This window comes from Uloborus diversus, chromosome 2, assembly GCF_026930045.1.
Source record: "Uloborus diversus isolate 005 chromosome 2, Udiv.v.3.1, whole genome shotgun sequence".
NCBI classification, from domain to species: Eukaryota; Metazoa; Arthropoda; class Arachnida; order Araneae; family Uloboridae; genus Uloborus; species Uloborus diversus.
In genome coordinates, this window is record NC_072732.1 from 187307871 (window position 1) to 187452049 (window position 144179).

Consider the following 144179-nt stretch of genomic DNA (forward strand, 5'->3'; position numbering starts at 1 on the left):
ATGAAATTAAAATATGACGATGGTTCTGAAATAAACTTCTGCTTAACGAAATTCGGCTGTCGAAAATGAATAACAAATTCTCCAATCAGTTGAACGGGAATAAATATTCACTTCGGCTCATCGAAGTTCGACTTACAGAAGTTTCATTGTACAATGTTCTATGATGGTCATTTAAAAATAAGGAATATTTTTAAAAACGTTCAAAAAAGAAAAAAAAAGTTTAAAAACTGAATCCCGACTACGGCAAAAACACTAAAGGTAAGAAAATAATCTTTATGGGTATTACTCCATTTTGGGAGGTGAGCCCACCGTTCTTGTGGGGATACTTTCATTTGGGGGGAGGGGGTGAGCTACCGTTCTTGTCGGAATGGACAGCCCTGATTTAATGTACTTCAATTTTGGATGAAATAGTATTTGTACTTGAAATGGGGAGGGGGACGTAAGTATTTTATTTGGGGCTGAGGGGCCTGTAGCTTTGGGAGAAGATGCAACATCGCTCTTTGAGGATGGACCCACTTGATTTATGACTCTTTACCTTTGCATGAAATAATATTTCCACTTGAAATGTATGGGGGGAGAGGGGGGCTATGTAGCATTGGAGGATAGTGTCATTCTTCTTGGAGGGAAGGGGACACCTTTAATTTAATGCTTTAGAACGTATGAAGTAATATTCCCACATGAAATGTCCTCTAAAATTTCCGAAAAAATATTCAGTAACAATTTTTAGATGCCCTCCATTCCGAAACTCGACGCACAAGAGGGTGGGACTTTTTACCTGTTCTTGTGGGAAGGCTAATTAACAATTTGCAACAGGCTTAAACTCATTTCTGTATTTGGTGTTTGGGTCCGACCCATATTTTCCCTGTATTACAAGTGACATAACTACACAGCCAGGTTCACGGATTTTCTCGCTAAAATCCTCTGGGGGGAATTCTCCCCCCCCCCCATAGGGAGCGAAAATACCCTATGTGAGTTACTGAGCATCAACGGACCTTTGTGCCGAATCCGACGAAACTGGATTTGTATGAGGAACATACACTCACACACACTCAAATAAACCTCCATGTAGTGCAAAAGAGGACCTTTTTTAAAAAATTCTGATTTTTGCTGGTATTACCCTCCTATTTAATTCCTTTTTCTGTGAAAAATAATTATTGTGAAGTTTGAACTCATAATTTTAACTTTTAGAAGTAGTTCAACAGCCTCAAAGTTTCGTAATATTAATTTTGCGCAACGAACGCAAAAGGGGGAAAAAAAAATAATTTTTGGCATGTGCTTGTGTATGTGGGTATGTGTGTGTGTGTGTATATATATATGTGTATGTGTAGGATATGGACACAACCTGAAGACAGTTTTCACTAGAGGAGCAGCATCGTGAGAAGCCGGTCGACGGCGGTGCTGGCAGAGGGAGGCGGTGGGAAAATAAAATCAGCATAACGCCAAAAATAATCAGGTGAGAACAATAAGCAATCGTGATTGCTCAAAAAAAAAAAAAAAAAAAGGCTTGGAAAGCAATACAATTTTATTTCATTTAAATCTTGAGCATTTTCTAAATTGAAAATTATAATACCACAATTATATTTAACTCACTATGGATGTGATTGTGTTAGTAGGGTAGACCGACCAGTGAATGAACAGTTAAGCAAAATTTCATTTTTAAAAAATCCTAATAATTTCAAATTCTATACTATACAGATCATGATAGCTAAAACGTTTTAATTGATCTATGTAAATATCTCTAAAAAATCACGGGAACTTAAATGGTACCGCTTCCGACTTTTTTAGGTGTTTGAAGAAAAAATGGCACAACGACCCAGTGAATGAATACCTCGAACCAGTAAATGAACACAAATTAGTCCAGTGAATGAACATGATAAATTTTGATTCAAAAAGAAACGAAGTTTCTTTGAGATCTATCTGTCTATCTATCTATCCATATAACTATCTATATTTATCTATCTATCTATTTACATAACTATCTATATCTATCTATCTATCTATATAACTATTTATATCTATTTATCTATCTATTTATATAACTATCTATATCTATCTATTTACATCCATCATTTTATATCACTATCCATCTATCAATATACCTTTCTATCTATTTTTCTATCTACACATCTATTGGTCTATCTCTATGTCTATTTAACCTATTTATCAATGTACTTATCTATTTTTCTATCCATCTACTTATCTATCTATCTATATATCCATCTATCTATATATTTGTCTATGTATGTATCTATCTATCTACTTATCTATATATCTATTTACTTATCTATCTCTCTACTTATCTGTCCACTTATCTACTTATCTATCTATGTATGTATTTATCTATTTTTCTATCTATCTATCTATGTATGTATCTATATATCCATTTATCAATCTACTTATCTTTTTATCTATATATCTATCTACTTATCTATCTATTTATCTATCTATCTACTTATCTATCTATATATATGCTTATCTACTTATCTATATACTTATCTACATATATATCTACTTATCTATCTGTCTATCTACCTAACTATCTACCTATTTATCTGTCTGTACATCTAAATATCTACCAATCTATTATCCTAATCAATCTATTTATCTATCTACCTGCTTTGTTACCTGTCTATCTATCGATCTCCTTATCAGTATATCTACCTACCTATATCTATCCGCCAATCTATATCTATCGGTCTATCTACCTGTCTATATATCTACCCATATATAATATCTATCTTTATATCAGTCTCTCTACCTAGCAATCTATCTCTATATTAGTCTCTCTATCTACCTATTTATCTATTAACCACTACCTATCTATTTATCTATCAATAAATCTATCGATCTATCTATCTACCTACCTATTCTATCTCTATATTTATCCACTTATATATCTATTTACTCTTATTTTTTATATATCTATTTCTAAATCTTCCTTTACCTATTTATCTATCTATATACAAACATACGTACATATCTATCTACCTATCTATTCTCTCTCTTTGTATATGTATTTCTATTTTTCTACCTGTCTATCTATCAAGAAAGATAAAGATATAGAAAGATAGATGTAGGTAGGTAGGTAGGTTAATATACAGATAGAGATATAGATAGATAAAAGATAAAACTCAGTAAAAAGTGCAGTGTTTGCAAAAACAAAAATTAAGAAATTATAAACTATATAATGAAATATATAAATAAATAAGCATATAAAACTATCTGCATTACAAAAAAGTACGAAAATGAAAATATCTCAAAGAAACTTCAAATTTCTTTTTAAATCAAAAGAACTTTTGCCATTGTTCATTCACTGGGTTTTCGCAATTTTTCGTACCCAGTGACTGAACACCCCTCTAACTGAAAATCTACGCATTCTGCATTGACTGAAACAATTTAAATCCATAGCCTAAATATGTATATATAATTTTTCTTTCGTAGAGTTAAAAAATAAAATTTATCGATACAAATAATATGTATCAAAATAATTGCTAGCACGAAACCAGCCTTATTATTTTGAAAGAGGGAAAGAACGATTCACGGCAGTAAAAATTTCAAATTTTTTCCAGAAAAAAAAATACGTATCCAAAGTAACCAATCAGGTGTCAGATAGCTTAGAATATCAATAAAGACCGCTTTTGTAGTGAATTTATTCCGAGAAATTTTTTTGGAAGCTTATTTAAAAAAAAAAAAAATGACGCGCTGTTCATTTACTGGGTGGTGTTCACTCACTGGTCGATCTACCCTACCTACCAAACTATTTTTTGCTATCGGTATAAGCGCAGAAATGTTCTCGACAACCTGCCACAAGAACTGAAATTGATCTTCAATGGTTATTATTTTTTCATTAAACTGTTTTATAATATATATTAATTACTTTCAGGAAGATAATTAATAACCGATTTCTTTCAATAAATTTTAGTGCTTTGTGATAATTCTCCTAAGACTCGCAGATTTGTTTGATCTCCCAAGTTTTGCCAGGTTAAATGTGTCTGGTAAATTAATTTTTTCAGTTAATCAAGCTGATCATAAGTTAGAAAATCCTCAAAGTTCATAATATTTTTGGCCATAATCTCAGGTACTTACTTTGCAGCATTATTTTTTCATTCACTTCTTGAACAGCTTTACCAATTGTCTTCTCTTCAAGTGTGTCACTTGATTGCCAAAAAAGCCATGCAATTTTACTTACTTCTTCATCAATATTTTTATATTGCAATTATGAAATTTAGATTTCATTAAACTGAAATGATACAAAGTGCATTCTAAAGTATAGAAGCTGTCCACCCAAGGTTTTAAATAAACACGTTCTGCAAATATACCTTTTCTTTTGCAATCCAATCTCTTCTTCTGAAGTGATGGTGAACTAGTGGTTAAACATTTGTATTTTAAAACAGTACAAGATTTTTAACGTTCATTGAGTATGGTGCTTAGCTCTAGGTACAATAAATATGATTCCAGGAGAAGGGGTTTTATGCTTAACTATTAAAATCGGTTCAAGAAATTCTCGATAATCATCTCTTGAGTAGGAGTTAGACAGCAATTTTTTAACATATTGTATTCTATGGTTCTTTACATCAGCCACCTTTCCTTATTATTGAGATTTGTAATGCATTTATTCTTATCAATGAACTTTCAGCAAGTCTAGAATCGGTTACAGAAAAGTACTTTTGGTGTAGAAGAGAACCCTGTCCATTCATTAAAATAGGCCCCAATAAACAATTCCATTACATGGTGTTAACATTCCAGAATTAAATATTGCTTAATTTTTTTGTACCAGTAAAACAGGTGCTTTGCTTTTGCCAGTATTGATGCTTCTTCGGTATAAGCACAACACTTGTCAACTTAAAAAAATTGTTCAGAATTGCATTAAAAGCAACATTTTACAAAAAACATTTGCATATTTGCAGAATATATTTCATAGCTAATGTTGAAACAGTGCACATAAAATAGCAATTTTACGATGTAATTAATTTCTGTTAGTGGAAATTGCAATCATTTGTATTTAGTTTGGCCCTTTGTCAATGTACTTATATTCGACAATGATGCATACTTCATCCGCTTTGAGCTACCTTTAAATATTATTCAAATGTTATAAAATTTTGTCCTACTTATTTTCTTATTTATTGGAGTCACATGGGAGGGTAAGACTCAAATAATTTTCACTTTCGAAATTTTGCACCACCCTAGTATAAATATACACACACACACACATATATATATATATATATATATATATATATATATATATATATATTGTATGTGTGTGTCGATTTTCTTTCATTAAAAACCGTCCCATTCCGTTTCTTTGATTTCTTTACTTAAAAAACGTGTAGAATTTGTTTTACTCCCTTTATATATAAAAAGCGTATTACTTCTAAAAATCAAGAGCAGCAGATATCTCCAAAAAGAAAAGGGGTAAAAAAATCTTTTTTTTCTGAAGAATTCACATATCTTTCGCTACAAAGCATCATGAGTTAACATGGAACATTCTCCAGACTTGAAAACCTCAAAATCAGTTTATGCAAATAACAAACTAGCACAGAGCTCTCTTAGAACTTTACCCCTTTCGTTAGATATCGCTTGTCAAGACCCAACATCACTTTAAAAATACAAGGGCGCTCCGATCTCTGCTCGTCAAAACGTTCACTACCTGCGGTGGCTAAGGGTCAGACAAGGCGGAATGGCTTTCCCTGGATATCATGCATCCAGCAGTGCCAGTATTAACGTGACAGACATTGCCAGTCCGGAGGAAATCGAGTTACAGATGCGACAGATATTAATAGCGTAGATACACGACTCATGACGGTAAACATTATATATGTAGGTTTTAGTGTTAGTTGTTTCACAAATAATAACAAAAATGTTAAAGCACCATAACATTTATTTATCTTTACAAAATGATTATAGTTGTACATCCTTTATGAAATAACAGCATGAATCTAAATGTTACAACTATATATTACACGATGAAAACAAAATCTTTCAGTTCGTAACCCGAAAATGTTTTGACGAAAAGTGTTCCAACACACAAACATGATGTCACAAATGAAATTTGTGAGATAATTCAGAATAACATTTTTTATCTCAAAGCATCACAGTGAATTAAACATGCGCGATTTAGGACGTTGTTGGGTAGGAAGCTGTGAATGTTTAGCAACTTTTTGTGGAAAAGCATTAAATTTTTGAAACAGTTATGAGTTTTATAAAGAAAATCGAGATGGAATCACAAAATTGCACAGAAGTCTCCACCTCTCTCTCTTTACAAGAAATTTGTATGCAAATCCAGAAAAAGAAAAATTTTGACTGAATAACAACCTCTTTCTGATGTTCCGTCAATGTCATTTCAACAAATCCCACCCCGGCAAGAAAATGACACAACTCAAAGAAAAAAAAAAAGCAATATTTAAGACTCTTAAATATTGCAACATGTACAAACAATTTACTATGTGAGGTTTTGAGGTTTAGTGGTTAATTTTTGTTGTCTAGACTAATAATGTATTCTGGAAGCTCGAAAATGTTAATTATAAATTGTGAAAATTTAATGATATGTCACTATTAATGGCATCGTATTTACACCACCACGTACCAGTTATGTAAACTAATTTTGTACTGTTTTTGTGGCAAGAAAGAGCACTAAATGTAGATTTTAAATTAATAGTTCCGCCCCCCCCCCTTTTTTTTCTTTTCAAAATTTGAGTTTTTGCCGGGGAGTGATATGTGCTACGAGAGCTTTTTAAGCCAGTAAAAAGCTAAGCAAGGTACATATCACGAAAAATAAAAACTTTCGACACATTTACATTACTTGCATGTTATGCAGATGCCAACACAACATTTATGCCACTGGAGACTAGTCCAGTATTTCAATAAGTAGTATAAAATAGTAAAATAATGAAAAGTTAAATACGAGTATATCAGATTATTTTTTTAAATATGACTCATTTGTTGATAGTTTTGTAAAGATTACGTTTTTGTCACAGCAAGGATCTGTTTTTGTATTCGATATTTCTGTAAAAGGTTCGGTTATGCGGCCATGAGTTTTTATTTTTCATATAATATGTCAGTTTTTGTGCAATCTTGAGTTTCCTGAAATTAAGTTGTTAGGGCCAGAACAGCACCCAAAGAGTTTACGGTTGAAACCCACACTAAAATAAACACGACTGAAATTATAAAATAAAATGTCTACTGAGTGCAAGTTTTGGGGTCTTAGGACCGTTCCTTTAGTTCTGTTACACACTTATACAAAATGAATATTGATATTATAACAATGAGGGCCGGTTACACTGACCACATAAACATTGCTTATACCGTCTTATGAGTTCGAATAGGCTTAAAGACAAGCCAGTCATTTCGAGTTTTTTCGGGGGGGAGGGGGGTATATACACAACGCAAGTCTTATCATGAAAAAACAAATAAAAAAAGAAAAAAAAAACACGCGGTGTCCCGGTGAACATTTCAGAAATATAGCAAGCTTTCTTTTACATATCATAACTTACGGTTAAAAAAAGAGGTTTCTTGCTATTCCGACTTAAAATTAAATATTATGTTTAAAAATTATGCATTATCGATGCTCAAATCGAATGAAATAATTTGAATCAAAAACAATTTAATTTAAGGAGTTTGTATTTAAACAAAGACTATTTTGAGGAGAAAAAACTGTTATTAGCAGGTTCTTTTCGTTTACTTTATCATGTATTTGAAAAAAAAAAATCATAATCCTTACAAAGCAGCGTAAAAAATGTTCCAAATATGAAATAGTAACAACAAACTGTCCACATTTACAGCTTTGAAGAACGAATTTATGAACAAAGAAAGAACTAACTTTTTTTGTTTCTTAATCAATAATATGAGTTAAAACGAGCTATTATCAAGTAAATAATAATAATAACAACAAAATTACGTTTAAGACCTACCTGTGAAAACAAGTGGAGCCTTTTACATTGAGTTCACGCCAGCATGAACTATAAACTGTACCTTTAACAGAAGCAGTTCTTTTATAAATAAAAGAACTATGAAGCTTCAAAAGCAGGTTTCAAATCAACTAGCATCATCAAGTTCCAAGATGCGAGTTTATCTGTCACGTACATTTTCGAGCTGTCAAACTCTTGTTTAATATTACAATAGAACAAATAGCGCGTGGTGAAATCAGTTGACAACACACAAAACGAAATCACACACAGGGCGACCGATAGATATCTGCTTGTATTGCAACAAACTTGCAATCCAGGGAACACACGGAGTCGACGATGCACCATCAACACGTTGAACATGAAGCAAATTCTAAATAACTGCTGAACAGATGTTACTATAGCGCCATCTAGTACTTTTAAAGAAAGAATTAATTTGCTTTATAAAGTAAAACCTGTAAAGTTGACTACCCTTGTAAGTTGACTACCTGTCTAAGCTGACCGCTTTTTTTCAGGCACGGAATTAGCCCGTTTCATATAAGTCAACCTGTGTAAGTTGACCACTAAAGTAGTGCACCGCAAGTGGTCAACTAACACAGGTTTCACTGTACCAGTGATTCTCATCCGGTCCAAAGAAATTTGACCGGTCCTTAGCGATATTTGCTAGTTCACGATTAAAAAAAAAAAAATCTTACTTCAAAAATAGAATAATATCCTATACGACATTTTTTGCTCAAATGTTTTGAAAAGATTCTCTATAATTTTTCTCAAGGCTTGTTTACTTATGTGGAATTTTTCAAAAATTCCCTATCTTTTCATTTAAATATTGTGGGAAAGTTCCTTCTATATCAAAGTATTTATTTATTTGTATATCCATTTATCGTTAATTAATTAATTAATTTTTAAAAAAAAGAAAAAACGAAAAACCTCACCGGCCCGCTAACTTTTCCCACAGTGGTCCGCGAGTCGAAAGTTTATTTATTAATTAATTTATTACTAATTTTTTGGCAAAAAAATAATGAGTTATAATAATAATTAAATAAAAGGAAGAAAAATAGTTTGGGGAGGGGGAGGGGAGAGATTGTTGCACCGGTCCGAATGTTTTTTAATATAAATTTTTGAAGTTCTGCGATGTCATTGTTTTTACAAAAAAGTAAAAAGATAAACCTGGACGGTCCGAGAAGTTTTTTTCGAAAGGTTCGTGGGTCAAAAAAGTTGAGAACGGCCGCTTTATACTTTCGTGGCTAAATATGGGGGGGGGGGGGGGGGGAGATACCTTTTTACTTTCGTCGTAATGGTTCACGTTTTAATAAATTAACATAAAGATATTCTGCACATTTTATTCTAGTTATAGTATCAATTTCGGAATTTTATTTCTACACGTTTATTCAAACAAAAAATTTTAATTAATAAATTATTTTTTAAAAGAAAACGAACTTTAATAAAATACGACTACTTCTTCAAACTTGATTGAAATTGAATTTTAATGGAATTGAGAAAAAAACCGCAATTATTGAGCGTTGAAATTAAGCATAACTTAATAAAATTTATTTTCTTAATTTTTTTAAACTCTTGATACTGGTGATCATGACAATTTATCCCCATATTCCACCAATAATGCTAGTATTTAGACAATGCATTTAAGTATTTCAAGCATCAAAAGCTGTCAGTGTATTGCATGTAGTTCTGGCTTAGCCCTTGCTTAAGGGCAGCAACTTACTGCTTAATACAGCAAAAATGAGTTTTAGAAAAGAATTAATACCAATCTTTATTCAAATCATTTCTTTATTCAAATTGCACGGAAAACAAATATATCGTCGCAAAAAGACAATGGGCGTTTCGCAAAAATATCGAAAATTGAGTTGTAACCACCACAGAAATGTCCAAAGTAGATTTTATAATTTGACAAATGGGCGTATTTCTACAATAAATCGTAAAAAAAGTTACAGTCCCTCACACTGGTGGCGGTTCTCAAGCGATACAATAAACTGGAAATCTTTAAATCGGTTTTCTGCAAAATTCTTAAATGTGAGATACGTCCATAAATTGTTTTAGCGAAGATATGTTGTCCCTTCACTTAGAAAAGTACTTTTTAAAACTATTTAAAAAATTTTATTGTGCTATATTTTGTGGAAGAGCAAAACTGAAGACATGTATTATTGAAAAAAAAAGTGGAGAAATACTTTTAGGAAAATGGATTATGACCTGAGTTTCAAAGAAATAAGAAGAAAAAATCTAAACGATTTCACTAGCTTGTAATATTTTTGAAGATAATTAGACAGATAGTAAACTACGCCTAACAAAGTTACGCAATGAGTTCGAAAGGTGAAATTATACTCACAGACAAAAAATGATTCAAGTATTCAATCTTGCTACTTTGTTATGAGATGTCTTTTTATTGGCAGTTTTTTTAGTCATGTGAAAAATAAACAAATTTAAAAACATTTATCAACTGGGAATATGGTCGTATATAATCAAAAACTGAGCATATGTAACTATGTATGTATGTCTGAGTTACTTCTCCCGAATGCCAGTAAACTGATCATAGAACCAGGTATCGATGGATTCGTAATTTTCCCATTTTTATGTTTGACTGTTTAACATAATCCTCCGATAATAATTAGCAGAGATATCAATTAAAAACTATTCGGAACTCCAGCGGTCGAATACGCTACCTTGCGGTGATTTATAAAACTGCGAATGCAACTAAAACATTGCCACGTTGCGCTCCACGTGTGTCTGTTGACGTAAACACAGGCAGTTTGTTCTGAGTATTTATTTACTCAATCGATGTGTCTTAGTTTGCTTTCAGCTACAGAAATTAATTCGTCCCTTAGTAGTATTCTCGAGCTTCTCAAAATAATGTTAGTTTTCCTTATTTCTTTCAAAAAAGTATTAAATGGTGGAAGCATAAACAAGAAAACTCTGGATTAACAAAATTGGATAACGTTATACCAGGTAAAATTTTTTATTGTTTTGTATGAATTTGTAAGAATATGAGTTTTTTTTAATCCTAAATTAATTTAACTAATCATATTTTACAGCAGCATTTAGTTGTAATGGACAGTATGCAAAATATTTTCTTGAATTTATTATCGTAGAACAAAATGAAAAATGTTTAACCGAGAAAAAATTTACTTTATTCCTTTTATTCTCAGCTGAAAGGTTTCGCCAAATTTGTTTAGGGTTATAGTGTTAGTATTGTGCGAGCAAAGTAGCCTTGGCGAGATTTCGCATTTTTAGCTAAACCATTTTTAATTTTTATCATGAGTGGAATAAAATGATAGTAAGATTACAGAATTCGATAAGTAAAAGGAAATAATGGTCAATCAACTGAAAAGAAAACTACAACCATATATAAACTGTGAGTACACATTTTATTTATTTTGTTCTGAGTGAATTTGAATAAATATCAGTTTTTCAATTCGATGAAGAAAAAAAAACGAACTTAACAACATTGACTGGACACTTTTCCTTAACCTAATTCCACATAAATGATTTATATAACCTTTGTTACTACAGTATCCTACTGAAATAGAAAGTATGCAAATAAATTTTCTTGAAAATATTTATCGCAGAACAGATTGAAAAATCCAGAAAGAACGTTAAGAATTTGAACAATAAAAAATAAAATTTCGCCAAAAATCTGTTTATAAGGTTATGGTTTTAAAATTGTGTGAAAGAATAATGTATCTTGACAAGATTTCGCATATCAGGTAAATAATTTCCATGACGAATGAATTAAATGCATGATTTCTTTGGATATCCAATCATATAGTCATAGAAATAAATTATCTAGTGTTAAACGTTACTCTTGACAGTCTGCCACGTATGTGCACTATGTGACAAAAATGTCAACAAATGCCGGAAATGTCACGAAACTGAACTTAATATGTACTAATGTATAGAAAAAACGGTACAAAATGAAAATGCCGTTCGAAGCGAACCAAAAATTTATGAATTCCGAATTCAACATCGTGAAAATGGCTGCTTCAGAACAACTTACTGTGTGTTCTGCATTAATTGTTTACTTTCGTAATACTTTTTGGTTTCTAATCTCTTTCTATATGGGTCAGAATAACCAAAAGACTTTGAAAAATCTTTTCAAATGAATAAAGTGAAAAAATCATACGTACGAACAAAAATCACAACACTTTTAGCATTTTCTTCGTTACCATGTGCGTTTGTTTTGGTTTTTAAGTCCGCCATTAGACAGTGACTTCAGTGCCCCCTATAGTTCGTTGGAGTTGCGAATTAATTATGACACTTAGATTTCGACATAAAATTCCTATTTTTCGAAGGCTTTCCTCCATTCAGATTGTTATTCACTGCTTCATCTCAACTTTCCGCAACAATGGTTTGATTAAAATTTATAAACGTGAAGAAAACCATGAAGACGAAAGATCGGTTGCCATTTTTTTTTCTCGAATATGAAAAAATAAAATTATGGCTTTTGTTTTAAAGGCTTTTCCTGTAATCGGGGGATTTAAAATGTTTACTTTTTGGTTATTTTTCCGCAATCTGCCACAAAATTTTACTGATTTTTTTCTTTTGTTTTTGTTAAAACCTGAGTGTTGAACACTAGTAAATTAATAAAATTTATCAACGTTCATTATTATTATTGTTATTATTATTATTATTATCAGTATTATTATTGCTGCTAGCTGACTCGTGCGAATTATTCGCGCTCGACAACAGGAGTAAAAGAAAATCCGATTTTTTGTAAAAGTTCTGGAATAATAGCCAAAATGTGACTTGTTTGCTTATTTTTCGCTGATAGTGATGAAAAAAATATCTTCAAGACTTACTTGTGGTCTTAGTTTATTTGGTGGAATATTAAAAAAGTTATGCGGTACTCCGAAAAACACCCATGAAATATTATACACGTGATACTGCGATTTGTAATGGTTAAATAAACATTTCCTTTTCTGATTTAAATGTAATAACACAACTGTGGTTCAGAATCCTGCCCCGATATTCAGATTATATATTCATGGTATTTTGGATGAAGGAAATTGGTCCTTCAAAAACTACATTCTCGGCCCTTGGGAAGATCGACCAGTTTCACGTCACTAGTACGAAGAACTTGTCTACTGAGCTAATGTGTCTCCAGCTTGGAATGCTATACATTAAAGCAATGCTTCATAAAGTAAAAAAAAAAGTAAATTTAAATCGATACCTCTATTTGTTAAATTATATTTAAAGTTTTACTGTTATTTAAAAGGTTAAAACTAATGTTTTGTTCCCTGGTTTTAAAGACAATAACAGAACTATAGTTCAGAATCGTGCCATGCGTTTAAACTATATCTTCATGGAAATTCAGATTAGAATTCTGCTGAAGAAACAAAGGCATTAAAATAATTTTTTTTTTTGACCCGTGGGGATTCGAACTTACAACCACTGCAGTACTAGCACGACGCTATAATTCCTCCTCCATTTCAGGGTGCTATACATTAGAGTCAAGCGTAATGAAAAAAAAAGTCCCCCCCCCTCCTCCAACAAAACGGCAAAGATGTGAATTGACTGTTTATTTTTCGCCGAAAGCGGTGGAACCCCCCCCCCCCCCCCCTAAAATGACGCGTCTTATACTTATAAAGCTTGATAAAGCGTTAAGAAAATTATGGCGTTCCAAGAAAAAAAAAAAAAACTCTGAGAATTAATATTCAAGATTATTATTAATTTGACAATTCAATTAACTAGCGTAGTAAAAAAAGCAAAGTAAGTAACAGATTGTGTAGTGTACAAAAAAAAAAAAAAGTCAAGTGTTTGAAGTACATTGGTTTAGGGTAGCTTCAAGCTATGTCGGTTATCTTATCACTACATGTTTTTTTTTTTTTTTTAAATATATTTCACTTAAAGAAAATAACTAGAAGACTCAGTGCAGCATTTTGATGGCAAGATTATGAAGTAAGTTTTTTACTTATAGACTTTCGCAATAAAATAATGCTGACAATATTGTATACAGCTCACTGCGACAATTCCAAAGTGACAGTATGGACGTTATTTCTGAAAATTGTTGAAACTGTTCTTGCAGTATTCATATTCTCTGCAGTCTTATAAATGATAGAAATCTTATGTAATTTCAAATGGGAAGTTTCTTAAATAATAAGAAGTTTTATTTTTCTGCTTTAAAATTTCGCAATTTTTATCAAAATAACTTATTTTGCATCCCATCTCTAACGCGGCTCAAAGCGTCCCTAATTAGCTAGATAACTTCAAACCAGCCTAATATTTCATTTTAAAAGGATTTATTAATTAGGTATGCTTTCTTTATTTCTGATAGCTATACCATACTTTAGGAATTTTTCTTCCGTAGCATATATCAGCAAATGCAATAAACAGAAGTGCCCCGAACTTAAATTTTTGGGGTTCGGAATTTCTCAATTGCCGAATGGAACTCCAAATTTCGCCGAATCGTCAGACAAAATTTACCGATTAAATTTTTGGAAGGTCGCAGTGACCACCCATGATCTTCCATCAGGGTGCCCCTGACAAAAAAATTATCAAAATATGAGAGGGGTAGTTTATAATAAAGAAAATTTGATCACCGAATAACTTCTCGTCCCATTAATGCTTTATCAGGGGAGGCGTGCAAAAGGTATATTTTTATACTCGTTGCATTTTATACAAAAAACTACAAAATACATGCAAATCTAAACGATTTCATTAGGTTTCTAAAATCCGCCCCCCTTTTCTATTGCCCGTATGACAGGCCTACGACTTATAGTTCAGCCGTACTTTATGCTACATAATCAATCACAATATTGTGAACTTTAATATATTGAGGCAATGAAGGTAGCGATATATTTTATCCATACTTTTTTTATACATATTTTTTTCAAAATACGGGAATTTTACGTTTTTTATTACTCCTTGAGAATAATACCTTGATAAGAATCAGTAGCACATCAAAGTTAATGTGTTCATTGAAGATGACAGCATACGAGGTACAAAAAAGAATGTAGTTAAGATAGGACACAAAAATTGAAAAGTTGTGAAAATCACTCAAACATATTCCTCGTTATCACGTATGCGTAATAAAGAACCTCTCGCCTTCCGCATGTAGATGCAGTATTTTTTAATTGATTCTTACGTTGATCAGAGCAATAACAGATATATTTACAATTTCTTGTGATACATAATTTACGGACAGTCGTAGCGATAAATAATATTTCATGTACACATATAATAATAGCACAAATATCAAATTAATGAAACATATCACAATTCCTGTTTTTTCCATAAACAATTTTTTTGATTAGTTGACATTTGAAGGATCCACTGGAAAAATGACCATCTTCGGATGAAATCTTTGTTTGGGATTTATTTATTAATTTTATTACGGTAAATGATTAAATTACATAGTTTTTTTTTTTTTTTTTTTTCAAGCTACGTTTTCATAGTAGGAAAGCCAGGTGGATGGCAGATGGCTGGTTTGCGTACTAGGATACTGCATATACTTCTGTCCAAACACTCAGTTACTGTCGAGTCCTATCTGCTATTTTCTGTTGAGCTACAGACACGACAACATTTCTGTCGCTATCGAGTCTCCCACCAAATGTGAATTGAGAAGTGTTATTCGTTTCTTGCAAGCAGAAGGTAACAGGGCAGCGGAAATTCATTGAAGAATAATTCGTGTATATGGAGACAACTTAATGAGTGCTGGTGTTGTTCGTAAGTGGTGCCGAAAACTTAAAGAGTGCAGAACTAATGTGCATGATGAAGGGGGTCTTGGACGAAAGTCTGTGGCTACAGACGACCTTGCTCAACGAGTCGACAAAGCGGTTAAGGAAAATCGAAGATTCGCGATAAGTGAATTATCGATGCCATTTCCAGAAGTTCCAAGATCGTCCCGACATTCTATAGTTATAGAACGGTTGCGCTACAGAAAACTTTGTGCTCGCTGCGTCCCTAAAACACTGTCAAAAATCATTTTCAATCATTGGCGGCAACGTTCTATGAGGAGGGTATAGAAAAGCTTGTGCACAGGTACGACGAATGCCTAAATCGTCAAGGTGATTATGTGGAGAAATACTATGCATTGTACCTTACTTTTGATGGTAAAATCTTTTTTGTATATTCATCCGTTTCTTTTTTATAGTCAAACGGAGCTTGAAAAAAAAACTACCCTCTTATTTTACACAATCTAAGTAATTAAACACTTTTTATGCAAAGTTATTTTTTAAAATCTGTTTCCATTTAAATTAATTTGTTCCCTTTAAAATTGTCATATTATTAGTAAGTTAACTAACATTTCGAAGATGATATTTATTGCGTGAACTGTGGTCGTTTCCTAATGACCTTTTCATTTGAAATCGTGTAAGTATTTCAAAAATTATAGAATAGTAATTTAATATTCCAGTTTGTTGAAATAAGATGATTTTTGTATTCAAAAAAAGCAAAAAACATCTTGTCGAAAAATACTACATTCAAGAATAACCTCATAAAAAGCAGAGGAGAAGTGACTACAGTGGGACAGGGAAAACAGTGAGACAATTTTTTCTGTTTGGATATTTACAGCCTGGTAAAACTTTTGAAAAGTCAAGTCGACATACTGTGAACAATATTATAGAAGGTTGATTTCAAGTATCATGTAAGAAAAATAACTATGTCATCATAGTTTGACCCATCGAAGTAAACTATCTCTACTGTTCGTTGCACTGTTTCTAAATTGTTAGATAAACTTTACAGACCGGTATTATTAATTTTACATTAGCCTATTAACTAACGTTCATTTTAGCAATAAAATGATGCTGTTAATTTTCTTTGTCTGAGAATGGCAGCTATTTAGTTTATATTTTGTTATGAAGGAGCAGTGAGACACCTTTAATCCGTTTCTCACTGCTTGCCCGGCACTTCTATATTAAAAGTGGAAAAAATATACGTTTTAAATTTAACTAGCCTGTTGATGAAAATAGCAATAGAATAAGTTATAAACTTTTATAAGCAGGGCTAGATATAAGAATAGAAGCCCAACACCAACAAGATAAGGATGCTTGAATGGAATTATGACTTTTACAATTTACAGCTATATAATACCCCATAAATATTTCCATTTCGTACTTATTCTATTGAATTTTATAAATTGTTTCATTGCAACAGGCGAAATGTAATTATATTTATCCACATTTCAAAATTTCAACGTGCCTAGAGAAAAGGATGTCAGTTAAGCTATTTTGGAGATTTTCTGAAACAGATAAAGAAGCTGTTGCACTAGAGATAGACAAATGCTACAGTGAAAGCCTTCAATCCTTGTTAAATGATATATCAAAAGCAATTAAAGCGAAATCACTAATCCTGAACCGTCTAAATCTCAGTCACAAAAATACACAGGAGATGTCACTACTGTGTGTCAAGACGACATGAAATTGCTTTTACCAAAACCAAACGCCAGCAGTAGTTCATATTTTCCAGGCAAATTTGGATTCTTTCAAAGTTTGATAATTCCAAAAATATGTGCCTCTGTGTTCCCACTATCTGGGGGAACAATGAGACAAAATTGCATCTGTTTTTCCCCCTCGGTAGAATTACGGTAATCAGATCCTATTGACGTATTTCAAAAACAGCTAAACTTGGCACCAAAGACTCCGAAATCAAGCTTTGTTTCTTACTCTCAATGGAAACAAAGAAAATCGTCCAATGAATGTAGACCTGAAAAAAAGGAGCAGAGCCTCAGAAGGTTCAAAGTAATCTTCTTGATAACAAAAAAGCACTGTTTATTTATCCCCCCCCCCTCTTACCTCACAACAATAATGAAGCAAAAAAAAAAAAAAAAAAAAAGTGAGCTACATTTTTTTTTCTTTCCAAATGTTTCATAAATTGGCAAATTAGGCAAAAGAAAAACATATTATTACGTTTGATTTTTAGAACCTAGTTATTGTTTTTCTTATTTCCATATTAAGTGTCCAGAAATAGTAAGTAAGAGTTTGTTTTCAAACTCCCAAGATACTATCATAGTATTAAATTGTGGAAATCCACTAATGAAGTAATATAGGACATAGCAATTATCAAACGTTTTATTGAAAACTAGTGGTAGCAGCACGACTTTGCCCGTAATAGAAAAATTAAAAGGTCTTTTGGTTTGCCTGTATATTTACAAATAATGTGTGATGAATTTTCTTGCCAATTGGCTTGTACCCATGTCACTGTTCCACGTTATGATAATTTCGTATCTCGCCAATCGGCTTGTGCCCATGTTACGGTTTCACGTTATGATAATTTCGTAATTTACTCGTCCATCTTATGAAAATTTTGTTCTTAAAATTGGAATAGAAAAATAACCACATCGAATTTTCGAAAAATCGCTTTGAGGTACACACCCCCATGCTACAAACTAACTTTGTACCAAATTTCATAAAAATCGGCCGAACGGTCTAGGCGCTATGCGCGTCACAGAGATCCTGACAGATATCCGACAGACAGAGGGACATTCAGCTTTATTATTAGTAAAGATAAAGATAAAGATAAAAGCAATCCCTCAAGAAATTGAAACAATGTAGCAGTTGAAAAAAATTCATTTATATTTCCATTAAAGTTAAAAACGATCAGCCAATTGCAGAAAGCAGATCATTTAGTAACATTAGTTTACAGTGAAATGTAACCTATCACCTTTCAAAATATCACTAAACATGCAATGACGTCGTTCAAATGTAGAAGCAATTTTCACCCGTCATACCTTGAAGGGCGATTTTGTAGTACGTAAAATAATGTTCTAAGTAAATGCGTCAGCATTAAAAGCTTCATTAAAACTTAAATAACTTAACCAAATACATAAAGCAGACGAGAAGGAACATTAAACGTTACATTAACATGCAACATAAAAGTACAACTAAATTAATATTAAAAGACAGATTTAAAATTACATTAAAGTTTGAGCTAATCTGCCAAGTGAATAGAAAACGTCATTAAATACAGCAAAAGTTCAATTAAAACCTAAAATAATCTAATAAATTCAACATATTAAAAGCTCCATTCAGAAAACTTTATCGCAGCTGCAAATTTTACATTACTTTTGGAATCATTTTTTTAGGATAATCATGAAATCTTAAATGAATAATGGAATACTAAAACATGAAGGAAAAGGTACTTACTGCGAAAAGAATTCAAAGCAATAATCCAAAATATTTGAATTAGTTTATAAATGTGTATTACTTTAAACACGTGAAACTTCAAATATTTTCAAAACGAAACAATAGAACTAAAACTACAATCACACAATTATGAGAACTCTGATTAAATTTACAAAGAAAAAATTTAAAACATTTCGCAGTGCAAAATTTTACGAAATGTATCGAAATTCTAAGAATTGAAAAGACGAAGCACATGTTGACAATTTCCAAAAAAAAAAAAAAAACATTTGAGAAAATTAAAAATATAATTGCATGGAATAAAAAAAAAATTCTTTCTTGATCCTTACGTAGTTAGCTCTAAAGACAATGATTCGCCAAGCTAATAGCAAATCAGCATTGTTCTACCGTTGCCGAAATCGAGAGAGGATTCTCCGTTTCCGTCACCAAGATAAGGTAGCGGGTTGCCATCCACTATAATATTAAAATCTGTTCGCGTCCGTCTGTCTATCTGTCTGAAGATCGATCTTCTCGAGAACCGCTGCGAATCGAGAGTCAAACAAGATACCGATCAATTCGAAATTTTCCAAAGAAAACAATAGGACAAATCTCGTAATTGTACGACTTTAATTAGCGGAGATATTAATTAAAACGTTAATTTACATAACGTTATTCGGGAATTTTTATTTCTTTCCTGTTGCCATTTTTCATATGGGTGAGCAAATAAAATTCCAAAAATTGTTTTAAAAGAGATTTTTTTTGGCTGCTGTCCAAATCTTAAAATAATGTTTCCATCTAGAATTTCATTTTAAATTAGTTTAAAATTGATTGCTCTATTCGGATATAGCCTTTATTTTATCGTCTGTCCTTTTTTATTTTTTACATTCAACGTTCTTAATTCTTCTCAGAATATGAAAAATGTTTCTTTAGTAATGTTTATTGATTGTAGTGTAAGTTTATCATTCACCGTCTTCATATTTTGGTACATTTAGGATGTGCGACTAATTATGTTTATTTTGTTGGACATTTTACCGTCACATGGGTGAAATTTCGAATTGTAATAACTCCCTTTCTCCTTCCTGTTTCTATTTTTGAAATAGAGTTTGTATCGTTAAAAGAACATGTTAAATTAAGATTGTTTGGATTTCTTTAAGTGAAACAGAGTTGAACAAAAAAGATTGTTTTTATGGATTTTAACTAAAGCTTAATTCGAATCTGATGACTTGGTATTAAATTAATGCTTTTTGGTATTTATTAAGTCTTGGTGCTTTAGTTTCACGTAATACACCAAAAGTATGTGTCATTTTATGTAAAAAGCTGATTGTAATTGTACATACAGTGGCTCCCAAAAGTCTTCGTACACCTACGTTTTTCAACGAAATAAGCCCCAATCCATTGGTTAGAATTAATATTTCGGAATAGGTATTTAATTATAAGATCTATGATTAATGTTTAACAAAACTACATGAAAAGTTTTTAAAAAATATTGAAGCTTAATTTTTAAAAAATCAAAAACCAAAAAGTGCCGGAAATTCTATGTCACAAAAGTCTTCGTACACTTTATAAAATGTCTATATATTATTGAATAATCTAACTTTTTACTAAGTTATTAATTAGTAGAATATCATACAGTATTCATAACACCTTTTAAACGTCTGGAAATAGATTTCATTCTTTTTATTTTTTTTTATTTTTTTTTTTTTTTTTATTTTTTTTTTTTTGCGTAATTTCTGAGTAAGTATTCAACCACACTTCGAGTCTTACTGTTTCTAGCTCTATTTTCGTTTTAAAGCCGTATTTTCGTAATCTAGCCTATAGATATCTCTAAATACAGTGGCTCCAAAAAGTGTTCGTACACCTACGACTTTCAATGAAATAGGCCATTATCCATTGGTTAGAATTAATATTTCGGAATAGGTATTTTATTATAAGATCTATGATCTATTTTTAACAAACTACATAAAAATTTTTAATAAAACATTAAAACATATTTTTTTAAAAATCGAAAACCAAAAATTTGCCGGAAATTTTATCTCACAAAAGTCTTCGCACATTTTGAAAAAATGTCAAAAAGTTAGTAAATAATCTAACTTTTTACAAAGTTATTATTTAGTAGAATACCATGCAGTATCAACAACAGCTTTTAATCGTCTGGGAATAGATTTTATTGTTTTTCTTTCTTTTTTTGTGCAATTTCTGAATAAGTGTTCAGCCGCACTTCGAGTCTTACTGTTTCTAGTTCGCTTTTCGTTTCAGTGGTGTATTTTCGTAATCTAGCTACCAGATATCTCCAAATATGTTCCATTAAGTTTAAATCTAGCGATTGAAGAGATATTTCTAAGCTTAAGGACAATTTTTGAGGCATCAAACGCAAACGTGTGCTTCTTATCGTTATCTTGATAAAAAACAAAGCTGTTTCCGATTACCAAATTTTGGGCTAATAGTTTGAAATTGTTTTTTAAAATATTTAAATGAACAGCATGATTCATTATTTCATCAAAAAATTCCGAATTTCCAAGTCCTGATGCTGTAATGCACCCTCACACTAGAACATCTTCACCGTCCTGATTAATTGATTCAACTAAGTTCTTGAGATTAATTCCTCATTTTTTCTTCTATTTACAATTATAAAACAATTTAAGCCAAAATAATGAATTTATTTTCATTTATAAGTAAGACATTGTTCCAAAACGTTGTAAGTTTATTTATCATTGATATTACGACGGAAAGCATAAGCTTACTGTTTTACGCACGAACAAGAAAATTTCTGTGGGAAGAGGTCCTATTTAATTCAGCGAATCAGAGAACTTGGCGAACAATTTTAGGTGAAAATTAAACGTAAAATGTTTCATTCAGTTCTGCAGAAACTTTTTCAGCACTCAAATGTGTATTTTTCATAATTTCTTTTAACTGTAAACCTCCGATCACGCATTGTTAACTTTGCCAGTTGACCTTTTCTTACCTTGTTTCCGATCCGATTATTGTCTTTAAAGTATTTTATCAAGCACTTCACTATAGAATGGTATAAATTACCTAATTTAGAGACATTTCAAACCAATTTGCGGCTACTGTGAGGGGAAAAAATCAAATTTCGAATTGTGTTTGTTGTTTTTTACGCATACCTGCCATTTAAAAATAATAAGCAGAATACTAGGGAATAAATAAACAAAAAACTAAAGTCAAATGACTTTACAGTGTCATTACAATGCAAAAATAATAAAAAACCCACATATGATAATTTTAAATTATGAATTTATTCGAAAATATTTCAGTGTACGATGACTTTTGTGGCGTATTTTTTCTCTTTCTCTTCGTTTTTTGACAAATTTCAAAAATAAAATCTGGCAATATTTTGAAAAAACTACTGGGTTTTATTCAGAATGGCATAGGAGTGGTGAGAAAAAAAAATTTGACTTAATATTCGAATTCTGTTTTGCGTTATTTTGGTTTTACTACAAAATTTCAAGGTGTACGAACACTTTTGGGAGCCACTGTACGTTACATTAAGTTAAAATCTGGAGATTGAGGGGGTATTTTCTGAATTTTAGGACGATTTTTGAGGCACTAGACGCACACGTTGAAAACCGAGTGCTTCATATCGTTATCTTGATAAAAAACAAAGTTGTTTCCAATAACCAAATCTTTTGTTAAGAGTTCAAAATTGGTTTTTAAAATATTTAAAGGAACAGTATGATTCATTATTTCATCAAAAAATTGCGAACTAATAAGTCCTGATGCTGATATGCACCCTCACACTAGAACACCTCCACCGTCGTGATTAACTAATCCAACTAAGTTCTTAAGATTAAGTTCCTAATTTTTTCTTCTACTTACAATTATGGAACAATTTAACCAAAAATGTTAAATTAATTTTTATCTGTAAAAAAGACGTAATTCTAAAATGTTTTTAGCTTATTTATCCTTGATTTTGCGACGAAAAGCGTAAGCTTTGTGTTTTTCGTGCGAACAAGAAAATTTCTGCAGGAAGAGGCCCCATTTAATCCAGCTAATCAGAGAACTTAGCGAAAAATTTTAGGTGAAAATTAAACATAAAAATTTTTTTTTGACTCTGTAGAAACTTTTACAGCACTCAAATGTGTATTTTTTATAATTTTTTCAACTTTAAATCTCCGATCACGTTTTGTCAACTTTGCCGGTTGACCTTTTCTTACCTTGTTTTCGGTCCGATTCCTTTGTTTAAAGCATTTTATCAAGCACTCTACTATACAAACAAATAAATTAACTAATTTAGAGTCATTTCAAACCAATTTACCGCAACTGTGGGAAACAAATTCGAATTTTGAATGGTGTTTGTGGTTTTTTACGAATATCAGCGATTTTATAGCAAAAAGCACAATATTAAGAAATAAATAAAAAAAAATTAAAGCCAAATGACTTATAAGGGTCAACACAATGCAAAAACATTAATAAAACGGCATATGATAATTTTAATCATGAATTTATTCGAAAATATTTGAGTGTACGATGACTTTTGTGGCGTGTTATTTCTCTGTCTCTTCGTTTTCTGACCCGTTTCAAAAAGTAGATCCGTTAATATTTTGAAAAAACCAATGGGTTGTATTTAGAATAACATAGGAATGATGTGAAAAAATATTGGACTCCATATTCGAATTCAGTTTCGAGTTATTTTGGTTTTACTAAAAAATTTCGAAGTGTACGACACTTTTGGGGGCCACTGTAAATATTTCAGATATAGTCGATCAGATGTAATTCATTCGAACGTGAGCCCAGATTATAGTTGATAATGAATATATTTTCATCTTTTGTGCTAATTGAAAATATTCATAACTTGTATCATTGATAACTATGATTAACGTTAAAGAGATTTTTGCCAAAAATATGCTCTACTGGTGCTTTGCAAACCTTGCATTACGCGTATTTATTTACTCCTCAGCGCTTTAGAAACTGATGTCAGAGTAATACAAAAACATCAATTGGACATCTCTTTCATTTTTTAAGTAGCCCGTGCAACGCCGGGCACGCAGCTAGTAAAAAGTATTAATCGCCGCTACCTGGTTACCGTAACTCTACCCTTTTCTCGTTTGTACGAATTCGTAGTTTTTTCAAGATCCACTTGTATAATAACTACTACTGACAAATATTGTACCATTTGAAAGAAGTTGATTTCTTTGTTTTTTAATTATAAAAAATGCAATTGAATTTTTCCCGTCTCTCTGTACCCACTCTTCCCTTACTTAGCTTGTGTTCGACGAACCTCACCGGTCGACCGGTGAGTAACCGGTGCTAACCGAGGCGTTCTTGAGAACTACCGGTTAACTGGTTGCTTCCTATGTCGCTTTATGAAAAACACCGGTTGATCTACCGGTCGACCGCAACTGGTTGATGGAACCACGTGACATTTTTGACTAATTATATGTATTTTTCATCTGCGTGTTATGCGCAAGTAACCAATGATCAACCGAAAGCATTCGATGATTGGTTCGTGAAGAACCGGTTAGTAAAAGCTGACGTCATTGCTGTCACGTGATTAACTAACCGGTCGATACCGGTCGTGCTTGTCGAACGTAAGCTTAATGGACAAATGAAGCAACTTTACACTATGAGGTGTTCTAATGGGCAAAGTATAATGCCAAACGAGAAGCATGCTAAATTGGGAAAACAAATTCCCACTGCTGAAATTCGCAACTCCAAGAAACTATAGCAGGCGCTGCAGCCACTATCTAATGGAGAATGAAAAAGGTAAAACAAACGCATGCCGTAACTTATAACTTGCTTTGACGCTTAGTGAATGACAGTAATTTTTCATTGTATTTGTGGGAAACTTTCTTTTCTGTTCTTCTGATATTACATTACACCACAAACTGTCTGAAGTCTGTAAGTTACCTCAAAGAAAACGTGAAATGGAATATTTTACCTTGTTCTTTAGTATTATTAATCACCGCAAGGTAGCGTATTCGAGCTCTGGAGTTGCGAATAGCTGTTTCTAATTTTGCTCGTCGTATTTCAATTTCACATTTTAGCGCATTTTTTCATTTTAGTTCATAACTTGTTTTTACTTTCTTCTATATCAATACTAATATTATAAAGAGAGAGAGCGGATTTTTGTGTGTTTATATGTTCGAGGTAATCTCCGGAACCACGACACCTATTTAAAAAATTCGTTCACTATGTGAAAGGTGATTTCTTACTGAGTGACATAGGCTGTAATTCGAAAAAATCCGATAAATAGTTCTTTCTTTTTCCAATTTAGACTCAAATTTCACATAAATTCCCGAATATGGGAGTGAAAAAATACTTGCACATATTTATATTATACATCGTTGAAAAGGATAGAATTTTCCGCGTTCTAAACAATTTGTTTCAATACTCTAACTTAACTACGGCGGGAGTAATTTGCGTTTTTAGCTCGAACTTTTTTAGGCTCAGCTGAAATTTAGGCACTACTTTCTTCATTAAATCAATCAATAAAAAGTGAAGGAATTGTCCCAGTTTTCTTTTTGACAGCATTGGTAAAAGCGACATTTTTTACTCCAGATCTCTCTCGACCTGTGGTCGAAAAACTTAGCTTCTATCTTCAAGGGGAAAAAATTTACAAGCGTTTTTAAATTTAATTCGAAAAATGTCATTTTGATTCAGGTTGTAAATCATTTTATTTTCGCGTTTCCACGGTTACGCTTTTTGAATCCATTGTTTCTCTTTCCTTATTTTGCATTTAATTTCTTAAACTTATTTTACTTCGTGTTTCCATGGTTATGCTTTTAAAATCCATCTTTCGCATTTTAATTTCTTAAAAATATTTTAATATCTGTCGTCATTGTTTGGAAGGGTAATTTTCCATGATGTTTTTTTTTTCTTTTATTTAAGCCTGATTATTGAATATGTGCCACTTGACACAATTTTTACTGTCAAGGTAGACCGGGCAAAGCCGGGCAACGCAGCTCTTAATGCATAAAGATTTGAAAGCTACTGTTAATGTGCTTTTATACTTTTTTGTTTGTTTGGCGAAACATTTATTATTGACACTCGTTAGGCGCTGAGCAGTTCAGTCTAAGATTATTGTTTTAAAGCAACCGTAAATGTAACTCATTGTTTTGGCGATTTGTTTTGAAAGAAAAGAAACTTTTGATTCATTTTTATCCGAGTGAAATGTACGACATTTTTTTCTGACGATGGTTTATTAAATGTTCCGCTGGATGTTTTTTCTTTCTTTTTTTTTTCGTTAGAGAGATGGATTACGATAGCGTGGTTGCTGGGCGAGTATGGCGATAAACAATAGAGTTGAGGAACTATTTTTACACTTGAAAGATATTATTTGATGTATTTTTTTGTTTATTTGGCGAAACATTTTAAATTGCAGTAAAAACCGCTTCACTCGCTAAATAGAGTTTTAAAGCAACTGTAAATCTAATTTGATGATTTGACGAAGAGTTTTAAATTTCAAAGAAATTTAGATAGTGTTTTCTTTTTTTTTCCCCAGAAAAGATGTGTACGCATTTTGTACAAAGAAAAATGATCATTTCACATCAGAGGGGGAGGGGGCGTCAATTTTTTTTTATTCAACGGACTTCCATTAAATTTTTAGCACGGGCATCGCTCTGCAGGTACTGCTAGTCTAATGTATAGAAGAAAGTATTAGATTCGTCCAAATTTTTGAATATCGAATTTTGACGGATTTGAACGTTTTGAGGTGTGCTGAGTCCATTACGACAATTTTTGGAAAATGTCTGACTGTCAGTGTGTGTGTGTACTGTTCTGAATATATTTCCGAAATGTCTCTTCTTTTTACAATGTAATGGAGAAGAACAGTTTTGATAAAGATATTTTTCTCAAACTGAAACTTTAATAAAGTGGTCTTCCGTCTATTGCTTAGAGTACAAAAGCGACCAGAACTTAATGAAATTGAATTCTGCGAGAACTATGTTTGCTCAAACAATGATGACGATGGATGTGCATTCGACGAGATTTAAGAAACATTCTTGCCACGGATATATGATTAAATATTTGCCAAGATTTCGTCATGGGATAAATTGAAAGAGCCGTTTTTCTTACTTGATTTTTACTTTCTTCTATATCTAATATATAGAAGAAAGTATTGGATTCGTGCAAATTTTCGAATTTCGAATTTTGACGGATTCGAACGTTTTCGTACTGAGTCCATTTCGACTAATTTTGGAAAATGTCTGTCTGTCTGTGTGTGTGTATGTATGTGTGTGTGTATGTGTGTGTGTGTGTCACGTCTGTGTGTGACCAGTTTTTTGTGGCCGCTCTACAACAAAAACTACCGCAGGAAATCGAACGAAATTTGGTACACATGTGTGCCCTTATGTGAACTTGTGCCCATTGGTTTTTGGCGCGAATTCCTCCAAGGAGGGTGGAGCATTGGGACGTTTTTTGAGTTACGCGGGCTTGCTATTCCTCAGGAAGTAACTGGCGGAATCAAACAAAATTTGGTCCATATGTTGCCATTAATAGGAACAGGTGCTGATTCAATTTTGGTGTCAATAACTCAAACGGGGGTTGAGCTATAGAACGTTTTTTGTCGTCAGTTGTGACTGCTGTATCTCAAGAAATAATGAACGGAATGAAAGAAAAATTTATCGGCAAGTAGCCCTTAGTGGGTATAAGAGCTGATTTCATTTTCGTGTCAACAGCTAAAAAGGGGGTAGCGCAATAGCCCGTTCTTTTTTTCCATTGTGAGTGCCCTATCTCAAGAAGTAATGCTACGTTCTGGTTGAAATTTGGAATATATGTGAATCCATATGTAAACAGACTTTGGTTCAATTTTGACGCCAATCGCTCCAAGAGGTGTTGATTTTTTTTTTTTTTTTTTTTTTTTTTTGCGAATAAAAATAGCTTTATTAATGCAACAATAAGAAAGATAAATCATAATAGATTGTCGTCTGCGTATTTCTCGTGATTTTAATTGTATGGAAATGACCAGAAATATTATCCATAGACTAATAATAAGAGTAGACCGAGCTTTCTCATTCTTGCTGATGAAGAAAATTGGTTCATAGATGTATCATGTGACTGGTGAAAGGGCTAGGCGAAGACTTTGGCAGCATGGTTGCTAGATGGCAGCATTATCTATAGTTTGGCACTCGACATTTATTTTAAGACAATGTGTTTTCATTTAAAAAAATTCCAGGTGAAGAGATTGTACTGTTTTTCTTTTAGTTATGCGTTATTTTGACATTAGTAATAGTTTTTGATCAGTTTTCAGTAACTTTTATTTCATTTGGAGCTGTCAGCGTTGCCGTGAACGAAATGGCGTAAACGTTTTGCGTTAACGCAAAATGTACTAATCGGTATCTTAAATTGAAATTGTAGGTAAAAATCTTACCGTTTGCCGATTCTTTTTGGTCGCGCGCATCTTTTATTGCTTAGAGAGTTATTGAAATTGACTAAAGAAAATGCACAATACTATCTAAACGAAAAACTAACTATATTAACAAAATATTTACAACTTAGAATAACAAATTTACAAATCGGACTCCGTAAGAGATCATTCTTCCGTGTTCCATCAATTCTATTTATTTTATTTCTCGCTGGCGTTGATCGTCTGCTACGATCAACGCCCGCTGTTGCTAGGATATCCACCAGTCACATGGTTTGGTTTATGAGCAGCAAAAGGGTTGCCATAGCTCGGTCTATTCTTATTATTAGTCTATGATATTATCTCAATGATTTAAAATTTTTAACTGTTGCCATCTTATGTTTGTTAACAAATAAAATATTTGTAATTAATTCAAGCAAGGCTTTTAAAATAACTTTCAATTTTCGCTCTTTGCTTTGCTTTTGTAATAATTCAGACATTGGGTTGGTCGTCAAGTTTTTGCATGTGTAATTTTGTTTTTGTTGGGAATATTGCTTCCTCGTTAAGCATGGGGAGGGATCAAAATTATAAAAAAGATATAGAAGAAAGTTTCGTGATGGTCACAACATACTAGTTTATTATTACAATAATGTTATTATTTCTTGTTTCTCATTTTATTTCACTTAAGACTTGTTAAACGGCTTATTTTCCTAAATGTAGCGTTAAATTTTTTAATTCAGCAGTGTTGATTTTTGGAAAGTTCGAAGACAAGCTGAACAATAATGAAAATTGTTTCTCGGTCATTTCTTTCGGTCTTGTCGTTCAAAATTTAAAACTTCGTTTTTATGTGTTTATTTTGGCATATTTTTCAAAATTCTAGAAGTTTTATGTCCTTGGCTCCATTAATAATAAGATTCCCTTTTTTTGACTCTTTTTCCCCCTATTTAACAACCGTTTGGCGCAGTTATAACCTATTAAGGCTTTTGCGCCAAAAAAAAAAAAAAACCAGCCAACCAAGCAGATTAAGTGGTTTGTTTTTTGGCAAAGAATTTTGAAAATGCGCCAAGTGCTCCCCGTTATAATAATTTCCCCGAAAAGTTAGCAGACTTTTCATCATTGAGGAGTTCTTATAATGAAACTTTTCTTAAGAATGAAGACGGGCTTGAAAATAAGCTTCAAGAATTGAATATTGTTTCAATACCTTAAATGAAAATTTAGAGATTGTCATCTGTTTCTTTTGATTAATGAAAGCTCTTGATTAGTAAAATGTTTTTCAAGAACTTTCTTGACAAGTATGAAAGTCTAAGATCTGAATGCTTAAGCTCATAAATTTGACATCTTCTCGAATGGTTTCATGTTATATATTAGCAAAAGAAAGGTGGTTAATTAATTTTATGCCACATATCCACGTAATTGATGTAATACGAAAATATCTTCAATCTATATCATCATGACTGTTATCAGATTTTTAAATGCTTGGAAGAATTGAAAATTAACAATAAGGGTAAAAGTAATACCACATAAAAAGGTGCGTTAAAAACCTAGATAAAGAGCGTCATGCAACAATGAAATCCCAGACCACAATTTCCTGTTCGCAACAAATCAGTACATAGAAACAAATGGAGAGGTTATTGATAAGGATAAAGCAATTTCATCCAAATAGCAATATCGAAGCGTATCCGGTCGCAAAAAATAAAATTGATTTGCCAGGTTTGGCTTTTTTTCGTGATAAATAAAATCCCTTTGGGCCAACTGTTAACAAATCTTCAACAATTGACTTTGCTTCCATCAAACTTTAGCAACCACATGATTACTTCAGCTCTTTTTCAAGTGACAATTACTACTGAGCTATATAATTAACCAGAGTGCTGTGGCATTTATCCACCATCACTAAGCACAAGATCTATGTAGGAGGTAGTGATTTACCTCGTTTTCCTTGGTCCGGCATCAGGATACGTTTCGCCCTCTAGAATTTTTCGTATGAATTTAACTGTGCATATAACATCGCTCTTTGTCCACTGAATGAAAAGCTGAAGTGTAGTTTTATTTCAATTTCTCTTTTATCGAAACGAATTGTGGTAATATATTATTCAGAATAAGGTTGCTTAAGCAGTTCAATACACGTCAAATTTCCATAACTTACGAGTAACATTCAGGTAACTTAATAATCAGGGGCAAAACCTTATGATCAAATTGAATTTTTGGGAAGGCAGAAACTCTCACTTTGCCAAATGGAAATCTAAATCTTGCCGAATTGTCAGACAAGAATTTCCGAACGATGATAATTTTTCCGAATGGAACACCGAATTTTGCCGAATGATGATAATTTTTCCGAATGGAGTTGTTTCCTTCAGTCCAAAGTACTACTTTTAGTCACTGAAATTGATTGAATAAGCAAAAAAAAAAAACATCGACCCAGAAAATACTTTAATTTTTTCAACAGTTATTTTTTCTATTAATTTTTTTAAATGTCGATATTTCAAACAAGACGTGGTCTTTATGACGTCACAAATGATGCAATTTGGCGCATAAGTCTACCGCATTTCCACGTTTTGATAATCAAGAATCGAATGAAATATAGCGCTCTACGCTTGCTGTCAACATATCGTTGCCGGTACACGTGAGTAAAGAAGCAAATTAAATATTGCGAATGGTAACAGTGAATGGCATTTCATCATTTGCGGTGTTAGAAAAAAATACTTTTAAAATTTTGGAAATGACCCCATTGTCAGACAAAATTTTGCGAACCATGATAATTTTTTCTAATGTAACTCCAAATTTTGCCGAATGATGATAACCTTCCATACGGGCGCCCTTTTTAATGACAATGAAAAAAGGAGGGACGGAGGTACTAGTATAATGTTCCGCTGATCGATTCATGGTTAGAAGATGTTCTTTGACTATTTTTACATTGCATTGACAGGAATAGCACATGGTCACTGATCTTCATTTTTTCTTTTTTTAATTCTGTAAATTTTAACTAACGTTTCGGAAAATGTGTCGACAGGATTGCAATTTTTTTTAATCATTTTAATCATACCAAATGTCTCTTCTCATTAGATATAAGTATGTATGCATGCATGCTCGTATTTTTGTTTTCTTATTTCATAAAATTTTAAGTTTCATTTGACAAAATGCGAATCATTTTCCCCTTACCACAAATTAAAGTTCGTTGTGTCCCAGTGCAAGTATCCTTGTATGATTTAAAGCCACGCAAAAATTGGTACAATCATATATAAAACATTGCTAATGGAAATACAGTGAAAATGTCTAAATTTAGGTGGAACTTGTGTAAGTGAAGATAAAAATATGAGATTCAATTCCGAAACTCCAGTTACTTATATAGCTCAGTGTAATGACGCCGATTTTTTTTTAACTTTCAACCTCAAATGCAACTCATTCCCCGAGCGTGAAACACTCAGGCGAGATTTCTCTGGGTGTGTAGGGCAGAGATGAACCCTTTTCAGACGGCCGTATCCCTGGCCGAGGCGTCTTCGTCGAACGAGGCCGGCCCGTCCGTAGTGGTGTCTGTGGTGGTGTTGTCCCCCGTGGTCACGAGAGAGGTCGACTGGGACACGTTCGTGGACGTGGGAAACTCAAGCACTCTGCGCAGGATCAGCTGCTGATCTGGGTGTTGGATTTTGGTGAAGCTGTTCTTGATCGGATGTGGAGAGCCTCTGTGGACTGCCGGACTTCCTGCGACCAAAGAGACAAAAATGATTCAGTATAAGAGTTAAAAGCACCAAAAAGGTACAGTTCGGATGCGGTAAGAGGAAACTTAACCTTGGAAGAGCTTCTTCTTTATTGAGTTCAATAAAAGGTAACTGTTCTTTTCGCAAACTGAGCTTGTTTCAAAGTTCATTCTGTGTCATTAATTGCTCTCATCTCAGAAAGCTTGAATTAAAAACGAGCTATCTCAATGTCAAGCTCCATTTAACAGCAACCATTCAGAATCTTTAACTTTGTAATTTACTTTCTCAACATGTTCAATGCATTTCCTCATTTTCAGTAGCGGACTATTAGTCTTTGTATCGAGCAAATGAATAAATAATTATGTTTCTACTAGACAGTCAGAAATGGTAAACAACAAGCAAGAATACTTTTCTTCATTCAAAACATAAGATTTATTTTTTGTATATGTTGTAACCATGCTTTGCTATTGGTAGTTATTATTAAATATTGTTAAAACGCATTGACATTTTAATGATGCAATCTTGTCTTCGGTTAACAAATTCTTGTCTTTTCCAAAAAATACAATAAAATATAATAAAATAAAATGCAGTATAAAAAAAGTTTTGAGTTTTGCAATGTGGTATGTTTTTGTGTTACTGCAATCAAGTGTTGAAATGATTCCTGCTCACAATCACAATGCCAAAATGAAGTTTTTCTCAGCATCTAGTAGAACTTCAACAAAATAACCTATCCACACGTATGTTTTGTGAGAGTTTTTCGCTGAGCTACAGATTTGATAATCGGACATACTTTTGCAAAGTTATGTAAAAATCGGGTAGAATAAAATAATATGACGTTAATTTGGGTTTTCATTTGCTTAACTGAGTGCAGTCATTTTTTTATTTTAATAATTTTTTTAAATATTTTCATTTTGCAATTTTACATAAATTTACCCTAAAAAGATCCAATTTTTAAGATTAGAACTATTCCTAGAGTTTTTCCAAGTTTAAAAAAAAAATTTTTTTTAATAACACCTTTTAATTTAAATGAAATTTTGTTGAAACAAAGTTTTAAGGTCTATTTGAAAAGGAAAAAGAAAAAAAAGAAGCATCGCTACTTTAAAATTATTCTCTCTTAGTTTACTCAACCCAAAGAGATATTTTCGACGGTTACGTGAAGTAAGATTTAACAAACTAAATTGCTTAGCTCTATTTACCGTAACTATTCCTGAATCTGAGCATGTGACCTTAAAATACCATGAAAATCGATTAAACTATCGAACTTTCAGTCTGGCTGGAGGCGAAACAAATATTTAATATGTATGTCTTTACAGCACAGATTCAAAAACTTTTCCATGATGATATAAGAGGTGACAACGAGTTGAAAATTTCTATTTTTAGATTTTTGCGACATCTGTGCGATGCGTTCGGCAAATGTTTAGTAATTTTGACAGTGTGAGCGGAGATTTAAGGGAGGATATTTGCGTGAACAAATGATGGAAAATCTTCTGTAACAGCCATAATCAAAGAATTTTTTTTTCTAAAAGTTAAGACATTAAAAAAACTTAAAATATTCGTAATTTCAGAAAGGGATCCGTTGAGTAATTCCTTCAAGAGAAAAAAATCACCTTGTTCTATTGTGAAAATTGTGCAAATACGTAGGTCAGTCAGAAAGTTTGTTGCACTACTTCGTAAATATGTTTCGTCTAAGACTATTATGATGAAACTGTGTGGAAACACTTCAGAACATGTATCTTTATCGTGTGACGTAATGACTTCTCCGAGGTCAAGTTTTTCTGATAGTCAGCAGCAGCAAGTAGCGTCCAAATTGGAAATGCTTGCGTTAGTGATTTGTTTTATTGTGGGCAAAAAGGTGCAACTGCCCTAAAATTCATGGGCTGTTAGGTGCATGAAGTGTATGGTGAAAACACAATGTCACGTTAAGCTACCGCAAAAAGGTGCAACATGTTTGAGAATGAACCTCCGGATATTGCCGACGCTGAGCGAGAGGGAAAGTTCGATGACCTCCCAAAACAAAAACTCTTTATCTTTCGCAACGTTTGTTTAACCACAGTTGCAATTCATTTTTTACTCACCTAAACTACACAACAGAGTTAAAGCAGGAATGATAATAATGACTTGCATACATAATGCATGGCTGTACATTTTTTAATATTCTTTCGTTAGGTAAGTGTGATGTTTAGCTCTGCTTCGGCCAAAGATGAATAAAAATTAAGAAACAAACCAGAACTGAGGGACTCATTCACAACGATTTTGTTCAATTCCATCGAATTATTCTACCGATGGTGTAGCGAGAAATTTCTTTCTTGGTGGGGCAAAGGAAGTTCCTTGTTGCGTGATTGGTAGATACAATTGATCGTATAAGATTCTAAGAATTCTGTTAGAGTGGAATGAGCCCCTTATGCTACGTTTCAAGCAAAAATCGAAGAGTTCACTGCAGTATCCTGATCTAAATGATATAAAGGGCTGTTTATCAGACACTTGCCTTCTTTGGATATGTTCCCAGAGAGCATTGAGGATGACCTGGCGTCCAAAGCGCACATATCACCGGTGACATTTCCGCTTTGAGCCATTCCGGGTAATCTGCGTCCCGCGGATAAGATAACCTGCAAAAAAAAAAAAAAAAGTTCTTCTCGTTATACTTTTATGAATAATGTTGCAATATACACTTCTTCTTTTTGTCCACAACAAAGGCTTCTATGATTGTGGCAATCATAAACTAGCGGCATTGGGAAGGCTTTGCTGATCCTAATCACAGCATTCGACGCTGCCAGGTCAGGTTTTCTCCAACTACATAATTTCTCCGAAGTACATTTGGTACATCAAACTATAAAGCATTACATCAGGGATCTCCAACCTAAGGCCCGCGGGCCGGGTCCGGCTCGCTGGAAGCTAGCAAACTTTTTTTTCGGAATAGAGACAGTCTCGTTGAAAATATAATTGAGATATTATTTTTAATTAAATAATTATTTAAAATCTTTTTATTGTTAATTTAAATCGTTTTTTTAATCATTTTTTACTGTTAACTACGATTGCCGCACTCAACTCTCTTTTTGCTCTTTCCGAGAACAAATCTCTTTTCTCCGTGCCCCATTGTTCCGTTAGTCTCCTGGCACTGAACATTTCCTGGCCCCAGTGAAAACATGCGTTCCATTTTACAGTTCTCTACCAGAAAAAAATTTACAGAACTTAAAAATTCATGTTAAAGCTGTTTCCTCTTTTTGCATCCACTTACAAGTGTGAACAGACGTTTTGAAAATTGAAGTATATTGAATCGAAGTGTATATCTTCTTTATTAGACGAACATTTAAAATCACTCTAACTGATCGGAACTACGAAGTTTGTCCCTGAATGGACTGAAATTTTATCAAACAAATGCAATTTTCTCATTAATTTTTTACCGTTTTAATTTTTTTTAAAGCTTTACAAGTGTTGTATTCTTTTCCAACTTTTTCAACGTCATTAATTGAATAAAATAAATTTGTAGTACATTGCAATAATTTTGTCTTGTATCACACACTCATTAGCCTTTAAAAAGAAAGAAAAAAAAAGAAACTTCACTTGATTTTGTGACACAAAAAACTTTTTATTTCAGTTTTCTGAACTATTCTAAATTTTACAAGACTCCCTATCGTTATATTATTAGCGGTTTATGGGCACTTAAAATATAATTTAATTTAGCTAACAGCAAATATGTATAAGGAAACATAGCAACATAGAAGCAAGCCCAGAAATTTTCAAAACCCACCGCTTGATTAATATATATATATATATATATATATATATATATATATATATATATATATATATATATATATATATATATATATATATATATATATATATATATATTCGCGATGTACGGGAGGAGGGGGGGGGTAGTGCTAAATAGACCATCTGAACTAAAATACTGTTGAACTGGCCCGCTTCACCTCCAAAAATTTGCAATGTGGCCCGCGAGTGAAAAAGGTTGGAGAACCCTGCATTACATTATAGCTAGACGTGTTGAATGGTGCAAGAAAATGCAACATTATGTTTCAGATATTGTTTTCTCTTTTTAATTCAATCTCCGTCGTTGAAAATCCTCTTAACAGCAAAGTTACGGAGTCATCCCTTCAAAAAAAAAAAAAAAACATTCAAGAAACGAAGCTCAAAGCAATCAAAAATTAAAGTCACAAAGATCAAATACTACCAAATGCGAAAACCATCAACAACTTAGCTGGTCCTAGTGCAGGGATGGACAACCCATGGAGCGGTGTCACGGTACACGGGGGTATTAACAGTGCAATCGAAAATAAATTAAAGAATTTTTAAATTGAAGAAACAACTAATAACCTTTTTTAACACAAATTTTGAGACCATATCGCTAACACTAGCTATAACTCTTCACATTGATTGACTGCCATTTATTTTTGGCCGACAGTCGAAAACCGTATCATTTTGCGGTTCTATATCATTTGGCTTTCATCTGTATCAATTTTGCCTATTTATTTAAAAAAAAAATAAATCTTGTAAATATTCTGATTACATATCCGGAGGCTGTTCCAGCAACATAGATTTTCCAATTTTCCACTTTGGTTCTTTTTTTGTGCACTAACTGCTTTTCTTCTGCCGCAGACAGATTATCGACAAAAGCACAATTTTACCTTGAACTTTACGTGAAATCTCAACATTCGAGCTAAAGATAAAGTTCCGTTATAGCCGCAACATAGCAGTTTATTATGATGGAACATTTGATAGTGGCACGCAGATATATTTTGCTCCAGATAGTGGCAAAATATATCTGCGTGCCACTATAAGATGCTGGATACCCCTGTCTTAGTGTGTCTATCAACCTTGGATGAAATAAGACATTTAAAACGCTTAAAGACCCACTGAATTCCACGTACGTACCTGCTGTCTTTGGGCTCCTCTTCCAACCAGAGAATTCCTGTACAAAGTCTTCACTGATGACACCCTCCTCTGCTGGTTGGTGTTTGAAGACAGAGTGCGTCCATGGGCACAAGAATTCTTCCTGTGGCAGAATCCCAATCGCAGGAGGAGAGCGTACACGTCCTTCCGGTACTGTTTGGTGAGGATGACGTAGAGGAAGGGGTTGGCGCACGAGTTCAAGGGGTAGAAGAAGACGAGGAGGATCTTCGATTTGGTCACGTCGATCAGTGGCATCCCAGCGACTGCGGTCAGTCCGAAGAAAGCGATGGGTGCCCAGCAGGCGAAGTCTGTGAAGACCAGCATCGCCATGCGCTTGGCTACTGATAAGTCGGAACGGACGGCCCTGGAGACGAAGCAGATGGATTAACTGAAGTAAGTAAGTGAGGGACAATGTTAAAGAGGGGTTGGAAAAGGAGAAAGAAGTGAGAAAATTAAGGAAAAAGATGATTCCTAGCTATGGGGTTGTCCATAAATGATACCATTTTTTGCAACAAATATGGCAGCCTCCTTCTGTTACAAAAAGTCACGCTTTACCTTACCCCCTCCTCTCTCCGTGTCACATGTCACGCTCAGGCCCGTCATTTCAGAATTTCCCAGGGAAGCGTGATAAAGAGTATGAATTCAATCCATTTATAGGAAAAAAAAACATCAAAATACAAGCAAAAATGCATAATTACATTATGTTTTAGAACATAGAAGGGGGGGGGGGAGTCAAGTGACCCCTTCCCTGATTGCTCAAATGACGTTTCGCGCTGTTTTTCACAAGCATATTGTTAAGAAGCATGTGTGATGTCACAATTTTTGTTACCTCCTCCCTCTCTCGTCATAAACTGTTCCAATTTTATGACCCCCACCCTCAAAGCGTGAAATCATTTATGGACGACCCCTAACAAGCAAGTATTATAGTATTAACTAAGGGTCGTCATAAATGATGTCATGTTTGAGGTGGCGGGGAATTCATACACTTCGGACAGTTTGAGGCAAGGAGAAGGGGGGGGGGGGTAACAAGAAGTGTGACATCACTAACTTCGGATGAAATAAAAACGCTTTTTAGTCATAGTTTATCTAATATAGCGTTACATGTGACTTGGAGAAGTGGTGGGAGAGGGGTGTAAGCAGGGACGCTCCGAACTTTATTTTTTGAGAATGGAAAACTCTTATTTTGCCAAACGAAACTCCAAATTCTGCTGAATAATAAAATACGAGTATGTACTGTTTACATACGTACATCCAATGAATAAAAACATTTTGACATTAAAAAATTGGAATTGTGTCTCTAAACTTGCTGAACCGTACGCCAAAATTTGCCAACTAGGGTCAGTTTCTAACGCGATCCGTAACGGTCTTACCTACCAGCCGATTCGATACCTGTTTCAGTTCTTTGCCCAAACCACTGGTCTATGTCCTTTTCTACCAATATTAGAAGTCTGCAATCGGCAGTACGGGTATCTGACGGAGGTTTGAATCGGCTGGTGGTGTACGACTGTTAACGTTCTTCCTATACGCAACGTCTGAGCAACAGTTAAGGGTACGAGTGTAAAATAGAAGTGCATGACCACTGATCAAGTCGGAACTAATAGTACTGGGAATAAAGCATACGTTTAAACTGATAGAAGTGAATATGAGACGATGTCTAAGACAAATAGTAGGGAAATTAGAAATTTGTTAAAAACTTTAGAGAAAAATGACTTCTCATTAAAAAAACTGAATTCGAAGTGCAACAGCATATAACATCAGAAGGAATATTGAAATTTTATAGTGTTGACTTAAAAAAGACATAGTCAACAAACGGAGTGCAAAAATTCATGACACCTGAAGAAGAATGCATTAATTTGATAATAAAATATTTAACTCGAAATGAAATTCATTTCTGTAATGGTATTTATTATAATACCTAACGTTTTGATCAACCTTGAATAATCTTTTAAGATAGTTCTCTAGGTATGAAGGGCTTCCACGAGGACCGGATCTACTTTCTCGCAGTGCAGGGGGGCCCACGTCCTTAAGGGCCCAACAGCCCAAGAAATTTAAAAAAAAAGAAACTAGCACTAATACTTATTAAGGTTGCAAATATACACTGCTGGCCTCTAGATGCCTTACATATTTTGTTGCAGGGGGTCCAAAATTTGTAGATCTGGGCCTGGCTTCCACGAAAAATCTATACAGTTCCGAAGATTTTGGTGAAGACCAGGATTATTGAAGTAAACCAATTCGCAGTTCCAGAGCTTGAATACGCCACCTTGCAGTGGTTTAAAGAATTAGTCAAACAGGTGAAAATTTTCGGTTTTACGCAGACAGGGCAGTTGTCCCATATTGGACATGTAAGTGGATCAGTCTAAAGCCCTGAATCGTAGAATAAAGTGGCGATATGTCCACAATCTTGGTGATAAACATACTTTTATCTTATGTCCGCTATGGAGAAGTAGCGTGTTAAGATACTTGATTGCAGTTTCTTATTGACTCTATGTTCATTCACAATCAAGAAGCAAAACAGGTTGCTACATTACGGTAGACATAGGAAGAAAGCGGCATTAATCCCCAAGATGGCGGACGTGCCGTTACTTAAGTTACAATCTAGGGCTTTAGATTGGTCTTGGTTTTGCCTTTTTCAGCCGCCACTGGTCAGAGACAGCAGCGCCTCTAGTAGTTTATTTAAATTGCGAACTCATCAATGAATTCAACTGTCAAAAAACGTTTAATTTACATGTTAAAATTTAACTTTGCAACAACTTAAACTGAAATATCTGACTGGTTTTACACATGTAAAATAGCAACAATAGAGGAATAACAAGTGAATATATATCTCGAGCCCTGAGATATTTCCACAGTGGTATGACGCGAGCATTATTAACCGTGGCTTTATTCATTGGTCCTTTGTAAAATATTCCATTCTATTCATCATCGTGAATTAATTTGCTCGTGGATTAACATGATAAAGGAGAATCGATTTTAACTGGTCCATGCACGTGTTCTTGATAGGACTTTGTACTGGATATAAAGCGCCATAACCTTGATTCATTCCACACGCATGTTTGCCTTGGAAATATTTGACGAAATTAGTTGAACTTCTGGTATGAAAAACGTGTTTTGCAGCCCACATAACAAATGTTTTGATCAACCATCTATCTTTCTCAAAGTATGTGACGAGATTTTTTTATAATGGGGTTGTTTCCTTCAGTCAAAACTAGTACTTTTAGTCACTGAAATTGATAGAATAAGCAAAAAAAAAAAGGACCAAGAAAATTTTTTAATTTTTCCCAACAATTATTTTTTGAGCAATCACGATTGCTTATTGTTCTCATTTGACCATTTTTGGTGTCGGTGCCTTTTTCAACTTGGACCAGAAGCCTTTGCAGCACCACCGCCCACCGTCCTCTGCTGGCGGCTCGGCGCGGCTGCTCCGGTTTTGAGCTATCCGATCTCCTGGTCGGAGGCGTCCATGTCCTACACACACGCACTTCACACACATACACACACATGACTTCACACACATACACTCACAAACGCTTACGTGCATACACACAGGTCTACGCACACACACAACTATGCACACGTAACCGCCCAGGAAGAGTGGCAGGTTTCGGGGGGGGGGGGGGACAGGAGCCGTTTCTAGAAACAATAACTCCAATGATTAGGGTCCTGTCTCAGTTCGTGATTGCGAAAAACATAATTTGAATTTAAAATTTCAGAATTCAAATTAATTTTCTTTTTTTTAAATTATTTTTTTTAACTTCGTTTTTTCAAACTAGGCGTGGTCTTAATGACGTCATAAATGATGCTCTTTGGCACATTTTGTGCCGCGTTTCCACGTTATGATAATCAAGAAGCGACTTACAATTGCGCCCTATGCTTCCTATCAACCATATCGTTGACAATATACGTGAGTAAAGATGCGAATTAAATATTTTGCTCTGTGAATTGCATTTCATCATTTGTGATGTCATCGGCAAAAAAAGGAAACAATGAAATCGCAACGATTTAAGTAATTTTTTAAAAATATTAAACTTAAACAAATTATTTAAAAAATAGTTAGATCGTATGTTTTTAAGCATGTTCTTTCAGAAAAAAATACTTTCAAAATTTTGAAAACGACCCCATTGTGTGGATTGTATGTTTTATAATTGTATCCGTACTGGTATTTCTTTGGAGAGAAATTTGGACTTTTTGGAGACAATTTCAAAAATTTCAAGTAGCGTTTGCGCCCCTGCATCGCTTGTCCTGTTTTTTTTGCCGTAACCTGTAATTTACGTGGGCATTCAAGAAAATGATTTGAGATAAAAAATTGCAAGTGCTCTATCCATTATGAAATTTTAAAAAAGCGTATTTTCACGAGAGAAAATAAAAAGGGGTTAAATGATTTGCAATAAAAGTTACGAGTTATACATCATTTAAGAAGAGCGTTAAATTTAGTTCTCTGTGACAGAAAATAAATTTTGTTAAAAAAATTATTTGTTTTTATGGCCTACAGTTTTTCCATTCATTAAAGAACAATAAAAAACAATGCAATCCATAATAATTAGATACTTGGAATTTTTAAAAAAGTAACAAATTAAAGCAAAAAAAAAAAAAAAAAGACGCACAAAACTAAAAAATAATTGTCGAAAAAAAAAAAAAAACAGGAACCAAAGATGCTTTAATGTATTTTTTAAATACCAACTTGAGAAAGTTTTTAATTAAATTTAATTGTGAATGAATGACTCATTGAGAATATAATAAACAAAACAAATGTAAATAATTAGCAAAACATAATTTGAAAGAAAAATTAACCTTACTCACATTTCCACTTGGAGCGTCATGTCTGGCATCACAATTAGCCATCACTGGTTATGTACACTATATTTGACAGAAATAATTTTGAACATAAACATAAACAAAATTTTTCGGATAATGGTAAGAATTCTAAAGGGAAAAATCAATGAAAAGTGCATTAGCTTTGCTACAGAAAAGCATAAACAAAAAATAAACTGAAGGAAAGAAAATCTATCATCATTATTATATATATACACATTCTTTTTCGGTAATGACGTTTTGTAAAATTACATATTTTGAAACATTTTCACGCAGAAAATCAGTCAAAAGGATATTTGCCACGGCAATGAATTTATGTAAGGAAATGATGCACATAAAATTACCTCCGTCGTAATGACTTTTGGAGCCGCATTTGAGCGGAAAAACGATGTAAGTTGTAAGCGCGTTTTAAACATCACTTTTTACTCTAAAAATTATTTCTAGTTTCAGCAGGAAATAAAGATCAGAGTTTTTTCAAATAACTTATCAATAGTTTTTATTTACACTTCGAGTTCAATTTTTCGTTAGAAATGTGCTTTGGCTATGGATTATGATGTAAAATAAAATATTGACGATGCATTTTTTTCATACGTTTTTCAATTGAAGAATTAGTAAATCTGTAATAAAATAAACATTTTATAAAATCTTCAAGAAAGAGGAATAACACTTGATACATTCTTTTATCTAAAAGCGTTGCTGGAGCTTACTTTAAAACAATAAACACTTAGCTAAATACTTTCACTGTTGCTATTCAATGTATGCAGAAATGGGATATGTGCGGCGAGATTTATTTAAAAAGAAAAAAAAACAGCTGAGCAAGGTAGCTTTAAAACTGAGATAGCATGCACAAACCACTGTAATAATGACGAAAATAATCTGTTATCTAAAAAAGGAGGAGTCGTAGGGATTATATGAAATTGTTCTCAACGATTTTATACTTGACTTCAAACATTCATACGATCAACCATAAGCGTACCCAAAGAGGGGCAGGGAGGTGCGACTACCCCTCCCTAGCACAAAACCTTTGACCCCACGCTCCTCCCTAGTGTTCGAAATAATAATTCAAAATTACATTTGTGTCACTTTAGTTTCGAAAATTTTCTGGAGAAGAGCCACCAAACCGTTTTTCTGCCCTCATCTGACCAAAAATTGGACTAATTTTTCTTAGAGGGAGGAGAGGACTTCAATTTTAAGTAATTTCCGTGGTTCGGCAATGGGGGTGGGGTAAGTGACACGGAAACGCATAGAAAAGACAGGATCGTGATCAAGCGATAATTCATTTCCCCGCATACCAACCACAGGCATACAGGGAGCCGTGCCATGTGGGAAGAGAACGTCCAAGAAGACGCGCAAGAAATCTTCGGATATGCCTATCTCAATCAGCCTGTTTGTCAAAGGGGTGGAATCTTCTTTTATTATAAATTGAATTCCACAAGCCGATGAAATGTGCTGCTCCCATTGTCAAATAGGAGCATTTTGAGGATGTCCTGCTGCTAGTACTGCAGGGTCCTTTACTCTCAGTGGTAAGTTGTTGGCGCACGGAGCCTTCTTCTTTAAAACATTCATCTGTGAAGCGTAACTCAACAGGGTAACCCGAAATGCTGCGAGTCACAACTCTGCTAGACTGTACACACTTTTCTCCGCACACACCCCACCTCTTAGCCGTAGGCCTTTGGAATTGCTCAAGTTAGCGCATAACAGAATCGCGGACGATGCTGGTCCCACCTACGTTACACCCATCAATAGGTTGTATGTCCCCCCCCCCCCAGTGTTCATACGAGAAATGCGCCGGCTCCCACTCTATAAGGACAAGTTTTTGCAAAGATAGTCTGAGAACGCGATTACAAAGGAAATGTAATAACTTGACTTATTAAAAGGTATAGCTTTTCGACAGCAGTTATACACTTTGCAACCTGCATTGAACCTATATCTCCTCCGGGATATCTCACTTTTTACGTGGTAACAAATAAGCCCAAAATTATTCCTGCAATGATCTCTTGTCCCTTCTCTCTCCTTTTTTTACAGGAATTTTCTCCTCGCGGTTATAAAGCAGCATTTTGGTCAATGTGAACTAACCCTTGAGAAGATATACCTTCAAAGAAAATCTGCTGTAATCGAAAGGACACATAAACATGCACTTGATTTCAATACTTCTGAAAGAGAAAAGAAAGAAGACGGCACAAGAATTTCCGGACAGGCTACCTGTTGGCATGCAAATCCGGTGTCTGCCTGTCGATCCCTCCCAAGCTGGACGCCCTGATGGACAGGTACATCTTGGCGTAGCACGTGCATATGAGCAGAAAAGCGAATCCCTTGACGCTGAGAAGGATGATGAGGTACGTCAGGTCTGCGAAGTCATCATTCTCCATGGGCAGACAAATGGACGTGCGGGCGTACCCGCTGACGTCGGCCAATGGAAGGGCTCCCATGATGGCAGCGTACAGCCAGCCCATGGCCATGACCTTGGCTGCCGTGCCCAGATGCAGGCGCCTATTCAGGTGTATGGCGTAGGTGATGGCGTACCAGCGTTCCAGGGTGATGACGGTGAGGGTGAAGATGGACAGCTCGCTCGCGAAGACGGTCAGGAAACCCGCCACCTGACAGCCAGCACCTGCAAAGAAAGAAGTAATGGGAGACGGTTCTATTATTAACGAAATGTCAACTCTGATAGTATCACGGCTTACCTTGAGAGGGTTCACTTCTGCTAAGGATACAGAGGAGAAATGCTTAAACTAGTACCAAGTCAGTAACCATCGCTATACGGGATTTTTGAAGGAAATCGACTTTCCTTCAATTGAGATTTTATTAATTTGTTAATGAAGTAAATATTTACTTCAGTTAGTGCTCTTAACTGTTCAATTTTCTTTATCCAGCACGCACTCTCAGAAATTAAAAGATTCTTCAATCGTAAGACAAAATTAGGCCTTTTCGACCATTTTTTTCTTGCTGGCTTGGAAACTCATGCTTAAATGTGGAGAAAAATTAAAAAAAAAAAAAAAACCGTCAATTTGACTCAAAATTTACTGCCTGACCACGTTTATCATGGTTTATCATGGACTTGGCAGGTGGCTAGCTAAGACAGTTCTTCCTGAATGAGGGGGAAAAGGAAAAAAATGAAGCTCGTGTTTCGTTTGTTTCACTGTGCTAAATGAAGAGGCTAGTACGTTTCTGTAACAACAAATTGGCATCCCAGCAAAGTAGTAGGTGCTTCCTTTTCCGCCTATAAACCAGATGCTCGCCTTTCCGTATCGAAGTCGAAACAGCACTAGGAGGTTTTTTTACGAAATCATTTTATCAAAAACGACTAAATTTTGTGAGATTTAAGCTTGTGTTTCTGAGAGCGCTTTGAAATTATTCAAACACAGTCTTTTACTATGCATCCATGCAGTTTTCGTTTAATGGCGGTGCACAAATGATGTTAAACGTTGAGGGGGGAGAGGATGTCATGAAACTTTGAATTTAGGTTAAGGGGGGAGTGAGGGGATAACAAAAAGTGTGACTTCGATTTCTTTTTTAATAATTGCTTATACAACAGAGTGTGACATGTGATAAGAGGAGGAGAGGAGAAAGGCGAGGTATGACACCTTGTGACAAAGGAGGAGGGCAAAAACATTGAAAAACAGGGTACAGCATTTGAGGCAGTGAGAAGCAAAGAGATTTAAGTGGACATTTTCAAGTTTTGAGTAAAATGCGTTAAAAGTTCCACGACTGAAAAACTTTTCAAAATCATGCTGTATCGCAGAACCTACCTGGGCTGCAAGTACCATATCTTGCCCAAAACAGAGGAGAAGTTCACCTACTATTTGTGCTGGTTGTCTAAAAAGTTTCAACTTTGGCACTTACACCCCTTTGTTACCTCACTGCCTCATTAATGGATAGCCTGTTACTACAATGCCACTTTTTAGATACACATTACCTTGCTGCCAGTCGATGGCATGGTTGAAGTAAGTGCCCATGGTTCGGATGTCGACAATGGCTATTATTAACAGGTAGAGGCCCATGCAGAAGTCCGCGAAAGCCAGATGGCACATCAGGAACATGGAAACACTGAGCTTGGAACGGGCCGTCAGGATGACCACCAGGACTGCCAGGTTGCCCAGCATGGCGGCCAGTGCCACGAACCACACGACCACCCTCAGAACCCAATGGCCCATGACGTCCTCGCAAGGGTTGAAGGCATCCGGCTCCGGATAGCACGTGACCTGCCGGAAATCTCGAGCGAAATGGCCGCAGACGGCCTTGACTGGGTCATCCGGTCTGATGGTTATGGGTCTGGCATGGAAAATACCTGTGGATATTCAGAAGTAAGTATTGAGCTCATGGAACGATCCAAATTAACCTACAATGTTTTACATGTAGGCACACATCTATACAGGACATACCAAAGTAAGTCTTGAAAATTATCAAAGAAGTATTTAACCATAAATTCATATTTTGCAAACCATGAAGCACGTCTCTGATAATCTTAAAACTAGTGATTCCGAAAAATAATGAAGCGTGAGAAAAAAAAAGTCTCTGAAGTCTAAGACGGATTACATTGTTTAAAATTAAAACTCTAAATTTGTGCAAAATAACTCCACTTTGCTCTGTACGTTAATTCTGTATTTTAGAAAAAGTGAAATAGTTATGTACCTTTACGAAGGTATGCCTCAGAGACTAAATGTAAATTGAAAAATCTGACATTTCTGTAGAAGCAAAATTGTCCCCCTAAAATGATATCTTTAAAACAGTGGTCAACAACTTCTTTTTTTTTTCTAAATCCGAGGACCACACTTCATATTACAATGAATCTCGCGTGATTGAATCCAGATAAAATTATATTTTTTCTAGATAATGAGGAAAAATTAAAAAAAAAAAAAATTAATTTGACTTTTGACATTTTGAATTCAAATTATATTTTTCGCAATCACGAGTGTGTGTATATAAGCGTGTGTGTTTGTGTGTGGGGGTATGTGTGTTTGTGTGAAGGGGGTATGTGTATGTGTGTGTAGGCATGTGTGTTTGGGTCTGTGTGCAGGCATGAATGTGTGGGTAGTTGTGTGTATGTTTTTGTGTGTGGGTATGTGGAGGTGTCTGTATGTATGCGTGTGTGTGTATGTTTTTGTGTGTGGGTATGTGGAGGTGTCTGTATGTATGCGTGTGTGTTTGTGTATGTGTGTAGGTGTGTATGTGTGTAGGTTTGTGTGTGCGTAGTTGTGTATGTGTGTGTAGATGTATGTTTGTGTTTGTGTGTGTGTTTGTGTATGTGTGTAGGTGTGTGTTTGTGTGTGTGTGTAGTTGTGTATGTGTGTGTAGGTGTATGTGTGTGTTTGTGTGTGTGTGTAGAGTTGTATGTATGCGCATGTGTGTAGGACATGGATGCAACCTAGAGACGGCTTTCGCTAGAGGAGCAGCATCGTGAGGAGCCGTTCGACGGTGATGGTGCGGAGGGTGACGGTGGGAAAATAAAATAATAGGACGCCAAAAGTAGTCAAATGAAAGCAATAAGCAATCGTGATTGCTCAAAAAATAAATTCGAAAACATTTGAGGTAGTGAGAAGCAAAGGTATTTATATACATATATATAAAGTTACAAGGAAAACGCGTTTAAAGATAAGTTCCTAGATAGACTTTCATTGAATTTTTTTTCTAAATCATGCTGCATAGCAGCACCTACCAGAACTACTAGTACCATCTCTTGATTCAAGACAGAGGAGAGGTTCACCTACCATTTGTACTGGTTATCTCCAAATTTTTAATTTTGCCACATACATCCCTTTGCTTCTCACTGCCTCATTTATCGATACGAAGTTTCGATCTGATTTTTAGACGTATATGAACTGCTGTGTTATGTGAAATATAGTTTGATGATGAATGTACAGAAACTTCATGAAATTTAATACATTTTAGTAAAATTTCCATGAAATTTATTTTTAGAGAAAGTGCAGTCTGATTTCCGGTGCCTCGGTTTTCTTCTGAAAAGAAAGGAAACCAGAGAATATCATTTGTAATGCTTTAGGTTGGCAAGAACTGTTACTTCTGTTGCTTTCTAATGGAGCTGTGTCAGAGGCTTTAACCCTTTGCACACTTCGTGGGATCCCCGAAATAGCATCAATTCTTTCATGCGGCAACACTATCTCCATTTCCACGAGAACTTAGACGCTAAGTTTTCCCATCATATGGAGACGCCTGGGATCTCTTCGATGTGAAACTGCACTAGGAATTTTATTTTACCAAGAGTACTCAAAGTCAAACGAGGTGGAGGCTATCGATTTTCTGCATCTTGAAAATCAACCGACTAGAGCCAGGTTCAAAACTGCACTTTTGGGCGAAAGATGCCAACGCCTAACCACTACACCACTCTGTCGGCTTAGAAAAAACGCTATTCCAGGCAGCCCTTATGGCCTAATTAACCAGAGTATGGAATTAGTCTATTTTTGAGGTAAAAAGAATGCAGTCATAAATAACCAAATTTGCAATGGAAAACTGAAGGACAGCCTAAGTCAAGAAATGTTTGGATTAAAAATGATATTTTTAGTAGAATAGAGCTCCATAAAGGTAATTTTTCAAAACCCAGAGATTTTTTAATTTTAATCTTTTAAAAAATAATTATATATTAAAAAAGCTCTCTTCTATATCGTCCTCAATTTTTTTAAACTATCAAAAAGGCCAAAACTATTCACTATTTTGTACTCATAATTTAAAAAAAAAAAAAAGAAAGGAAAAAAAAATCAGCTCAAAGCAGTTGAATACGAAGCACTCGTGAAAGCTAAGGAATGTTATTGCCAAAATTAAAAATTTGAAGATAACTTTCTTATGGGAAAAGAAACCTTCCTCAGTTTCTGCGGAAAAGATGGTAATAGCAGCTCCGGTAATAAATGATAAACAGCATAATTCATAAAAAAATTTCATATGAAAGCCTACCTATGGTTTGAACTTCGGAAAAGTTTGCTCAAAATTTTAAACAATATACTTTCATGTCTTAACCTTTCACTGTCTCGATTTAATTTGTAAAACCATAAGAGTATACTATTACTACGTCGGTTATCTTGGTTACATCACTTTAAAAAAGATAAAAATCCAACGTATAGAATATTTTATTTTTAGACTGCAATTTCGGGATTTTGTAATTTTTATGTCAAAAGTCTTTTGAATGCATTTAAAATTCAACCCATTGAATTCACATGTTTTCGATGGTATCCCTACTTCAATAAAACTCATATAGCGAATTTCATATCTATATGAATACATTTTAAAGTACCTACCCATTTCTCTCGAGGCATTTTATTTATTCATTTGCTACGAAAATGGAGGTTTTTTTTTAATAGTTTATTTTGTTCAATACTTCAAAGGAAAGTGCATTGAAATAAATGTTACATACATATTATGCTTATGGTTGAAGTGATTTTATTTTCAATTTAAGACTTCACTACACATGTTGACATAATTTTTCTTTTGCTGAAAAATGGATTTCATCTTTGAGCTTCAAAATGTCAACGCATACATTTACGAAAGAAATCTTTTCATGTGTTTAAACTGTAAAAAATTCAGTTGTTACTTCTTTTTCAAAAAAATTTTAAATCAAAAATGACGTTTGCAAAACTCAATCTTGTTGAAAAAGGATTATTTATTTATTTCATGAAAGTCATTTTATTTTATGACTTGTAGTTGAAAAGAGTGATATTACGACATAAAGTTTTATAATTCTTTGAAATGTATAAGAACTCAAAGATGAAGATAAACGTACTATTCTGACGGATTAGAGAATATAAAATTAAATCTTTTTAGTTGTGCAAAAATAGTCTCATTTTACTTTGTATGTTCCATCAAAATTCTGTATTATACAACAAGTGCAATATTTGTCTAGCTTTTCGAAGGCATACTTTAAGAACTAAATGCAACCTGAAAAATCTGACAATTCTTTTGATCTAAAAATATCCATCGAAAATTGAATCGCTAAAATAGCTGGTGCCAAACCGCATGTTAAGACAGGCATGTAAGTCGCAAACTACAACGTAACGTAACTAGAGTGTAATTTTTTGAAGTGAAACTTCTTATGCGAGAGTTTGAAGTTCTGATCCGCTATCTTTTTATCAGCAAAAGTCGGGCATGCTCTCTTTTCGCTTTCTTGCTTTCTCGTAGTGCGTATTGTGCGTTCATGAGGAGAAGAGACTTCGGAACGCCTTCCCGAAAGCAAAGCTAAGTTTAGCGCGGGGGTGATCGCTACCGCTTTCAATTGAGACAACCCTAAATTTGGCGGGCATTTAAATTTGTAAAAATGTCTTTGTGTTCTTTCCTTTCGTTTCTAGCTTCGCGTAATTGTCGTCTACGGGGAATCTATACTTTTTAAACTGAAAATTTCAGAACAAAAATATTTTATTTACAAAAAAAAGTAAGGTATTTTGTTTTCCGAATGAAACATTTCTATTAAGGATAGGCTTTCTGAATTTTGAACGATATCCTTTTAAACACTAACGTTCTATATTCGAAATTGCAAGTGCGCTGATGAAAAAAAAAAGGGGGGGGGGACAGGAAAACTTCATTGCTACACAGACTGTGGCATTGAAATGCTTAAGGGTTGCGTTCGTTTTGAAGACTGAATATCTCTCTCCATTTCCCTCTCCCTTTTCTTGAGGGGGGGGGGTGACTCAGTAGCTCTTACGGGTTGGGTCTTTTTGATGCATCTGTATGGATTGTACAAAATTTCAGATCATATAGAGCGGATATACAGTCAGTAGATCTACAGTATCAGTTATTTTTGAAAAATGATGAAAACATTATTCAAACAAAAGTTGCCCCCCCCCCCAAAAAAAAACTTGGTTGAACCAAAGGCGGGGACTGGGCAATTGTTCCAGAAAGGATTTACATGTGAGAAATAAAAGTAAATGAGAAAACAATAAAAAATCAATCTGAAATATTTAAAGCAATTGACTATTAAAATCAAGGCTATTTCTCTAAGTATTGCCTGAATATTAATGTTTAGAAATATGTAATATTTTGCGATGCGTTATAAAAAGTGTCTTTGGTTTGAATACTGTTTTAAAATTATAGGTTCATCGGTTGGGCCGGCTTAAGAGATGACGACTACCCCCAGGGCGAGTATTTTCAAGGCGGGGGGGGGGGGGAGATAACCAACTTCGTTTCTGGGAGGGGGGGCAGAAACGAAGTTAGTTATAACACTTCAGTACACAGTAGCCTAACGTAAACACGGATTGTCCATAAAGGACGTTACACTTCACCTTAGCCTCTCCCCTCGTCACATCTCACGCAATGTTCGATGAACATATTGCTATAACGAACGCTTTTATTTGGACCAAAATATGTGAAGTCATATTTCTTATAATCCCCTCCTTCCCCCTTGAGACTAACTGTCCGAAGTTCATGAACCCCGAACCCTCTCTCCCTACCCCTTTCAAGCGTGACATCATTTGTGAACGACGCCTTAGGTTTGCTCTAAGTCACCAAAATCGCAGTAACAATTGTTTTAAGGGAAAAGACCGGCCCCTCCCCCCTCCTTCCTGGATAGCTCTAGTTACAATTTGTTTATGATCATGTATGTTTTTAATAAAGAATCATATCGCACTCCGGCAAGGAAAGTGACACAATTCAAAATCTGAGAAAACCGTATCGGCTATTGATTTAAAATCTAAATTTAGTGCTTTTTCTCGACACAAAAACCGCAAAGTTAGCTCACCTAAATGGTGCGGAGGGGGGGGGGGCGTAGAAACGATTTCATCAATAATGACACATCATTAAAATTTCATAATTTGGAAGAATATTTTTCGAGCTTAAAGTATGCATTATATGTATCTATACTTCAAAAACTAATTAATAAACATCACATAATAAGTTGACTGTGCATATTGTAATGTTTGAGACTAAATCACTTAAAATTACTATTGCGTCAAACCTTAATTTTCTCCATTGCTGCTTTTTTTTCTTGTGGTTGAGTCAGTTTCCTTGCCAGTGTGGGATATGTTGAACAACTGAATAGGTTGACTATAGCAACGTTTCTTGATAAAAATAACGCACTTTACATTCAGAGCCAAGGACGGATCCAGAAACTATTCAAGGAGGGGGCGATTGATTTCACACCCTTACCCTTTTATAAATTCGCAAACCTCCGCCCCCCCCTTCCAAACACCATGAAAGATCGTCTCATTTCAGTTATTTTGGGAAGGGGAGGGACTTCCTTTTCTACAAAATTGCGGAGGAGTGTACCAAACCCCATCCCTTACCTTAACGCCATCAAAGGTGTCCCATTAAAGTTCCTCTTTTTTTTTGGGGGGGGGGACATCAATTTTCCAAACTTTCCTGAGAAGAGCCCTTGAACCCTATAACCCTATTTAATATCATCTAAAATCTTCTAAAATTGAGTTTTTGGAACTTTGAAATACTTCCTATACAAAGTTCAGATCTCTATCAGTAATGTGTTAAGAATAAGATATGTGCTACACTTTCATTTTCCAGACAGCAAGAGCTTCGTCAAACTATTGAAGATAGGCTAAAACAATTTTTAACTTCAGTATCAAAGACATGCCGTGGAAGAGTTCTGCATCTCGACTCAAGGAAGGGGCGGTCGCCCCATCGCCCCTCCCTTGTTCGGATCTGTATTAGAATACGGGCAACAAACTTTTGCCTATTTTATGATCCCCACACGTAACGCTGTTCTGTAAAAGTACTGGAAGAACTGAATTACTTTTAGAGTAATCGAAAAAACTTGAATAAAAAAAGCATGTATATTTTTTCGTATTTACAAAAATAAATAGGTTAAAACAGTAACATAAAACGTTGTTTCAGGCACTTATTCAATTATTCTGTAGATAACCATATTGGCATGTGAAAAGCTTTAATTTTTGTTTTGTTCCTTTTTTCATTTCTGAAGAATAAAAGCCATATTGGAAAAAAAAAAAATAGTACTAAAGTATTGAAATGTGTCACACAGAGTGCAACTTACCTACTGAGGCTTCCAAAATTGTTCGTTGGCTTTAAATGTGTATGGTTAAAAATGAAGTGCCTAGGAATCGAAATAGTAGTTCAATACTTTTTCATACTGCCTCTACATGATTACATCAATTCAACATTTTTTTTAAACAAATATTGACTGTTTGAAATGGGCCAAAAATGAGGTGACAGAGAAATATTTTCAAAAAAATTCGAAATTAAAGTTATCGTCTGTCGTTTTCTTTCTTTCTTTCTTTCTTTTTTTTTTTTTTTTTTTTGTTATTTTTTCAATGCGGTGATAGTTAAAAAATCTTTTGGCATTAATTTTTGCTTGTTCACTTTACAAATCTACGTATTATTTTACAAATGACTTGTATTCGCAAAGTAACAACAAACAAAATTCGAAAACGCATTAATTCTTCATTATATTCGAAGTAAAACAGTTCGAAATATTGCAAAAATAGTTCATTTATCTTTAAGCACTGTGTAATATTTAATAAACGCTTTAAAGAAGAAAATCGGATCAAAAATAAGGTGAGAAATGGTTGACCAGCAAAGTTGACAATATGCGATTAGAGATTTATAATTAGAATACCTATGAAAAACCCACGTTCGAGAGCTGTGAAAGTTTCAGCAGAATAGAAGGAAAAATTTTCCTTCCAATTTCTCCTGCAACTGTTCATCGTGTTTTCAGAAAATGTTTTCTTAGCGTAGCGTGAAAGACAAAGTTTAGGATTTCCTTCGCAAAATCAATGATAAATTAATCCAAAACGTATAGAAATACATTGCAAATCTTAAAATACTTTTAAGTCGAACAAATGTCTTAGTAGCACACCTTTTTTTCGGGAAAGAAGGTGGGAGGTAATTTCTTAGAAAATTATAGAACACTTGTCTTCTTACAGCGCGATAACGATGGCCAATTGCAACCTTTCTCAGTGTTGGTCTGAAGCCTCATCCCCAAAAGACGCATATGGAATCTTCCGATACCACGTGTTGGGGGCGTGGCCAAGTCTCAACTAGTGAAAAACGGACAATAGTTGCGTGTGCTGCGTTCAGGTTGCGCGGCGATCACTTACTAGAGCTGTTGAATATCAACAGAACATCCGTTGAAACGCGTCACAGTGTGCCATAGTGGGCAAAAATCCACCGAACTCGCGGGTTATGAGCTAGGATCTTCTATTATCGCTCAAAATGCGGCAAAATTCTTCGACTATTTCGTAGTGGTGCTACAATTTTGAATTCCTAAACCCCCTAAGCCCCGCAGAGCTCAGAATGGACGCAAGTCGCGTTTTTGAAAACTAAAAAGTATGACCATATTTTTTCCCTGATATGTGGCTCAATGCTTAGTATAAATCGAGGAATTGGATGATAAAACACAACCTTTTTGATCGCTGCCGGGTGTTTAGAAATGCTTTTTTCCACCGTATAAGTCATTAAAAACATGATTTTTCAGGTTTTTCCGTTGAAAAAATGGATTTTAACGGTCTTCACACATCTCCCGCGCAAGAACAAATATGTATTTTAATTCTAAACTACAACTTTTTAATCACTTTCCAAAGTTCAAAAGGTAAAAACCTCCTTAAAACACCGAAAAATTGCTCCATGTACAAATTTCAGCTCGAGATCCTACCATTGTCCACGAGAGTACATCTGTACAACAGCGGCAAACAGCTCATTTAATATGTATACAGTTATGTGTATATATTTCGAGAATAAATCGCCTGCGTTCGAATGAAGACCTTCACATTTAGAATTTCCGCTGTCGATTTATTCTCAAAATGTGTACATATAAATGTATACATATAAAATAAGCTGTTTGACGCTATTGCACAAATGTATTCTCGTGGACAATGGCAGGATCTCGAGCTGAAATTCGGACTTGGAGCAATTTTTCGGTGTTTTAGGGAAATTTTTACCTTTTGAACTTTGGAAAAAGATTGAAAACTTGTAGATTAGAATTAAAATATATATTTGTTCTTGCGCGGGAGATGTGAGAAGACCGTTAAAACCCATTTTTCCAACGGAAAAACCTGAAAAATCATGTTTTCAATGACTTATACGGTGGAAAAAAGCATTTCTAAACACCCGGCAGCGATCAAAAAAGTTGTGTTTTATCATCCAATTCCTCGATTTATACTAAGCGTTGAGCCATATATCAGGGAAAAAATATGGTCATACTTTTTGGTTTTCAAAAACGCGACTTGGGTCCATTCTGAGCTCTGCGGAGCTTAGGGGGTTAAGGAATTCAAAATTGTAGCACCACTACAAAATAGTCGAAGAATTTTGCCGCATTTTGAGCCATAATAGAAGATCCTAGCTTAAAACCCACGAGTTCGATGGGTTTTCGCCCACTATGCCACACTGCGCGTGTGCAAAAGCAACGCAATTTGAGTACCGTTTTGTACTATCGTTGTTTATAATCTATTTGTTTTCGTTAAAATATTTTGTTGCAAATATGCCTAAGCCATTCGCAGAAAGAACAAGAGCGTGGCGTTAGAGAAAAGGAGCAGGTGAAGTGACAGTTCAGAATGTAAAATAAAACTACACGTCGTGAACCAACAATTCATGAAGTTTTCTTACGGTCCCTAGATAATTTTAACAGAGAGTTTTTATTACTTATTTTAGTTAACATAAGTCGATTATTTCTCTTTTTAAGAATGAAGAAGATGACGTACATTGCTTCATATGAACATAACTTAATGTAAATAAATGAATGATAAACACAGTCTATGCTATTCAAAAGTGATTGATGAAGAATTAAAATATTTCCCTGCAATACAAAAGTTTACCTTCGATATGTCTGTACGACACACCCTGTTTTTTTTTTTTTTTCTAGCTAACTTGGGAGTACGAGGACTAGGAAATATGAAGAAATTTATTGCCAAGAAGTGTTATCTAGTTTTAAGAAAGCCATATCTGACTATTACATAAAACTTAGCAACAACCAAGCTTAATAGCGAATGAAGATAATAGGTCGTTGTGGAAGGTTCCAGAACGGAGTTTTCGATTGGTAACATTGACTATAACAACGGGTCACATAAATCAGCTGCATGGGAATCATATCGTACGCGGACCGTAGGTTTTGGGCAACACTGGGTAAAATAATACAATTTCGGTCCGATTCACTTAACTCCAAGTGAATCAGGGCCTCAGTTCACTTTCTTTGGGAAACAAAAACGGTCAGCTCGGCCATTTACTTGGAAGGTGTGTGAGAGAAATTTCAGAGGGAACTCGTTCCCTACACGTTTTTTATTTGGTTGAGTCCTTGCCATCCACTTGAATATCCTGTCAGTCAAACAGGTGCTATCGGGAGTCTGATTCACTCAAGTCAAGTGAGTGAAGTTTGATTCTCTTTCATCCGCGTGAATCAGTGCGCCTTTGTTCACTTTCACTTGGTAACAAAAACGGTAAAGCCCTAGATTAGGAATTCACTATCTAATAGAGTCACAAAAAAATAGTAGCCACTTTTGTTCTCTTTTGTAGTCATTTATATATATATATATATATATATAAATATATATATAAATGACTACAAAATAGGGCTATAGGGCGGCTACTGCCCGCCCTATAGCCAGGGCAAAGGCAGAGATACGTGAAATACACCGCCAGCTCAGTCATTTCCAGCCGAGGACTGCAGTTTCGTGCTTATTAGCACCTATGCAGCATTATATTAGCTACCAGTTTGTTTGGACTCTTGGCTTCCTTAAGAGGTTTTCCATCTCCAGCTCAGTCACTTTCCTATGCCGGGCTGATGAGTGCTAATAAGCACGAAACTGCATTCCTCGGCTGGAAATAACTGAGCTGGCGGTGTATTTCACGTATACACACACACACACACACACACACACACACACACACACACACATATATATATATATATATTCAACACAAAATAAAGCACGGACTTAGGCGAACACCACAGTTTTCGAAAAAAATCGATTTTGAGAAATTTAGAGGGCCTAATAAGCGTTCTTCTTTAAAAATCCTGATTTCTTTTTAATCGATGAACTATTGAGAATACTAGAAGAAATTTACTAAACTCGAATGCACTGTTTATAACTGAAATTTACTTTTTCTTTCTTGATTTTCTCATACCCACGTTTTTAAAGTTTTTATTTACGCCAATAGCTCTAGCAAAGAAATTTATTAACTCTAAAGATTTGAAACTTTGCAAAAATGTTAGCTGAACAAATTACTATATAAATCTCGAAAAATTAATGCACATGCCGTACGTGGTTTCGAAATAAGGACCAGTTAAACTTACGAGGAAAAAAGCAAGTTATTCGGGAGAATTTTTCAAACACCTTGCCGATAAAACCTGTTTTTACTTGATTATTCCTAAATCGGAGAGTCATATCACTCGCTGGTATCGAACGAAAAGATCGACAAAAAAAGTTTTAAAAATTATAAAAAAGTAAATGCACTGGAAGTGTTAAGGAAACGGGAGTTTTTTGCTAAAAATATGACTATTTTATTAAAAAAAAAAAAGATTTTCTTTTTTCAACAAATATAAGTAGTCAAAATGTGTTATATATGTCAACTTTTTCACTAATAATAAAGCGGAAAGTCTGGATCTCTGGATGACTGTTTCGTTCATAGCGCCAAGACCGTTCGGCCGGTTTTGGTGAAATTTGGCACAAAATTAGTTCTTAGCATAGGGGTGAGCACCTCGAAGCTATTTTTTTGGAAAAATCGATATTGTTCTTTTTTTATTCCAATTTTAAGAACATTTTATCGAGCAAATTATCATAACATGGACGAGTAAATTACCATAACGTTGACAGGCAAATTACCGTAACATGGGAAGGCAAATGAACATAGCAAATTGGCGAGAAATTCGTCATCCATTGTATGTAAATAGTATACAGGCTAACCAAACAAACTTTGAGTTTTCTACGACGGGCGAAACCGTGCAGGTACCACTTGTATTTAATAATTGTGTTAAGCTTTAGAAAGGCGCAAAGGAATATTGAAGAAAAAATATTCAGGGTGTTCGCGCGTACCTTAAGGAAGTTCGCTCCGAACTTAAGTTGTCAAGGTGGAGTCGACAGATGCGTTGAACGTCTCAAAATCGGAAGCGCGCTGCCGAAGTGCCATATACGATATGAATTTAAACAAATAAAGAAATACTTGGTCACTGTTTTTTGCAGCTAAGACTTGATTGTTTGGTAGTGATTTTTAATGAAATGGTCCCCCGTTGGAAACAGGCGACCAATAATCTAGAGCTTTAAAAACGGCCATCTCGTTTATTTGGAAGACCTGCAAGAACGATTTTAGCCGGCGAACTACTGTCCAACCACGGTTTGTATGGAATTGGCGAACGCCCAGTTAAGACGAGTCTATCTGAATGAGGGGAAAAGTAAAAATTTGAAGCGCGTGTTCCGTTGATTTGAATGAGATTCTGCTTAATTTAGAGGCAAACATACATCTGCAAACGCTGACACCACTAAAACCTAATAGATGCGTCCATTTCCGCCTGTAAACCGGATATTTGCCTTTACATCTTGGGTGGTCAGACAGCTCTTTTTTTGTTTTCAAAGAAGCAGTTTTTCTTAGTTTTATTTACATGAATTTCAAACGATGAGTACTTACCATCCACTTGAATATCCTCCCTGTCATTCAAATGTTGGTGGTGGTCAGAAATGTCGCTGTATATTGGGTCGAAGAACCCTTCCTGGGCCATCAGCTCGTCGAGTCCTGTCTCCCAGTGTGAACTCTGGTTGTCGTCTGGCGGAGGAGTGTACACGACGTGGCCATACACTATGTCCTCTGTCAACAAACATAGCGTCACCCAAGGAGAAAAAGAGAACGGCAACCACAAAAATCAAATCAGCCCAGATCTATGCAGTTTGAATTTTGGGTCTGTAGGACCCTTGTTAATGTAGGACCCTACACTCTTAAAAAAACGAGCTAACGTGAGCTGAGCATCACATGGCTTCCTTTTACACCAATTTAATGTTATTCCCTATTATTGGCAATTTTAATGTGATTCAATAGTTAGCTCTCTAAATATCACCAACAATGGCCAAATTAAAACCAGATTTAAAAAAAAATAAAAAAAAAAAACAATCGCCAAATTTGTCCCCAAGTTGGCGAAAAAACTTGGCGACTAAAAGACTGACAATATATCGCCAAGTGTCCGTTATATTATAACACCACTTGAGTTACCATCGAAATTAACTATGATTTCAATCCAAAAATGTGCAAAAGACCCCTTTAGAAACATCTGAGTGCAGTCCAAAGGGGAGGTGCACAACTAGACCCCACTAGGAGTCTACGTACCAAATGTCAACTCTCTAGGACATACCGTTCTTGAGTTATGCGACATACAACCGCACATACGTACATACTCTCATACATACGTACATACGGACGTCACGAGAAAACTCGCTGTAATTAACTCGGGAATCGTCGAAATGGGTATTTCGGGAGTCTATGCGTTCTTAGGTATGTGTGTACGTGTGGTCGGGTCGAAAACAACTCAACATTCATTCGGGGGTGAGCAAAATGGAAATGGAGGTCGATTTTTGAGTGAAAATTTTTTCGCGAATACAATACTTCCTTTTTTGTAAAAGGAAGTAATTAATAGCCCTGTTTGTTTAGCCTTGAAACGAGTTAAATATTGCAAAAAACAGCTGCAAACATCTTATTGGTGTTAAGTTTGACGCTTATTACTATTCTTCTCAACCATATACTTTTAGATTTTTTCAACTTTAAAAGAATAATCATCATGGCGGAATCCAATTGGATAAATGACATAATTTGACGGCATATTTTCTGGAAACAATGCATGCCATTTTTTTTTCTTTCTCCAATCCTCTCCTAAATTTGTAACAAAATAAAACATTTATTCAACAACCATTCGGTTTCAGTTAATTAAAATTCTTAATTAGACATAAAACTGAAAATATGTTTAAAAAAAAAATTTTTGTGAAATGAAATAGAATGTCCTATGTCATTTTAACCGAAAGTTTATTAAAAAAAAAAACTTCGTATCAATTTATTGTAATAAATATATTTTCAATTTCCTTTCTTTAATTAACGGATTATTAGCTCATTAACGAAAGGAAAAAGTACTCAGAAAAAATCTATCTAGGAAAGAGTCATTTTTTTTAGTTAATGGAAATAGATTTAAAAAAAAAAACTGCATAAATGGAAAGAAAAATAAATAAATATAAATATATGTTAATTGCACGCCATTTCGTACAAAAAAAAAAGTTTTTATCTTTCCAATGTTTAAAAAATTGTTAATAAGTTTGTTTTTCGACTTGTTTCTACTACAAACGATAACAAATGTTTATGGTAATTAAAATTAGTTTATTTATTTGTTATTTCTTTGACAATATCAATTTGAAGTTGCTGTTATTTACGGGTAAGTTGCATCTATCAAGGTTTATGTCGAAGGATTTGGCATGAATCTGCAGCTTAAAATCCTTAACTGTACCAAACTCAACATTGTTTTTAATGTTATTAACGAACTAGCTCAAAATATCTCTCAAGCAATGAAACAACCATTACTTGAGGGAGAGAGAGATTCTTGACGCTTCCACGTCAAAACCCTAGTTGAAAAAGAAAATGCTTTTAAATTTGGACTACTCTCTGGAAAGAAAATCATACATTTTTATTTTATCATGATAAACTTCTTTCTAATTGTCCATTAGGATTCAAAAAAACTTTTTTTTCAGCTAGTGTCCAGGATACCTCTTATTTTTTTTAAAGTTACTTATAGTATTTTGCTGTAAAAGTTTTAGCTTCTTACGCAAATTTTAAGACGGTGCTCAATGACCCCTCAATTTAACATTGGCTGTAGCATAGAAAATGTCCCAAATTTAGAAACATTCAATTTCCCCAGGTATTTTTTTTTTCGTAAATACTTATTTTATTGCAACGTACATGCATATTACTCGTGTATATTATAATATATGTAGCTTTGTTTTTTTTTCAGTTCAATGTATTCTTTTGACCCCCTTCCCCATAGTTATGGAGTTTGGAGAAAGGAGTTGAACACCCTCTTTCAGTTGAAATAGGAAGCTAAAATTCTTCCAGTGTATAACTATCCACAAGTTTAAAAATATTGAAGGGTGTTCTGTTATCTAGGAGAAACATGTATTTTACATGTATTTTTGAACCACTCTAGTGTTTATATTGTAATTCCATTTGTTCATCTTACAATGCTTTACTTTGTTTTACCTACGGTTAGCTAGAAAACAGATTGAAAAAGGTAAGTAAATCTCGTCCTTCACTTTAATAAAGAGAAACCGTTTATTGGGCTTCTGCTCTCGACACGTAACAAGAAAGCTTGTTATCCTGCATTTTATGTTTTCTTTATATACTTTTCTGCTTCTCATTTGGATCTGAGGAGCGTCACTAAATATTGGAGCACACCAAGAGTAGTAAAATCTGCAAGTGCAGGTCATAAAGCTCAGGAAAAATGGCGGATCTTTGTATATAAGTTTAATGTGATTCGATCAGAGAACTTGGCGGACTTCTCAGTAATTGTAAGTTTTATATTTGTGTCAGTTGCGAGTCTATGGACGTTAAGCATGTATTAAAATGAAGTAGCATTTCTTAACATTAGGCTTGTTCTAGATTGAAATTTTTGATTTCAGTCAGTAAAGATATTCAGTGTACTGTTCATTATTCAAGACTACCAAACGGGGGAAGGTGCCATGGAGCAACCTGTTATATTGAAATTTAAGGGGGGGGGGGTGATTTTTTTTTGGGGGGGGGGGCGGGCTTTAACTATTCGGGCTTGTTTTCTAGCATTTGTGAGGTTGCACAATTACTCTCCGGTGGGTAAGGCACCACCAGAACTATTTTGTATTCGGATCATTGCTCCACACTGGCATTCAATTATTAATAAGAAAATCCCCCATACACAAACTATCATTAAAAATACAATCTTTAATTGCTTTACAGAAAAACTAGAAAAAAAATTTGAAAATATTTCTTTTAAGTAAAACGAATGTTCTCAGAACAACCACGCTATCTTCGTATGGTGATAATTGAAGAATGGCTAGGGTGTAAAGAACTACTATTTAACTGATATTATTAAATGGCAATGACTATCTTCACTTGTATAATAGCCAAAATCACTGATCGAGTAACGCTCTGACGTCACCAACAATTAAACTCGTGCGAGACGGCAGTATTTCATTGTTGCCCCATTACTTAAAATTCAGTAATTTCATTTATAATTAGATAATATTTATATTAAGCCAACTTACTATAAAATAAATAGAAAATCAAAGCTAAATATCAAGTTAACTTAACTGGGATTTAACGAATAAGACAACTAAGCGACTTTATATGAATGAAGAAAAATTGAAACCCGTCATACATATTATGACTGGTGATTCTCTGGAGAAGGTATACGAGGTATATCCATAAAAAATAAACAGTAATCAGAATACGATAATAAAGTTTTTTCGGACCAATCCGTACGCTTAATATAAAGATTATATTTACAGCGTATACCGTTATGGTATTTTTATTTTTTTACCAAAGTCCAAAGTCTCAATTAGCAAAGTCTAACCAAATAAAGAACTATTTTAACAATATGGAAATTTAAAAATATTTTCTGTCGTGAAACTTAATGATGAATTTAGCTGTTTTCCCAATTGATGTAAAACAATTCTGTCTCCTTTTGAACGCGTCAAAATTAACAGGAAATCATTCTAATAAAGAAGTAATTTGCTTCCGTCATCCCATGACGGGTGATTTTCTAGTATACATTGAGTTGCAAAACTAATGGCCCGTACTAAAAGGGGTGATAGACCAGTGTTGCCAGATTGGGGGAAATTTCCCCATTTTGGGGAAATCTGGTGCTCTCTGGGGAATTTTTGGGGAAATGGGTTTTGAGGGGAATTCTTTGGGGAAAAATTTTTTTCTTGGGGAAAACTCGGGGAAAAAAAACTTCTAGAAAAAAGAATTTTTTTCGTATTTAAATTCGCGTTTTGACATCTGGTAGTTACATTGTTTGTATCAAACAGCGTTGGTTTATGGAATTCGCATTATGTGGAATCTTAAGCTACGGAATTCGCATTAATGTTCTACTTGAATAACTAGTTGATACGTGAAACAGGTAAAAATAAGTGTGATGAAGAATGTACTTGGATAAATACTCGTATATACAAAAATCATAGTTTAAATGTACATACAGAGTAGTAAACGCGAGTAGAAAAAAAAAAATTTGGCTATTTCTTATTTCTCAGTCAGGCGCTTGTATTTATGACTAGTGGCACCCGCACGGCTTTGCCCGTAGTAGAAAATTAAAAGATCTTTTGGTTCCCCTGTATATTTACAAACAATTCATGATGAATTTCTTGCCAATTGGCTTGCCCACGTTATGATAACTTGATAATTTAGTCGTCCATCTTATGATAATTTTGCTCGAGAAAAATGTTCTTAAAATTGGAATAGAAAAAGAACAATATCGAATTTTCGAAAAATTGCTTAAGGTGCACACTCCCATGCTACAAACTAATTCTTTTCCAATTTTCATGAAAATCGGCCGAAGGATCGAGGTTCTATGCGTGTCATAGAGACCCTGACAGACAGAGAAATATCCAGACAGACAGACTTTCAGCTCTATTATTAGTAAAGATAAAGAAAGATAAAGATGATAAAAAAAGGCGAAAATGGAAAGGAAAAAAAGGTTGGGGAGTTTTATAAGAAAATTTGGCTATTTGGGGAAATTTTTTTTTTCAAGAGACAAAAATATCATAGGAAGTCTATTCATTTTATGAAAATATTAGCGGAAAAATAGTTTTTGAATTTGGGGAATTTTGATAGCAAACATCGTTTTTTGGGGAAAAGTTGGAAGGGAATTGGGGAAATCTGGATTTGACCATCTGGCAACACTGTGACAGACCCAGCCAAAACAATCAACTTTCACAATGCAATGTAAGGTCAGAAAGCAAACGACAGGCCAGGAGACTAAGAACAACAATATGAAGAACAAGAACTTTAATTTATAACTTTATAACAACGTTATTTAGATGGACACAAGTACTGTATCTTTTTCCAGCTGGTGTTTCCCGATTTATGAACATGTACCAGCGAATGTTCGAGGCATCACGTCAATTCAACACGACGAGCACCTGCCGATTTTTCTAGGAATGTTCGAAACTACCTGGATACTGCCTTTCCAAATAGATGAATGGAGTCGCTTTCAAAAATTTAAAGGTATTGTTTCCTGAAAAAGCATGCTTGAAAACATAGGATCTGACCATTTAAAAAATAATTTATTTAAGTTTAATATTTTTAAAAAATTACTTAAATCGTTGCGCTTTCATTGTTTACGCTTCTGTCGTGTGACATCACAAATGATGAAATGTCATTCAGTATTGTCATTCACAGAGCAAAATATTTAATTCGCATCTTTGCTCACGTGTACTGGCAACGATCTGGTTGATAGCAAGCGTAGAATTCAGTATTTGATTCGTTTCTTGATTATCATAACGTGGAAATGCGGTAGACGTATGCGCCAAAGTGCATCATTTGTGACGTCATAAAGACCACGCCTTGTTTGAAAAAAACGGACATTTAAAAAAAATAATTAAAAAATAACTGTTGGGAAAATTAAAGTAATTTATGGGTCCATGTTATTTTATTTATTTATTTATATTGTGTTTGCTTAGTCTATCAATTTCAGTGACTAAAAGTAGTACTTTTGACTGAAGGAAACAACCCCATTGGCCATGAAGTGCATGGAGGGCGAGTCTTTTGACCTCCCAAATCTCCCGATTTGCCCAACTTATATTTTTTTCTCTGGGGAAACCTGAAAAGTAGCGTATACAAAACTCCCACCGCGTAACCAGAGGACTTTTTCCGAAAAGGCGCTGCAGCTGCAGACCTTTGTGATATGACATGTATATTCCAACGTGTGCGTTGTTTAATGCATCGCTGATGTGAAGCTTGTTTTGAAGCTGGCGAGCGCTCATTTGAAGCTTTATAAGAAATAAAGATTCTTTGTCTTTATATTGCTGTTCTTGGTCTTTATTGCATTCTCCATTTCAGCGAACCAAGTATCCTCTCACGTCTCACCGTTTGTTTTCCAACTCCAGATTGCAGTGTGAAACTTGTTTGTTTTGGGAAGGTGTATCACCCCTTTTAGTATGGCCCATTAGTTTTGCAACATTCTATATATAAGGAAGTTCTGCACGGCTTCCTTCACTACATCGTCCAAATGGAAACGTTTACTCCCATGGATTTCGAACCCTTGATCTGCTTGGAAGCCAAACGCTTTAACCACTGTGCTACCTTCATTCATTCATTCATCATAATCATCATCATGTGTCCCTCTTCTCCCATAATCCCCTGGACTCCCAGATAGGAAGGGCAAATATTTGTCCTCGCTCTGGTTATATACATATATATATATGTACATACATACATATATATATACATACACGAAAATTGAAGAAATATTGAGTGTTCTGCTAAAAAGGAACCGAAAATAAAAACGCGAAAAACAACAGCAGTGTAGAATGTAGATGTCTTCGGACTCAGAAAATGTGGGTTAAGTGCCGCAAGTTAAATAAATATGACATAAAAGGGTAAACACTGAAAGAGCAAAAGAATGTGGATGAAAAATGCTATAAAATTGGAGGAATAAATGGATAATAAACAGAGCGTGTTTGAATTCGAATTTCTACGTGCAATGATATTGCGATTTTCGTTTATAGCATTCAGCTTTCAATGCGAAATTATTTTTGAAACTCAGCTGAGAAATTATTTGTTTGGATTTAGTTTGTTTCTCTGGTTTACCTGCTTGCTTTCAAGGTTGAAGACAATGTGCAAAACATTACTCTTTAAGAGACTCTTTTTCACATGTTCGTTCAACAGAATTGAAGTCTTTGGTGTAGAAAGATAACAACTCCACTTTTAGTCGGTTTCGTGATTTACATTGAAATATGCGACGAAAAATATTATCTGTTATTATTATATTAGAAAATAGCACGTCAAGGTGTGACGGGTTAAAATTTCTTCTGCATTTGAACAAAGTCATTGCCTGTTTGGTGCTATTTTGATGGTTGAAATTTTAACCCAAACTCCAGTGTAGTACACTCCAGTGTACTGCACCCAGTAACTACACCCCAGTGTAGAACCCCCAATTCTAGTAGGTAGCGTAAGTTTTGACCACTTTTTCGTTTCTTCAGTCTCCTAAAATGACAGTCTTAACAGTGAAGCAGTCAAAGGATCCAGTTCAGCCTTGTCAAAATCAAGCATTTCCCTGCATGTGAAACATTACCAAAAAATATTAACAAATTAATCATGCCGTAGTGCGAGTTTCATTGTTGGTGACGTCAGGAGCGTCACGGGATCAGTGAAATCGCTATTATAAATATATGAGGATAAGACAAGTGGGCCAAATGAAGCTAGCCTAAGGCTCAAGATCAAATATCTTGCTCATTGGAAGAAACAAATATATATATAAAAGAAAATCTTTGCCGGTCGAACCCTAGATGTTATTCTGCAGTGGGAAGATAAAGAGCAGTATCTGCAAATTTTTCATTTTTTCGCATTTTTGTCAATTATTTTAGATTGACTGTACAAGCTTGCTTATTCGGTTTGCGCGAAAACTAAAGCATTAAAAAAAATAATAACAAATAAAACAAAATAAAATAAAATAAATCTGCAAAATTCCAACATTTTCCCCTCTTGTTTAATATAGAATAAAAACTCCTTTCTTCAAGTACCTCAAAAATTAATTCCTCCAGGTGTATGTCATCCCGTTTACCTTCCCACGGCAGTATTTCTCTCTTTATGTGGTAAGTATTTCCTGCCTATCAGACTAGACTGCTTGTACAACCTGTATAATTGTATCAGGACACGAGACATTATTATCATGACGACCAACTAACTACAAGTAACATTTACAAAAGAAATAAAAAAGTGAAGGGAGTGGATTTTAGGAATGGTCACGTGATTTTTGTTTTTCTTGTCTTGGGAATTTTATGAGCCCAATATTATGATTTGCGAAAAAAATCTATTGGGAGTCCTGGATATAAATAGCATCAGCACATATGCAGTAGTAGAACAAATCGTCACTAAGTCAAACTCGACTTTAAAAAGCATACCCACTTGGTTGTCCCATAAAAATAAAAACGAAAGTCTGTTTTTCAAGTCGCACACCCTCTTATATGTTTCTTTTTAAGTCAAAACAATAGAGTTGGTTCCTTCAGTCAAAAATACTACTTTTGATAACTAAAATTGATAAAATAAGCAAAAAAAAAAAAAAAAAAAAAAAATTCATAAAATAAAATAAAATAAAAAAATAAAATATAAAAATAAAATAACATGGACCCAAAAATACTTTCATTTTCCCAACAGTTACTTTTTAGTTAATTTTTTTAAAGTCCGAATTTTCAAAGAAGGCGTGGTCTTGCTGACGTCACAAATGATGCAATTTGGCGCATCTTTCTACCGCATTTCCACGTTATGATAATCAAGAAGCGAATTAAATATTTTGCTGTGTGAATGGCAACAGTGAATGGCATTTCATCATTGGTGATGTCATCGGCAGAAGCGTAAACAATGAAAGCGCACCGATTAAAGTAGTTTTTTTAAAATATCAACCTTAAACAAATTATTTTAAAAATGGTCAGATCCTATGTTTTTAAGCATGCTCTTTCAGAAAAAAAATGCCTTTTAAAATTTTAAAAAACGATCACATTGTAAAAAAAGTTTTATATAATTTGAACGACAACTTGTGCCGACCTGTGCCCCCTTGAGATCGAATCGATTTTTATTTATTTATTTATTTATTTATTCCCGGAAGTTCGAAATTTTATGTTGATAAAACGTTGCCCCTATAGTCCCGCATGTACCACAAGAATGTTTATCCAAATTAAGAATTATTTAGGTGTCCAGCTAAAGGCCTAAAATTTAATTTTCTTCAAAAAATTGTTTTTTTTCTCACTATGTTTTTATTAATGTAAGAAAAATTTTAAGAAGTTATCAAGCTGAAAAATATAAACAGTGAAGTCGATAATTAGCATAAAATAAAAATTTTCGCTCTCTTGCAATATTTAAGATTCCCACATAGTATTCAAAAATGTGGATTTTTTCAAGTTTAAAATCAATTTTTCATTTTAAATACATTATTTTTTTTATTATTCATTTACAAATGTTTATTTGAAAATGTGTTTTCGCTACTGATTTTTGAACTTTATTTTTTATTGAAATCTATATGTAATTTTTTCAAAAGATAAATCGAAAAAATTAATTTTCTGAAGAAATTTATAGATTTTAGGCCTCTTGATGGACACCTAAATATTTTTTAGTTTGAATAAATATTTTTGTGGTACATGTGGGGATAAAGGGGCAACGTTTTATCAACATAAAATTTCGAACTTCCAAAAAAAAAAAAAAAAAATCACCCTCGATCTAGTACACAGGGTCGGTTTACACTTTCGGGCGCAAGTCGTCACTGCTGTTGTTCAAATTATATGGAACTTTTTGTACAATTGTTTTGACCTAAACAGTCTATGGGCTAAGCAAAAATATCGTTCAAGTTCGTTTACCAATCTTAGGGACTGAGAACTTAGAGAACTTAGTTGAAATCTATTATTATTGATGAACTCAATAGAAAAAAAAACAATATTCCCATGCAGAAACTGTCTCATTAAGTTTTAATTAGTAATTGAAATAGGGACTATGATCCGCGGCCTTCTCGGACTTCTACAAAAATTGTTGTCTCTAGGTGGCGCTAATGCACCAAATATTTGTAATCTAAAAATTTAAGAAACCGTTTTTCAACCGTAATTTTGCTGTTTTATTCAATTTTTCACTGCAAAATATATTATTACGTTTTAAAATACTTACTTTTGTTTGTAATTTTGTAACAAAAAGTAAGAATTGACCTACAAAATCTTAAGAACGTAAACAACTCTTACAAGCTGCCAATTCGCAACTACAGCGCTCGAATATGCTACCTTGCGGTGATTTACAAAACTGCCGAAAAAACTAAAACATTGCCACATTGCTTTCCGCGTGTGTCTGTTGACGTAAACACAGGCAGTTTGTTCTGAGTATTTATTAACGCATTCGATGTGTCTTAGATTGCTTTCAGTTACAGAAATTGTTTCGTCCCTCAATAGTATTCTCGAGCTTCTCAAAATAATGCTAGTTTACATTATCTCCTTCTAAAAAGCGAGTTGATTGTTAAATGGTGAAGGCGTAACCACAAGACAACTCTGGATTAACAAACTTGGATAACGTTATACCAGGTAATTTTTTCTTATATTGTTTTGTGTGAATTTGTAAGAATATGGGTTTTTTTTTTTCTAAATCTTAAATTAATTTAACTAACCATATTTTACAACAGCATTTAGTTGGAATGGACAGTATACAAAATATTTTCTTGAATATATAATTGTAGAACGAAATGAAAAATGTTTAACCGAGAAAGAATTTATTTTATTGCTTGTATTCTCAGTTGAAAGGATTCGCCAAATTTGTTTAGGGTTATAGTTTTAGTATTGTGCGAGTTAAGTACCCTTGGCGAGATTCCGCATGTTAGTTAAACCATTTTTATTTTTTATCATGAGTGGAATAAAATGGTAGAAAAATTACAGAATTCGATAAGTAAAAAGAAATAATGGTAGATCAATTGAAAAGAGAACTACCACCATATATCCGTGAGAATTTTGTTGATGATTTGCATAGCATGGCATAATTAAATCATAACTCTGAAATTAGAAACGTTCGAAACAGAAAAATTTTAAATTGACTGATTCGGGAATTTGAGAAAAATAACTCAGCTACAAATGCAAAACAATTAGCGCTAGCCAAGCAAAGCAAAGAAGTATCATCTTCTTTTGATAATATTTCGTAATGTCATGTAATCAAATTATCTAGCATTAATTGTTATTCTTGTCAGGCCACAATTATTATTTAGTTTTATCAAGATTTGATAAATATCGAATTCAACATCATGGAAATGCCTGCTTAGAACTGCGAACTACGTAATTTGCATTACTTTTTGACATTTAGTAATGCTTCTTGAATTCTCATTTCTTTTTACGTGGGCCAGAATGTCTACAAGACTTTGAAAATTAATTTAAAAAGAATAAAGCGAAAAAATCATGCATACGAGCAAAATTTATTAGGCTTATGAGAATTTTCTACGCTACGGCGTGCGTTTGTTTTACCTTTTTCGTCCGCCATTAGACAGTTCCTGCAGTGTCCCCTATAGTTCGTTGGATTTGCGAATAGATGTTTAAAAAAATTAGTAAATTAAACATTAGCAGACGAGGAATTAAAAATTAAAAAGTATATTTCATATCACAAGGATTTATCTTTTTCTTTTTTAATAATATTGCTTTTTGATTACAGACGATATTAAAATTCATTTTTGGCCTAATATCTCGTTAAAGGAAAAAAAAAAACATAAAAACATAGAAGGTGGTTTATTGGGTTAGGGATAATATATATAAAAATATTGCTTAGTACAAAAAAAAGTCAAAAATAGATGAAATAATTAAATAAATATCGAAAAGTTAACAATTCGAAAGTAAGATTTTGAGATGTGTGTCTGTCGGTCAGTCTATCCCCCCCCCCCCCCCCAATCTCGTAGACTTAACATTAACAAAAATCAGAGATAAATATGGCTGAATCAAAATAAAATGAATTTAAAGCGCAAATGTTTTTTCCAGTGCTCCGAAGCAGAGAGAAAAAGGACTAATCCCTGCCTCTGACTCCTACCATATCCCCTCGTTAGTGCACTAACTATCAAGCAAATATTCATCGCCGTTGCTTGAATAATTTAATCCAGTGGTGATTGGTGAATAACATTTTTTTGACTCGCGGGCCACAACTCACATTAATAGAAATCTCGCGGGCCAAACAGGTATAAAATTTCTTTATATGATTCAAATTTTTCTAGATAAAATGGGAAAACAAAGGAAAGGAAAGACAATTACAAACAAAAATTGCTGTCATGCTTATATCATCCACATGCTTATTTTATTGCATCTGCATTTTAGAAATCAGTTTATAACAACTTGGCTTCAAAATTCATAACACCGAAAAAAGATGATTTAGTAGTTTTTGAAGGTTTTAGAATATATTTTTCGTTTTATAGCACTGAACATAGCGACGAGCCACATGGGTCAGCTTCAAGGGCCATTTTTGGTCCGAGGGCTGTAGGTTGAGACAACTGATTTTATCAACGCTTCCAGTTCATTAGACCATTTTATGGATTATAGATGCAAACAGCATTGAAATACAATGGAGGACTATTCCTTTACACCAGATATTGTTCAAAAACTCGTCTCCTGTGCATGCCAGGAAACTCAATGTTTTTTGAAGAAATGCGCATTCAAGATCTAAAATTGTTCAGGCACATAATTTTGCTCTAGTGACAGTAGCTGTGTAAACTCTCAGAAAGAAAATGACTCAATACATGAAAATTGGATAGATGAATTCAGTGATCCTGACGATGATACTTCAAAATAAAATATTTGCTCCTCGGAAAAAAAAAAAAATGCACATGCATGATGTTTTTAACGTACAGGCATAATACTTTAAATGTTCATGAATAATATTTTTGATGTATTTGAAATTTGTTCGCCCTTTGCTTGTCATTTTCACTTCTTTTTGTGTCTCTTGAATGGTACGTAAAAAAATTATGAGACAGTATTTTTTTGGGAACATTGGGTTTTTTCATCTGTAGACAGTCAGGACTCAAAATATCACTTTTTGCAGTCCACGAAATGAGGTCGTTTCCAAAATTTTAAAAGTATTTTTTTCTGAAAGAGCATGCTTAAAAACATAGGATCTGACCATTTTTTAAATAATTTGTTTAAGTTTAACATTTAAAAAAAAAAACTTAAATCGGTGCGTTTTCATTGTTTACATTTCTTGCCGATGACATCACAAATGATGAAATGCCATTTTGTGTTGCCATTCACAGAGCAAAATATTTAATTCGCATCTTTATTCACGTGTATTGGCAACGATATGGTTGACAGCAAGCGTAGAGCGCAATTTTAATTCGCTTGTTGATTATCATAACGTGGAAACTTAGTAGAAAGATGCGTCAAATTGCATCAGATGGCGGATTAGCTTTTTGTGCCAAATTGCCAAGTTTACACCAAGTTTACAAGAAATTTTATAACACTGGAAGACTAAAATTTTAGGCGCTTACAGTATGTTAAACCGTTAGTATATTCAAGAATTTTTGTGAACTTGAGCTCGTTAGATTTTGTGTAGAGCATGCGCGTGAACTTGTGAAAAAGCGCGATGAGAATTTTTTTTAGTGGATTTCATGTAGTTATAAAATCGGAACAAAAATAACTCAAAAGCTCGTACTGTGTGATTCCATTGTAAAAATTTCTGTTTTTAATGGGTTACAGTTACAGAGCTTAAATACCTATTTTCAAATAGATATTGTGATTCAAAGTGGCTATCAAAACCGTTCAAGAGAAAAATAACTTATTTTCAAAGCGCTATAGCTCAAGTTTGTCACCTCTGATCTTCTTTTCGTCTATACTATTAGAAAGAACGCATTTTTTTCTTTCAAAATAAGTTTTTTCTCTAATGGTGTTGTTTCGAATAAGGATAAAAAAACGAGCTTGAAATTATATCTGTCGTAACGAATTGCCATGTTCAATCTCAGATTACGGGACATTTTATAATGCTGGAAGCCTGAAATTTTATGAGCTTAAAGTACTTTTGGTTGTCAATACGTTTTAGTATTTTTGTGAATTTGAGTTTATTAACTTTTATGTAGCAAGTTTGCAAAAGTCTTGACAAAACGCAGCAGAGAAACTTTCTTTCTGGATTTTAGAATGTCATAAATTCTGAACAAAAATAATTCAAATGCTCAAACTTTGTAATTCTATTGTCGATTTTGCATGTTTTTAATGGGTTATACTTGCAGAACGTAAATATTGATTTTCTAAAAGATATTGGCATCCCAAGTGGCTATCAAAATAGTTCACATCAAGAATAGCCTGTTTTTAATGCTCGGTAGCTCATGTTTGTCACCTTGTATCTTCTTTTCGTTTGTACCATGAGAAAGAACATATTTTTTCCTATAAAAATAAATTTTCTTTCCGATGGTGTTCTTTCAGACTAGCGGGAAAAAATGAGCCTGAAATACTATTTGTCGTTCGCGAGAAAATCTCGTTCTACAATACATAAAGAATGGTGAATGCCGTGACAACCGGCTTAAAGGGATTATGCAACTGTTATAAGTCAGAAATAGTTTTTTTATCAATCATTTAAAAAGATACTTTGCAAATGAAGTATAAATAAAAAAAAGAAAACTATCTTGTTCTGTTTAGTGTATCAGTCTGCTTCCAGAACAAAATACTTTTCTGATTCTAACATATTTAATCTGAAAAAGAACTTTTTAAATGATTAATAAAAAACTATTTCTGACTAATAACAGTTGCAAAATCCTTAAAGTCGGTTGTCACGGCATTTACATTCTTCATTTATTGTAGAACGAGATTTTCTCGCTAACGACAAATAGTATTTCAGGCTCATTTTTCACTATTTTGATAGCCACTTGGGATGCCAATATCTTTTAGAAAATCAAAATTTACGTTCTGCAACTACAATCCATTAAAAACATGCATATCGACAATAGAATTACAAAGTTCGAGCATTTGAATAATTTTTGTTCAGAATTTATGACATTCTAAAATCCAGAAAAAAAATTGCTGCGTTTCGTCAAGATTTTACATACAGACTACACAAAAGTTAATGAAGTCAAATTCACAAAAATACTAGAACGTATTGACAAACAAAAGTACTTTAAGCTCCTAAAATTTCAGGCTTCCAGCTTTATAAAACGTCCCGTAATCTGAGATTGAACATGGCAATTCGTTAAGACAGATATAATTTCAAGCTCGTTTTTTATCCTTATTCGAAAGAACACCATCGAAGAAAAAACTTATTTTGAAAGGAAAAAATGTGTTCTTTCTAATGGTATAAACGAATAGAAGATTCGAGGTGACAAACTTGAGCTATAGCGCTTTGAAAATAGGCTATTTTTCTCTTGAACGGTTTTGATAGCCACTTTGAATCACAATATGTTTTAGAAAATAGATATTTAAGCTCTGTAACTGTAACCCATTAACAAAAGCATTTTTACAATGGAATCACGCAGTACGAGCTTTTGAATTATTTTTGTTTCGATTTTATAACAACCTATAATCCAGGGAAAAAATTCCCATCGCGCTTTTTCACAAGTTCACGCGCATGCTACACAAAATCTAACGAGCTCAAATTCACAAAAGTACTTGAATATACTAATGGTCAAACATACTTTAAGCGCCTAACATTTCAGCCTTCCAGTGTAATAAAATTTCCTGTAAACTTGGTATAAACATGGCAATTTGGCACAAAAAGCTAATCCGCCATCTTGGGTCACATTTTTCGAAGATCCTAGATCCTCAGGATTTCGATCTAGGAAACTGACAATTTGCATAGGTTAGTTTCAAAGACATCTCTACGCTTCTATAAAATTTCATCCAAATCGGAGATGGTCGAGTGGGGACGATTTGAAAAATTAGGTCAGTTGACGTGGAATGACTCATTTTTGACTGAAGGAAACCACCCCATTTTAATTCGCTTCTTGATTATCGTAACGTGAAAACGCAGTACAAAGATGCGCCAAAGAGCATCATTTGTTACGTCATCAAGATCACGTCTTATTTGAAAAAAATCGGATATTTTAAAAAATCAATTAAAAAATAACTGTTGGGAAAACGAAAGTATTTTCTGGGTCAATGTTCTTTTTTTCTTTGCTTATTCTATCAATTTCAGTGACTAAAAGTACTACTTTTGACTGAAGAAACAACCCCATTGGCAAACGAAACCATGTTTCTAATCATCTTTTATGCCTTCGTTCCACATCCTAAAAAGGAAAAATATCACAAGGTTTGCGACTTGAAAAATTGACTTTTTTTTGGAATACCCTAATAGTCCCAAGCAAGTCTCTATCTTCCGTAAAGTCTAATCTATTTTTAGAAGCATTCTAGTTTTAAAAAATATACATCTTTATTTTGCAAAAAACGTGAACACGTGCTTTATTTTCCTACAAAGAAAGCGTTTTTTAGGATTCACCTTTCTGAGGGGATTAAGTTCCTGCTCTCATTATATTTTGGGACTAGCTTCCTAGTTGGCCGGTTTTGCTCGGTTTACCATAAAAATAAAAATTGTATCAAGTGACTTATGCTCAACAATCAAGCTTAAATAAAAGAAAAAAAAAAACATCATGCAAAATTTCCCTTCCAAACAATGATGACAGTGTTAAAATACTTTTAAAAAATTAAAATGGAAAAGATGGATTTAAAAAGGGCAACCATGGGAACATGAAATAAAATAAGTTTAAGAAATTAAAGTGTGAAAAATACAATGGATTTAAAAAGCGTAATCATGGAAACGCGAAAATTAAATGGTTAATAACTTGAATGGAAATGCGATTTTTCGAACTTGATTCAAAAGGTCTAGTACCGTTTTTCCTTTGATGTTAGAAGCTTACTTTTTCGACCAAAAGTCAAGTTATATCTGAAGTAAAAAATGTCGCTTTTTCCAATGGTGTCAAAAACAAAACTGTGGGACAATGCCTTCACTTTTTATTGATTTATTTAATGAAGAATGTAATACCTAAATTTCAGCTAAGCCTAAAAAATTCGAGCTAAAAACGCAAATAACTCTCGCCGTAATGAAGTTAGAGCATTGAAACAGATTGCGTAGAACGCGGAAATTTCTGCCCTTTCCAGCGAGATGTAACATTAATATGTGCAAGTAGTTTTTCACCCTTATATTCGGGAATGTATGTGAAAAATGGGTCTAAATTGGAATTAAAAAAAAAAAAAAGAACTACTCGTCGAGTTTTTTCGAACTGGTCTGAAAACCTTTCCGGTGCTAAAAGAAAGCTGCTGTGAAAATTTCAGCAAAATCGGCCGGGTTAGAGCCGCTATATAGTTAAGCCGACAGTTTAAGTTTAGCCATTTTGGATTGGATTTTTCATTGTTGCATTGTTAGGGTTACCACAGCAAAATTTCGGATTTCGCCAAATTTGCCGAAAATAATTTTTTATTTAATAAACAATTCACGTGCCGCTAATAATTGTTCACGGTGTGCAATCACCAAACGCGATAACTTGCCAGAAGGACAACCACGCTAACACGCGCTCCGATCCAAAATGGCTAATCTTAAGCTGATGCGTCGGCTCGTATATATAGGGGCCTTAGGCCGGGTAGTTCTCGAGTTTTGCGCGTTCAAACAAACAGACGCTTTATGTAGAAGATCTCTGAAACTGGGAAGGGATATATTGTGTGCAATACTATACTAATGTAAAAGGATAATTTTATTTCTGTTTCTAAAGGAAAAGTAGATACATTTGCTTATATTTTATTAGTTCACATATAATAGCGTTATACGTGAATTATTGTTAATTCATACTTACAAATTGTGTCTTAGCGTTGTATAAATTATAATTCAGATTTTTTTTTTTCAATATTATACATTAAGGCTTAATGTACAATTTTTTTCGCTTAGATTTGAAGAGAGGATAAAATTTATAAAGGAGTTTTTGATTATTCTTAGTAGAATCTAGTATTGAATCTTTTGCTTTTTATGTTTGTGCAAAGTGCGAGGATTAAACTAAAAGTTTTTGAGATACTCGTTTTTCCTATGATGCAATTAAAAAAAAAAAAAAGCAACAAATGAATAAAACTTTACTTCAGTTTTACTTGGTTGCAAGTAAAGCAATACGTAAACAAAATCGGCAAAGGTAGTCATTCCTTACTTTCAAAACGTTAATTAGATGCTAAATTGAAAAGGTTTAAACGCATTTGATTACCGAAATAATTTCTAAAAAAACTGAAATTGACCCTATTTGGAATTTTATCAAACCCCCTTCTAGGATATAAGTTTCATGTATTTAAACCTTTTGTATGTAGATCAATAATCTATTTAATTTACCTCTTTATCGCGAAAAATGTCTGAAAATGCTTTAGAAACAAGTTCAGTAATACCTTTTCTCTCAGCAACTGGAGAAATGACTAAAATATTTTCGGATTAGAAAGGTCCGATGTTATTGACTAATTGCATAATGTAAAATAACTCTTAAACTTGGGGTATTAAACAATTCCTGCCTCTATTTTTAAAAAATGCCCTTCTTTCTCTTTTAAAGTAACTAATATATTTCTGGCAAATAATCATTCCAAAATTTAGTTATAACGAAGCTTCTATTACCATATTTGTTTCTATTAATCCATGAATTCAAGCGCTACGTAACATAATTTGCATATTTCCAACGTAATAGACTCTTTGTTGTTTGAAATTGGTACTTTCTTGACACATTGCTTTCAGTAATAGTCCCAGAGAAGTGGGTTCTTTACAGTACGGTCGAGTCTCGACTTAAGCGAGGGATGCGTTCCAAGACCCTTCGCGTAAGTTGAAATTTCGCGTTGTGGAAAAGGATGTGTGTAAAACCTTTTATAAACATACCCCTACGATTATAGACACTTGTAAACACCACCTCAAACTGTTAAAAATCATTTCTTAACTATACATTACTGTTTCTTAAATAAAAAATTTATTTATTCTACTTTTTTTAGAAAACCGTTTTATTTAACATAAAAAAACTGCTACGATGCACAAAATCAATGATCAATGGGAAAGGAAGACGTAAAATAAACTACTACGGTACGTACATTATGTAGTAAGAAAAACATGCACTATAGTTATTGAAACTTTCTCTTTTTCCTTCTATCTTCACAAACTTTAAATGAAACAGCGCTCTTAGGTGTCATTATATTTCATCAACTTCCCATATGGAATGAAAAAAATAAATGGAAAATGAGGAGTAGTTATTTGTATAAGCGATGTTTAGACTAGTGCGGTGTGGGAACTTCCGCCCTCAGCAATGCCAAAGGGATGACGGTCCAAAAAAACCGCGATTCTCTTCGGAAAATTTTCATGTTGCGGGTGAAGAATTCGCGTTAGGAATAAAATTCTTTACCGGGGGAAAAAATCGTGTTATAGCCATTTCGCGTAAGTCGGATCGCGTTGTAGCGGGAGTCGACTGTATCTCAATATTTTACAAGTGGAATTAAAATTTACACCTACGTACAAAATTAAGAGACGCAGAGGTAGCATTTTATATCAACAGTAGCCTGAATACAGCACTATACCCCCATACCCCCATTGAACTGCAATTACGTTTTATCTATTACATTGCTTGATTTACTTTGTTCAATATATCTTGCTTGTTGCTCATGAGTCTGGGAAGTTATGTTACTTTATCTTCGGATACATTACTTAAGAACTGATTTTGGGTATCCTCCGAGCTTTTTGAAATGTTCAAGAAAAATTCTTTTCAGTTCAGTCATGATTAAAATATTCTTTCGAGCGCTCCTAAATAGGACTAAACATCAGATTTTGTGGAAAGAAAGTTCATAGTTGGTTTTCGGTGTCGGAAGCTTTTGTAATAAGAGCCAAAAATTTTCAAATTAACTGTAAGGATTCGATTTCCAAGATTGAATATCATGATTTTTCTCAACAAGTGGGAATTTTTAATTTCATGTGTTGCTTCTGTCAAAGTAACGCGATGCATATGTTATGTATGTGAGAATATGCGCATGAATTCCAATGACGCATAGAAAATTTAGGAGTAAAACTAATTCTATTATTGTTATCGCATGCTTAATCAATAAAGCATACTATCTTTTATTTGGTTTATACAGAGAATTCCAGGTTACTTTCATTTTAGCATTAATTGCTGAAAAAAGTTATTAATGTATACTCTCCTCGCTTGCGTTTTTTCTACTTTTTATACAAACACGTTCAAAGGTCTTGTTAAAATAACCTAGCACAATTTTTTTTTTTTTTTTTTTTTTTTACCATAATCATACACCTAAATACAGTAGACCCTCATTTAACGCAGTTTCAATTATACGCGGTTTAAGATTTGACACCTTAATTTTTTACGCGGATGAGTTTCTATTTTATGCGGATGTGGCTTGCAAACAGATAACATTTTTTTCTCTTTCAAAATTCAGACTCCTAAAGATTGTAGATTACACGTAATTAACTGCATTTTGGCGTGCTAATAACCGAGCTGGGGTTCCTGGAGACATTTAATGCGATTGGTTCCAGAGCTCTTTCCAGAAGTAAAGTTATTAAACTCCCACAGTTCAGAACTCATTGGAAGAAGAGTTTTTAGGAGAGACAAAGGAGGTCAAAACCAACGAGGTCGGAAAACGACTTCGGTGACACACAACCAAAAACGTTCACATTGAACATTTTGAGCCATTCCTAGACAGTAGAAATGATCTTTCTGATTTGTTAGTGAAGGAAGATTCTATCATGGAAATGTGACGCAAGTGATCTTGATGCTCTGCAAAGAATTACAGAGAAAAATTCTTAATGACTGCCAAAAGATAATCATAGACAGCTCTTCTTTATAATCAGAACACAAAATTATTTAATGTTTTCTTTATGCATGTTGTGCATAAAAATCGACATAAGTACACATTACACTTATTATACAATTAGTCATAATTAGAATGAAGTATTTTTTTTATCTACGGAACCTAACCCCTATTTTAACACTGCTATTAGGTCTCAATTTACACGGTTTCGATTTACGCGACATTTCCGTGGAACGTAACCCCGCGTAAAACGAGGGTCTACTGTAAACATCAAAACATATTTTATCAAAACACGTTGCATAATATTTTTCAATATACAAGAATTTATTTTCATGTCACATAATAATACTGTCACCCCACTTGGTGAAATTAAAGAACTGTAATTTAGCATTAAAACTGCTAAAGCAGTTTTATTTAGCATTAAATTTGCTAAAGGATGCCCTTGACCATGAATAACCAGCATAGTACAGACTAAAGTTAAAAAGCAAGATAAAGGCGTTGAGCAAAACTCAAATAATATTGCATCGATTTTCTTTGCACTGCCACAAAACGTGCTTGTGCCAGTCGCTGCAGCATTTCCCCTGGTAAGTATATGTTTTTAAATTTTCTCTTTATCTAAATAGGGTAAAAGCTGCTGTAGTTCGCCATTTAAGACAGCGACTAGCTGCGTCGCCTGGCTTTGAACGGTCTACCTCGAAAATAAAAGGCATGTCAAGTGACGCGTGTTCAACAATCAGGCTTGAACAAAACAAAAAAAAAAAAGTCAGTAAAATTTTGCGGTAGATTGCGGAAAAATAACCAAAAAGCAAACATTTTAAATTCTCCGATTTCAGGAAAAGCCTCAAAACAAAAGTCAAAATTTTATTTGTTCATATACGAGAAAAAAATGGCAACAGATCTTTCGTCTCAATGATTTTCGTCACGCTATAAATTTTAATAAAAGCACTGTTGCAGAAAGTTGAGATGAAGCACTGAAAAAAAAATTGAATGTAGGAAAGCCTTCGAAAAATAGGGATTTTATGTCGAAATCTAAGTGTCATAATTAGTATATAGTTTTTAATTGATATCTTCATTAATTATTATCGGAGGATTATGTTAAATAGCCAAAGATAAAGACGGGAAAATTAGAAATCCATCAATACCTGGTTCGATATTCAGTTCACTGTCGTTCGGGAGAAGAAACTTAGACGTACATACATACATAGGTACATACGCTCAGTTTTCAATTATAAAAGATTGATGTTTTTTGTTAACCTATAAATTTCCGCAATTAATACAACAACGAAAACATTTTAAGGCTTTAGGCTATACCTTTCTGATAATGATTCACTAAATTGTTTCAGAAATAAAAACATTTTTATTTTGAAAACTAACCCATTGTTAACACGGGAAAATGCTGCAGTAGTCGGCCACAGAAATCCAGTTCTCGGCCATGTATGAACCCAGTAGTCGGCCGTTTCGTTTTCATTACTCTTATAGGGTATGAGTGAATAAATTTAAACAAAATTTAATGCGAAACTCTTACAGCACAGCATTGTACTTACAAAATTAATTATTTCAATAACTACGAAAGATTCTGCATTCTTGATGTCTTCGTAACATCTATGCTTATATAGTTTGGATATGCATCACATGCAAAAATTTTTTGTGAAAATAGAGATCAAAGAACAGAAAAGACCCTGGTTTTTTGGGAAAGGAATTTTGAAAGCATGTGAACGTAGATCCCTCCCCGTCCCCACCGCGCCCCTGGTGCAAAATGTTTTAACTGTGCATGCTAAGATAAAGACTTCACAAGTTGTGAAGATAACCCAATGAATTAAATATTTGGTTAGAAACAGTAATAAGAAGTGATACTAACATTTGGAATAATTTATCGGAATAGAATGCAGGTTTCTTGAACTTTTGGTGAAGCAAGTAGTTTAGCAAAATGAGCAGTAGAAAGAATAATACAAATACAAATACAAATGTGACGACCAGCAACAGGCACTGGGCCCAGCTAGGCTGGTCCTAGTCAATTAATTAGTCCCCAATGAAGATCAATGGCCCTCTTAAAGCTATCCACTCCCTTGCTCATTACCGCCTCTTCCGGTAAGCTATTCCAAGTGCCCACGACCCTGCTAAAGTAGTAGTTTTTCCTGATTTCCAAGTTAGCCTGAGATTTAAATAGCTTAAAACAATGACCCCTTGTCCTGCTTTCCCCGCAAAAATTTAATCCGTTTACATCTTTCATTTTGATAAATTTAAATAACTGAATCATGTCTCCTCTGACTCTCCTTTGCTCCAGGCTATACATGTTAAGCCTATTAAGTCTGGTATCATAATCTAAATCTGAGAGTCCCCTTACTAATTTAGTTACCCTTCTTTGAACCCTTTCCAATACAAAAATATCTTTCTTCAGATAAGGCGACCAAAACTGAACAGCATACTCCAAATGAGGTCTTACTAAACTCCTATATAAAGGCAGAAGAACTTTCTTAGATTTGTTTGAAATAGATCTATTGATGAACCCAAGCATTTTGTTGGCTTTGTTACTAGCAATACTGCACTGTTGAAGGGTACTGTAATCACAGGTTTAACACTCATTAAAACCATTTGAGCTTACCTAACTATTGAATTATTACATCTTAATTCCATACAACGGGAACGCTTATTCATTGCCGATTAACTACTAATTGCAAAATCAGATCATTTGTTTTATCGCTTTCATCAACGCATCATGATTTGATTAAAAATGTGTTTAAAAAAAACGATAAATTACCATTTGGTAATGACAAGTTGAATATTGGAACTTATATTATAAACGCAACGACGGACTGAATTTACAACCTGTTTTCAACCCTGTTTTTGAGAATTATTCACTAAAATCGACATTAGAAGCAGCGAAATAATGAAAAGACTCTATTTGTCAAAAAAAAAAAAAAAAAAAAGGCAAAACATTTAAACATTTTCTTATAACGTTAGAAAGGGAATTTTTACTCATAATAGCTAAATTGCCACTGTGTCAATACTTTATTTTAATTACTTTTTGATGAATTTCAGAAAATCCATATTAAGTACGTAGTCGACTACTGGGTATATCAACCAAACAGTATAGAACCAGTGGTCAATCTGCCATGCCAACTATTGCAAATGCATAAGAATTCAGTACTCAGTGGTCGGCCTCCCCTCTAAAAATAATTGAGTCTAAGAAGGAGTTTATTTTTTAATTAAAACGTTATTTTATATAATCCATTAAAATATAAGTAAAAGCAAATTTACAGTAGAACGAAAAAAAGAAGGGTACTTTAAATTTTAAGAGTATGTGTCTTCTTAACAAAAAAAAAAAAAAGCAGAATTGCAAACTAGGATGATGGGCACAGAATTTAAAATAAAATGACTCATTACTACTTAATGAAAGGTAATTACAACTTCACTGTTATTGCATGATAATTGGGAATAAGTAAAGGAATGTGGGAATGCATCATATACGATTTTGAGTAATACATATTCCTTTTATAAGCAGTTTTATGTCCTTGTGGCCGACTACTAGAGCGCTTACCGTATACGTTTGTACAATGCAATGTTTATTGTGTGTAAACAGCACGGATTACGTTTAAGTTCTGGTAAAAATGAACGCGTGATGTGTTTTATAGGTTATTTTGTGATTTTGTACAGATACAGATACAGAGCGTAAATAGATTGAGCCAGAGTAATAAACCCTTTTACTCTGTGCGAAGGATGAGTACGATGAGTCGACATGAAGTGGCGATCTGAAAAATAAAAGAGCAAGGAGGAAAGCAGGGAAAAGGAGGAAGGGAACAGTCGGCGAAACGCCGAAAAAAAGCAACACCAGTCGGTATGTCATTTTGTCACTCCTCTGGCAGTTTTTGTGCAAATAGTGTCACCCCCAATCAGCACATTTTCCCCTGATGCCTACAAAACTCAAAAACGTATAAACATCTTCTGGCCTTCATCTTTATAGAAGCACAAAAATAACTGCAACTAGTGAAATAATGAATAAAAATTTTTCTATGGGATGCAAAAAATTCATTTACCATATATTCACCCGTATATCACGTCAATACCAGTCAAAGTTTAACTTGATAAAAATCAATAAAATAAGTATATGTTTCAATGTTTGCTTACCATCTTCTCCATTATAATCGCTTCTAGAAAATGTCGACACGAATCTCCGTCTGCGCCAGGGGGTGGTCATGTCCGGAGGAGTCGCCTCTGAAGTAGTGGAAGAACAGTATCTTCTGTGGACGTCTTTGCGCAACGACTGCAGTCTGCTGAACTCTATGGGATCGTGGGTCACTGGATACTTGAAAGCACAGCAATGGTATGGATATGTGAGCAGCGCTTCTTTCATTTCCGGGAAATGCAGGACAGAGGGAAACTCCCGCATGGCTGTTGTGTCTTTAATCCTCAGAACTTCTAAGTTCTCTAAACCCTGAGTTGGTAATCTCCGAATCTTCGTTTCAGAAAGGTCTCTGTTGTCGAATATGAAATATGTGACGTTCGTTTACATTACAGTTCATTGGATACAACTACTCTAAAGAAACAATTTTCAGGAAGTGCAATTAATGACAAAAGAAAATTTCATTTGAGGCAGTGAGAAGTAAAAGTGTTAAGTTTAAACCTCAGGTACAGGTTGGCTTGGTTGAAATGTTTTTCCAAATCATGGTGTAAAGCAGCACCTACACTGTTAAAATTGCAGGATTGCACCTTTCGTATGAAATGTTGTAGCACCAGGGGTGAAATTTGACTCCCTATGGTTCTCTTAAGGATGCCAGAGGGAGCCAAATGGAACACTTAGAGGTGACAAAGAGTGCCACTGGAACCGAATGGCACCTGTAAGTGTGCCATAGAGAGCCAAATTGCACCCATATGGGGTTGCCGCAGCTGCTACAACAGGTACTAACCCGCAATTTTAAGAGTGTACTATGGCTACTAGTACGATTTCTCGCCCCCAAAGTGATGAGAGGTTTCCGTACCCTTTGTACTATTTCTGTTTATAATTTTAAATTTGAAACTTACATTCCTTCGCTTATAGGTGCTTAAATCCATTAGTATAATTTCATTCTAAAGTGGTTACTTGAACTGAATGACTAAAGACAGAATTGGACTAGAATTAGACACCAATGATAAGATTTAGAATTCGCATATAGCTATTTCGACTATAAATCCGTTGAATTCACGGTTTTACTGAAAAATAGTCCCGTAATTTTTGCGGTCTGAAACAATCAGCTGTGGTGATTGCGCAAACCGTAAAAGTTGCGAAGTAAATTCGTAAATTCGTAGCCAAAATGTTTACCTAAAACTTGATCTCGTATGGTAAAAAATTGTTGTGGTTATAGATTTATTTTACTATTTTTTACGGGTTTTTTACCATTTCATCTACAATGTATGTCTTGAATTGCTAGTTATTGACATTTTGTTCAAAAAAAAATCTTAGAGCAGATGGATAATGGATGTAATACTTTTCCACGCATTAACAACACTTCAAGATACATTTAGTTTTAAGGTTTACTTTTTAGGTATTGCAAATCAACCAATAAACTGAAAATGACGTCGATTTGGAATCTCAATTTAATAAATGATTTTTTTTTTTTTTTAGTCCATTCATTTATGTAAGCATAATACATTTCGATAGCTATCAAGAATTCCTGAATAACTGTATTGACTAGTAGAATTTCTAGGTTTTCCATGAATTTTTAACTTTTGAATATTATACTAGAAACGCCATGATTCCTTGAATAAAATACACCTTATGTTCTTCTATGATTAACATCGAGGAACGATGTATTTAAACTTTAAAAAAAAAAAAAAAAAAAACTTCCTACTGACTGCAAATATCTTAGTCAATTGATAACAACTTTAGAATTCATTCACTGTAAATAGTAGAATGAAAAAAAAATCTTAGCTCAATGCATCTTTTTAAGAAAAGGATGTAACTGAGTAAATTAAAAGTTTCTACAAAGATAGTGTGTCTTTAGTGATGATTTATAAATCAATGAATCATTATAAAGAGTTTCTTTATGAGACAAGACAATGTAAAAACAGCATTGTCTCTAAAATAGCATTACCAATTAATAATCAAAGTAAAAAGGTGTTATTTCTAAAATTAATGTGAAAAAGCATTATCTTTTGGACTGGTGTCGAACACCATTCTTTCTAAAATGTATGTAAAATAGATTTTAATCTAAAATTTATACAAAATAACATTCCTTCTGAAATTAATAATAACTATCCTTATCTCTTAAACTTGTAAAGAGCATTATTTCGTGCTACGGGGCGTCACTTTGGAATTAACTTTAGTGACTGAGTCGAACTTTCACTCTTATAGGAAGTGTAACCTCATTTACGTCATCTGTAGCAGCGTTTCATTTTTCTTTTTCTCGATACTTTACCGTTAACAAAAAAAAAAAAAAAAAAAAAAAAAAAAAAAAAAACAACTTGTTTTATAATTTTGCTTTTCACGCACACACAAACCTGCTTTTGTGATAGGAAATCGCCCAAAGTTTCAAAAATGACTATAAAAAAATAGTTTTCGCAACACAATTAAATTTTTTTTCCTTTTATGCAGTGGACAGGGACCGCATAAAAAAAAGCTCCACGTACAAAATGACTTAAAACTTAACGATATAACGAGACATTGCTTCACTAAGCAAATTTAAGAGACGGAAGCTACTTTGAATCCCGCCAAACTTTGGACAATCTAATTTTTAAATACATATGAGAACATATTCAGTATATTACCGACCATTAGCCAGGGCTGAAGCATTAATACATGAAATACACCGCCAGCTCAGTCATTTCCAGCCGAGGACTGTAGTTTTGTACTTATCAGCACTCATCAGCCCGGCATAGGAAAGTGACTGAGCTGGAGATGGAAAAACCTGTTAAGGAAATCAAGCTAATATACACTGCTCAAAAAAATTAAAGGATATTTTAAGTCTGGTACAAAAAAAGGTATTAACAATTTTCTTTTTTGCATAGAATTGAAGAAGGAAGTCACAAATACAAATTTTTCTCAATTTCAAACATCGCAGTACACAAATTTTGAGTTTGACGTCGAAGACGACGTTTTAGCGGCAGCGAATGAGATTTTGCTCTGTGAACTTAATGAAAGACAAAGTAGAAAATAATGATTGACATTCAGTAAGCGCGTTGTTATTTGACGTAATCTAAAGCTTCTATTGTGCATTCATGAGGAGAAGACACTTCGGCACGCCTTCTCGAAAGCAGAGCTAATTTTAGCGCGGGGGTGATCGCTACCGCTTGCAATTGAGACAACCCTAACTTTGGCGGGCATTTAAATTTGCGAAAATGTCTTTGCGTTCTTTCCTTTCGTTTCTAGCTTCGCGTAATTGTTGTCTACGGGGAATATTTACCTTTTAAACTGAAAATTTCAGAACTATAAATATTGTATTTACAAAAAAAAAAAAAGGTATTTTGTTTTCCAAATGAAACATTTCTATTAAGGATAGGCTTTCTGAATTTTGAACAATATCCTTTTAAACACTTACCTCCTATATTCGAAATTGCAAGTGCGCTGATAAAAAAAAGGGGAGGGGGGGGCGGGCAGAAAAATTTCATTGTCACACAGACTGTGGCATTGAAATGCTTAAGGGTTGCGTTCTTTTTGAAGACTTAGTATATCTCTCTCCATTTCCCTCTCTCTTTTCCTGAGGGGGGGGGGGAGATGACTCAGAAGCTCTCAGGGGCTGGGTGTTTGATGCTTCTGTATGGATTGTACAGAATTTCAGATCATATAGAGTGGATATACAATCAGTAAATCTACAGTAGCAGTTATTTTTAAAAAATGCTGAAAACATTATTCGAACAAAAGTTGCGCCCCCCCCCCAAAAAAAAAAAAAACCTGGTTGAACCAAAGGCGGGGACTGACCAGTTGTTCCCGAAAGGCTTTACATGTGAGAAATAAAAGTAAATGAGAAAAAGAAAATCAATCTGAAATATATTAATGCAATTGACTATTAAAATCAAAATTATTTCTCTATGTATTGCATGAATGTTAATATTTAGAAATATGTAATAATTTTCGGTGCTTTATAAAAAGTGACTTAGGTTGGACTACTGTTTTAAAATTTTAGGTTCATCGGTAGGGCCGTCTTAAGAGATGAGGAGTACCCCCAGGGCAAGTATTTGCCAGCGCGGGGGGGGGGGGGGAGGCTAATTAACTTCGTTTCTATAGGGGGGGGGCAGAAACGAAGTTAGTTATAACACTTCAGTACAACAGTAGCTCAACGTCCACACGGATTGTCCATAAAGGATAATACACTTCACCTTACCCTCTCCCCTCGTCACATCTCACGCAATGTTCGATGAACATATTGCTATAACGAACGCTTTTATTTGAACCAAAATGTGTGAAGTCACATTTCCTGTAATCCCCTCCTTCCCCCTTGAGACTAACTATCAGAAATTCATGAACCCCGAACCCTCCCTCTCTACCCCTTTCAAGCGTAACATCACTTGTGAACAGCTCCTTAGATTTGCTCTAAGTCCACAAAATCGCACTAACAATTGTTTTAAGGGAAAAGACCGGCTCCCCCCCCCCTGGATAGCGCTAGTCACAATTTTTCTAAGATCATGTATGTTTTTAACAAAGAATCATATTGCACCCCGGCAAGGAAAGTGACACAATTCAAAATTTGGAAAACCGCACCGGCTACTGATTTAAATTCTAAATTTAATACTCTTTCTCGACACAAAAATCGCAAAGTTAGCTCACCTAAATGGTGCGGAGGGGGGGGGGGCAATGTGCGATACGTTGAAAAACTGAATAGGTTGACTATAGCAACGTTTCTTGCTAAAAATTACGCCTTTTACATTCAGAGTCAAGGACGGATCCAGAGACTATTCAAGGAGGGGACGATTGATTTCACACTTTTTCCTTTTTTATAAATTCGCAAAACTCCGCTCCCACCCCCCTTCCAAACACCATGAAAGATCGTCTCATTTCAGTTATTTTGGGAGGGGGGGGACTCTTTTTCTACAAAATTGCAGAGGAGTGTACCAAATCACATCCCTTACCTTAACGCCATTAAAAGTGTACCATAATAGTTTCTCTTTTTTGGGGGGGGAGGGGACTTCAATTTCCGAAACTTTCCTGAGAAGAGACCTTGAACCCTATAACCCTATTTAATATTACTAAAATCGTCTAAAATTGAGTTTTTGGAACTTTGAAATACTTCCTATATAAAGTTCGGATCCCTATCTTTAAAGTATTAAGATATGTGCAACAATTTCATTTTCCAGACAGCAATAGCTTCGTAAAACTATTGAAGATAGGCTAAAACAATTTTCAACTTCAGTATCAAAAATATGCCGTGGACGAGTTCTGCATCTCGACTCAAGAAAGGGGCGATCGCCCCCATCGCCCCTCCCTTATATCCGTCCTTGTTCAGAGCTGTATTAGATATTAGAATACGGGCAACAAATGTTTGCCTATTTTATGATTCCCACACGTAACGCTGTTCCGTAAAAGTACTGGAAGAACTGAATTACTTTTAGAGTAATCGCAAAAACTTTAAAAAAAAAAAGCATATACATTTTTTCGTATTTACAAAAAATAAATAGGTCAAAACAGTAACGTAAAACGTTGTTTCAGGCACTTATTCAATTATTCTGTAGATAACCATATTGGCATGTGAAAAGCTTTAACTTTTGTTTTGTTCCTTTTTTCATTTCTGAAGAATAAAAGTTATATTGAAAAAAAAATAGTACAAAAGTATTGAAATGTGTCACACAGAGTGCAATTTACCTACTGTGGCTTCCAAAATTGTTCGTACGCTTTAAATGTGTGTGGTTAAAAATGAAGTGCCTAGAAATTGAAATTGTAGTTCAATACTTTTTCATACTGTTTCTATATTACATCAACCCAACATTTTTTACAAAATATTGACTGTTTGCAATGGGCCAAAAACGAGGTGACATTGAAATATTTTCAGAAAAATTCGAAATTAAAGTTGTCGTCTGTCGTTTTCCTTTTTTTTATTATTTTTTCAATGCAGTGGTTAAAAGATTGTTTGGTATTAATTTTTGCTTGTTTACTTCGCAAATTCTACGTATTATTTTCAAAATGGGTCGAATTCGCAAAGTAACAACAAACGCAATTCGAAAATGTATTAGTTCTTCATTATATGCGAAGTAAAACAGTTCGAAATATTGCAAAAGTAGTTCATTTGCCCCATACTACTATGTAATACTTAAAAAAACGCTTTAAAGAAGAAAATTGGATCCAAAGATAAGGTGAGAAATGGTTGACCAGCAAAGTTAACAAAATGCGATTAGAGATTTATAATTAGAAAATGCGTTAAAACCCACGTTTGAGTTCTGTGAAAGTTTCAGCATAATAGAATGAAACATTTTCGTTCCAATTTCACCTGTAACTGTTCACCGTGTTTGCAGAAAATGTTTAGTTAGTGTGAAAAACAGAAAGTTTAGGATTTCCTTTGCAAAATCAATGATAAATTAACCGAAACGTATAGAAATACACTGCAAATCTTAACAAATGTAACACACCTTTTCTTCGAGAGAGAAGGTGAGAGGTGATTTCTTAGAAAATTATAGAACACTCGTCTTCTTCCATTGCGATAACGATGGCGAACTGGCAACCTTTCTCAGTGTTGGTCTGAAGCCTTATCCCCAAAAGACGCATATAGAATCTTCTGACACCACGTGTTGGGGGCGTGGCCAAGTCTCAACTGCTGAAAAACGGATAATAGAGTTCTTGGCAGGCTGGCGGGGGCCAAACACAAGTCGAGGCAGCAGAAACTGTTTTAGTTTCGCAAAGTGTGATATCTAGGATCTGGAATATTTTTCAGAGACTGGAAACGCTGGACGAAGATCAGGACAAGGTCGCAGATGGACAAAAACACCCAATGAAGACTGTTACATAACTTTAACCGTTCGGAGGCATCGAAGCACGAATGCCACTACACTACAACGACACCTTCGATCAGGTACTGGCACCACAGTTTCGACACAATGTGTCCGAAATCGCCTTCATGCTATAGGCCTGTATGCTCGATGACCAATGGTGTGTGTCACATTAAATGCAAGGCACCATCGCGCTCACAGGGAGTGGACAACAGAGCATGTGAATTAGAGAAGAAGGAATGGAGCAATATTCTTTTTTCTGACGAGTTTTATCCTTCTCTTCATCTTGTAAATGGCGAATTTTCATCTGGTGAGAACGTGACACTAGAAAAAAAAATCCAGCGTTCGTGTCAGATTTAGTGGTGGTAGTTCGACGGTACATGCTGGCATCTCCATTGATGGGCGCACCGATCTGCATGTCATTCCAAATGGAACTCTGACCCCCTCCCCCCTGTCTTCGAAATACGGATGAGATCCTCAGACCTATTGTAGTCCCTTACTCTGCAGAAATTGGAGATGACTTCATGTTATTGGACGACAATTGCAGAACACATCGTTCTGACTTGGTAAATGATTTCCTTTCGAAGAAGGAATCATACGAATGGAATGACCAACGTGTTGTCCGGATATGAACTCAACAGAGCATGATTAGGACATTCTAGGCAACGATTTTCTGGACGCTTACCACCTCAAGAAACTCTCCAAGAACTGTAAAGAGCTCTTCAGTTGGAGTGGGGCACAATACTCCAACCCCTCATTAATCGACTCATTGATTCCGTGCTTTAGAGGTGTTTTACATTGCTGGCGACCTGGGGTTACCATAACCATAACTAAAAATCATTTTCTTTTAAGGAAACCTCTTATTTTATTTGTTTTTCTCGTATGCACAAAGTGCGTTTTTTCCCTTTTGTACCCAAAAGTTAAATAAAAAGTACATTTGTATGCCAAACATATGTAATTTTTGTCTCGCGTAGTTTACTACGTCTGTCGATAATGTATTAATCATCCAAAAAGTTCTCTAGGTGCAGGACCAACCCAAAACCTCAATATCCTTCAATTGTTTTGAGCAGTGTAGAATTATAATTCCTTAAGAGGTTTTTCCACCTCCAGCTCAGTCACTTTCTTATGCCGGGCTGATGAGTGCTAATAAGCACGAAACTGCAGTCCTCGGCTGGAAATGACTGAGCTGGTGGTGTATTTTATGTACAATTGAGAACATTTCAATTTTTTTTATTTGCATGTGTTTTTCCATATACAAAACTTTTCAAACGTATGAGTAAGTACTTCGTAGTCTGACTACACGCGAACTTTCTTGTGGTTAACGGGTTCGAAAACCACTTTGTCACTTGTGTCCAAATTTTCCAATTTTATTACGATTTTCATGTCTCGTTAAAAAAATGGGGGGGGGGGGGGATTAAAAAAAACACGCAGAAAAAATGATTTGAGCGTACTTATTTCGACATGAGAAACCAATTGCGAGATGTACTACGAAATCAGAAGTTTCCGTGGAATACAATTTGAAGATCAATCGAGTTTTTCATCCGAGCGCAAGTTTCAAGAGAATCCCGATGGGAGGTGATGAGAGATCGCTGTGACCTCTTAAAGATTTTCTTATTCGGCAAATTTTGACTGACGATTCGAAAAACTTAGAGGCAGCACTGCAAAATTGCAAACATTGTTCAAAAAATTTTTAACGATGCCTCATATGTTTCTTCTCATTATCTCATTGGATGTAGGTATGTAAATGCACGTTCTTTTACTTATTACTACTTTTGTTATTATTTTATTTTATCAACATTCATTGTAATTCGTAGTTTCATTTGGTAAATTAAGAATTTCCCTCCTCAGACATTTATATTCGGGGTGCCCCTGACACAAGCCTCAACAGTGAAGGTCGTTTATTATACGTAGGATCATTCCACAAAATTTGAGATAAAGAAGCCCCTCAAGAAATAATGAAAGTGATTTTCTCCATTTACCGTTTCAAAACGGACTGATAGTAAGCTAATAAGCTGCCATGTAAAAAGAGCAATAAATTATCGGATTGAAATGCAATTTCAACAGCGAGATTAAACATACTTACAGTGTTCTTAAATTCTTCAGTCCCGTGAAAGCATCATTAGTGATCAGTCGTAAATTTCTGTTCCCTTTCAAACTCCTGGAATAAGATACATTAAGTGTGCTTCTCGAACTGTAATTTGACGTGATTTAAGAACATCTAAGACAACATAATAAATCATCATTAAGCTAGAAATTACATGTTGGAAGGAATAATCAATATTATCAATAATTGCTATGTAGTTCGGCGAAGTAATTTTCCCAATTTCGTCGAATATATAAAGTATTTACTTTGCATGCTGACCTTAAAATTTTGTCATATACGAGGCGTGTTTTTAAAGGAAGGTCCGTTTTGAAATAAAAAAAGAACGAGTACAGATAGAGCAAAGAAATTTATTGCACAAAAATCTACCATTACGCTATTTTTCGACATTGCTCCCGTGATTTTCCAAGCATTTGTCATAGCGTGGTACAGGTTTTTGTATACCTATTCGTACAAAGTTGCCGCCTGTGTAGTCAACCTTGAGGACTCTTGGAGGACTTTGGCTGGGACGTTTTCGAACATCCTCTGGTCTGCTCCCACCTCTGTCGCAGCAACTTTCATTTGTTTAGGCATCTAAAGTATTTCCTAGGTGGTCTGTGGTACAACAGCAATAATGAGCTCAAAGAACATGTTACCCCATGGTTGACTACACAGGCGGCAATTTTCTACGAATAGTCATTCAAAAACCTGTGCCACGCTATGACAAATGCTTGGAAAATCATGGGAGTAAAGGTCGAAAAATAGCGTAAAGGTGGTAGATTTCTGTGCAATAAATTTCTTTGCTCTATCTGTACTCGTTCTTTTTTTATTTCAAAACGGACCTTACTTTAAAAACGTTCTTCGTTTGTATCGCGAACTTATGCAGGGATGTGCACGGGAGAGGGGCACACCTGTTGACCAGGGATCCAAGCTTGAATGTTGCCCAAATTTTAAAAACATTTTCAGTCGTAACTTTTTTTTTTAATATCATTCAAACGTAAGATGAGAAAACTTACTTTTGAGACAAGATTAAAAAGCATCGGAAATGTATATTTACATTTAAGAATAAATGACTGGAAGTAATTAGGGTCTACCACGAGTTATGCCAAAAAAGAAAGCGCATTTTGTCCGTGATTGAAAACTCATCTTAATACAGACACAACCAATCAATTTTTGAAGAGAAGACATTATCTGCTTCAGTTTTGATGCAATAAACAGGGTCTGATTATCGAACAGGCTGACTAGGCCATGGTCTCTAAAGTCTCCAAATGAGTAAAGATCTGTAACATTTTGTCTATAAGAACAAGAAAGAAAATTAAGACATTCTCCTTTATTTATTCTCCTTTCTTCTGTTTACTTAATGGCGCAATGTTATCCATAAGGACTCTTGCGCCATTGAACCAAATGCAACAAACTGACCAATCTGCTTATTTAGGTGTATGTGTATCAGAATGTACTGCACCCCAAAAACCATTTTAAGAGGGTGAGTGGAACGACTGAAGATGATCTTTCCAGTTCCTCGTTAATGTTTTTGTTTTTAAGGTTTGACTAGAGATGACCCTGAAAAACAGCCTGACCTACGGTTTTCCAATATCATTTTTCATGTCATGTCTATCAGGAGCTCATTTCTAAAAAGAGAAAGAATATTCGTAATTTAGAATAATGCTAATTGGTTGTTTCGAGGGTCTCAAAGGAAATGAATGATACCTAGGGGTTCTGGAGGACTATGAGCTCCTCCTCTTTGCAAATATCTGGGTTGGAGGCCATATTCTTCCGTCGTCTAGTTCACTTACAAGCCTAACAAACTAGCAAGCAATTTCCAGTATCTACTTCTTGATTTATGTTCTTTAAAGTTTCTTGTTAAAATCGAACATTTCATAAGCGCTAATTAGAGTTGATATGCTGCTTTTTCCAACATTCATATATAACTTTTATAATCCTTCTTTAAATGTTTACTATTATGAATTATTTAAAAGAAAAACACTTTATTTAAAAGCTGCAAATGATAGTAATTTCTGTACTGTTGCTAAGAAAAAAATTGCTCCTTTATAACTAGGTTCATAAGCAACATATATTTGCGTTTTTTTATAATTCAATGGTGAAAAATTTTCAGAGAGAGATGAGCTGAACATTCCCCATTTCCTCAACGTTTTCAAACATAGGCTAAAATTTCATTTTTTAGACTTCAATGTCGGGAAGTTTTTTTCTGCGAAAGTTTCAAAACTTTCCCTATTTGTTTAAAGTCACAAAAAAGTGCATCTTTTTCAAGTTTAACTCTGGAATATTTCCCTAAGCAGCTCCAAATCAGTCCCGACTCTGACTTTGCAACACTGGAAGAGTAGCGGACTGGGAGGGAAAAATGACCGACTCCGATACTTGGAATTTTAAAGTCTATGACTTCCGACTACTCTCCCTGTTCAACAATCCGACAATCTCGCTGCGAATCCACGATTCCAACTCCACAGCCCCAGAAGGAGAGAATTCCAGTCTTTCATTATGGAAATATCTACGATGATACATTGATTCTGTTGGAATCTTTCAAATATCGCGAATATTGACGAACTAACGCTGAATTTGGCAACTTGTTTTTTATAGCAGGAAAAATGCTTCCAACTTTGTTTATAAAATTATACTTTTAGAGATAAATGTACGTAAAAGAGCTGCCACAGCAATCTAACACTGCAGAGCTAAATTCAGACACACCAGAAGAACTTATTCAGATTTCTGGGTTTCGGCAAAATTCACATCAAGGTGTACTGTCTTATCTTAGAAACGGCAGAGAAAATAGTGAGAATTGATGAGGAAATATATGAATAATATTATGTTTAGATGAGGTAATTTTAACATAGCAGTCATTCCTGTCATTTATGACGCTGAATACGGCAGCTCTCCCTTCAGTCGGATTTTAGATTTTTTTAAAAAAGTTTACAGGAAAATAAAATCAATTATAGGTTTTACACACATATACATATGCATATATCCTTTATGTGAAAGAAAATGAGAGTTGAGTTGAGCAAAGTAAAATTCAACCTTTCTCCATGCATATTCGTGAAGAAAAAGAAATCATCAATTTTAAAACGGAAGAAAATATATGGATTGAATTGTTCTTTTAAATTTTATTTCAAGCAAGGGAATGTGAGGCAAAGTGAAATAGATAAGATAAAGTACTTTTTTCAAAATGAACAAATGGGAAACATGTTCTGAATATTATAGTACATAAAAAGGGAACAATATATTTTGTTCTAAAATTTGCATTAAAACTTTATTCTTATTTTTAGCATTGACTTTGCACCTCCAAAAAAAAAAAAAAAAAAGATGGAAATTTTTCAATTTTTTTTTTCATGGGGCAAAGTGAAAATGAAATATTTTCTATTTGATTATTAAAGATATTATTGATCATATTGATGATTATCTAAAAGAATGAATGAATAAATGAAAAGAATACGAAACAATAATCGAATAAATAAATTAATTAACATAATAAAAATTAATGAGTGAATAAAGTAAGGAATGAATGAGAAAATAATTAAAGGAATGAATAAATAAGGGAAACATTAAATGAAAGAAAGTAAGTGAACTAATTAATAAATGCATGCGTAAGTGATTTGATAGAGGGTTGAACAGGTAAATTGAATGAACTATTTCACTCTGCCCCATCCACTTTGCTCCGCATGAACTTGACTAATTTTTCAAAGCATTTAAAATACAAATAAGCTTAATATTAAAAAAATAAATGCTGCATCAAATATTAATTGGTCTTAATTAATATTAACATGTCAATAACGAACTTTATCAATTAATATTAACAAAAATAATTTTTGACTTACAACAAAATATTACAATATGAGTACCAGTTTTTAAAAATTGGTTGTATTATCATATTCTTTGATTTGAAGAGGTGACCTTTCTTGACTGGAATACACTACATGTGTTACTACATAGTTAAAATATCGCCGGATAGGTGGCACTAAAAGCAAAGCAAGTATTTCACCATCTCACTTTACCCCATATTCCCCTGTACAAAATCTCATTCTAAATGAATAATGTGCAAATCCGGCTGGTAGCGTGATGGTTAGGCGCTGGCCTTCTACACCTGGGGACCCAGGTTCTGACCTGGGTCCGGCAGATTCGGTAGATTTTCCGATGTCGGTAGATTTTCGAGATGCAGAAAATCTTCAGCGCCCATGTCGTATGATTATGCGGCATGTAAAAGATCCGTTGGGTATTCGTTTGGCTTAGATCTTAGAATATCCCTTGGCTAAATTAAATTCCTAGTGCAATTTCGCATCAAATGAAAGCCCATGTGCCTCCATCTGGTGGAAACTGGGCGGCAAAAACACTACTGTGTCATGCATCAGCGTCTTAATGGTGACACACGGAAGACTGATGCATTGTTAGGAAGCGCACTAGGTCTGGTTATGGTCCAGACGCCTCTTGAGGTGGGTCTCTTAAACACCCCCCCCATTGGAAAGAAAGAAGAATAATGTGCACTTAACTGATTTTGACTTGAGTAACCAAATTTTTAACTTAATGCCTTTTACCCCTAACTAACTCTTCAAATTCACTTGCATATTTAACGATTGAGAACTCGTCGTAAAGCCTGACATTGATGCTATGAAAAAAAGAACTTTTGTTGATATGAAGTCCCAAAGAGATATATCCTATAACACAAACCTTATAACATTGCATTGTAATGAGCTAGTGTCAGTTTCGTGGAGCATTGCCTACACGATCTGTATCGTTAAATGGGTAATTTAATCCGTAAGTAATTGCCTCAAGGTGAAAAGTAGCCGTTTTTAAACAAAGTTGGAGATTACGAGACTGAGCTGTTTGGGCATCATTTTATATGCCTCAGGTTTCAGATGCGGAGATAATTTTCATTATCCAGTTTAATTCCGACGAATTTGACACACACAGTTTGCGATGGCGTTTAATTACTTTTAGTAATTCACTAAGGGAAAAGAATAATTAAAGATTTGAAGTAGAAGGGTTTAAAGGAGAAAAACATACAAGTTAGCAATTTGGGAATCGTGGAACGACCAGTCTTCAATCACTTCAATTTCATTGTGGTCCAAAATTCTGTGAAAAAAGAAACATTCATTACAATTGATGTTAAAATGTCAATAATTTTTATTCCACAGAGTACATCTGAAACTGAAATTACTTGTGAATTGATTTTTGAAAGCAGGTTATCATGCAGGTTATCACGCGACAAGTTTAGCTCAGTATTGCGGTACATAATAAATTTTTATCAATGGTAGTGAAATTTCTAAAAATCTTCCGGAAAAGCTCAGAATATACATTTATTGAAAATGCTACTTTGAAACGCGTAAAAAGAAAAATGGAGGGGGGGGGGGGGAGGCCTGAATCGGGTCTAGCTAATTTTTCGTTCTATTTCTGAAATTCCAAAATTTTCAAGAAAAAGTTTACAATTAGTGTTTATTGCTTTCCTGCTCAAACTAAATGTATATCATTGATTTGTATTTACTTTAAACGAACGGGATAAAGTGGATGAACAAGCAAAAAGAATATTATTGAGATTTTTTTTCGTTCACAGAATGTTTTAAAGAGAAAATGAGAATAAGGGTAACGAAATACGTACACATACACACATTTAAAAAAAAGGCTCTCTAGCTACGTTATTATATTCATTGTCATTTGTATGTGTATGAATTTGGATTTGATAACAAAATTGTCTGAATTTCCTCTTGATATCTTAATAGATTGAGACACATAAAACTACTTAATATCCATGAGATAGAAACACTGTATTGTAATTAAGTTAAAGGTATAATATTACTGGCATAAAAGCTTTTATTTGCCTTGTTTGAGAGAAAGTTTTATTTTTAATAAAAATATACGTCTCTGAATGATTTTAAAGATCATAAAAATGTCTCTAAAAACAGAATATATTTTTCAAAAATGCTAAATACTAATGAATTCCCAAAAAGTATGAGATATTCAGGAATTTAAATTTAGAATGCATAGAGCTACACTCAAAGCCATAACCAAACTTTTTTGTTTCGAAAAAGCTTATTTCACATCCTCCCCATTCCCCTCGAAATTTCAATAAACTATTTTCCGTCGCCTGTTTCTGAAATGCAATGATTTCTACATTCGTATTACGCCAATGGAGTGCTTTTATTTCAAACAAAATAGAGTTTGGCATCTGCGACGTAAAAAAAAGGAAGAAAACGAATATTTTACATTTAAAAGAAACTTAAAACTTTGTTGCAGTTTTTCGGCGTATGGAGTGGAACTCTTAACGCTCCTTTTGGCTACGACACTTTACAAAGGTCTACTTAAAATAGATACGAGAGTATTCGCAGCTTTTCTCCTCACAAAACGTTTCTGTTCTATTACGAAAATTATTGACGAGATAGGACGAAAAGCTATTCGTTGAATCTCCATTACTTTTGAGCGCATTCTTTTGCAAATTTTCCGTTTCAAACATTATCGTTTTAACTTTAATTGAATTTGGTAGTCTTCGAAATCAAACAATGCATACGTTTCATTGTAAAAAGTGGGCGAATAGCACGTCTTAATACTCTTTTTATTAATAAAACTAGAAAATTAATAGAAATAAGGTATTTTTGAAATTAATACATTTACATCAACACTACATTAGGCAGTTTTGAAAAAATATTAACATTTTGAAAAAAGTAAATATCATCACTGCTCTCCATGAATAAAAAATTCGAGCGAGTTCATAAGCCAAGAATGCGTATATATGGTAGAATCCATGTCAATTCAACAAGGACTGTAACATGATGGTCTTGGATTTTTTTTGAGTTTAACATATGTTAAAATTCATAAAAAATTAAAAAATATGTTTTTTTTTCTTTCTTTCTTTTCTTTCCTTTTTTTTTTCGCCCAAAAAAATTCCTGGGCTGAGATACAGGCCGCCAAAGATGGCTATCGTGTCATGATTTCTCACTTGGGATCTTCGTCAAAATCTTTAAAGTACATTATCTCATGAACGGGAGAACATACCAAGAAGGACTGAAACTTTTCTTTTCTTTGCTTTATTTTATCAAATACCTCATTTGTTTCATCAAATAATACTGTTTTTTTTTTTTTTTTTTTTTGTAACTTTTGGTGTTTAAAATGAGTAGGGTAACGGCATCAGTAACAGATAAGGGTCAAGTAACAGTCATAAGTTTGGATTTAAATAATAAGAATTTTAGGCGGGTAAAACTGAGGTTGCTATGGCCCATGAATACAGTGTAACCATCTAGTGTTATGAGAGTGAATTTTATGAGCCAGTTGGTACTTAGAAGGCAGTGGTGGAAAGTTATGAACGGCTACCACGAGGTCTGCCAGTGTTTCATGTTCATTTCAATTGTAAAAAAGGCTTTAGTCCTAAAATTAAAGAACTTTTGCACATTTTGAAGAGAAAAAAGGGAATTTTGTCCATTTCTCATCCCTTCTCATCCTATTTGTTGTTGCCTATGATCAGATTTTTCGGTGTCTGTTGCTGGGTTCGGACCCTTTTTCGAAATGGAGCAAATAAAAATAGAATTAACTCATTCAGAGGATCCAGAAGCAGCCAAACGTTACATCAGACGTTGTTGCACATGTGAAAAATATAGCTTAAAAAGTCTAAATACATTAAAAGGCTCAGAAAATTGAGCTAACCTGAGAGGGATGTCTTAAGCATGTTTGTTACTGGTGCCGCTACCCTAGTAGATGAAATATTTTGAACTAAAAAAAATGTAAACATCTTTTTAGGGAAATAGAGGGGAGGGGGTGAGAAAAATTCTCACGCGCGACTATTCAAGTCACTAATTTTGACACTGTTATGGAGGGGAAATGGACGTTGTCGGAATGGTAAACTGGATTTTTATTTAAATTACTTCGACTCTGATGTATAATTGAATCGCTGATTTTGAAAAGGGCGTAAGTCACCATTTTTGACAAATCGAGATAATAATGGGAAACGGCACTGTGGTAATAAACCTACTAAATGAGATTAAAAACGGCATAATTCTGTATGAATAATAATTGAGAAAAATGGAGGGGAAATTAGCAATGATTTTGAAAAGGGCGTTAGTCATTGAACTTACGCCCTTTTCAAACTCATTAACAGTTCTAATAGATGTCGCTGGTTGTGCAAGGTAATATTTTTTGTTTCTCTTGTGGTACAGTGTTTTATGAAGTGTAGTGGGTAATCTTCCGTCATTATTTCGCCATACTGCATTATTATTTTACCAATATTGTATCGTCATTAGCTATGTTGTTTTGGTTTAGGTAAGTTTTCAAACATTAATGATAGACGAAGTAGATGAAAAAAAACGTAAAAAAGGAGTCAGAAACTTGCTTTGATTCTTTTTCTCCAGAGAAACGTGACGGTGTCCTTGCTAATCTGTACTCTATGCAATCAAAGACAATACAAGGCGTCTAGTTTCAGTCCCTCGTTGATCACCATGAAGTCGAAAAACATCGTCCCAGAAAAGAGAACTATGAGTGAGGCAGTCCACTTTCAGCTATCATGTCATGCAGGGCTCCCAAAAAGTACCTGTTTGTCAAATGGTTTTTCTCAGTCTTCACAGTGTCTCCGAAAAGAAGCTAAGGCTTTTATAGGAATTGTTAAGAGGAGGAGGAGAGACACTCCAAAAGAACTGTGCACTCAAGCTCCTTGACCAAATTTCGAGATTTCCGCAATTGAAATTAGCCGAATGGTGTAGAGCATATTGAATCATTTCCCACGTAAACGTACCACTATTCCAGCAAAGAAAACGTCTACGTCCCTGACGAATATCATGCAATGATTCTGACTGCCAGAAAGGATCCCTTCTCTGTCAAGGTGCTACGCCCCAAAGATGTCAACGATTTCAGTCAATGGTGGCCAGAGTTTTACAAGAAATCCTGCGTCCCTTTGAAAATCAACCGCCCGGGCCAGAAAAGTGATCAACGCGATTTATTCTCCGTCAGTTCCAACAAGATGTACGTGTTTGATTCTTCAACACCTGGGATCCTTATTGCTTTTGACCGGATTGACGGTCTTAATAACAACAGTTAAACTCCTGAAAGTCAAAAACATCCCCGATCTACCAGCTACGCTAGCATACATTCACTGATAAGGTGCCCATCAATGAAAAGAAGTTGACTGACATTAGAAAGCTCCTCCCACACATTCCCGAAAAACTCAATGGATTCTACAAAATGATCCTCTCTTGGAAAACCACGGCTTCTGACAACGCCAGCGACGACGATAAAATGTAGTTTAGAAAAAAAATTAACATTTATACAATTAAAATATCTTTAAAATAAGTGCAAAGAAATTATTTTTTTATTGCCAAAAACCGATTGATATCAAAAAAGGCGTAAGTCATCTAATTTGTAAATTCGGTATTTGATCCAAATTAAATCGGAAATCAACCAAAACTTCACTGAAAATATGTAAAAGCAATGCCTTTGGAACGACTGCTATAGATTTATAATAACATATTTGTAACTTGAGATAAACAGTTTTATCAAGTTTTCTCAAAATCAGTTACTTGTGACTTACGCCCTTTTCAAAATCAGCGATTCAATTTTAAACTATTTTTAAAGTGTATTTAATTGTATGTTGCGTTTCAATTAAATATTACGTTAGTAAGAAAGGGGAATAGTTCTTTCTAAAACACATATACAAATTATTCTTCTAATTTGCAATTCAATGAATTGTTTCGATAAGGAATATAGCACATCCTGTGACACTGCGATTTTGTATCGAGGTACTTTTGTTTTCTCTAAAATCAGATAGGGTTTAAATGCGGGCTACTTTCTAAGAGTGTGGCAAAAGGGGCTGTGCAGTGCACAGGGTTGAATAGCTCCAAATGGAACTGAAGGTTATGCTTGTGTTTCCTCCGGATAAAAAAAGGGACAGATAAAAGGTCACTTCAATTCAATTAAAAGGGCTCTTTCTGATCGAAATTTTGTAAGAGAAAAGGATTTTTTTTAAAGCTTTTTGGTATAGTATACTGTCATTCGAAACCCAAATGTTTTTTGTTAGTAGTTATTTTTTTAAATGGTGAAAAGCTATTTAACGTTTTGTTTTTAAAGTTGAGCTAAAAACATTCAGATTTGTATTCAAACCAGATTCTAGTGGGAAAATGAAACGAAGTATTCACGTTATAAGGGCAAGTTTGTGTGAATCTTCACCTTTTAGAAAACAGAATTTGCAAAGGACAAGGACGGCACATCAAACGTTAACTCGGAAAGGGGCAGTGCGTAGCGTCCTCCTAAACAAAAAAGCCTAGGGAAAACACATCAAGCGGGAAAACAGTAAAAAAAAAAACTTACAAATTTTCTGCTTTGACTTTCACAGAGCTGGAAGTAATGTTTCTGATATTGTTACTGTCAAAATCTCTGAAAGAAAAATATTGTATTAATGCCTCAAGTTCGAAATTCATTAATTATAGTCAAGACACAATATAAATATCCAATCGCGAACTAAATAACACAAATGATTATACTAAACATTTTAGTCATTCAAAAAGTGGTATTTCTAAAACAATTCAACCGTGTTTCTTTCTTTTCTTTTTCAAAAGAGTTAATAAAATTTAGTTATTTTAAAAGTATCTAGAATTTGTGTATCCAGATCAAATTTCTAGAGTTAAAAAAAAATTATATTCGCTTTAATAATAACTCTCAATTATGATAGCAAGAACGAAGTAATAAATACGCCAAATATTCCGTTTTTTATTTTGATTAAAAGTTCATTTCTTGAATAGGTCGTACAATAAATACTTATTAATAGTCTAACAGACAGCATAGCGTACTTTGGAGCGTCAGTACGACATCACTACAGCTAAACTATAAATAATAAAGTGTTTGCGAAAACCTATCCCATATAATTTTATTACAAAGCATTGTTTTTTGCTGTAAAAAAAGTTATACGTATCTACATATTTAAGAACTAGAAATTCGCCCGTCAAAGTATGACGGATGAAAATTGCTTCTACATTTGAACGAAGCCGTTGCCTGTTGGTGATATTTTGATAGTTGAAATTGTAACCCTAAACTCCAGTAGGTAGCGTTAATTTTACACCACTTTTTAGATTCTCTATTCCCCTAAAATGACTGTCTTACCAGTAAAATAGATAAGTTACCGGATCGAGTTCAGCCTTGTCACAATAAAGCCTTTCCCCGCATTTTAAACATTACCAAAACATTTTATCAAATTATCATACGGAGGAGCGAGTTTCGTTATTGAAACTCGCGGCTTACTCGATCATTGGTTATTATTTATATGAGGGTATGTTTTGCTTACTACTCATGTTACTCGGGTTTTCGTTTATTCGAATTGCCCGTTATGAGCCTCTGGATAAACAAGGTGGTACTCTAATGCAAAGTCAGCATTCGTTGCTGAAATATCGAAAACTAAAAAAAATATATTATTTTTTTGTTAAATGTCGCCTTTTTTAAAAAATATTTGATCATTTTCATGGTTTTTGGCAGGCCGTTATTTAGGGTGATCTAAAAGGGTAATACCGTCCCCCTCCACCCCCAAAGGATTCGAGAAAATAATGTTCATAATTGGGTGTGGTTAAGCTAGTTTTCAATAGAATTTGGAAGTTATTTTTGAGTCATTCACGTCAACTGACCTAATTTTTAACACGCTTTTATTAGCTTCACCTGTATGTATATATGTGTTTTGTAACGGAATCTTGCAGCTCAAATTTCGCCCACTTCCTGCGATCGGATTCTTTTGAAATTTGGCACGCGACCTCAGACCCGATGACAATGCAATATTCTATAATCAAATTAATTAACTCTTTTCATTGTTAGTTTCCTCCAACTTTAATCAATATTTTGGCATAAATCCAACAATGTAAAAAAGGAAAAATTTAAAAAAATACATTAAAAAATGCTCGCAAAAATTATTTTAAAATATCTACTAAAACCTTGAATTTTTCAGCATCAGACAAAATTTGTTCCAATGTTCCAAGGTAATTAGAACATGAAATCTAATTGATTTTCACTAATTTCATGCCAAAATTTAGGTGAGCCTTCAATTGGAAATTCATTGCTGATTAGACCATTGTTGAACAAAACGTTTATTCAAATGCATCTCAAATTTTCAAAGTAATGTAGATATGATTTCCGCACACATACATCGATAATTGAGATGGATTAGCTGGATTAGACAATTATACCACAGGCAATTTATCAGCGAAGTTGAATGTTTTTAGAGTTCGAGAGACCACGTTTCGAATACCACCCGAGACCTTTCGTCTCTTTATTTGAGCAAATTTCATGAATGTAAAAGATTTAGAACAATGTTGAAATGAATATTTTTTCGTAAAACAAGTTAAACTAAAAAGAATAAAATAAAATAATAGTTTAAAAAACTAAAAAAACACGCTTTTGGAGCAAAATGAACTAAAAAATGAAAAATAATCTTTGGATGACAGTAGTTGACCACTCACTTAATTTTAATGTAATACAAAAAAGCGTGGGGGGGGGGGGGGCTTATCAGTTGTCTTGAATTTCTTCCATTTGTTGTCCATGCAAAAATGTAAATAGACAGCACCCCCCGTTTTGTTTTGTATTACATTAAAATTAAGTGATTGGTCAAGTACTATCATCTAAAGATTTATTTTTCACTTTTTAGTTCATTTTGCTCCGAAAGCGTTTTTTTTTTAGTTTTTTAAACTATTATTTTATTTATATCGTTCCCCGCTCGATCATCTCCAATTTCGATGAAATTTTATAGAGGTGTAGGCCTTTGCAACTAACTTATGCAAATTTTCAGCTTCCTAGATCCAAATCCTGAGGATCCAGAATCTCCGAAAAATATGATACAAAATGGCGGATTAGCTTTTTGTGCCAAATCGTTTAGACTGAGTTTACAGAAAATTTTATCACACTGGAAGCCTGAAATTTCAGGCGCTTAAAGTAAGTTTTACTGTTAATATATTCAAGTGTTTTTGTGAATTTGAGCTCGTTAGATTTTGTGCAGCATGCGCGTGAACTTGTGAAAAAGCGGGATGGGGAAAATTTTTCCTGAATTTTAGGTTGTTATAAAATCTGAACAAAATTTATTCAAGAGCTCATGCTTCGTGATTCCATTGCAAAAATACTTGTTTTTAATGGGTTACAGCAGCAGAGCTTAGATATCTATTTTCTAAAAGATATTGACATCCAAAGTAGCTATCAAAACCTTTCAAGTGAAAAGTAACCTATTTTTAAAGCGCTATAGCTCAATTTTGTCACCTCGCATCTTCTTTTAGTTGGTACCATTAGAAAGAACATATTTGTTTCGATAAAAATGGCGTTTTTTCATTTAAGCGCAAAGAAAAGAGCTTGAAATACTGTTTGTCGTTAGCAAGAAAGTCTCGTTCTACAATAAAGAATGGTGAATGCCGTGGACACCGACTAATAAAGATTTCGCAATTGTTTTTAGTCAGAAATAAGTTTTTAATTCTTTTTTTAAAAAGTTCTTTTGCGAATTAAATATGATAGAAACACAAAAATATCCTGTTCTGGAAGCAGACCGATACATCAGGCAGAAAAAGATAATTTTCTTTTTCTTTTTTTAAATCATATTTCATTTGCAAAGTATCTTTTTAATGGAAAAATAAAAAACAATTTCTGACTTATAACAGTTTAAAAATAACTATTAGTTGGTTTCCACGGCATTCACCATTCTTAATTTATTGTAGAACGAGATTTGCTTCTAACGACAAACAGTATTTCAAGCTCTTGTTTTTTTTTTTTTTGCACTTAAATGAAAGAACGCCATTTTTATCGAAAAAAATATGTTATTTCTAATGGTACATATGAAAAAAAGATGCAAGGTGACAAACTTGACCTACAGCGCATTAAAAATAGGCTATTTTTCATGTGAACGATTTTGAAAGCCACTTTGGATGCCAATTTCTTTTAGAAAAGCAATATTTACACTCTGCAACTATAATCCATTAAAAACATGTATATTGACAATAGAATTACAAAGTACGAGCTTTTGAATCATTTTTGTTCGACTTTGCATTCGTGCTACATAAAAGTTAATGAACTCAAATTAATAATAATAAAATAAAAAAAAAAACTAGAACGTATTGAAAACCAAAAGTACTTTAAGCAACTAAAATTGCAGGCTTCCTGTGCGATAAGAACACCATCGAAAAAAAAACTTATTTTGAAAGGAAAAAAATTGTTCTTTCTAATGGTTTTAACGGAAAGCAGATGCTAGGTGACAAATAGGTCATTTTTCACGTGAACGGTTTTGATAGCCACTTTGGATGTCAATATCTTTTAGAAAATAGATATTTAAGCTCTGCAACTGTAACCCATCAAAAACAAGTATTTTTACAATAGAATCACGAAGCATGTGCTTTTGAATAATTTTTGTTCAGATTTTATGACAACCTTAAATCCAGGAAAATTTTTCCCATTCGCGCTTTTTCACAAGTTCACGTGCATGCTGCACAAAATATAACGAGCTCAAATTCACAAAAATACTTCAATATATTAAAGGCCAGACGTGCATTAAGCACCTAAAATTTCAGGCTTCCAATGTGATAAAATTTTCGGTAAACTTAGCCTAAACTTGGCAGTTTGGCACAAAAAACTGATCCGCCACTTTGGATCACATTTTTCGGAGATCCTGGATCCTCAAGATTTGGATCTAGGAAGCTGAAAATTTGCGTAGGTTAGTTTTAAAAGCATGTCTACGTCTCTATAAAATTTCATCCAAATCGGAGATGGTCGAGCGGGGATCCCTAGGTCATTTGACATGGAAGGACTCTTTTGGAAATTATAAGTGTCAGAAATATTGTTATAAAGTTTGAAATACTACGGGTGAGTTTTTAACATTTAAAAATTTAATTTTCTGCTTCAAAGTTGCACTACTATAGATTAAAATACAGTATTTTGCACCTCATTTCAGACGGAGCTCTCAGTTACGTTAACTATAGTTTGAGCAAACCTATTATATTCAGGCGGCATTGTGAAGGCTACGCAGATCCTAATCACAGCACTGCGACGCTGTCAGGTTAGGTTTGCCCCAACTATAACTGGATATCCTTAAACCGGGCCAATAGTTCATTTTTAGCAGGTTTAATTACTATTTTTTCTTAACTTTTCATAATTGCTCAATAATTTCTTCCTTTAATACCAACTAGTACGATAAGAATATTTAAATATAGGCAGGGTAGTTTAAAGAGAAAATTTGGGCACGCAGTAACCCTGAAAGACTGTACTGAAATGAAATAAATCCATTAGAACACAAACTGATTTGACTACTAAGATTTAAAACTAATGTCGCATTTAAATTTGATTTAAAAGTTCAGAAGTTTCAAAGTGAACTTTTAAGTTGTGTACATAGTTTTAAGTGGCCAACAAACAATTAATTTTGAGTCAAATAATTTTGAGTATAATTTTACTTTTTACAGTCTGAACCTCAAAATCGCAATATATTAATTACTTGTACATGACTCTTGAAATTTCAGGCTGGCCGAAGAAAAATCAAGTCGATAAATTGTTTGAATCGAATGGATCTCTTTAAGAAAGAACTAAGTTCTTTCAAGAAACAATTAGTCGCGCTTGAGTTAATTGCAAAACCGCGGTTAACTACTAAGCTTTAAAATTTCTCATCAGTTAATTGAAAATCTCCTGGTGTACAAAGCACGCAAAACTTTTCCCTGCATCACCTTTTAACATTCATTTTAGTAAAGCCCTTAAAACTTTGCTTAAAAACAAAAGAGAAGATAATTTTGTCAAACAAACACAGCATCATTAATTCCATAGTGATATAGCGATGCGAGAGACCGACGCAAGAAATCGATCTCCCTCCGAAAAGAAACTTTTCCTCATTCTATCTCGCTCTTTTATGAGGAATGAAAGAAGTATAAAAAGATGATAATGAAGGCATTTCTCGAGAATCGAGCTTCATATCAGACTTTCAGTGGTGAAGAGAAAAAAAATCCATTTCTCTAGTTTTGAGATATAAAAACAGAGTGGTAGAGCTTTTTATTGGTAGTTTTTGGTTCGGATGAATAATCCAGAATGTTGAGATATACTTAGTTTAAGTAAGTTGTTATACTCTCATTCAGAAACACATTTTTTTCTTTATCAGCTCGTTAAAATTCGCCATACTGCTAAAATATTTTCTTATGTCATCTAATATTATGATCCTTAATGATTGGAAAAGTTTAATCCTGCTCAAAATACAAAATGTTACTAAAATGGATTTTTTGGAGGAATAAGTATAAAAGCTTTACTGAAGCAAAAGAAAAAAAAGAACGGATTACAATGATAGTGGTGTAAACTATAATGTTGTATTTTTAGCTAAACATGGTTTTGTCTTTCTCTTTAGTTTCTCTATCATATGCACTATCTGTGTCAAAAAAATACTAAAACATAATTTTTGGCTATTAGGAGCGCACGAAAATTGTCCACAATCTGAACTGATGTTTTGATGATTGTGACATTGGTGCATTTCAGTTTCCACGCCGCTGATTAAATCAGAAACGAGAATTGTTTGCTAATTTTTAATTTACACCAATCATAGTATTAGACTTTCTTTTAGTTAACCCATCGCAATTGTTGAATGGTAGTGGTTTCAGTCATTTTAAGTGACTTTAATCAAGTTAAGAGTGTTAATACTCATAAGAAATTAATAATACCTTTGTGCGGAAAAGTAAATGGTTTTCAACAGTATTTTGATCTACAAAACTTGAAGATTACTATATACACGTGTTTCGAGGTTTCAGGGAACCTCGAAACACGTGTATGCAGTAATATGCTAATTTTGTGCATCGAAACGTTGTTGATTACCATTTGTTAATACTCATGTTTAAATAAGAAAAACTGTTCCTGTGTACTTTTGTCCATATACATTATGCATACTGCATTAACATTTTTCTAGCAGAAATACATTAATATATTCATTTCCATAATTAACACTGTGTGGCAAAAAAGAAAAAAAAAACCCTCAAAATGTTTCTGACACAGTTCTTGCTCATTCATATGTAAATTGACCCCCTGAATCCAAATATGACCTCCGTTTTCACATTGCACGTACCACATTTTGAAAATGGGGCCCCCATTTTTTTTTTTTTTTCAATTTTCAACAGTTTCAAAACTATTATTTTTATTTGGTGGGGAGGGTTGCGTTATATAAGCCTTTAACTCTCTTCTGGGAGGCTAGAGAATTGCAAAGTTCAAAAGCTCGAACATTTAGTCCAAGTCAGGAGAGTCATGGGGGTATTCCCTCTAACGTATTAAAAAATCACAAAAATCAATATTTTTTTCTAGGAGCTTGTTTTACAATTTTTTTCACTTATTTTTCGGCATAAAACCAGAGCACAGGACTCACTTTTATGAACCCCATGTTGTAAAAATAATGAAGAAAAATATTGGAAGCATCGTACTCTGCATAGTCAGAGTCGCATCGTAGATTCTTCAGCAAAGAACTTTCTCGTATTATTCAACTTGCATTCCCAGATATAATTATAATTGAAAATCAACTTAGGTATGCTTATACTATAACATTAATGTATATTTATATTTCTGGGGGTGCACTGCTTCCATTGTTTTTCACAACATTATTAAGGTATAAGCAATGGAGCCGGTGCATCCCCAGAAATATTATAAGCATACCTAAGTTCATTTTTAATTATAATTATATCTGTCAATGCAAGTTGAATAATACTTGAATGTTCTTTACTGAAGTTCTGCAATAGGTAACGACCCCAGTAATTAGCACTTTAAGAGTTTGTCCTTAAACTTATCTCTGTTTTCATTACTTAGAGAAAAAAATATTCACTTGCAAATATTTTTGTATTAAAGAATGCACATATGTGCATGTATTTAGTTTTCTAAAATCAAAAAATATTTAAATTGATATTTTTATAAAAAATATATGTATAAAGTTACCAAAATTACCAGTAATTGGCACCTAATACCCCAGTATATGACAGCTTGTGATCCAATAATTGGCACATGTTAATAAAACCGGAAAATCACTTCATTTTTCCTTTTTAGATTACATACAAATTTTATCATCATAAGAAACATAATTAATGTTAATTTAAAGCAGGTGATTTTACATAAATTAATGCTAAATCACACGTCTTGACGTCGAAAAAGTATTTTAGAGAAATGAAAATAAATTTGGAATGTTGCATGGAAAAAATATTGAGATTATTGCTGTTTCATTAGTCGGTATGCAGTTCCGATTTTACGATTTAAACCTGTTTCCACAGGAAAAAGAACATTGAGCCGATGATTCTAAGGGACCATAAAAAATAAACCGATTCTCTACAGTAAGCACTTCTGACTGATGGCCAAACATATTTGTATTTTATTGTTTCTCTTAAAATTTAACAGTATATTCTGTAGGATTCAAATCAATAGTAGAACCCATGTAATATAGTTGCTGCAAAAATATCAGAAATGAAACTAGTGACATATTGCACAACACATTAGAGTTTATAGGCACAGGTGCCAATTACTGGAAACTAGCAAAACTGAGGCACCACTAAATGGCATCCATTATTATTTCAAAAATCCAAGAAGGGACAAAAATATATTTCTACCCGCTCAAAGTAACTCCTTTCAACTAAACAAAACTTTTGACAACGAAAATTTAAAATATATTTTAAGTCAGATTTTAATAGATTGATGCGCATGCTTCCCTTAAGCCAGAGAAGCTTTTGCGACAAAAATGGCTGATTCGACACAAGTCACAACTGTTTCTCTTTCCTATGCGCTGCTACCATTTAGTAACATGAATTAAAGTTGTAATCTTTAAAAAGATTGGATACGAATCTTATTTTAGGACATTTTTGTTGGAAGTGCCAATCACTGGTGACCTGCCAATTACTGGGGGTGTTACCCTATGACTCTGACTATGCAAAATGCGATGCTTCCAATTTTTTTTTAGACTTCTTTTTTAAATTCCCCTCCAAATAAAAATAATGACTCTGAATGGAGAGGTACCATTTACAAAAAGTGGGAAGTCCTGGGGGAAATCAGTGGTTATATTAATTTCTGTAGACACACTTCAAATACTATGCACAATATCGGTTGAAGATGTTTTGTTTTCATACGATACCGCGTGCTTGTTTATGAACGAGTCAAATATTTCTTTAAAAAAATAAGTGAAACGATAACTTTATTTTCTGCTGAGTTAAAAACAAACTCGAGTATCTTCAGAAGAATTTTGTTTGATATGAGCACGTTCATTTTAAAATAAAAATATTAAACTTCTTAACACAAAATCTTTCAAATATGCTCTTCAATTTTTTTATTGTTCTATTACTAATCTACAAATGTTTAATAGCTTTAACACAATGGAACTATTTCTTTTAGAAACTCATCTTTGTCATTAGTCTCATTGTTGTAAAGATTTGGAAAATAATTTTGCTGCATTCGTATACTTACCTTCCATGTATTTTATTACTAAAACACAGGTCCTGGAATACTTAATAAACACATCCGATTTAATTATCTTCAGTTTTACTCTGCAATGCAATTTCTTTTTATTAAAACTATCATTTAGTTTTATAGCTCTCTCAATAACTTTATTCAAAACTTTGTCATATTCTTAATCGTGAGTGGCATACATTAGCATATTATCAAAATAAATTAGTAAATCTGAAATGCTATCAAAGTTAATTATATTAAATTTCGGAAAGAATTCATGTGCCATTGAAAATGTGAAAGATCAACTGTTTAGTTTACGGACATAACCAATGAAGTACTAAATTGACAAAGTTTAGTGGAAGCATTGTCAAATTTAGTTTGATAAGACGCAACTTTTAAATTAATTACACTCTTGATAGATTTGTGGATTGATATCATTTGTGTGTGTGTGTGTGTGTAGCGGCTGTTTCTGCCGAATAGTTTATACAACGACATTATAGTCATAGTTGAGCACACATATGCAAATTTTATCAGTTACAGTAAAGACTGATGTTAACTTTAACTTTTCCAACTATACCTTTCTCCGAAACTGAAATGTATTTGTATTTGCATGTTTTTTAAACAATACCTTTTCTGTTCCCAAATCTCGAGAATCTTATTTCTGTTCTACGAGTAACTAAAAGCAGCTTAGGAAATTTGTTGCATATTATTTCTGTCTTTCTACGCAAGAGCTCTTACTTTTATTATCAAAGACAAAGAAAATTTCAGTGGGAGTTTAATCCTATTTAAAATCATAATTTAGCTTTTTTTTTATATTTTTCGTTAAATTTTAGAAAGTTAAAGAATAAAAGGATGTAGCTACTATTAAGAATTTATTATAAAGTATGCAAGTCCTTTATTTCAAAGGATTTTAAAATTTATAAAATGCGTACCGAAAACAAGCGTTAAATCAAAACAGATGTTTGCGAAGAACTTAAATGATTTTACTTTTCTGTACACCACAACAAAATGAAAGTGCCCGACAAACATGACCTTTTAATGTTTAATACAAAAAGATCAAAACAAATAAAAGTATTTTAATAAAAAAGAAAACTACTTCCCCCCCCCCCCCCGTTATTCAAATAATTTAAAATTCATCTCCCAGAATCAAATTCTATATTTCAATCATTTCCAACTGCCAATACTTTAAATATGGCGATTTTTAAAAGTTACGAATAGTTTTCTAATTTGTAGAAAAATGCCAAAATGAATTGCAAGAAAAACCCCTCCCAAGGAAAACATTCACTGCTAAATGATTAAAATAAACGAACAAATAAAGTAAAACAATGAACACAAAAAATTATGAAAATGGTTTTCATCTTAAGCCGAACATAAAAATCTTGTAACGTTTCATTCCATCAATAATAATATAACAAAATTCTTTTTTTTAATCGTTGCCAAACAAAGGAAAAAAAACATTCAGATTCATTAATATCAACATTTGAACACGCGAAAAATCTTCTGCACTGTATTTGGAGTTTAAAAAATCGTACGTAACTCCTTATTTTGTTTGAAACATAAAGCACTTTGATATCCATTTTATATCCATTCATTCATTCATTCAGTCTCCAAACTTTTGCCAATGTTTAAGTGTGTAGAAGGATACATTTATTCTTTTATTAATGCATTTTATGTTTTCTGAAGCAAAAACCAAGGATATGTTGGCATAAAGCAACTGGTTTCACCGGTCGGTCAATGTGACGACATCAGCGGTTAATTTGATGACGTAACGATGAGTGTCCGTAGGATATTTTCATTAGTTTTCGTTAACCGGTAGCTCTGGTTACAACGTGCCTGGTTAGTCACCGGTTATCCACGGTCGACCGGTTACTGTATATGTGAACATGCCCTAAGAATAAATTCAGAACTTCTTCACTATTTCTAATAATATATTTAAATGTTATTTGCAATTCCAGAATCGAATACGCTACCTTGAGGTGAATAAAAATACTACCGAAAAAGGTAAAACATTCCGTTCCAAGTGTTTTCTTTGGGGTAAATTACAGGCTTCAGACAGTTTGTAGTAATGTAATTTCAGAGGAACAGAAAAGAACGCTTCCCACAAACACGGTGAAAAATTACTGTCATTCACTAAACTTCAAATCAAGTTATAAGTCAAGGCATTTGTTTGTTCTACCTTTTTCATTCGCCATTAGACAGTGACCGCAGTGCCCCCTGTAGTTTATTTGAGTTCGAGTAGGATTTTTAGATAAACAGGTTTATATTCCTCCCGTAAGCGCTTAAATGTTAAAAATTGTAAGTGTTCCAAAAATGTCTTTAATAAAATTAAATCTGTTTTAGAACGCATTCAGCATCATATGGTACTTTCGAGAAAGTTTGTTCTAAGCAAATCTCTGTTTGCTAGATCAGGATTAAAATTCCGTAGATTCTAACGTCAAGGCGGTTTTTTGAGCAATCACGATTGCTTATTGTTCTCACTTGACCGTCCTTGACGTTGTAGTTCCTTTTTCAGCTTGGACCAGGGGCCTCTGCAGCTCCACCGCCCGCAGTCCTCCAGGCGCTGCTGTCCCCCGGTCCTGAACTATCCGCTTTTCCTGGTCGGAGGCGTCCATGTCCTACACAGATACACACACACACACACACACACACGCTCATACACACAATCCTTTACACACATACACATACCCGCTCATACACACAAGCCTTTACACACATACACACACGCCTACGTGTATACACACAGGTCTACGCACACACACAAGCCTACACATGCACGCACACGCGCCTACACATACACACATGCCTGCACACACACACACAACTATACACATGTAACCGCCCAGGAGGAGGGGTAGGCTTGGGGGGGACAGGAGCTGTTTATAGAAACAATAGCGCCCAATGAGTAGGGCCCTGTTGCAACTCGTGATTGCAAAACACATAATTTAAATTCAAAATTTCAGAATTCAAGTTATTTTTTTTTAATTGTTTAAAACTGAACAAAAAAGGTTTTAAATGAAAAAGAAAAGAAACATAAAAAAGGGCAAGAAGTGACCAAGTGAAGATCTTCGAAATAAAAAACTATTTCCCCATATGAGAACCCTAGTGTCAACATTTTTTATTTTTCAATATTTATTTATTTGTTTCCTTAAGTGTTGGTTTTTTTTTTATTTTAGAGATTTTTTACGATGCATTAAGCTTTTTTGTGTTTTCTTTCTCTTATTTAAGTATTCACCATTAAATATACTGGAAAATATACATTTTTAAGTTTCCTGAAAGTTTTCCTGAATTTTGTGAAACTAAAATACCATGTAGGTGTTGAAATTGTGTGCATTAACAATCAGGAGTGAGACTACGTGTACTACTACTATTAAAATAACAATAATTATTATTATTAACATTATTGCAGAGCACTTTCTAATTTTAACGCAAGAAATTTGAATTATTTATTAAATCGAACTAATGTATAGGCCTCTTAACTCGAAATTTTGACGTGTTTTTTCGATTAACTAGGGACCTGATCAGAAAAATGCTATTAATAATAGCAGTAAGCAAATTGGCTGTAAGTGGAGAAATTAATGAAAATATTAATCAAGATGCCACTGGAAAAAAATATTTTTCAGACAATGAAGATGAAGAAATTTCACATTAAATCTTGATTACTGAAATAACTTCTTGTTCTAAAGTCTCAAAAATGTTTGGAAACCTGAGGAGCTTCATTGAGTCACAAAAACTAACGTCATTAACGAAATTTTGCAAGCTCTTCGTGACACTGAAGATTTTTTAAATGAAGTAAAATGAGGTAAAGTGAAGTAAGCGGTTACACAGCTCTTTAAAGGACTAGGAGTCTAACTTATTGTTGCGAACGTGTATATGTTAGTTTTTTTTTCAGATATACTGATTGTAGTTTGATTCATTAATTTACTTTTAATACACAACATTAAAGTTATTAGCTTGTAAAGTTATTGTCTTTCATTTCCTTAACAGAATGCGATTAAGTTTCGTTGCGAGTTCGAATAATTGAGCAATTATAATTTTCCTCCTCGTTCTTATCAATTTTGAATGAAGTGCATTTTCATCTTTTTTTTTTCTCAGTTGGTGAGAGTTCAGAGCTTTATCACACCGCATAAGGAAGCAGCAAGTGTAATGTAAATTGGTTCCAAACCATTTTCTCTTTTGGTGAGTCCCCCCCCCCCCCAAAGCTCAAGGTGAGTACCCCTAAACATTTTTTCCAAGTACAGCGCTGTGTATCAGATGTATCATACAGCTAATATACTGAACGATATAAATTAAAATTTTAATTTTGAAAAAAAGGATTTGAAGAATGAAGAAACAAGAGCAGGAACCAAGTATTCTAGTAAAAAAGAAAAGGATAGTGACTTTGATGTTGGTAAAAGTGGGGTAAGTTGACGATTTTTAAGCTGATTTGTTTTACATTACTAAGTTTTAAAACAATCTAGAACACTGGTTACCTCCTTCTGAAATATGAGAAATATGTCATCAAATACAAAAAGCTATTTTCGTTTTATTACCCCTCTTATGGGGTAAGATGACGTGGCAAGATGACGAACAGTTAAAAATAAGCATTAAGAGGAAATGATGACACTTTATAAATACGTACAGCTTGATGACATTGGTAGGACCAGTATGTTCTCCCCTCCCAAACCCTAAACATGTTCGGAGCATGATGTCCATTTATCTCCCTGATGGTGCTGAGGAAATAATTCTTAATGAGTAATTTCCAATGATAGATGCCATGTATCTAACAGGCTTTCTAAATATTCAATGATGCTGATACCGAATCAAAAAAAATAATGTCCACTATTAAAAGGGTTCTTCTAAATTTAACTTTCGCTTGATTCTGACAAAAACAGATTCTGTTGACATTGTTTTTTTTTTTTTTTTTTTTTTTTTTTTTGCGAAAAACTACTTGTGATATTACTTTTTCAGGAAACCAGTAGAAACTAATGAAAAAAGCAAAATAATCGGCTACTCATAATGAAACAAATTCTTAAAATGTGATAGGAAAGCAGTTTCCTTCTTTGCTTCCAGGATGTTTTCTCGACAGTCATCTAAAAAGGAGAAAAATGAGCAAATTAATGAGGAGCTACTGAGGAAGCATCAAGGACTTGAATGGATGTTGAAGAACATATGAGAAGTAAGCAAACTTTCAGTGCACTATTTCTGACATTAATTTGATCTGGAGAATCGTGGTAAGGAGGCAGCCTCTTCCTTTGAATCTTGGTAGTTTTCTAGTAGGTCATCTGAATTTGAAAAAGAACTGAGCAGACTCGGTGCTGCAGTGGAATTTTCAATGAAGCCGATGGATGTGAGAGCACATTTGAGCAGTTAATATGCAAGTGAGGTAATCTTCCTGACTTGATTGGGCTTGGTGGTAACTCTTAGGAAATGGCAGAATCAACGTCTTGCGCTTCCTTTTTTGATTTTTGGTTTCAACAAAAGCTTGAAAATTTTATCTGCATAAATGTTGGTGTCTAAAGTTTCACTTAACTGCAACAGGTACTCAAAATCGTGTCGAACGAGATGATTTTAAAACACTCCACTCGTCATCTTACCCACTAAGTCATTCGTCATCTATCTTACTCCATTCTGTCGTTTCCGTTTTGAGTTTTTCTTTCTATACCGCAGTCAAGTGCGTCACAAACTTAATTTTTTGTATGGGTAAAAATTCTTAATTTGCCGAATAGAACTCCAAATTTCGCCGAATTATGATAATTTTGTCGAATTATTAGTCAGACAAAATTTGGCGAATAAGGAAACGTTCGGAAGATCATTGTGACCACTCTTGATCTTCCATCGGGGCGTCTCTGACCGTAGCCTATCGTCAACATCATAGATCACACATGGTTTTGCACTACAACTTGTATTTTACAAATAATTAATGGAAGAAAAACAGAACTCACTGTCGCCGAGTTGAAAACGTCTGTTGAATCTAGTGGCTAAAAATTACAACCACTAGCAAGAAAAATTTATCTTACAGGTTACGACTCACAAAACAATACATTCCGACATCACTTGCAGTGAAATTCGTCACATCTCAGTTGCGATCAGTACCTCAGTTGGTACTTTGACAGATGCCGATACCAATGGAAAAACTACAGAAACGCTAAATTCGTCATCTTACCCTCACTTACCCCAATTATTTCTCCAAATGCGATAAAGAAAATAAAAAAGATTAAATACCAGTTTCAAAATTAAACTTGACAAAGAAACGGAAGTACAAAATGAACATTTCGTCTTCTCTTCCCATATCCGTTTGATGAAAATAGTTTTATTTTTATTTTAGTTACCTTAAATGTTACTTATTTGTTTAGTTGCTGCATAAAATGTTGGTATCTGAAATCTACTAGCTATTTACATTTATACACACTAGCAATACAATAGATTGTATGTCATTCTAATCGATCATGTAACAAGTAGGGGAAATTCGGGCAAAGTGAAATAGTTCAGATGACTGAACTTTTTCATAATGAACAAATTGGAAATTTGTTTTGAAAATTACAGTTTATAAAGAAATAACCTTCTATTTTATAATAAAACTTGCATTTAAACATTATTTTTTATAATGTGCTGTAAAAATGTGCCTTCAAAAAAAAAAAAAAAAAAGTGGAATAATTTTCACTTTTTTTTTTCAAGAGGCAAAGTGAAAAATAAAATATTTTTCGAATGAAATATTTTCTATTCGATTGTGGAAAATATTTTTGAACATAATAATGAGCAAATAAATGGACAATTTAATAAATGAAAAGGCACTGCTGCAGTAAACTAATAAATAAATTTATTAATTAATACATGAGAAAAAATAAATAAGTGAATGAATAAGAAAATAAGTGACAGAATGAATTAATAAATGAATCATTAAATGGAGGAATAAAAATAAATTAGTTAATAAATGAATGCGTGTAAGTGGTTTAGTGAATGATTGAATGAGTAAACGAAATGAACTATTTCACTTTGCCCCATCCACTTTGCCCCGCATACTCTTGACTAATTGTACAAAATATTGAAAATACAACTTAGCTTAATATTACCTAAATTAACATTGCACCGCATATTAGAAGGTCCAAATTAATGTTTAAAGTATTAATAACAAGAACTTTATTATTTGATAACATCAAAATAATTTTTGAGTTGAAACAAAATATTACAATTTGAGTATCAATTTTTGAAACTTGCTTGTATTATCCTATGCTTTGATATTCAGAGGTAATTTTTTCTCGACTCGAAAAAGCTAGATATGCTACTACAAAGTTAAAATATTATTAGGTAAGTGGCACTAAAAGCGGAGTAAATATTTCATCATTCCATTTTGCCCCGCCATTTAACTTTTCCCCACATTCCTCTACTTCATAAAAAAAAATCACGACGGAAGTTCTAACACTACACTGCAAAAATAGACAAAGAAAATAACTGCCAATTTACTAGAAAATCTGTAGGAAATGAGGCTTACATAAAGGTTCCTAGTAACGTTATAGTTTCTTCTTAAGTAACTTTGTAACAATACAGCTAAGTAATGCAACTTCTTCTTAAGAAACACTACTTAAAAACGAGCTGCATGAGTACTAGAAGCCTTTATGAAAACCCAATTTCCCCCTTGAGATTTTTCTAGTTTACGGGCAGTTTTTTTATTTATTTTTATTTTTTAAGAATGCATTCATTTAATTAAATTTTAAGCAAAATATTTGTGGAAATAAAAGGAGTTCTTACTAATGCAATAAAAAAGATATTTGCAAGCTAATATTTTGTTTGAACTAATAAATGTAGTGCATGAAGCAAAAATATAAAACCAAAACTCAATACTTACATCATGGATATGATGGTCGGATCCGTTTTCAGAAGATTCATATTCGGTACCATTTCCAAGCCTGTGTGAGCTATCCTCCTGAAAGAGATGCAGCTTAAACAAGCAGGTTTGCAAGATTTTCTACTAGATAAGATTATTGTAAAGACAAATTTAATGTCGTAAAATTAATACGGGTATCTAAACCACTCTCTCTACTGCAAAATTCTCAAAACCGCTCCTAAAGGAATTTAATTATTGCTCTCACAGGGAGCAGTCCTTGTTCTGTGGAATGGAAATTGAAGTACTTTTGCCACTTTTATAAAATATTTTCAGGATCAATTACCCAAAATTCAAAAGGATCAATTACCACAAAATTCAATAGTTTTAGACGAACTTCCACTGAAAATTACACTTGATTTTTGAATCACCACTCATATCGAGATCGAAATCTAGATTTTGTGTGGTTATACACTAGATTTATACGCAGACAACAAACCTTGAAAAAAAAAAATCTTATTGAAGCTGAGAGTGGCAACAGACTGGTAGATAAATTTATTTTATCTACCAGTTTGTTACTACTCTCAGCATCAATAAGATGACGTCTGCCCTGCCTCTAGCTCGGTTATTCACTGTTCCTGACTGGAGAATTCTAATAAGTACGAAACTGTAGTCTCAGGATGTGATAACTGTGATGTCTGGTATATTACGTGTAAAGTTTTTTGAACTGGTTCTAGTGAATTGTCGACCAACTTCCAGCCCCAGTCTTTTGGGTTTAGCGTCTAGCTGATAACCAAGCCACACTTGAACTTGGTAATACATCCAAAAAAGGTGTTGAGGAGCAGCCATTGAGATTGGAGGAAGACAAGCTAACTGTGTGTGCACATTTTTTTTTTTAATTTTATTTCGAGTATTTTTAACGAAACATGCATATCGAAACATATGTAAGCAGTCAGCACGTAGTTTTTTTAGATACTTTATGCATAGAGAGAAGAAAGCTAACTCCATTGGTGATAACTTCTAAGGGGGAAGTACAAAGAAGGGGGAGGAGTAAAACAACTGGTGCGAAGTTAAAATTTGCATAAATGTTCTCACAACTTCGCAAGGTGCACACGTAATTAATGTTACGAATAAAACTTTTTAGAAAATATTGATCAATAAAATATGTTTATATCAGTAGGCTTGTTTTAATTTTTGAGTAAATTTTCTTTATCAGTTTAAGTCTCCATAAACACGCTGTATACAGGGAGTTCCGTTTTAACCTCAGGTTAAAACGGAACCCTCAGGTTACCTGGAAGACCTTTATTTTCGAAACCGTTAGTCTTAGATGTATTGCAAAAATGTTCCAATTGCAAAAATGTTAAAAATCAGATGCAGAGTTAAGATAGTGAAAGTTTGAAGTAAAAATAAAAGTAAGTTAAAAAATACAAAATTTAACTTTTTATACGGGCCCCAGGTCCTCTAACTTATATTTAAGGAAATAACCTCCATTGAAAAATAATTCCAACACAAAAAGTTTAAATTCGTACGACCAATATTCACCGACATATGAAACGTCAACGTTTTGTGACTCACACCACTTTTCACTCGCTTTCAATAACACCTTTTGAGGGAAAATATAGCTGTTAACAAGTGTTTAAAATTATATGTGTGCATAGAGTGTGGTTTTGCAAATTGTTCGAGGTTTTGTAATGTGCTTTTGCGTATTACGGCATAACATTTGCATTTAGTTTTGAATAGCAATGAAACAATAATAAGTAGAAATACCTTGTTTTTCTTACTTTGACGACCTCATTCTTCTGAAAAGGCGATAAGTTCTAATCTCATCTTCCCTTAAAACTTTGAAATGAAATATCTCCTTGAGTTTTGGTAGCACAAATGTCAATTTTTTGTGTCAGTAATTGTTTTCGATGGAGATTATTTCCCTAAATATAAGTTAGGAGACCTGGGGCCCGTCTCAAAAGCTAAGCTTTGCATTTTTTATTTTCACTTCAAACTTTCAATATCTTAACTCTGCATTTGATTTTGAACATTTTTGCAATTAGAAGTATACATCTAGGACTAACGGTTGCGAAACTAAAGGTTTTGCAGGTTAAAACGGAACACCCTGTATGAATTTATAAGCGTAAGCCACTTTCAGCTTCATTATTGCTTCAGTTGAATTCATATAAGCAAACAATACTTAAATCATCGGAAACTTCTCTATAGTAATTTGCTAAATTTTATCGATTTCCCAAGGACCATAACGATGGGGTTACATACACTCCCCTTCATCATTGAAGTTGAAAAAAAAATTCACCCCACCAGAGCAAAATGGAAGATAAGAAAAATCCTTCCGGATGTCACGGAGTTATTTTATTTCGTCTGTGCAAATTGGTCGGGAACAATCGGAAATCCCTTTTATTGAGTGTCGGATTTAAGGGTCTGGCTGAAGTTTTTTCTAGAGCGTCAGTCACTGTTTCACGTGATACAGCAATAATGATCAGATTAATAAAAGTAAGGGAACCTACAGCATTTTAAAGCTTGGGAGGAACGCCGCAAATACTCCATCATTAATCCGCTTTAGTTTAGGCGCTTGCGTGATGTACCTGAAATAATAAAAGGTAAAATGTTACGATAAGACAAATAAATTCCTTTCAAGTAAAACACATTGATTTGCCATGTATAATCTGCAACCACTATTCTTTCAGAATGATAGCTAATCCTTGATGAGTATATTCCATTAAAAATCACATTTTAATGTATATTTTTCTTATTCACAATCTTTAGTTAAACACGAAAATCATGCTGGCGTACATAGAAATTCAAATTTTTCGATCTCTATGCTATCAAAATCTTAATGACGACATATTGAGAGAGAAATTATAAGGACAAAATGTAAATTATTTATAAGAAAATCGTTGAAATTGTTATGACTGAGTGAGAAATCCGGAGAACAAAAAGAATGAAAAAGTCTTGCGTTTTAGAAAAACTTAATAATAACTAAGGAGGTAATTACAAAAAGTAAGGAAAATTTTCTAACGAATAAATGGAAAAAGTTGTGACTATTATGTGGAATGTAACCTACAAAATTATGAGAAAGGAGTGGTGACTGAAAAAAAAGCATCATAATGAATAATGATCCACAAAAATCGTTTAGTATCTACGTGTAAACACATAATGACAAAAAGAAATGGAATGAAAAGTATTTAATGACTAAAGCGAAAGTAAATAATAACGAGCTGATGTGTGCATCACATGACTTCCTTTTACTCCAATTGAATGATAATAGTGCCTCGGAGTAAGCAACGAAACACATTAAATATTTTTACCACACGCTTGTTGCGAATCGAAGCAAAGAAAACGTTTTATATAGATAAATTTCTCCAGTATTCGCAGTTTTCATGTAATTCAATGGTTTAATTAATTTAAAAATAACGCCAAATTTGTCGCCAAGTTGGCGACAAAACTTGGCGACCAAAAGCTTGGCGATATATTGCCAAGTTTTTGCCAAATTATAACACCACTTGAGTTTGCATTAAAATTAACAATGATTTTACCCCAAAAAGGTTTAAAAGAGCCCGTTTGGAACATCTGAATACAACCAAAAGAGGAGCACAACTACACCCCACTAGGAGTCTACGTACCAAATTTCAACTTTCTAGGACAAACCGTTTTTGAGTTATGCGAGATACATATGCACATACACACATAACACACATACGCACATACATACGTACATACGGATGTGACGAGAAAACTCGCTGTAATTAACTCGAGGATCGTCAAAATGGATATTTTGGGTGTCTATACTTTCTTAGGCATCTATCCACGTGTGATCGGGTTGAAAAATAAAATCAATATTCATTCGGGAGCGAGCAAAATGGAAATTAAGGCCGATTTTTGAGTGAAATTTTTTTCGCGAATACAATACTTCCTTTTTTGTAAAAGGAAGTAAAAATGAATAAGAATCGTTTGATGACAAAGGGGAAAATTGTAATGGTTAAAACTATAGTTAAAACAAAAATTTACGAACTAAGGGAGGATTTTTAACGACCAATAAAAAACCATGACCAATGAGGAAACCGATAGAAATAAAAAAATATATATTTTATTTATTTATTTATTTTTTAAAGGCATCGGGGGAAAATCCAAATATTAAGTGAAATAGTCTTGCAATTAAATTAATGAAACTATTATGAGAGAAAAAGAAAATAAGAATTCGAAAAAGATCTATTGGATGAAGTAACAAACTCAAAAAATTGAGAGAAAAAATATATTTCTCATTTTATGATAATAGAAACCATTGGAACATAAAATGGCATAAAATTTAAAAATCTTCGTTGGCTGTACGTAGCACTGAATATAATCCACGGCAAAGGTTTTCGAAAGCTGACGAATTCGCACTCCAGTTTTCTTCTTAGAAAGTAATCGGAATTCAACAAAATAAAATCCTTTGGGGGAAAAGAGTAAGATTACAAAAGAATGGGACTTGAGATTGGAGTCATAAATTTTACCGTTTCTGCAAACACAATCTGAATTCTAGAAAAGATTTATTCCTTGAAACTTAAAGTTCCATTTTTCAGTATGGGGTGCATTCTCTTTAAAAAAAAAAAAGTTTAGTTAGAACGTATCCTTTTCTTTATCCAGGGCCGTATTCAAGTGGTGGGTTTTTAGGGTTCAAATCCCCTCCGAAAATGTTCTAAACCATTCCAAAATTTGCTTTTCATCATACTTTTCAACTGAAAAAATTGTCGTTACAATTTTATTTATTATTTTTCTTTTTTTAATTTCATTTAAAAAAAATCAAGTTTTTGTTGCTGAAAAATTATACAAACTCAGTGTAGTTTGTAACATTAGCAGTATTTATTTATTTTGTAGATATTGAAGACGTCACTTACAAAGCAATATAGCGATTATTTAGTATTTTGGAAACCTGACGTTAACAAAAATAACGAAATACGTTAAGTTTGAAAGGGTCACATTCTATAAGGTCATTCCACGTAAACGCGGACATTTTGTTTCGTGCGAGACACATCATATATTTCCTTAATAATAATAATTTAAAAGAGTTATTGAGAAAATTTTGTTGATTGTGGAATCACAAACGTACGCGTGACTTCTTAAGCAAATTTCTTTTTAATTTCTAGTTAGAATTATTGTTTTTAATGAAATATATGAATTATATGAATTTTCAAGTGCAAGACAAAATGGCGACTTTTTCTTGGAATGGCCCTATAACATATTTTTATTGTTGTCAGAAAATATGAATTTAAGAAGCATTACGAAGGCGCGCATCTACGGTTTTGAGTTATCGAAAAGACATCGATAAATAGGGTACAAGGAAGTTATGTTGTGTACAAATAAAATTTTGTACATTAAACAAATACTCCATCTTCTTTACATTTGCTTTAAATTACCTATTGCAACAAAAAATAAATACAATATATGAATGAAATATAATGTTATTAATCGTGAAGATTTCATGAGAAATGTGTTTGGTAAAACCCTCCTCGAAACAAAATACCTCGTTACGGCCCTGATTTTATCTCACATATCTTTACATAATACAGTCAAGATCGCCCTCAATGAATTTAAAGGGAACGCAGTATTATCTCGTTTGAATAGAGTACTCATAAAAAATAGGTTCGTCAAAAATAAATAAATAAATAAATAAAAGCATTTACACATTTGCTTCGTTAACTTTTTTTACTTCCATTTACAAAAAATTAAGTATTGTATTCGCAAAAAAATTTTCATTCAAAAATTGACCTTAATTTCCATTTTACTCACCCCCGAATGAATATTGAGTTTTTTTTTTTTTTTTTCGTCTCGACCAGACGCGGATAAGTGGCTAAGAATGTATAGACACGCGAAATATCCGTAATGACGATTCCTGAGTTAATTACAACGAGTTTTCTCGTGACGTCTGTATATACGTGTTGTTAAGGATTCTGGTGCAGTTTCAACTTTCTTGAAAGGACGACACAGTTCTTGAGAAAAACACAGGAGCTTTATTTACACTATGTACAGGAAAGATCGTTTACAACTGCTAAATTAATCATCAGCAATTAAGCAAATATCAATCAACACCGTAAACTCAACGATTACACACGTATTTACATTCAAATACGCAAAAATACAGCTCAAAAGGCTTCACAAAACAGAGCAATAAATGCTCTCCAGCGTACCGCTACAACGATTCACAAGCAAAAACTAACTCGAGACTGACTTTTTATCATGCGTAACGGCCTTTTATAGACATCGAAAAGTTTCCACAATATTCCAAAAGATTCCAGAAAATCGTAGACCGTTATTTTATTTCTTTCCATTCACAAATTTTATCATTCAGAAATGAGGGGACCGTATACTTCAGACGAATGTACGGGGGCTGTATTTTCATTACAAGAAACTATTTACAGGTTACGTTACTGCAATAATTTTAGATGAAGGATAATTTAATAAATGCCAAATTTAGCTAGATTACAACAATTTAATCACAAAAATAATTACTATTTACAGAATTTGTAACAGTATGTATGTTTGTGCGGATGTGCGTATGTGCGTATGTATCTGGCATAACTCAAAAACGGTATGTCCTAGAAAGTTGAAACTTGGTACGTAGACTCCGAGCGGGATCTAGTTGTGCACCTCCCCTTCTGGTTGCATTCGGATGTTCAAAAGAGGGTCTTTTACACCTTTTTTTTGGGGGGGGGGGGAATCATTGTTAATTTCAATGCAAACTGAAGTGGTGTTATAATTTGACAAACACTTGGCAACATATCGCCGAGAATTTGGTTGCTAAGTTTTGTCACCAACTTGCGTCAAATTTGGCGGGCTTTTTCTTCCTTTTTTTAAATCTGGTTTTAATGTGGACATATTTAGAGAGTTAACCATTGAATTACATTAAAATTGCCAATATTGGGAAAATGTATTTGTATAAAACGTTTTCTTTGCTTCGGTTCACAACAAACTTGGGAAGGAAGTATTTAAAGGGTTTCTTTGCTAACTACTCTTCTTTTTATCATTCGACAGTAAACGTGATTATGCTTTTTTTTTTTATTGGAGTGAGTAACATCATGTTTCAATGAAAAGCAAATTTTTTTAGACCTGGTTGTTTTAAAAGGGGGTGAACGATCACTGGGCACATAATTACTTTGCATTTCCAATAAACTTTGCAAGTACAATGCTGTGCTGTAAGTTTCGCAATATATATTGTTTCATTTTAATCACCCATTCCCATAAAAGTAATGAAAATGAAACGGCCGGCTACTGGGCTCATGCGTGGCCGAGCCCTGGATTTCTATGGCCCATTATTGGAGCATTTTTTCGCAATAAAAATAGCTTGGTTTTTAAAATTAAAATGTTTTTATTTCTCAAGCAAGATAATGAATCATTATCAGAAAAGTATAGCCTAAAGTTTTATAATGTCTTTACTACTGTATAGATTGATGAAATTTATAGTTTAACAAAACTCAAAAATCGAGCTCTTAAATGGCTGACTACTAGTGATTTCATGCTAATTAGTATTTCACATAATTTCAATTTGTAAATGACAATCCAACAGCACAAATAATTACAAATGAAACACTTTTAAACTCATCTCGTGTCTAACTCTGCTTTTATGATTTAATACCCTTAATATCCCAGGTACTGATATTTTTCTGAAGTAAAAATGTAATATTTTTGAAGACACATGTGGAGCATTCAAAATACAGTGCAACAATTCTGTTGTTAATTTATCTTTCACTAAGAATCTTTTTTTTTTTCTTAATCTCTCGTTCTCTCTCTTCCTCATTAAAAAAAAAAAAAAAAAAAAACTAAAGCATTGTTACAAAACAACTCACGGAAAATTAAATTCTCAAAAGTGTTTAGCTAATTTTAGTTCCGACACGTAAAAACGTGTATTTATTAAAAGAGGAGGGAAAAAACGTGAGAATTACGAGCATTCTACCGCGAAATATGCTTCTCAGTTTCTCTCGTTAGTTTCACTCTTATTCAAACATCTTAAACAGGATGCTTGAAAAAACTTTCAACTTGTTTAGCCATGTCTTGTAATTTTCTTTAAAAATTCCCCTAAAACTTGACAGATAATTAAAGTGGATCTCCTTGCTCGTTACTCTAAGAGCGGTGTAACTTTGAAAAGTTGAGGCTTAAAAATAAGTTCGAACGAACTCGTAAAGTATCTGAGGCAAAATTAATAAATAGTAGTTTTAATTTGATTACTAAATAAATAATTTCGATGGATTTACTACAGTTATGAATTTTTACTTAATTGTTACTTCATGTGTTTTCTTATGTACGTGTTGTTTTTGATATTAATCATTTGAAATATATAGTATAGATAATATCATTAAGGCAAATAAAAATTGTTGATAATGCTTGAGAAAAATGTACTTGAGAAAAGAGTACACTGTGTTTTTTCGTATAAAGGTTTGACATTTTTGAAATTATATAAATAGCATTTAGAATTTTGTAATTTTTAGAGCTTTAAGTTTTTTTTTCAATTGCACTCTGCAAACACAGATACACAAATGTATAAAACTCTTCAAACAGGTTTTAAATGCATAAATGTATTTATAAAAACTAAAAAAAAATATTTGTACACATTGCTACAAAACCAAATTTGAATACAAAAAAAACGCCTTTATTTACGTAAAAAAACAAATTTTTGAACATCTCGGATATACTGTTTTAAACGATCAATTTTTCAAAACACACACACACAGTAGTGGTTATTTCATTTATTTATTCAATATTATTTTCTAATGTCCAAATGAGCGCTAGCCCATGAAGTACACGGAGTTGTAGGTTTAGTTTAAATCTTGAACTTTTCCAGTAAATAAAGCTTGGTTGTGCTCTTTATGTTAAAAGTAACCTTGCAATGGGCAGTTACACTTCATGATAATGCGTGCAATAGCAGATTGCTTTCAAAAACGAAATCTTTTATTACGGTCAAAGCAAGAGGGGAGTGGGGTATGAAAAAAAAATTGTAAAAATAAAAACTTTGTGTACTTACAAAGATCTCAATTTCGAGCAATTTTGGAACACGTTGGACTCAATATCCCTCAGTTCCTTTGCTCCTTCAATAAACCTGAAAATATAAACAAAAAATCTATATTTTTTAAAAGAGTATTTTTTTTTAAAGAGTATTAAAAGTCCAACAAAAATCGTCCAACTAAATTATTTTGATAGAGTACCTGTAAACAACTCTAATTAAAAGAAGGGAGTTAGATTAATTAAGACAAACAACGTTTGCTGTGAAACATGTTTTCATTTAGTTTACGATTCGCAGAATATTAACTTTGAAAACCAGCCTAAATGACAAAAGTTGCCGCTTCAAATCAGGAGCAGACTTATTGCAGTTCCGCCCGCCAGGCAACATACGATACCGCCTACGTCTATTCTGCAACCCTCTTCTATATTATACCTTCTTTACCACCCAACTTGATTATCTGCCTCTCTTCCATCGACTGCAATAAAATTTGTTTCAAGTAAAAATAGTTCAAGCTAATCAATTGTTGCTCAAAATACCTCACCAAGACTCCAAATATGTTTCACTCTTGTTTCGTTGCACTAACTTTCATGAAGAACATGCACTCCAATTCTATATAATGAAATTAAATCTTGAAGATTTGCAGGAATAGTATTCAAAATAAGTTTTTTGTTCAGTAATGGACGTATTTTATTAGATATGTCCATTACAGAGCCAAAAAACTTTGTTTAAGGGTAGTCAGTACCCCTTATACAGGTCAATTTTAATTTGCACAGGTTCATGTACCTTTTTCTGAAAATCTATTACAGATACAATTATGAAAAAAATTTCCGGACCTTTAGTAGACTCTTTTCTCTATACCGAAGTAAATTTTTACAAAAAGAAAGCTTAGTTTTTTTAAAGATTCTAATGTGTAAGTCACTGTATTGTTTTTTAAAAAATGCCATTTTGCAACACGAAATCAGCCGTATAAAAAATATTTTCCGAATATAAGAAAAAAATTACTTCAGTATATGCGATTAGATGTATGGAATAGGTGGTAAAAATTTCAAAGCCTAACACAATTTAGTTTCTGAGAAAAAGGAACATTTAGTTTCAAAAATACAATTTCGAGATATTGCAATTTAAAGGGGAAAATCATACCTCATCAAAATAGGTTTACATTTTTTTTAAAGCTTATTTTAACTTACTTCTAATATAAGCACGATCAAGAAGTTTGTATCATTAAAAAGGTATTGAAATGGCGTTTCAAAATATATTTTTAAAAAAAATCGAATTTTTGAAAATATTTGGAGTATTGATTTTCCTTAAGGGGGGGGGAACCAGTTTAGACGGATCAAAAAATCCACTTTTTCTAATGTCATAAAATGTTAGTAAAGCTGTTCAAGAACACAGCACTTTTTTTCAAACCCGTTTTTCTCAGGTGGGCATTCTAGCTCAAAGAGTAATTGACTAATCATTCCGAAAATTTGTGCGAATCTTCTTTATTCAATTATACTCTGTATGAATCAACTCTTTGATGATATTATTAATAAAAATATTTTTTAAATGTTAGAAATGGGAAAAAATGGTAGAAAAACATAATATTATAATTAAAAACCTTAAAAATCTAAAATTTTCAGCTTTTTTGATCACAATTAGAATCATATTCTTAGAAAATATGTTGTTTATGAGAAAGAAAAATTGTAATGATTATAGACAAAAATTGTGGCTGTGGTAATGCCCATCAGCAACAAGCTCTGATGGAATCTGCTTCATGGACAGCAGCTTCTAACTCCAGTAATTCTGGTGGAAATTACTTCAAAAAACTACAAAGTGTACTTGAAAAGATGAATAAAATATCTTTTAAGTTCAAAGAATTTCTGATTATTTCTTTCCAGTCAAAAAAATTCACGAAAACACTAACATTTTAGGCTCTTAAAGTGGTTTCCCCCCTTAAATATTGTTTATAGGTATCTTCAAAATATAATTGCACTAATTTGAGGTACATTCCGCGTTCTTCATAAATTCTACACAATAAACCGAGAATTTTACTTATAGTGAAATTCCGTTATAACGACTGCCAATACAACGAAATATCTGCTTCAACGAAAAACTTTTCAGTCCCGATTTGAGTTGCATCAGATTGCCTGAATTCCCTTACAACAAAATTCCCGTTACTACGAACAAAATTTAAGTCTCTTGCAGTTTGTTGTAACGGGACTTCACTGTATTTGGAGACTTAGTGGAATGTAACTTTTGTGCAGCAACTGATACGTCTATTAAAATGGAATAGCTTAAATGTTTATAAAATAAAAATCTGATAATTTATTCATTTTTTAAACTTTTTAAGCGGATGTTTGCGCTGGTTCACAGCTGATTCTTGACTTTGCTAGGGTTCATGGCGTCATGGATCTGATTTAGCTGCTGCTATATCTCGAAGGATTGGAAACAGCAACAACAAAAACACTTTTCAACTTGTTTCGTTCCAATAATACTAGAAAGCCACCCGTCAAGGTATCACGGATGAAAATTGCTGCTACATTTGAACGAAGCAGTTGTCTGTTTGGGGATATTTTGATGATTGAAATTTTTACCTTAACTTCAGTGGATTAACCCTAAATTCCAGCAAATAGCATACATCGTTCTTCATTCTCCTAACATTAGTCTTACCAGTAAAACAGTTAAGTTATCGGATCCAGTTCAGCCCTGTCAAAATCAAGCATTTCCCTGAATGTCAAACCATGGCCCCACCTAATTCTTATAGGCCGTGACAATCGCTGAAACTCATGGCAACAACGAGAGCGCTACAGGGAACCCCTGTTTCCATTACGTTGCCATTGATTGGTGGATGCAGGGGTTTCGCTCAGCGCCTCTTGCGGTCAAATGGGTGACGTCCAATCGAAAATAAACAAACTTTGGAACGTTGACATTGATTGGTGGATGAATTAACGGATCATATTTGCATCGGTTTAACACAGAAAAGTCATAAATTGTCAATGCCCGTTAAGCGTCAGTGCCATCTAGTGAGGCCACGGTGAAACATTACCAAAAAATATTATTAAATGATCATGCCGCGGAGCGAGTTTCATTGATGGTGACGTCAGGAGTGTTACTCGATCAGTGAATTCGCTATTATCTCTAAGAGGATACGTAATTTCTTTCCGCTCCGTAGTTTGTCCGCCACAAGCAAGTGCAGTTTCACAGTGCGTAAATCCACCCCTGCTTTCAACATCCTATCTGTGACAGAAGAGTTAAAGTCCGGCTGTCAGGAGATGGCCCTTGATCACGCCTAATTTCAGAAACGTCCATTTTCATTTAGAGGTGACACGCAGAAGGAAATTGAATAACGGAACTAGCAAGTGTGGTATTGGGTCTAGAGTTTGAATACGTCACCTTGGAATTTCAGAAATTAATCAAAGAGGTAAAATATTCTAATTGTGTGCGGTCAAGACAGATGTCTCATTGTACTGGTGATATTCTAAGTAAGCGGGTGGGTCATGGTTTTACCTCTTTCAGTAGAAATCGGTCAGAGACAAAAACGCCTCCTTTACTGAATTTGATTTGAAATTTGGAGAGGGTAGGGCTGCAATAAAAACTCAAAGCTTGTCATTTTTACTTTTTCGTCAATTTAGTGTAGTTATTGCTGCATTTTAAACATTTTAGGTCTAAAAAATCACACTACGAAAATAAGTTACTTATTTATAAAAATATATGTGAATTAATTTAACTAATTCTAAAAATCTAAAGTATTAATCACTAAACTCTACATACGTCACCTTCTATAACAAAAACAATCTTCAGTCAGCAAACGATAAGTTAAGAATATAATTATTTCCGTCAAGATATTAACAGCAGTCTCAATTGAAATAAATTACAAAATAATAAAATAAATGTTGCATATGGTAAATTTCAAATGGTTTGCTACAAACAATGCTGCCTCTTTTTTGGCCTCTTATGGTCAAAGAATTATTTTCGCCTCTACAAAAGTTGTTCAAAAAACTATACATATAGCCAAACTGTCGCTAAACACGTAAACATGGCACACGGCTTTTCTTTCTTCTCTACGTATTTTAAAGAATGGGCTCGTTTTCTCAGATGATTGACAAGTGCCAAAATTTCGCGGTCTGGCAATATCTTATTTTGAAAACATTGCACTGATTTTTTTCCCGGGAACACATGGGAGCTATGTGTACAAGGCATTGAGGTCTTCAAAATGTCCCCTTTTTCTTTTAAAGAAACGATGTATTTTTTTTTTTTCGGTACCTACTTAGTATTTCTGAGGGGTGAATGGTGTGTTGATGTTATTTTCCCCTTAAATTTTAAAGCATAAAAAAACAATAATTTAAGTCATAAAATAATATTACCGAATACAAGAATGAACAATTTATATTATTATGGCCATTCCATGGGAAATGGCCATCTTGGCAGGCACCTAATGTGTTAAAATGTGTTAAAATATTTAATAAAACTAAAAATCTCAAAAGGTAGTGAAAAAAATTTGGTTGCTTAAGAAATCACAAACGTATGTCAAATTCATGAATTCCTTTGAAAAAAATGTTACTAATTATCTTCGAATTATTATTTTCTGGTGAAACATATGAACTTAAAAAAATTAAAAAAGTTTGAAAGTTTTTTGTTTGAAAGTTTAAAACCTTGGTTACGGATATTAAATGGACAAAAGAGTTATGGTTTTTTAAAACTCTTTTAAAATATTTATAAAAGTGACTCTTTAACTGTAGGTATTTGTAATCGTTATTATCTACTTCTTATGATGAATGTAGAAATACATGGTAAGTGAAAATAAATATAGCAATTACGAACAGCTATAACGATTTAATGAAAAAAGAATGATAGGTAAGAATTTTACAGAAAGTAGACGGAACTTCAAAATTTTGTATGCATACCTCGGAGATTTTCTATGTGGCTTCCTTTGGTCACACGGATAACATCTAAGTGGTGGTTCATTTCACGCCATGCATTCTGAAGCATTCGTTCAGTAAAGCCTTGGTTTCCTAGGAGCGAACACGCCGATCGTCGGCGTCGCTCCTCCCCGAGGGGAAAGCGTGATTCTTCTGCGCATGCGCACCCGAGCTAAATCGACGTCGTGAATGGCCACGCCGGAATACACTTGACTTTGATTTCAGCGTCATGGCGAGGAGCGACGTCGAATATCGGCGATTCGCTCCTAGAAAACCAGGGCTTAACCGATCCGAGCGCATAATAAATGCGTACTTTCTGTTCATCAAATTTGCTGAGCGCTATAGGGGAAGATTGCTTATTTATACCACTGCTTAAATTGGACCGGGGGCTTAAAATGTAGCGTAGAGTTCTGTGCTACACTCAACCGGTGGAAATACAAAGATTTGTGACTGAAACCTTTGAGGATGAAGTTTCGTCACATTTCGATCTTCTTAGATTGAGTTACGATGTGATTTGTGTTGAAAACGTATTCGATCTTATTTTGAGAACTTGTATGTAGTAGAATAATATTAAAATTTGTGAACTGAGAAAAATTGCTTTTATAGTGTCATAAACAGTATTTAATGGGGATTACAGCAATATATTTACATGCACGATTGGGAAACTTGTTGACAAGGTATAAATAAAAGAATAAAAAATGGCGAGTTTTCCTTTATTGGACCGCAAATTTTTTATCATATCGGACCGGTGGTCCAATTTAAGAAAATGTAGTTCAGCAAGCCTTTTTACTTATCACGTTATAAAATATGTGATTAGTGTAATTTAATAACGTAGTTAGGATGATTTTGAGCATATTGTAACACTAAATTCATTTTGACTTTTTGTTTTTTTCAAGCACATTTCCTAGAATCTGCCATACACGAAACTAGGTGTTTATCCAATAAGCTTCAATTTCAATTTTGTTAAATATAGTTTTTCAATTTGACTGAAATTTGTGCATGTTCACGTTATTTGTTGACCGGTTGTTTTATTAATTACAAGGACCAGTAGTCCAGTTTAAAAACATGAAATTCAAACAAAAATTTTAATTTTTTTTATAGAAAATAATTTAGTAGTGACATTTAAATGCGCATTTAGGATTACTTAAAATATTAATTAAGGCTTATTAAAGCATTCACACTGGTTTTCATTAAGTAAGTTGCTTAGAAGCTTCAACCTCATAAAATAGATTTTTTTTTCTTCTTTTCTTTTTAGCCAAAAGATTCAACTTCAATTTTGTTAGATAAAATTCCAGATTTTTTTTTATTTGACTGAAATTTGTGCTTGTTAACCTTTTTTACTTCCTTTTACAAAAAAGGAAGTATTGTATTCCCGAAAAAAAGTTCACTAAAAATTCGGCCTTAATTTCCATTTTGCTCACCCTCGAATTAATGTTGAGTTTTTTTTCTCAACCCGACCACACGCGGATTTTTGCGACTTTGTCGAAAATATTTTTTTTAAAAATTATCGTCATATTTACAGAAAATGTAAGTACCTATGGCGATTCTTAATTAAATTTGGCTTCAGACTTTTGTTTTTCTTCACATTTAGCGACAGGGGCCACTTCTTCTTGGGGGTCCAGTATAGGCGGTCTTCCCGCACGTAATCTGTCCAATAATTACGCGAACTGAGGCCATAAAAAAATTATTTTGCAAAGTTTAGTCCGCATCAATTTTGTCCCCTTCAATGTACACTCTATTCGTTGCTGTGCACTTATAGTCCAAATCTTCCCAATGATGTCTCCTCATCCCTTTTTTGCATTTTGAGAATAAGAAAAAGTCGCAGAGTGCGAGATTTGCCGGAAAAGGAGAATAATCAAAGATGGCGGTTGAGTTTTTCGCCAGAAACTGGCGAACAATCAATGCTGAATGTGCAGGTGCGTTGTCATGGTGAAGGATCTATTCATCGCTTTGAGTCAAATTTGGTCATACACAACGCACACGATCTGTAAAACGTTAGAGACCTGTGACTTCGTCAATTTCCATTTTTTACGAACAGTAAAAACAAAGACAACAGAAACTAATATAACTTGCAACATACGCGCAGTTTGGCGATCTGCCAAGTACTGACGGTTCATTGGGTGTCAGGCAACTATCGCCGACAGTTAGCGGGATTATAGGCCTTTGTCATGGCCGCTAGATTGCATGAGTTCGCGTATTTTTTGTTCAGACTAAGTACGTAAATAAATTTTGAAGTTCCGTCTACATTCTGTGAAAGTCTAAACGGTCAATTTTTTTTCATTAAATAGTTGTAGTCGTTTGTGATCGTCATATTCATTTTGACTTACCCTGTACTAATATGAACTCATCGAAACGCTTGAACTGTGTATAAGTTTCAATCGTTTGAACAGTTTACTGCACAATATTCTACATAATTACTACTTACAGATCTCTCAAAGATGAGGCATAATTTTGTAGAGAATCATTTCTGAGTGTTTCGATCCCGACAGACATCAGTGTTCTAAAAAGAAGAAAAAATAAACACGATTACTCTAAAAACTCTACATGGAATTACATTTCAAACACAGTCGCTGCTTTATAGGACTTACCACTTGTTCCGTCGACATTGAAATTTCTTTCCCCCTTTCATTGAAAAATTCAACATTCGAGAAAAACTCAGAAGGTAAGATTGAAAGGGAAAAATAGGGAAGAAACAAAATTCGTTTCGGCGAAACGGCGGGGGTACTCTTTGTAGAGTTACGTATAAGCAAAACAAAAGCACTATGTTACGTTATAAACTGTTTCATTTTTATGGTAAGTAAATACCCTCTGAAGTAGGGGAATGTGAGGCAAAGTGAAATAGTTAAGATAATTTACTTTTTTCAAGTGAACAAATTGGAAATTTGTTTTGAAAATTACAGTGCATTAAGAAAGAAAAACTACAATAGAACTTGCACTAAACATTATTTTTAATTCTTGCTTAATTACCTTTAAAAAAAAGTGGAAACTTTTCACTTTAAAAATTCATGGGGCAATAGTAGGGTGGTCACAAGGTACATGGGGAAAAACTTTTTTCAACTAATCTTTTGCGGCACCCCTCTAAAATGTGCCAATAAACTAGAAAATGTGATTTGCAAAGCTTCAAGTCACTTCGATGATATTAACACGTGCCGCCAAGGGCGCCCATATAGGGGGGCAAGGGGGGTCTCGAGCCCCCCCCCCCCTTTTAAATTAGAACTTCCTTGCTTTTAGTACTTTTTTCTTTGCAAAAATGTAAAAACATTTCTTCGCCAGCCCTTAGTGAATAAATTATTAAAAATGTCGAATTTTAATGACTCTAATCTGTCCTGAAATCAGTTTTTACGGGGAACATATCCAGCTAAACCACGGGGAAAATATTTGAGTCCCCCCCCTGCCCCCTTGCAACTTTGCATATGGGCGTCCATGCGTGCCGCAAAGAGGCTAAAGTTACGAAAAATAGCAATTTTTAGCAAAAAAATTGTAGTTTTTCATTGGTAAAACCAAAACTATTCATTCTAGAAACTTCGTTCTGGTCTCATTTTGTAGGGAATTTTATTCTCTTTGAGTCTAATTTCATTTAAATTCTTGTAAAAATTGATTGAACATTATTCAAGATTTTTCAAGTCAGGTCGTGGCTAATATCCTCCAAATCGCGTAAAAAGAATGAATCATTAAAAAATAAATTGTATTAGTTCTTTTAGTTAATGGTTGTAATCCCCTTACAATGCTAAGTAATCAGAGCAAAAACAGCAATATTATCAGAAATGTATACAGTGAAACCCCGTTACAGCGAATACCGATACAACGAAATATCCGATTTGACAAAATAAATTTTCAGCCCTGATTTGATTTCTATTACGTAGCTTGAATTTCATTACTACTAAAACCTTGTTACAACTAAAATTTCTCGCAATTCGAAGTTCGTTGGAACAGGATTTCACTGTACTATAGTTATGTGTTTAAAACTCAAAGCTAAAACAAACAACTGCGTGTAAAACTTTTGAAATTAGCTGCAGTGGCTAAAAATAAGGAGCGTTGTTTTATTCCTCGGTGGTCTAAAGCAATAGCTTAAAAATCCCAGTCTTGTAAGGGCTTTCGACCCCCTAGAGAAAGGAAAAACTACGATTCCCAAGAAAGTGGTCTGTGTTCTTAGACGTTGCTTTTTAGGGCTTCTGCAGTGCAAAACTGCGTTTTGTGAGTACAGTTGTTACAGAAAAAGGTTTTGTATTTAGCAAGTCTCTACCACACTTTAGAAGTTGGTTTAAAAGAAGATTTGATTTGCAAAACAGGTACATCCACTAGTCCTCAGCCAGATATTTTTCAAGAATTTCAGGATGAATGGTACAGATAAGAAGGAAACCAAAGTAAGTATAGAAGATTAAAAACAAAATAAGCAATTCTGGTGAAATTTTTTGAGAAATAAAATCAGTAGCAACCTAGGGATGACTACAAGAAATTCATTCAATTTTGCCTAACTTATTTAGGGAGTTTTTCTCCAAACAACGTTACTTTTCGAGTACCTGGCGCTATTCATCGCACCAGATAGATGACTAAGGCCACATGAGGTAGTGAGAAGCAAAGGGTTTGTCAAAGGACTTTTTAAAGTTCCTTATAAAAAGCGTTTAGAGTTCAGATCCTAGTTAGGCTTTCATTGAACATTTTTCTAAATCATGCTATATAACAGCCCTTACCAGAGCTACTAGTATCATCTCTTGCCTCTAAGCAGAGTAGAGGTTCCTCTATTATTTGTAATGATTATCTCACAAATATTAATTATGCCAATTACATCTCTTTGCTTCTCACTGCCTCATATACTCTTTAAAAATATATCTTTTCATGGGTCAGCTTTCCTTAATCGATTTAGAGATAAAAGGTATTGCAGATAGTTGGTTGTTTATCATCGATATTTACGGAAAAGTATGGGTTATTGTCTGTGATCCAGTTTTGGCCCGCAACCAAGATCTACAGTTAATAAAATCCTTGGCTCAATACTAGAGTATTTATGAAGATGATGTAGGCACAGAACTACATAAAATGATTAGCCATTTGTGGTCCTGAACTCAGAGAAAGTAGCATTTCCCTCTTTTGATGATACTTGAAAAAAAAGAAAGATCAAAACAAGGGAGGCTGCAAATTCAAATCCGAAGTAGGAGATAGATTATTGTGATGATAGGGATGCAAAAGCACAGCTCTATCTGAAAGAAGCTTACTTTATTGGACAAAGTAGATTTTTTAATTTCTCCTCAAACTATTTAAGAGATTCAATTTTTTTTAAAGAGATTCGAAATCGATAAATTTTTTAAATACTGATCTTGATGAATAGTGTAGAAACCAATATTATATTAAAACTAAAAAGATAGTAAACAATTTAAGGGTTGTCAATGTCACAACTGAAAGAAGTGTAAAACTAATTTCTAACTATCGACAGTTTCTATTACAAGTTATGTCTGAATGCAGGCACATTTTTCCATATTCATCAAAATCTGTCATATCGAAGCCATTACCACTTTAACTTGTCAATGAAAAGTAGTAACATAATGATGTATGTCTTTTCAGTGTATGTCATTTGACAGTGTTAGTAATAAAATGCATTTGATTCTTTTTTTCTTTTTTTTGCAGTTTAAACTCTTTGCTTTCTCTTCTAAACAGCTTAGTTCCTTTATTTTAAATCAGCAATTTGTTGCATTTAATTTTTAAAATACCTTCAAATGAAGCCTTTTTAATGGATAAATTAAAAATTGCCAAAGAACAAATAAATGTAATTTAATATTGTAATGCTTTTAAGTCTTTGCATGAAAATTCCTTATTGATGATATCTTCCATGGCTTGACCTGAATAATGCCAAGTACCATTCTGTAACTTTTATTTTAAAAAAATGGATAAACATCTCATCACGAGAATCAAATTTCCTATAAAATGAGACCAGAATGAATTATCTAGGATGAAAAGTTTTGGTTTTAAAGAGGAAAAACTACGATTTTTTCTAAAAATCGCTGTTTTTTAACCGATGAAAAAACGGAGGAGGTTCTCAATTCGACACGTATATTTTTTTTTTAATGTATGACCACGCATAACTTTTTACAGAACAGTCTGATTTTGATAATTCTTTTTTTATTGGAAAGGGTATACCCCGAAGGTGGTCCCATAAAAATTTTGAAAAAAAAATCCTACCCTAAGGGTGGGAAAAGGGGGTTGATTTGTTGTTCACTCACAGATTTTTAATGTATGACCACACATAACTTTTTACAAAATAGTCCGATTTTGATAATTCTTTTTTTATTGGAAAGGTTATACCCTGAAGTTGGTCTCATATAAATTTGGAGAAAAAATTCCTACCCTAAGGGTGGGAAAAGGGGGAGATTTGTTGTTCACTCACAGATTTTTTTATATATGACCACACATAACTTTTTACAGAATAGTCCGATTTAGAATATTCTTTTTTTTATTGGAAAGGGTATAGCCTGAAGTTGTTCCTATATAAATTTGAGGGAAAAAATCCTACCCTAAGGGTGGGGAAAGGGGGGCGATTAGTAGTTCACTCTAAGATTTTTTGATGCTGAATTGGGTATAACAAAAAAAAAAAAAAAACCTCACGATGAATGAGATGCAGACTTGTATGTCTCTCGTGTGTACTGTCTTGAGCAGGTAAACGACAGTATCTGCAGAAATGAGTTTTCGAGATATTTGAAGAATTGTGCGCTGGATTCAGTACTATCAACTGGGAAATGTTGGAATTATATTTTTTTTAGCGGAAACCAAATAAGTTAGTTTGTACAACAAAGCTAACGTACAAACAATGATGACAAAATGCAAAAAAAAAGATAAAATTGCAGTTATAGCCCTTTACCTGCACACGGCAGTGTAGACCTCTCAATCTCTGGTACTTGTGATTAGGGTTAGTTTTCAGTGCCAGTCGTCAAACATTTTTTATATTCAGGATTTGTATGAAAAAATAGGGCGAAGTTTAGTGATGGTGACATACTATTTTTAACCGACGAAAAAACGGAGGAGGTTCTCAAGTCGACACGTATATATATATATATATTTTTTTAATGTATGACCACACATAACTTTTTACAGAATAGTCCGATTTTGAATATTCTTTTTTTATTAGAAAGGGTATAGCCTGAAGTAATTCCCCTATAAATTTGAGGGAAAAATTCCTACCCTAAGGGGGGGAGAGGGGGTGATTAGTTGTTCACTCCAAGATTTTTTGATTCTGAGTTGGGTATTACAAAAAAAAAAAAAAAAAGCTCACAATGAATGAGCTTCAGACCTGTATGTCTCTCGTGTGTACTGCCGTGGGCAGGTAAGCGGCAGTATCTGCAGAAATGAGTTTTCGAGATATTTGAAGAAATGTGTGTTGGATTCAGTAGTACTAACAATAAGAAAATGTTGGAGTTATATATTTTTTTCAGCGGAAACCAAATAAGTTAGTTTGTACAACAAAGCTAACGTACAATAGATGACAAAATGCAAAAAAAAAAAAAAAGAAATGAAAAAAAAAATGCAGTTACTGCCTTTGACCTGCCCACGGCAGTGTAGACCTCTCAATCTCTGGTATTTGTAATTGTTGCAGCCAAATAATCTATGTGTGCTTCTTCAGAATTGGGGTTAACCCGAGCCGCAATACAGTCTCTATAATACTTATCTCCTACTAGTAACATATAATCTATGTCACTTTTGCACCAATCATAAGGATTGATCAAAGAAAATGCCACAATAGCAACAGTTGCAATCCCTGTGCATTGTCGACCACGTGACTGTGGACTAAATCGTTCATTGCCCTGATGAAAGGACCCATGTAGTATAGATACATTGTTTTGCAAGACAGTATAGTTATTTTTATTAACAGTTGACCGTTCAACAATTGGTTCTTCACTGTCATGAACATGCGCGGGTTCGTCAGCAATTTGTGTTATCGTAGAAATATCGATCACAGTAGGAAAATGCACACGAACATCTTTATACAGTGCATTATTCTTTAGGAGCCACTGCAATGCCACTTGAAGTTTACCTATATCAATTTGAAACTCCCTAGAATGTTCTAAATTTTCACGACTTTCTACTACGAGCACTAATCCAGTTTGATTAGGTTCAAGCGGAAGTTGTTCCGCCAGCTCGACCACATCCTGAGCAAAAAGGATTGCCTGCCATTTGCACCAGTCTTGGCTCAAACGATTTTGAACTTTTATTATTTTAAGAAATGGCACTACTCTGCAAATAAAACGTTTCTCAATTTCCGATAACTCATCAATTTCTGTAGGTATTGCAGCTACCGACATTTTGTTCCAATAGGCCTGGGGTGGAGTTTTATGTTTTTTAATATTGTTTGAGCATCGTGAACAAGTAATTATATTACCTAAAGCTACCAGTTCGTTAGGCAAAATAGAGCCTAAATTTTTAGTTTGCAATTTCCTACGTTGCTGAGGATACAATTTTTTTTTTTTGCATATTGAACACGACAAGTCAGCATAAACATTAATTGATTTCTTAAAGTTTTCTGCGTTACACTGGTTTCTTCGCTCGCGAGCTGCTTGTCGCATGGCGCTCAGACGATTAGTTCTCTCCTCGGAAGATTCGTGAAGTACCACCATTGCTGAACAGTTACGAGCAGCATCCAAACGAAGCATACGTTCGTCCTCAATTTCATTTGAAACTCGCTCTCTTATCAGATCTAAACAATGAGCACGTTGCTCTTCACTCTCATTTGAAAGTCGCTCTCTTATCAGATCTAAACGATGAGCGCGTTGCTCTTCACTCTCATTTGAAAGTCGCTCTCTTATCATATCTAAACGACGAGCGCGCTGCTTATCACCTTCTTGCAATAACCTATCGTTATTGTAGCTTCTCATTCTCGACAGTCTTTCCTCGCGCTGACCTAAACTCTCCTGTGAACGTGTTAATGTAATTCTCTTTCTGTTTGCTTCCAACCTTTTTTCTTTCTCATTAATAGATTCTTCTAAACATCTTTTCCTCATCCGAGCAGCATTTTTTGTAGGCCTACCCATGTTAGTATATAAAGCCTGCTTTTTTAAAATTATTTATGTAACACAACAGATAATTGTTAAAATACGATTATATATATATATATATATATATATATATATATATATATATATATATATATATATATATATATATATATATATGTTAATAGCTAAAGTAAGGTAGGTAGCTATTTTAAAAGTAATCAAAAATATAAGCATACAGATTATAGCCACATTAGTAGCTTATAGCCACAAAAAATTATAAAATAAAAACTTTTTAACAAAAAAATTGAACCGCCGAAAAAACTGAAAAGCAAAAAATAATAAACCATTTTAATTAAACCTTAATAACTAAGTTCTTAAACTGATGTAAGTATACCTAAGTATATATTTTTGTAATAATTTAGAGTTTTTAATTAACCTTAATAACTCAGTTCTTAAATTAATGTAAGTATACCTAAGTAGTTTTGAGTCGGTGCCAAACAATAAATAAACAAAGATCCCTAAATTACCTAAATTTAAAGAAATAACCAAATAAAATTAGCAATGTAATGTGAAATGTCCGGCGATAAACATAAATGTTTCAAAAAATGCTCCCTCCACACGCCATCATTAAATCATGAATACTAGTAGATCGTATACAATAAAAAGTACCTCTCGTTGGAGCTTTGAAACCTTTGGGACCTCGCATGAGAGAGGCAAACAACCAGTGAGAAAAATCTTCAGGATCATGTATGCAATTAACGGCTACAGTTGTTATTCCATACTTAGGCTGAATAATACTATGACCCACAAAACCATTTATTTGAGCTTTTAACAAGATGAGAAATCTTTTTCCAGTATGATGAACAATTATATAAACATTTTGACTGTTGTATATGAGGCAAAAGCTCAGTAGCAGCCAAATACTCGACACGTGCTTCTTCGAGACCACTCGACGACGTTCGGGTTTAACTTCGTGAACGCTCGGCATTTTCCGGCGAAGGGGCGTGTCGCCATACGCCACCGCTCGACTCACGCTTTTCAAAAATAATTAATTTGCTTGTTTGGCACCGACTCAAAATTACTTAGGTATACTTACATTAATTTAAGAACTGAGTTATTAAGGTTAATTAAAAACTCTAAATTATTACAAAAATATATACTTAGGTATACTTACATCAGTTTAAGAACTTAGTTATTAAGGTTTAATTAAAATGGTTTATTATTTTTTGCTTTTCAGTTTTTTCGGCGGTTCAATTTTTTTGTTAAAAAGTTTTTCGTAACTTAAGCCTCTCTGCGGCACGTATTAATATTATTGGATTAAGCTGAAACTTTGCAAATCACATGTTTTCTAGTCCATTGTGACATTTTAGGGGGGTGCCGCGGAAGAAATTCGAAAGTCGATTTTTTGTGACCGCCCTAGGCAATAGTTAAAGTGAATTTTTTTTCTAATGAAACATTTTCTTTTTATTTTTCATTAAATGAATAAGTAAACACAAGAGTTAATAAATAAATGGATAGATAAAGAAACAATTAACAAACAAATTAATTAATTAATTAATGCATGATATTTATTAAATGAGGGATTAAAAAGTGAATGAATGAATAAATAAGTGAATCATTAAATGAACGAATGTAAATAAATTGACTAGTAAATGAATACTTAAGTGATTTAGTAAATTATTGAATGTATAAACGAAATGAACTATTGCACTTTACACCATCCACTGTGCCACGCATTAACTTGACTGATTGTACAACATATTTAAAATAAAAATATGCTTAACATTAAATAAATAAGTACTGCACCTAATATCAGTAGCTTCCAATTAATATTTAAAACGTTAATAACAAGTCATTTTGTAACAGCAAAAAACCATTTTTTGGTTTACAACAAAATTTTTACAAAATGAGTTTCAATTTTTGAAAATTGGTTATATTATCATATGCTTTGACCTTCAGAGATAACATTTTCCTGACTCGAATAGACTACATGATAGTTAAAATATTACCAGATAGGTGGAGCTAAAAACAGACAAAATCTTTCAGCATTTCACTTGCACCGCGGTATTTCAATTTTCCCCACATTCCTCTACTATAAATGAGCAATGTGATGGTAAGGACCTAAAGAAGTGAAATATGCGAGACCAGTACATGTCGTGGTTATGTAGAAGTCATTGTAACATAGTTTAGAGTAAAT

General features: G+C 33.8%; 1 protein-coding gene across 1 annotated transcript; it reads right to left on the reverse strand.

The window, feature by feature from the left end:
- Positions 1-31731: 31731 nt before the first annotated feature.
- On the reverse strand, positions 31732-106912 carry LOC129216715 (follicle-stimulating hormone receptor-like). The gene is made up of 11 exons (XM_054850932.1): positions 106893-106912; positions 102263-102328; positions 96986-97054; positions 91979-92053; positions 83134-83480; positions 58196-58372; positions 45597-45968; positions 43883-44291; positions 36854-37235; positions 34446-34566; positions 31732-31964 (listed from the first exon to the last, which is right to left on the reverse strand). Exons 1-11 carry the CDS (start codon positions 106910-106912, stop codon positions 31732-31734), a joined length of 2271 nt encoding a protein of 756 aa, XP_054706907.1.
- Between the last annotated feature and the right edge of the window lie 37267 nt (positions 106913-144179).

Coding starts and splice junctions, on each gene's coding strand:
- LOC129216715 (XM_054850932.1), bottom strand. CDS start 106,912: ATGCCGCCTGAATATAATAG. Junction 83,481..91,978: donor CTGAAGAATTTAAGAACACT/GTAAGTATGTTT, acceptor ATTCGACAACAG/AGACCTTTCTGAAACGAAGA. Junction 58,373..83,133: donor CGATTATAATGGAGAAGATG/GTAAGCAAACAT, acceptor GTTTGTTGACAG/AGGACATAGTGTATGGCCAC.